The 144,179-nt window shown below is 38.3% G+C and overlaps 5 protein-coding genes across 5 annotated transcripts; 4 read left to right on the top strand and 1 right to left on the bottom strand.

Moving 5' to 3' along the window:
- The first annotated feature begins 11,592 nt into the window (after positions 1–11,592).
- On the top strand, positions 11,593–21,520 carry LOC139733075 (lysosome membrane protein 2-like). The gene is made up of 12 exons (XM_071643917.1): positions 11,593–11,709; positions 12,059–12,216; positions 13,027–13,168; positions 14,506–14,709; positions 15,901–16,042; positions 16,909–16,978; positions 17,629–17,810; positions 18,310–18,428; positions 18,992–19,065; positions 19,792–19,843; positions 20,887–21,069; positions 21,431–21,520. The coding sequence occupies exons 1-12, from the start codon at positions 11,593–11,595 to the stop codon at positions 21,518–21,520; spliced, it is 1,533 nt and encodes a 510-aa protein (XP_071500018.1).
- Positions 21,521–25,156: 3,636 nt separating this feature from the next.
- On the top strand, positions 25,157–36,659 carry LOC139733074 (uncharacterized). The gene is made up of 8 exons (XM_071643916.1): positions 25,157–25,257; positions 30,793–31,108; positions 31,681–31,820; positions 32,306–32,489; positions 33,151–33,305; positions 35,367–35,413; positions 35,668–35,773; positions 36,558–36,659. Exons 2-8 carry the CDS (start codon positions 30,829–30,831, stop codon positions 36,657–36,659), a joined length of 1,014 nt encoding a protein of 337 aa, XP_071500017.1. The 5' UTR covers positions 25,157–25,257; positions 30,793–30,828.
- Positions 36,660–49,080: 12,421 nt separating this feature from the next.
- On the bottom strand, positions 49,081–63,336 carry LOC139733035 (multifunctional protein ADE2-like). Its single transcript, XM_071643879.1, has 8 exons — positions 63,211–63,336; positions 61,812–61,838; positions 58,007–58,195; positions 57,213–57,391; positions 54,987–55,194; positions 54,464–54,633; positions 53,637–53,973; positions 49,081–52,029 (listed from the first exon to the last, which is right to left on the bottom strand). Exons 1-8 carry the CDS (start codon positions 63,215–63,217, stop codon positions 51,860–51,862), a joined length of 1,287 nt encoding a protein of 428 aa, XP_071499980.1. The 5' UTR covers positions 63,218–63,336; the 3' UTR covers positions 49,081–51,859.
- A 4,550-nt stretch (positions 63,337–67,886) lies between these two features.
- Positions 67,887–79,582, top strand: LOC139733034 (amidophosphoribosyltransferase-like). Its single transcript, XM_071643878.1, has 8 exons — positions 67,887–68,140; positions 71,646–71,891; positions 73,077–73,344; positions 74,482–74,731; positions 75,060–75,290; positions 77,530–77,657; positions 78,315–78,536; positions 79,088–79,582. The coding sequence occupies exons 2-8, from the start codon at positions 71,686–71,688 to the stop codon at positions 79,352–79,354; spliced, it is 1,572 nt and encodes a 523-aa protein (XP_071499979.1). The 5' UTR covers positions 67,887–68,140; positions 71,646–71,685; the 3' UTR covers positions 79,355–79,582.
- An 8,495-nt stretch (positions 79,583–88,077) lies between these two features.
- Positions 88,078–141,193, top strand: LOC139733104 (putative Ras-related protein Rab-33). The gene is made up of 2 exons (XM_071643947.1): positions 88,078–88,395; positions 140,451–141,193. The coding sequence occupies exons 1-2, from the start codon at positions 88,174–88,176 to the stop codon at positions 140,934–140,936; spliced, it is 708 nt and encodes a 235-aa protein (XP_071500048.1). The 5' UTR covers positions 88,078–88,173; the 3' UTR covers positions 140,937–141,193.
- The last annotated feature ends 2,986 nt before the right edge of the window (positions 141,194–144,179 follow it).

Here is a 144,179-nt window from a genome sequence, read left to right as displayed (position 1 = left end):
GTTATCTGGGACTTTGCCACTAGATAAAGATTGATTGAAAATATAAGTGAGTGGAGAAATTATTTCATTTATTATATTCTTCAGAAGAAAAGCCGAAATACCATCATTACCTATACTCTTCTTAATATTTAGGTTATCAACAATTTCTTTGATTTCTTCTTCAACAATAGGAATGAAAAACATGGTTTGTACATTCCTGTCTTTTAAAAAAGAATGAAAAGTTGTCTGGGTATTTGGTATTTTGCTAGCAAGATCAGGTCCTAAGTTAACAAAGTAATCATTAAATACATCGGCCATTTCCTGTGGATCATCAACTTGATGACCGTCATTCAAAATATGAGTAGGGGAATTTGTAACAGTGCTAGATTTCAAAGCTGTGTTTATCACCCTCCACGTACTCTTAATGTCGAACTTGCATTTTTCAAACTGATTTGCAAAATACAGTTGCTTGGCTAAGCGCAACGAAGAAGTAAGTACATTGCGGTAACGAATATAACGGGATTTGGTTACATCATTCGGAGATTTTCGGTATCTGTAAAACAATTTATTTTTCCTATTGATAGACCTAAGTAGGGACTTTGAAATCCATGGTTGTTTTGGTACTCTCTTATAATTTGATCTGAATCGTCTAAATAAGGGTATATAAACATTACACATATTTATAAGGATGTTCATAAAAACATCAAAGGACGAATTTACATTTCTTTGGTTATAAACAGAGGACCAATCAACTGACCTCAATCCCTCTCTAAGTCTATCAAGATTACATTCGGACATATCACGAGAACCTGAATTAAGGGTTGGCATTTTCCTAATAGAAAACTGTGGTACAAGCGCATATATCGGGAAATGATCGGTGATATCAGAAACTACAATACCAGAAGTAACATCAGTCAAAACATTATTAACGAATATATTATCAATGAGAGTAGAAGTAGCATCAGATATCCGAGTAGGTTTCCTGATAAGAGGAATGAAGGATTTTGACAACATGAAATTAAGAAAATCTTGACTGCATAAAGCGTCATTACAATTTAAAAGATTTATATTAAAATCACCCATAATGAAGCATGTCTTAGTATCAAAATAATCATTAGAGAGAAGATTGTGAAACCGCTCAGTGCACTGCACCTGACTCGTTGTGCCGTTCTGATTCATCAGTTCTTCCTATTTTGGAATTACCCCAGTTATGGCAGCAGACACAAGTTACAAGAATAGTTTTTTAACCGAATAGGTCTATTCATAAGGTCACAGAAGACCTCAAAGTTATACTGTACAAACAGGTATGAAATGAATTTTAGACAACGATGACACAAAGCTAAGGATCTGCCGTTATGTTACTGTTTTGGTTTTAAACTTGAAGGCTTGAATTTATTTGAATTTAATTTTATTCAAAGATGTACCTGTAGATGTTGACCTTTGCGAAGCAGCCTTTGCCGACGTAGCGCTTATCAATCTTGTTCGCCTCGTCCCACGGTGCAAGATCGGCCATGCTCTCGATCTTGATATCGTCAATGGCCTCGTCATCTTTACTGATGCTGTGGACGTTATCGTTTTTGTTATCGATGTGGTCTTTAGAGGCGTCAACCTGAGTGTTTTTATCGTAATAACTGTCACTGGCGAGAACGTCCAGAGCGTCGTAGAAAATCTCCTCAGCACTCTCCTCATCAACGAAGGATGCTTTAGGTGATCGATGTCGATCATTCGATGTCAGTGACAATGGGGAAACCATCATGCTGTCGATGAGTAGAAAATAAGCCAAAATTAACTTGTACTCAGTGGAGTTGACTTTGTGATGACACTAAATCATTCAGCACAAACGAGCGATACCATTTGAAGATTGACTTCATTTCTTTCTGAAACGTGAATTTAGTTCGTAAAGTAATGGGTAATTTTGTCCGTCGGCAGCTTCATACTGGTTTCATTGGTCGAGGCATAGCCATATGCTGTTCTAGGTTTCATAATAATTTAAACGCTGCTTCAAACTTTTTGGGTAAAACAAAAAGAAATCAAGTTGATGATTAAAAAAAAGAAAGAACGTAATGATAAATGAGAAATGAAGCTGATGCATCTTCCTGCGAATTGTGTATAAGTGGCTGGAAATATCTCTATGAAGAATTTCAGGGATTGTCATATCGATAGCGGAATAATTTTGCTCGAGGACAGGGTCCTCTTTTAAGGAATGCAAACATTCAAAGCTTCAGGTTAGAATTGCAAGTGCTCGAGACAGGCAAACAGAGAAAGGGGGAAATAGAGATTGCGACTTACCCAATATGGTGATCTCCGATGCATCGTTTGGTAATGATAGAAGCAGAGTCTGATCTGAACAGAGTGCCCCCGGTAGAACGCCCGGTTTTATAAGTCTGAAACGCGGGGGCTCTCGTCAGCATGCACCTCCGAGTTCGCGATCCCCGTTGGTCATACTGACTTATATTCGAAACTCGAGATACAACTCTGTAAGTGACCGTGACAAGAGAATAGAAATCGGTGTTTTATTTTCATAAGAAAGTCCCTATGTGGTTATTTCATTCAAGACAAAATTACCATGTTGCTATTTAAGACATGGGTCGTTCCCCCGGTCATTACGATTTTTAAATCAATCTATCACAGACATTAATACGTATATATGGATAATGTGCCTGTTATGATGTAAATAATTATAATAGGCTTTGAAAATGAATATCTAAAATTGATGTGACAATTTTTGCCATGATCTGCGCGTTGCAGGCTGACCCTGTAGAATTATGTGAAGCAAAGCAGAGGAAAAGCGTTTTTTTTTTCTTTGAAATGTACACAATGTGCTGGATTTGATAAAATGGACTTACCGACTGGGTATAGGGCCAGCAATGGGCTGATGGTCGGCCGGCTGGCGGCTGGTCCCGACCTAAAGCAGAAAGCAATTAAAAACCAAAAGATGCTTAAATAAAATTAGAATGTAAAATAATAGATGAAATAATTGAGGTCCCAACATGTACGCAAGGGGAAAATCAATAAATTGGCAATTGGACGACAACCATTTAAAATAGAGAAATGCAATGCTCAAAAAATGAAAACGAGTTCCCTCATTAAGCGTTTTCACATCAGCCCGATGTTTTGAAATAGCGCGCTATTTTCTGACTTGGGAAATTTACCCGATCACGAAATAGCGCGCTATTTGATAATGTGAACACAAATTAGCGCGCTAATTGTATCGCTCTGCGATCGTGAAAATTTCTCGAGTCTAACTCGGGAAATTTCTGAAATAGCGGGATAATTGGCGAACTAGCGCGCTAGCGCGATGCATCCCATCATGCCTAGCGAGTTTGTGACATAGCTGACTCTCAAAATAATCTTGTTATAGCTACTGTATATAGACCCCCAATCAACCAATTCAGTCTTTTATTGATATGCTCCAACCCGTACTTCACAAAATATCTCAAGAAAGAAAACAGTGTATTATAGTAGGTGATTTTAATGTCGATCTCTTGGTTGATAACAATATGACACATCATTTTTTAGATTTATTCATTTCATCTTCTTATAATCCTGTGATATTCAAGCCAACAAGAATAACGAACTCGTCAGCTAGCTTACTCGATAATGTTTTTATCAACCGCTCAGAAAATCTTGTCACAGCTGGTATTCTTATCTCAGATGTCAGTGATCACTTATCGCCTTTTATTGTGTATAATGGCCATCGGGTATATAACGATGACGGCAAGCATATATACAAAAGACTTATTAATGAGGTAAATATAGTGAAATTTCTTGGTTTGTTACAGTCTGTTAATTGGAACAATCTTGTAGGAGTTTCTACGGTTGATGAGAAATATGAATATTTCATGCGCAGATTTTTAGTTATGTATAATGAATGTTTTGTTTATAGAAAAGTAAATATTAAGAAACATAATAATTGTCAAACTTGGTTTACTACAGAATTGGAAAAAATGTGTCACAAAAAGTATATATTATATAAAAAATATTTGAAAAATCCCATTCAATATCGTAAACAGATTTACAAGCAATATAGAAATACTGTTAACAATATGATCCGAACAGCAAAAAGTGATTATTACCATAATGTGTTTGATAAAGTGAAGAGTGATTCAAAAGGTACATGGAGAGTAATTGATAATTTGTTGATAAGAATTGTAAGAAAAATGATTGTGATTATATAAAAAAAATGGTGTATTAATTGACGATAAGAAAAGTATTGCTGATACATTCAATGATTATTTCAGTAGTATTGGAACTAAGTTAATGAATGATTTGCCACATTCTTCTACAGATAAAGATTTTTCATATTTTATGAAAGACAATTGTACTCATTCTATGTTTTTTAAACCAATTAGTGAAGGAGATGTTATATGTGTTATTATGAGTCTAAGTGCCAACAAATGCCCTGGCCATGATGGCGTTGATTCTTCTGTTTTAAAACGATGTGCCCATCTTATCTCTTATCCCTTGTCGTATATTTTTAATATTTCAGTTGAACAAGGTTTATATCCCACAGATTTGAAATTAGCAAAAGTGATACCTGTGTATAAAAAGGGTGATAAATCTTTATGTTCAAATTACAGACCTATTTCAGTTTTGTCAGTTTTTTCTAAAATATTTGAAAAACTTGTATATAAGAGATTGGCAGCCTTTTTAGATAAAAACAATATTATGTATAATAAACAATTTGATTTTAGAGAATGTTTTAGTACAGATATGGCTCTTTTAGAATTTGTAAATAATGTGTCTACAGCATTTGAAGAAAAGAAAATAATACTAGGTCTGTTTTTAGATTTATCAAAGGCTTTTGATTCTATTGATGTTTCTATTCTTATTAAGAAAATGTATCATTATGGAATCAGGGGTAATGTTTTAAAGTGGTTCGAAAGTTATTCAACAAACAGAAAACAATATGTATTCATTGATAATCACTCCTCAAACACACAATTTTATAAATGTTGGTGTTCCCCAAGGCTCTGTATTAGGGCCACTGCTTTTTTGATATACGTAAATGATTTATGTTTTGTGAGTGATATTTTAAACCCAATTATGTTTGCAGATGACACTAATTTATTTTTATCTGGTAAAAATATACATGATATGACAGCTTTGTTGAATACTGAACTGAAGAAGGTGTGTGATTGGTTCGTAGTTAATAAACTTACAATAAATTATGAAAAAACTGTTTATATGGTATTCAGACCAAGTAATGTTACAATTGATACTAGTTCATTGAATTTAAGGTTATATGAAAATAGAATAGCAGAGGCTATTAAGAATGTTAAATTTTTAGGTGTTATAGTTGATGAATATTTGAGTTGGAAATATCATATCAATGATATATCTTGTAAAATATCTAAAGTTATTGGTGTTTTAAATAGGATGAAGAGTTTTTTTACCATTGCGCATTTTAGTGAATTTGTATAATACTATGATATTGCCATATATTTCATATTGTATTTCTGCATGGGGGAAATGTGCATTGTATTTATTGAATAGAGTATTAATTTTGCAAAAGCGTGCAATCCGTGTTATAACAAATTCATCTTTTTTTAACATCAGCTGATTTTCTTTTTAAGAAACTGAATATGCTCAAAGTAAATGACATTTATTTGTTTCAAGTAGCCAGTTTTATGTATAAGCACTCAAAAGGTTATTTGCCTCAAATTTTTAGCAGTTACTTTGTTTTTAATAGATCTATAAATTTTTATGAAACTCGAAATTCGAGCAATATGTATGTTCCATTTTATCGATATAAGATATCAAGAAGCAGTATAAGATTTTTGGTTCCAAAATTGTGGAACAGTTTAAGCATTGATTTAAAACAAAGTCCATCATTAGCATCATTCAGAAGAAAATATAAGTTACAGCTTATTTCAAATTATTATATAAATTTGTAGTCCCAGATGGCTATATGCTCATAATGTCCTGTTTTTGTATACTGTTTTGTTTTGTAAGTACTTTGTCCCGTTAGTGCACTTAGTCCCTGTTGTTGTACTCTGTGCTTGTCCCCTGTAAGTGCATTTAGTCCTTGTTATTGTACTATGTGCTCGTTGTTAACTATTCTGTAACGCCTTGATTGATAACTGGTAATTATGATATTTTAAATGACTCATTGTTTTCATCTTGCCTTTGGGGTTCAGCCTCGAAAGGTCAATGGCCTATTGCTGTTCCCCTCCACACTCGTCACTTAACCCGAGTCACAAATTTTGATTTTTATGTTGCATTATTTTCCTAATGATTGTTTTTTTCTGTATGTATATATGTTGTTATGCTGTATGAAATCACATTGATTTCATTTTCTTTCTTTTTTATGAGATGTGGAGAAATAAACTTGAAACTTGAAACTTGAAACTTGAAAGCACGCGCTCTACTGGTATACCCGACACTGTTTGCGCATGCTCAGCTGTCGAATTAGCTCGAAAAAATTTCGGGCTAATTCTCTTCGGGCTGATGTGAATAAGAAATGAAATAGCGCGCTAATTTACGATCTCGAAAAATGTCTCGAGCTTGGATTTTTATCGGGCTGATGTGAAAACGCATAAAGCATATATGTATCAAATCGGTGTAATTGTGTGATTGGTCAGTGTTACGGAATGATTGAATCGTTGTGGGATATATATATGTGAGATATGACGAAAGAAAAAAAATGTGCGTAGCTCGGAATTATTATTCCTGTTAATGTTCCTCCTTTTGGAAAAAAAGAGCGTGAGTTGAAAAATTATTGGTCTCCGTCGGGAATCGAGCCCGGATCTTTTGGCATGGAACGCCAACGCCTTCGACCACTCGGCCACCTAGACTTTTAGTGGGTAAACTTCATGAAAATCATTACATATCATTGACTCCATCGTTTGCATGAAAGTAGTATTTTTCTATAAACCCCTATACTACATATCAACAGATTCCGAAATTGGTTCATGTGTGTGTACGTAATGTGGATGGAGTCAATCATAATATGTGTCAGACCACATGATTTTCATGACGTTTACTAATCAAGAGTCAGTGTATCTGAAACAAATACAGAAAAGAATGGAGAAATCCGTTTACCTCGTTACAGGAGGACTCAGAGGGATGGATTCGGTTATCCGAAAGATGTGCTGCACTGTGATCATCCGGACTGTCGACGTGAGAGTCGGCGGATATCCACCTGATCAGCTTGTGCAAACAGCAGAGTCCAAATATGACGGTGATCATTCTGTAGATAGTAACATAGTGTAAGGAAATAAACCACGAGTTTATATCCACATGATAACTGGAACAACTAGTTGTTGTGATGCTTAAAGACGATGTAACTTTCAAAAGAAAAAGTAAAAAAAAAAGGCCCAATCTTGCTTGTTGGGACGATAAATCTACGCATCGACTATAAGCACTAGTAACAAAAGGAGACAGATTTCAGATGAACGTGAAATGTAATGTTAGCATGATTTTACCCAAGCATTTGCATCACTTTCATTCCTATCTTCTCATAAGCAGAATTAATCCAAGTTGTCTAATTTGTTTAAAAAACCCCAGGAAAACCAACCAAACAGAATGTTAAAACAAGCTTTATCAAAATAGAATGGAGATTATCAAGTTTCATAATCGCATTCCTATAAAGCGGTGCACATACATCACGTACGTACGAAAATAAGATGAACTTCAGATGACATGCATCGCTTTTCATTTCTCCTATTGACCTGTGCACAAACTTGTACTCATTATCCCCCTTTGGAATCAAATCGATAAAAACAAAAAAACATTTCCATCAAAAGGATGCATGCGTAATACAAACATGAAGTATAATAGCACTGATGGCTTCAAGGTTTATACATTCCAGTTGCTAATTTTCGAACCAAAATATTGTTATTATGGGTCTGTGAATGAATAGATCTGGGAGACTTTTGAGGGGATTATGACATCGTCATCTCGACTAATTTCCATATTTGGCTGCGGTCAATATCACTTTTCGGATAATAGAAAGGAAATGTTACTGTGTAATATCTGTCACACTTCATGCCGTACAATTCTCCTTACTGATCTTACTCTAGTCACTTTAATGAGGTCATTTATCATTGTGATTATCGCTATTGTGTTGCCCGCATGTCGCCATTTTCACCTCAAGTCTTACATTCATTGTAATTGTTGTAAATATCATCATTCTTGATTCCTGTATTGACTACAGATTTTAACACTGCGCATTTTCTAGTAACTGCTGAACCTTTTATATAGGAAATGGTGACAGTGGTGACTAATGATGACAGTTAATGTGTGCATACACATCAGGTCTACCAAATTGAATGCCATAATCATGATTTCTGATACAGGTTTGGCTGTTATTTCTTGTCATAGATAAGTCATCCTATTCATCTAAATTTCAAAGCTGAGTATCGCAAATAAAATCCCAAGAAAGTTCTGTTTCAGAGATAGACATAATCTGCCTCGTTTATGTGTCTATATACCATTTAGGTCCTACTATGTTGATCTTGTGACAATTTTCACATTTTGTACTGTTTGATATTTCTATACTCAACTACATTCGATACGTGTATCAGATATTGACTTTCTTACCTGCCGAGAATATTCAGAATAATCGCAAGAAATCAAATTCCGTAGCGAAATCCGAAATAGACCTCTCAGAGAAAAGCCACACAGGAAAGCAAGAATAATATGCCAAAGAGAAATAGAACAACACCGTATATAAAGGCACGGCTAGATTTGGTCTCCATGGTACTATGGTAACGTAATGTAGGTCATAGGTATGAACGAGACGCACACACACACACACACACACACACACAAAGAGGCTGCGTAAACTTTCGACCAATCAGATGCAGGAGCCTACTCGCGTGCTCGCGAGGGCCAAGAGATGAGACGCGCATACCATTGTGATGACTGTGTTTCATTTGTGATGTCATAATTTCTCCACATCCCTTTCGACCAATCAAATGCAGGAGCCTACTCGCGTGCGCGCGAGGGCCAAGAGATGAGACGCGCATACCATTGTGATGACTGTGTCTCGTTTGTGATGTCATAATGTTCTCCACATCCCTTTCGACCAATCGAATGCAGGAGCCCACTAGCGTGCGCGAAATTCAAGAGATGAGATGCGCATACCTTTGTGGTGACTGCGTTTCGTTTGTGACGTCATAATGTTCTCCACATCCCTTTCAAAAGCGGTGAGATTATTTTATGCACTCAAAGTGATACACTATAGTGCTATACTATTGTCAATTGCATTGTTCGAACTATTGAGATGTTGATTGCAACGATCCGCATAACTTCAACTTTAGAAAGAACAACCAAGGTACATCTTTTTCTAGTCAATTTTCCCTCTTTCGATGACTTTGGATTATGTATGACAGAAAGCAGGTAGGCCAACATCAAGGCAGAGTTACTACTACTATCAAGCCAATTGCAAATACATTTAATGACATAACAGAGCCCCAAAGACTGGAATATAGACAGAGTGGCAGGAACGAATGTTGAGTAAAGATTCGCTTCCAAAGATAATTTGAAAATGTAGAGATATACTGGTATTTCCTCCACAATCTCACGATTAGGCCATTTTTATATTCCCTTAGAAGTTTTAGAAGTTGTCACTTATATGATTATCTTCTTTTACCCCCGGATGTATAAGGCTGTGAAAATAGAAGAGATTTCGAGTGACAGAATTGAGTTCGATTATCAGAGTTAAGTAACTGTCAGTATCAAAATAGAAGTAGAATTGTGTGACGTGATGTGCGAAACATAAGACGCCTTGGAATATTGACATCAAAAACTCTACTTTAAGTGCGTTTTGTGACGACACAGAATCCGCGTATATGTAACTTGAGTTTGTGTGAGATATACAGGTAGAGTATCGACATGGACTTTGTATCTATTTGATTACCAGTACAGTCGATCAAGTATTAACAATCAATCTGTTGTTGACAGTGTCTGATAGTTTAATAGAGTAACAGTACAGGACTTGATATTTATTGCGATCAACAAAAAGGTAAATGATAGGCTACACTCTGTGCTGTTAAAATGTGTCTCTTTTGTAATAATGTACTTGCACAACAGAACATAATCAGGTCACTAGAACATTAATAGTTGGTTGCATCATGTTTGAGAATTCGCTCATGTTATTCAGAGATTTTAGAAGCGAAAATGTACAGGTAATGAAGTGTCAAAGCAGGAGAACGAATGACCAAGGAGTATCACAGCAAGGCGCTGTAATAAAATGAACGTTTTGACATTATAAGTATCAACAATTTTATGATCGTTATGATTGTTATCGCATTGATCATCATTGCTATTATAACTATCTTTATTATCTTGTCGCAGTTTGTAGATGTCTCTTCTATCAGGCTTCTGTTCGAATGAGTATGCAACGTGGAAAATTACATTACTCATCATTATCATTATCAACATGCGGTTACATTGAACCCCGCCCCTTTCGCTTGACCCACAATCAAGACAATCAACGTATCGTAGATTTGAGAGCACCGGTGGACAAGGACGATTTTCCTTAAAGATGATCATCACTACTTGACGGTGGTAATCACGTCATTAACTCAACTTGCAAGTTTGCTTATCTATGCTCACAAATTGCTGAGCACTCAAAAGTGGCCTTGATTGATATCAGTTTAAGGAGATTCTCGAAGTTCGTTGATAAATAAGGGAGACATGCATGACGCTGGGATGCAGAGATTCCCCTCTTTGTGAAGTTCTGGGACAGTAAGGAGAGGGAAAAGCATGCGAGTCAAAGGGGGAGGGAGATTGTCCACCGTCTCTTACATATCGTGTCATTTCACCTTGCTAGTCTCGGAAACATGGGTCAAGCTTTGACCAGTGCTGTTGTGTCATGCCTGATGGACCACTAGCCTGCAGAGTAGGCCTACTTGAAGGAATTCATCATGATTTACCGTACAGTGCAGAGTGATTTACTTTTGTGTGCGAGATGGTGAACGCCTATCATTCTCTCATGTAACTATCAGAATTTGTGATTACCGGAGCAGGCTAGAGTAAACAACAACACAAAGAAAACTGATATGGACAGGAATGCTTCGATGATTTGAAAAAGTTCATCAGCGAAACTTGATTTGGAGTTTGATTTTTAGATTTGCTTGCTGGCACATGCAGCGTGAAGGAAACTTCATGGAGGAAGCGTGTTGGTCATGACATCAGTGGCACCAGTCATAATAACAACAATTACTCAGCAACGAAAGCTTTTGAGCAGTTAACTTGCATTTGGACAAGGACCGAAATTCGTCTTCTCAGATATCAACCTACACAACCGTATACTACCATTAAGTAATCATGTGCTGAAACTGGCAGTGTTCTGATTATAGGTGGCATAGCAGAGACAAGTGTTTGTTTTCTGTACTGGAGTCTTGATCGCTAGCACCTTCGGAAACATTGTTGTAGAGCATCAATGTTTGGTGTGGTTTTTTTTTTCAAATAGTCTGCATTCATTCTATCGTTGATATCACGTCGCAATATAATGAACGCTGTATTTACTTGCTACGTGTAACCCTGCCAAGTTACAAACTCTCGGACATCGTCAATGTACTGATACTACCCTCAAATAAACAACATAAGGTAGTTTTTGTCAGTCTATGCATCGCATGATCCAGGCGCTACCTACGGAGGACTATGGCAGTGTCAACAAAGAAGCTGGTATCATGGACGATAGTGGGCACTGTCATGACAGTTATTGGTATCGTCTTGATCCCGTTGTCTGATTTCACCGTCCGGACAATCTTGGAAAAGGTATACGAGGAATGGCCACGAGCCTTGTAGATCTATCCATGTCCACCCGAAGTGTTCTGACTTATGACGGTTTAAGATATTTGACAGAGCAACAAATGCTTTCGTTAAAAGTAAAATCGTGACAATACTGGTGTTTCATGTAAAGGTTAGATTTTGTTTATGCTGTTTTCGACGGCATATTGATAATCACCTTGACTGTTTTCAAGGACCTAATGAACAATTGAGTAAAACGCATGCAACAATAATTAATGACCATTATGATCATATGGAGCTACAACACTCCCATGAAACTACTACATGTATAGTATATAACAGGCTTAGTCTTACCTCCACCTGTTCTCCCCTAAAGGAGGAAATCCTGGTTCCCGAGGCCATGGCGTACCCGCTGTGGAGAGACGTCCCCTTGCCCATTTACATGCAGTTCTGGTTCTGGAACCTCACCAATCCCGAGGAATTCCTCCAGGGAGGGCCCGCTCGGCTGGAGGAGTTGGGACCCTACAGCTACAGGTACTGCTGCATGGGACTCATGAATTGTCGTACGCAGGTGAACCGAACGAGGGAAAAGATCCCCTCCTATAGTAAAGGAGACAGGACTGTAATGACTGTCAGGGTTGGACAAAATCTCTTGCATGTTTGTCTTTCTTTATATCACAGATTTCAATTCAATTTTCAGTTCAATGAAATGATACTTTATTTCCATCAAACAAAAATTAATACATGATACAAAATAAGCATCAACTCATATTGTTGAGCAATTGGAATAAAAAGTACAAAATGTACAGATAATTGGATAACAGGGAATTACATTTCACATGATTTGATTTGACAAGATTTCAATTAAGTTCACTCTACTCCAGATCGACTTCTTTTGACCTTACTTGCCATTAGAACATTTGAAACGATGTCATTAGAAATCTCAAATACTGTCATGACCAATAGGCCTATATGTGATAGGAGAACGTGTTTAGCAAATGAATCAGTTAGATATATGAAATATATATAACATGTTACAAATCAATGTTGTCAAATGTTGATTTCGAAGCGAATTAATCAAGAAGAGAAAAGGAGCAGGAAAAAGGATCATTTATTGCTCTCCTTTCATGTTTCTGTTGTAAGATGATTAATCATCATCCATTTCTGTTCCTTTTGAAGAGAGTATCGGCCGAAAACGAACATTAATCATCATCCATTTCTGTTCCTTTTGAAGAGAGTATCGGCCGAAAACGAACATTAATCATCATCCATTTCTGTTCCTTTTGAAGAGAGTATCGGCCGAAAACGAACATTAATCATCATCCATTTCTGTTCCTTTTGAAGAGAGTATCGGCCGAAAACGAACATTACCTATCACGACAATGGAACAGTGAGCTACATGAACCTGAAATCTTTCGTCTTCGATCGAGATATGTCAGTCGGACCCGAATCGGATACCTTTGTGTCGATTAACGGTCCCGTTTTCGTGAGTACATTCCTCAGATTCTAATTCCCAGTTTATCATTTATGTTTTTAGAGGCAATGATAACATTAGAAGAAGGAGCGTTTGATATATTCAGTCGTCCGAAAGTAATAAGCACAGGAAGTGGATGGGAGAGGGGAAGATGGGATTGTATAATTGACAGTCTAGACGAGTGTGAGAGGGAGAGTTAGCGAATGGCAGCAATTTACCCAAAACGGGGCGCTCAGTTGTACCAGAGAGGACAGCATGAATTGTGATGCTGTGGAACATTTTTGCCCTTAGTGTAAAGGGACCAGCATGAATGCCGTCGTTGGTCAAAATGATCTTTAGTGTGGCCTTTCTTGAAGGACAAGTTCACCTTCATAGACATATGGGTTGAGTTAATGCAGCAATATTAGTAGAACACATAAGTGAGATTTTGAGGAAAATCGGACAATCCGTTCAATAGTTATGCATTTTTGAAGTTTCTGCTCAGTCACGGCTGGATGAAAAGACTACTATAGCTTGTGATGTCACTTGAGTACAACGATATAAAGAAAGAATAAAAAATAACATATTTTCACTTTTCTCGCATAACAAAAGAACACTTGACTTCTCTCTTTCAGAAGGCAGGGGGAATAATATCACCCTTAGCATATGTCAGCAAAAAGTCGAAGAAATGTGCACTTTATTCGAAAAGTGAAGTTTTGTGAAATTCTCTTTTTATTTTATTCATATCGTTGTACGCACATGACATCATACACTGTAGTAGTCTTCTATCCAGTAGTGACTGCGCAGATACTTTAAAAATTCATAACTTTTGAACAGATTGTTCGATTTTCCCCAAACTTTCACTGATGTGTTTTACTAATATTGTTGCATTCACTCAATCCACATGTATATGAAGGTAGAATTGTCCATTAAGAAGAACAGTTAAGGCTCAACGTAGTCCTTGTGTGAGTTAAACCAAAACTTTGAGCCTGTGTGTGTGTGTGTGTGTCTGTGCAGGGAGGTGAGAGGACCTGTGTGTGTGTATAAAGTAATTTTGTGTATCGTGTCCATATTATACAATTTTGTTAATTTGCACAGTAATAAAAGCCAGATTAGGCATACTGTCCTGTCTTGATAATTGAATGGAACTGAATAAATACCATTGGAAAAAAAAAGAAAAAAGAAAATGAATGACATAATTGGGGTAAAAAGTGTGTGTGATCGTGTGTGCGTGTTTGCGCGCATGTGTGTGTATGTGTCCATACGAGCATAATGTCTATCACTTTATATAATTGTGATGCAGGTGTACGGTGAAGTACCTCTCTCTCTCTCTACACCCCCCCCCCCTTCTCTCTCTGTGCTCATTATAGACAATTGCCTATTGGTTGAGGAACCAAAAGGATCCCGTCCAGGGGATCTGGGAGCTCGTCCACGCCATCTCCGAGGCGGAGCTGATCATTGAAATCCCGGTGGGCGGCTTCGTCTGGGGCTACCCCGACAAGTACCTTGAGCTCGCCCAGGATATCCTCGGCGAGGAGAGGGTGCCATCCACAAATTTCGGTGTCCTGATGACTGTAAGTGTGATGTACTCATCAGTATTCCCTGCCAGAAATCTCGGTGTTATGATGATAATATTATTAGGGACCGCAGTGGCACGTTGGATTAGGCCATGAGTCTCATTCATGAACTCCCCGGTTCGAGTCTGCTGCCGGACGCAGTGGTGCCCTTCAGTAGATATCTTTATACTCATTGTCCCGTCCAAAGGCCTCTTGGTTGTTGTTTTTTTTTTTAATGTATGTGCGTTTACATAGAGACCGCGTATAATCAAATGTCCAGACCAAAACAAAAAAGAAGGAGAAGAAGAAGAAATTTGACAGTCGGCATTTTGCATTCAAGACGTGTCAACACTTTTTAAGAGTTTCTTTCATTAATGGTTTGCCTTACTTTATGCATAATGATGCAAAAACCCTGTGTCGACGGTTGAGTCACACTGTCGACTGTATTTGTATACAGTTCGTTCCCATCCATGGCTCGTGTCTCTGTTGACTTAGATTCTAAACTTAGTGGAATGGTTTTCGGAATGCAGAACCATTATCAATTTGTTTCCAGCATTATGAGTGATTTTGCCATATTTTTCATCTATTCGTGTGTTCATTGACAGCAGGTCGCAGGTGAAGTGCAGGCCCATTTTAATGCCAGATTTACGAACTTTATGATTCACTTGCAGAAAAGTGGTTCTACCATCCTCCTTGGTGCACGTCAAGAGTTCGACACCCATGAATCATACAGCCCACGAGTCATAGAGCCATTAGTTCGACACTCAGCAAATAATTCACCTGAGGCCGACACTATAGGCAAACAAGGCCCACGAGTTCGACACTAAGCAAACAAGGCCCACGAGTTCGACACAGAGCAAATAAGGCCCACGAGACAGACACATAAAGCCTCGTGATGAATGTCGAACTCGCGAGTATATTTTACTCAGTGTCGAACTAGTGGGCCTTTTTTTCCTTGCATATTGTCGAACTCGTGGGCATTGTTTGCCTAGTCTTAAACTCGTGGGCCTTAGTTGTTTAGTGTCGAACTCATGGACTGTATGACTGGTGGACTGTATGAGTCATGGACCTTTTTTTTCAATGTCCAACTTGAGGGCCCTACGACTCATGGGCGTCGGTCTCGTCGGATGACCTCTCCTCCTCATCACTATCTGTGCATAACATCAAGTTGGTGATTTTCAGACCTTGATTTTGTTTTTCTCTGTGCAGTACAACAATTCAGACGATGGAATTTGGACGGTGTACACGGGAGAAGATAACATCATGGACCTGAACAGAATGGATATGTGGAACAGAGAGAAACTTCTGCCTTACTGGACTACAGACATTGCCAACGCCCTCAACGGCACTGGTGAGAGATATAAAGCAACCAGTCGGGTGATCTTGCGCATGAGTGCAAGTATGGCCGAAAGTAATGATATTGGTTCAGAAATGCTCAATCTTTTACTTCCTTTCATTTGATTATAGTTGTATGAGATTGTTCTCCATAGGCCGGGTATTCTTGCAAGAATGTTGCCTGGTGTGATTTTACACTGATGTCCTAGTATTTTGTTTCCCTTGGAACGAATATTGTTTGTCCTATGCTTTAAATAATTCATAAGCCGATTGCATGCCAAACCTATTACACTCAGACTGTGAGCTTTGCGTATATTATGTGGTGCATAGTTGATATTCTGATGGCATTTTAAGATTTAATTTCTGAAATAACGATAAAGAGGGTACCATAGTGATGTAATATTACTGGTGAGAGATATAAAGCGACCAGTCGGGTGATCTTGCGCATGAGTGCAAGTATGGCCGAAAGTAATGATATTAGTTCAGAAATGCTCAATCTTTTACTTCCTTTCATTTGATTATAATTGTATGAGATTGTTCTCCATTACATAGTGATGTAATATTACTTCGCCATCCTTGCAATACACATTGAAAAGTTCAGAGAGGAAAAACGACATGAGGCGAGCTTACTTCATACCATCTGGAAAGAGAATGACAGAATGAATTTCAAAATGGTCTTGACCCGGTATCTGGAAATCGATGTATATACGTTTTTGTCTGTTGAAGAAAAGACGAAATTTCATAGAATAGAGGAATCAATTATGTAGAACAAATTTTCATATAGGTTTTGTCAACATTAATGTCGGAATAAAAAAGAAACAAAGATGTAGGCACGAAAGGATTTTTGACATGTTTCCGTGCCTATACCTTTTCACTACTCAGATGGTACTATCATGCATCCATACGTCGAGAAGACTGAGGAAGTTTATGTCTTTTCTACATACGTCTGCAGGTAATGACGTTTCGCAGAACATTACTCCGCCCCTTGTCGTGTTCAGCTGTGTTTGTGCTTACAGAGGCAACGTGTTTAGATTGTTAATAGAGTGCTCCTTGAAGGTAAACTTGGCAACTGCGCCAAGATTCCAAAATGGCAAGAGCACGAGTATATGTGTTGTGTTTTGTTTTAGATGCATGGAGTCATAATGAGCAGAGCAATCCACATTTTAATATTTTGGTGCGTTTGGCATCCAATACTTCATAACGTTATCAGTGTTACAAACTTCAACATTAGGTTAACTATTAACTAGGTCAACTATCATTTGAAAACTATAGTAAACTTTTATTAGAAAGAAAGAGTGGCATTCCGATCATCTGCAGACTTTTCATTTCAACGTTTTACGTCAAACTTTATCATTGTTTATCAGATGAATTATCCAGCAGCTACTGAGCAACTCTGTCATCCAAATCATGAGCACGGCAATGTTACTTCGTTAGATATAATAATGTACATCTCATTATCACAGATCTATTATATTGATCACGTAATCTAGATTTTGCAAGAAAACATTCGACCAAGAACTGAGCTTTGTGAACTTTTTGAATGTCATCCATCCATCAGGATTGACTATAATGCTTTGATGTCACGTGTATTTCAACACACAGGTCCGGCTTTGTGGTCTATGAAGGGTACCGAAATTTCAGAGGGGCGTGGCTGTACCACTTCAGTGCCCCCGAGTACCTGTATGCCAACGCCACCATCTTCCCACCCAATATCGACTTCTGCACCCCTAACCAAACAACTTGCCCCCCTACTGGCCTCCTCAATGTCAGCGAATGTTATTTCCGTATGTAAAGCAGTGGCATTGGAAAATAGTGTAAAATATGTAAAAAGTCTGATAAATGTCCGTCTTCTGTATCTCGACAGCTGAAATGCAATAGATATGAGAGATAGCTTCCTCGGGCAATGTAATCTTCACATATTGCAAAGAAGTATGTGAAAGCCTACATCTCTAATTTGTAATGATGTTTGCGGCGCAACTCGCAGATTTCAAAACATTTCACCCCACACCTTATCCTGTTTTCTGTCATTGTGTTGTTGTGCAGTATATATTTTGGAGGCAAAATAAAAATGTAAATGATGGATAGGTAATAAAATGTTTAAAATATGGTTTTGACTATTGAACACTTATTCATGCTGCCTTAATTTAACAGTTTTACATCAACCATACATAAAACCTAGCTGTTTAACATCCCACCTCTCAGCCACACACAAGTATAAACGGACTTGTAGACCTATACTTGTCGAATACTAAATATCGATCATCTTGCATTTCAAACCTATAGAGGCCCCCGTGTACCTGTCTTCGCCACATTTCCTGTACGGGGATGAAAGCCTCTTCGAATCGGTTATCGGCATGAAGCCTGACAAAGACGAACACGAGCTGGCAGTTGACATCGACCCGGTAACTATTATGATATACATGCAGGGCTTCTACTAAATCTACTTTCAAATTGCTAGAGGAGGCTAACCCATCAATACGTTTCCAAAGTTCATCATAATATTTTTTGATGTGGTTCTAAAGTATAGTCTAGCACGGTTTACAGTAACAGGAACGAAATGTATATTGATAGAATTATGACAATCGTCATCATCGTCAATTTTATTTCATAATCATTAATACTCCTTCATTTGTTATCATCATTGTCATCTATATTAATTCATACTAGCCATTATAGAGTGACTATCATGAACGGATTTAACACATGGTGATTAAAGATTTACTTTAAGAAAAAGCAAGGTACATCCCACAGCCCATATCCCACCAAATTAAGCCCTTTTATTTTCCCCGACTTCCTTTCTTCAAATGTTTATAATTATATTTCGTGTTTTTTTCTAGTTGAAAGGCGTAACTATACTTCAAGAAAAAAAGATACATCCCACTGCCCACTTCCACTAAATTAAGCCCTATTTCCCCATAATTCTGTGCTTCAATATTTCATATTGTGTTTTTTTTTTCTTTTCTAGTTGACAGGCGTAACTTTTCGAGGAGACTTGAGGGCACAAGTCAACATGAAAGTCGGACCTTATGACTTCATAGAGTGAGTCTTGTACACAGGGGGAATATCGCAACATGTTTACAGTAATGTTTCGAACCAACGGCAACAAACAAACGAACAAACAAAAGCAACATTTATTGATAATACGGATGATAATGATGATAACTATAATGATGATAATGGTAATAATACACGTGTAATAATGATAAAAATTAATAATAATAACAACAACAACAACAATAATAATAATAATAATAATAAGAAGAAGAAGATGAAGAAGAAGAAGAAGAAGAAGATGAAGAAGAAGAAGAAGAAGACTAATGAGGATAATAATGATAGGGCCTAATGATAACAGCCTTTATTTCTCCTGACATCACATCAGCCGATCAGCACTTATACTACGTACAGTGTATGTGAATATTTGGACTGCTAAAAAGGAGATTCTGAGTTCGAATCCTTTCTGTTACGTATATCCCCTTCCAGCAGAATGTTTTAACCGGTAAAAGTAAAAGTTTTAAATCTTGTTCGTTGTGTTTAAGCTAGGGCTATTTAATGAACAATTATAAGACAGAGAAACACGGGGTATTGTGTTGTTAATACATGTAGATTACAATGTCAAATCCTTTTTTAAATCAAATCAAGTTCTGCCAGAAAATCTCTACAGGTTGGTAGAAGCCTGAATCTCCTATTGTAAGTTCTGCAGTATTTTTATGTTATACTATTATGTATTGTCAAGCTGTTGTTGCTTTTTTTCATGTTGTTTCACAGGGGTGCAGCAAACGTGAGAGAGATGTACTTCCCGCTGGTTTGGCTGAATGAGGTAACTTGCCCATTATTATTACTTAGTTTCCATATCTTGATGTGCCGAAAATTCCCCTCATTCCCGTTCGTGCCACATCCTCTCACGAAAGTAAACACGAGTAAATTCAATTTAGTTTAATCCATTTTTTTGTTTGTATCAAACGTTCTGAAAATAATTCGCAGTTGCAGGCATAAATAACACCAAACAGGAAATGCGGGTATAAGAATCGATAAATAAGAGTGAAAGACATGGATACGGTGCAGGGGCGGATCCAGGAATTCTGTAAAGGGGGGGGGGGGGGGGCGCAACTAATATTTCTGGTGCCACTTCCGGGTTTCATTTCATTTTTTTTTCTTTTTATTTCATTTTTAACGAAAAATGAGGGGGCGCGCGCCGGTTGCGCCCCCTCTGGATCCACCGCTGCGGTCACAAAGAATGAAAGAACATCCTTATAATCAGGGCGATTCGCTCAGAATTTAGAAATACGGCAAATTTCTTGAATTATTCATAGTATACGCTATGTTGCTATATTCCTATTTATCTATATAGTAAAGATATTGATACGATAATTTCTTCTGATCAGACCGTACGTTAAATATCTGTAGGAAGAAAATCTTCACTTGGACAGGTATCGACATTATTTTGATCTGGAATGAAACTCATACACACTCCGATACAATTCAAGATTACGTTACACAACACATCCAGTTTGTCGTAGTAGTATTATAGGAAAGGACATTTATGATTAGTGAAGTGCGTAAATGAAGTGACGTAGAAATCAGCTATATATGATGATATGCATAATTTCTTTCTATCTATTATATTTTCCATATCAAGTTTACATACATTTTACAATGATTGCTAAAAAGTGCAGCGAGAAAGCGACAATGATGCATTTCATCGAGGCACTTTCTTACGAAAACGCTCTTGTGAAAAAAGGGACAGAAACCTGCTCTAGCTGAAAAACCCTTTGCGAGAATGTACATGATACTCCTAAGACACATCTTTCATCTAGACGTAGACAAAAGTTTCCCAATGACTCGTTCACTCCACGCATGCAGTCGGCGGAGTTACCCGAGGAGTACAGCAGACTGTACCGTAACTACGTCCAAATCAGCTCTTACGTCGTGCTCGCCGTCATCGTCCTGCTTATCTCCGTCGGTGGCGGGATCCTGGTCGGGATCGCCAGCTTTCTCGTCTGGCGGAGGTACTGGAAGGAAGAAGAATCCATAAAACAAGAGATAGTGAGTTTTCATAATTTTTCTCAATCTATCATCTACTTAACTGCACTTTTTATGAATGAAATGCTAAGCGAATAACAAGCAAGTAAAGTAATGTACCTGCAAACGATGGACTATAGTAATTTTGTGTCATGGCTATTTCTGGAATTTTGGGGTTGGAAGTTCACCTACAAAGGAGTATACCTAACCCAAGAGAAGTAAACTCTGGCACCATAAGGTAACAACACGCATTCGGTATATTTGGTCTCAGATGCTCCTAAAGTTTGGGTTATTGATAATCATTAGGCTTTCATCATTATTATTGCCATTGTTATACCCATTTTCATTATAATCGTTGTGATTATTTCATATTGTTTCATTGCAGACTAAACAGGAAGAGCCAGCAAAGGATGAAATGACGAAGAAGGCAGCAGGCAAAAGCAACCAGAGTAGCAAAGCTTTGGATGCCACCTAATCAAAAATAATTTCATATCTTCCTTTCGACACCTTGTGATTGTTATGCAAAAGGTTTATCTTCAATAGTAATGTATCGTCCCGGAAGCCAAAAGTGTTTGTGCTTTATGACTATCTTCATGAAACTTTATATATTACTGTCATTAACAAAGAAGTGTGTATGGGAAAAGACAACTTTACATCTTCGCGTAAGTATGCATTTCGTTAAGAGCCCACAAACATGACAAAAACATCAATATTTTTAGGCACGAATTATCTCAGCATGGAGGAAATAGTGGAGATACAGTATGGGAGCGTGTGATCACTCTCTAAATTAGTGTCATTGACAACAAGAAGTATAATCTTAGTATTTTTGTTTCTCAGGACATCTACATAAATTATGATATATTTTTGATATTTGTACAAATATGAATACGCGACACAATGCCCATTGCTGACACAATGATAATAATAATAATCAGAAGAAGGAGGAGGTGCCTAATGATAATTATAATACATTCAATTTTTTTTTTCTTATTTCACCGTGTATATATGTTGATAAACGACATTTTTTTAACGTTAAAAATGGCAGATCATCATAGCTGGTGTGTGCAATCATTATTTTAAGAAAATATGCGTCATGATATAATGTTTTCATTTGTTAGATATAATATGGTTAATTATCTCGGCAAATTTTCACTTTAAAGGCAACCATGCAGTTACGAGTAGAACTATGTAGTAAGCCATATTTCTTATATTCCACCAAGACTGTAAACACTACATCAAAACACCATGATATATCATCAGCTTGGTCATAAAATATTGATGGAGAAAATAAAGGGAAAATAAACCTAGACAAATGAGAAAGAGGAGGAGGAAAAAAGAAGAGAAGCAGAAGAAGCAAATAGAATAAAAACATGATTAAAAAAGAAGGAACACACTTATACAGAGAGATTGTTGAATGGAAGGGAAGAGTTCGTACAACTGGAGACAAGTACCAGTAATTCTATACGGAGAGTGATATTTTGTTCTCCCTTCGATTTGTGTTTACACTAATAAACCTGAACGTGATGTGCGGATTTTTTTTTTTCTCGGAGAAATAACGTGTCTTATCTAATTTCTTTTATTCTAGCATCTAATGAGAATTAAAAAAAAAGAGGGAGAGAGAGAGAGAGGGAGAGAGGGATGTAAGTCATAATACATGGATATGACAATTTTACACAAACATACATAGATATAAAGATATATTGTGTGCTTGCGTGTAGGAGTGTGTATGTGTGCTTGCGTGTAGGAGTGTGTATGTGTGCATGTGTGTGTGTGCGCGTGTGTGTGTATGGGGAGGGGGTGTGCGCGCGAGGGCATAAATTCAGACATATGCGATGACATATGAAATACGGGTCGGCCGTCATTTAAAGTAGTGAACATCAGGGTAATCTTCTCTCTTTTTTTTTTTTTTTTTTTTTTTTTTGGGGGGGGGGGCACCTGTACAATCATAATCATTCAGTATTTCAGTATAGGACCTACTTCGTGTTATGATTACCCATCCGTCTGCCTATCAAACAGCTGTCAGTTTTCTATAGTTGGTATGGATGCATAATAGAATTCAAGAGGTGAATCTGTGTCTTTGTTGATTGGGGTTCGATGCCGGCTTCTTAGCAATTTGAAGACCCATTTCAAACATAATGCCCGGTGTATTTTGCTTTTCAAAAGTAAATTCTTTCCATGCAGAAATATACGTTCAGAAGTGTAAATCTGACCTGTGTGAAAGTGTTTGAAATAAAAGAGCCTCCCTGAGAGCCGATTTTATCACTTTCCGATCACTTCCCACTAATGCAACTTGTAGGTCTATGGCATAGTTATTCATAGGCCTAATTTCATAGGTCAGATTATTGTCAAGACGTATCCAGTCGAGTAATTTTGATTTTTGTTTCAGCAATATTAGCGCATTTCTTTTTTAAATTATCATCTATACGTGTACTGCTTATCTTTTCATAAGGTGGAATTTCCATTACAAAGGCATATACTGTGTAAAGAATTTGATCAAAGACATATAAAGAATTTGATCCCAAAATGGATCAAGCGCCATTTTTTAACATATAAAAGTGAGTCAACCATCGGAGTCCATCATCAAAATAGAGCAAAATAAAACCTTTTCAGTGAATACCTCACCCGTTACATAACAAGGAATATTTTTGAAATAATGATAAGAATATTCCATATGTTCCAATTATCTTTGTATATGATTTCTATGCCTCCGCCACGAAGTGGTGCCGGAGGCATTATGTTTTCGGGTTTTCCGTCCGTCCTTCCGTCCGTCCGTAATGAATTTAGTGGACAGTGTAACTAAAAAACTTTTTGAGGTATCCTAATGAAACTTGGCATGTATGTGTATTAGGGGATGAAGTTGTGCCTATCAACTTTAGGGTGCACATGCTCAAGGTCAAATGCCAAAAGGTCAAGGTCAAATACATAAAATTTCACTATTTCCACCATATCTCTGCAATGCCTGAAGCTATTTTCATGAAACCTAGTGTATACATGTATTACCCAATTAAGATTCTCTGGTGAAAGATTGGGGTCATGAGGTCAAAGGTCAAAAGGTCAAAAATATCAAAACTTCACTTTTTTCTCCGTACCTTGGAAATTGTTCGAGGTATCTTCATGGAACATACATGCACTGACTGGCAGTGATTATCTAGACAATTTAGGGTTCATGGGGTCAAAGGTCAAGGGCAACACTTCAAAATATTTCTATTTCCCTCATGTTTATGCAATGCCAGCAGGATTATTTTTTGTACACTTGGTGTATGCATATAACCAGATAGAGATTCTCTGGAAAGTTTTTTTTTCTTTTTTTTTGCCTCAAAGGTCAAAAGGTCAAAGATCAAGTGAAAGTGCTGAACTAACTTCTTCCTGTTCTGCCTGACAGTGATTATCTTATGAATTTTAGGGTCAAAGGCCAGATGAAAATGGTAACATTTTACTATTCAATACAGAAATTGCACTTTTTCTCCATACCTTGAAAATTACTCAATGTATAAACGTATGAATGGTTCAAAGTCAAGTTAAAGTCCTTAAATCCCCAAATACATGCTCTCCTATTCATCCAATTAAACCTAGGTCAAGGAAGGTGAATATTCAACACATTTGTGACAAACTTGTCATTTTAATATTTTTCCAATTTTGTGAAAATGTAATCAACCTAGGTCAAGGAAGGCGAATATTCAACACATTTGTGACAAACTTATCATTTTAATATTTTGCCAATTTTGTGAAAATGTAATCACACATTGTCCACATGTACTATCTAGAACTATTAGGAGAATCATGCATTATGGCTGAGGCATACCAGTCGCCATAGCGACATTTCTAGTTTTTTTTTTTTTTTTTGTTAGCAGCTTATGTCACAAATATCTCAAATCAACAAGTTGTGACTCAATTTCTTGAAGCTCCTTTGGTTTCCGAAGTACATTTTGTACTACATGTATCAGTATTGCCATCGACTAGCTTTGGTTTCCTAGAAGAGAGCTCTAGAGGGCGATATGCCAACACCATCGCACTCCTAATAGTCCTATTTTGTGGACGCGCTCTTTCCGAACAACCATCAACCAGCCAGCTGGCCACAACACAGCCCCACATATATGTCACAGGCGTTGTACGTAGTTCGTGAGCAGCAGGCACCACCGGCGCCGCAACACAAGCTGGTTGTTGTAGGTTAAGGAGTTTTATCGCTGCTGTGAGGTTGCTTTTCCTGTCGAGGTAAGTATCATTTGTTGACAATGGCCTGAAGTAATTGTGTAAAGTGAAGGCAGCTGGCTGGCTATTCATGCGACTGCAGCATGCAGCTGAAGCGTAGCTTGTCACAAAAATAGAGTCGATAACACAACAGTGACAGTGTCACAAAGTTAAACTCCAGAGTCCAGTCTATTCCTATAAATCCTAACTAGCCATGACAAGCTTTAACGTTAAATTTACTCTGCGTGGCCTGATACTGACAAACAACAGTCCCAACACACTAAATTTATTTGTAGATCTAACAGTTAGGCCTACTTTGATCTATGCCATTTTCTCATCTATATTAATGTCAATGATTTGCCCAATTCAACTTCATATTTTAATTTTAGATTAGGCCCTATTTGCCGATGATTCTAATCTTTTTCATACTTTCAATATAAATGAGCACAAAACACAATATAAACTTAGCAGATGTTAGTAAGAATATAAAAGATGTGATTGTGTGGTGTAATATAAACAAGCTAACAGTTAATATTAATAAGTCTACGGATAAGTACCAGTATATGTGATTCTGCACCTCAAAACAAACAAAAAGTCGCCAGACATGAATTTTTAGTTAAGATCATTCTGAAAGAGCAGACTTTAAGCTTTGAAATGATGTATAACTCAAATCAAATGAACTCTCCTAACCTATCTAAATATTGGAAAGAAAGCACAAACTCAGGAAAAGCGTGAACTGAGAAAAGAGGCTCTGAAGTACAGTGTCTATTCAAGCGCTTAATCTTTACCAAAACGCGCTGGCTGTGCGATGAATGGGACAAAAAACAGGAAGTAAACCACCAGAGTAACAACAATGAAGGGATTATCAAATTGAATTGAAATTAAGCATGCCTCACTAACACATTCTGTCCATAATCAATGCCAATTTGCAAAGCAGTAGCACTATCCTTTCAAAAGTTATTAGAGTTGAAAGTGAAGAGTGCGTACAAGGTTTTTCAGAAATGAAAAAGGGATTCTAAAGACACACCTACTCACACTATTCTACCGAAAATGTTCGAGATAAACTACTAAAAAAACACACTTTCCTGCCCGTTTTATGATACCAAATCTTAGCATAATGTAAAAGAAGACCCGCTCTTTCAGAAAATATGAAAAAGTCAAGTTCGGCTAGGTTGACCCATTTCACTTATTTTCAGTCCTCACGCAAAATCAGTGTGTGCGACTTTATGTTCGTTTTGAGGTGCACGGTCACATATGATTTTCAAAAGCAGGCATAGAAAAATTGAAATATTTCAGTCCGGGAAACCCGCTCATGAGGACCGCTCCCGCGTACGAGGACTGCCCCTCCTCATGAGGACCGCCCCCCCGCCTCATGAGGACCGCCCCCATGCCTCATGAGGCCCGGGGGGAACGCCTCATGAGGCCCCCCTAGTCATTTCTATTCATCTCACATCTGACGTATAAATTGTCGCAACTTTGCACGATGATTTTTTGTTACACACACATGTCCACTATCCATGATGAAAAGACGAAAAAATCCTATAATCCTATATAAAAAACACGTGTGTTTTAATGGGCGCTCTGCATCGGTTGATTAAAACTTGATTTTTGAAAAAAAAAACAGATAGGATTTTTTCTTCTTTTCATCATGGATAGTGGACATGTGTGTGTAACAAAAAATCACCGTGCAAAGTTGCGACAATTTATACGTCAGATGTGAGATGAATAGAAATGAATAGGGGGGCCTCATGAGGCGTTCCCCCCGGGCCTCATGAGGCATGGGGGCGGTCCTCATGAGGCGGGGCAGTCCTCGTACGCGGGAGCGGTCCTCATGAGCGGGTTTCCCGGACTGATTTGGTCAGTTGTCAATTAACGAATCCGTTTTAGAGTCAGTTGATTCAATATCTTTTCTCGGAATCTGTATTGATGAAAGCTTAAATTGGAAGAAACGCATCAATAATGTTTGCACTGTTTTAAGCCAAAAAAAATAGGACTTTTGTACAGAATACGACACTTCATCTCTAAACAAATATACTGCTACTGTTTTAGCTGTTATGCAATGCTTTTATTCTACCTCACATAACCTACGGATTGGAGGTCTGGGGCGGAACAAACAAAACTTTCTTAAATCCTATAATTCTACAAAAGAGAATGTCGAGAGTGATAACATTCCAAAGTTTCAGGCATCACTCAGCACCTTTATTGTATGAACTAAAATTATTGGATGTACGTAGATGTACAATGTATTTAAGGAATATAGATACCTAAATTGGAATATTTATTTATGATCTATTGAATGATAACCTACCTCATAAAGCATCATATTATTTTTCTCATATTGACCATACATACGAAACAAGAAACAAAGAAATGTGCAATTTTAAACTAAAAACTGTCAGAACAGAATTAGGGAAGCGATCAATAGCATATTCAGGTGTTAAAATATGGAACAATCTTTCAACTGATTTACGTTATACATCCTCTCGTAAATAATTTTGTAAAGTCTTCAAAAAGAATTTATTGGAAGAATACACATAATTGGAATAAATTTGTTTATTTTGTAATCCACAAAGCAAAAACTTCAATTCTAGTAATATAAGTATTGTAAGTACACTTGTCAATTTCAAAATGTTAATCTTGTACATCTATAGTAAATACACTTGTTTATAATGTAAATAATTTTCTTGTTGAATTTATATTCTTCTTCTGTATTCAAGGGCCAACGTCCACTAGTGTTGCTATTTGTTGGACCCTTTTACCAAATTTGTAAATATGTTTGTACTTTCATATTCATATTGTTGATAAGTTTGATTCTATACTTTCATGTCTTGTATTCCTGTTAATTGTATAATTATTAATGTATTCTCAATGATTGTATATTAAATTATCTGTGATTGTAAACTTGAACTTAAAAATTTGGTAATAAATCATTCAAAATCATTCATTCATTCATTCATTCATAATATTCAAAATGCTACAGATCTGTTGGCAAGAGGGCAAATAAACAAAATTTCTAATTCTGATAATCATGAGCTAGTTTTACTTTGTCGTTATGCCATGCCTATGGTTATGCCTTGCCCTTGTAATAAGGCCTTGTAAATTAGTTGTAAGATACACTGGACATTAAAGGAGACCTCCGGATAATTTTCAAATTTTTTCATTTGAACAACTATAAATTAGTTATACTGAGGACAGAGTTTCAGAATTTGTGATAATTTGGATGAAGAATAAGAATATTTTCAAAATTTAGAACAAATTGCAATGAACAAGGTTGATGACATGGCAGAGTCACCATAAGAATGCATGAGTTGGGGCTCAAGGAAACAGAACAAAAGAAGAAGGCATGCATAGATTATGCACAGGTTTAAAACTCACAAGCAAGCGGTATTGTAATGGAATTACACTGCTACATTTCTGAAATATGTGAACCTCCTATGTCATCATCCTTGTTCAGTGTAATTTATTTAAGGTTTTTTTAAAGTATTGTTTCTCTGCTAAAGAACCACAATAAATTCCACAAATCTGTACATGGAGTTGTCGATTTATGTACTACATGATGTGAAATTATGAAAATTGTCTGGAATGTCTCTTTAAATTAGAGTAACTAGTCAGTACTACAGTAGATGTTCGACACTGTAGTTAACCTTCTCTTCTTCTTCCAGTCTGGTACAGTCCGCCTCGCGCCTCTGGCGTATTATCGTACCTTGTTGTGCTTGCAGGGCTGCCAACACTGGAAACTAGTTGAGAGTGAGACTCCCATAGGCCAATGCTATAACTTAGGAGTCAAAATGCGTGAGATCAATAGAAATGCATGCAAATGAAATAAAGTTTTAGAGTGAGAAAGGACCAAAATACGTGAGTCTCACGCTCAATGCGTGAGAGTTGGCAGCCCTGCCTTGTCAAGTGCTGGGCGTACAGTGTGCAGGTAAAAATCCTCTACTTACAAATTTCTATGTGCAGCCAAAAACAAGATGAAAGCTCATCGGAGCTTTACAAGTTACACCTCCTTCTTGAAGATCTCCAAGGAGGTGCAGCATATGGTGGAAGGTGGGAGGGAGTTCCACAGCTGAATAGCATCTGGGTAGGGTAGAACGTGGATTGAAACAAGTGAGTTCTGGCAAATGGAACCTGAAGCTTTTGTGGGTTTCCGCGTGTTGACGGTCCTGCAACTGGTATGAAGTAGGTGACTGGAAGATCTACCAGACCATTAAGAATGCTATACATCATGTAACTATACACAGCCCAGTCGCTGTATGTATTCGCACAGCATACTAAGAGCATCTGGTCGGGCTATACATCATGTAGACTTTTTGCTGTACTCTCCTTTCTTGAGGAGAGTGTTCCACTGTAGTTTATTAAGCATGGCAGTAACACTACTTTCTTTGTGATAGTCACCCAGGACGATACGTGCACATCGGCGTGCACCATCTCCAGCTTTCTGATGTTCTCGTGCAATTTACTTAAAGAATTGTTAAACAGTCTCCAGACTCTTTATTATCTATGTTAATTACTGAATTGATGTAGAAATCTAGATCTATATATCGTGCATTAACCCTAACTAGGCCGGGGGGGGGGGGGGCCTCCGAGGCCCCCCCTCGACGTTCCGCGCGATGTATCGCAATCGCAAAAAGCTTCGCCGCGACGTTTCATGACTTTTTTCTTTCGAGTCTCCCGCATCTTTTGACACCAAATTTGCGACACCCGGGCGCACGGTTCCGAAGTTACGCATAAATATGTACATATACATGTCAGACCAAAAATTGCTTGAAAACGTTAATTCGTGTACAATTTCAATGCAAACTGTGCTTACTGGCAAATTTCATAAAAGCATGATTATTTTGGTGTTTTAGTGATTAAAATCAATGAATAACATATTTTCTTGTTCTGAGCGATGTCGCGGACAAATTTCATCGAAAAAACAATGAAAAACATAAAGTCGAAAAAACAATGAAATACATAAGAAATTAAAAAAAACAATAAAATACTTAAGAATTTTTTCTGATATCACAATTTTTTTTATCACATTTGCTGAGGACACTAAAAAGAATATTTACACAAAAAATGTGCATGTTTTGAGCTTTTTTTGTGTGATTTATACCAAATAGTCTGATTTTATGCATCATCATGCATAAATTAGCATAATTTAGCATAAATGATGATTTTTTGAAAAATTAACTTCATGGTATTTTAGATTACATCATAGGCAATGTGTCTGCCAATTCGCGATCGCACGGTCGACGGCCAAGATCTGGAGGGGGGGGGGGGGGGCCTGGGAGGCCCCCCCCCAGCTCTATCAACTACCTAAATAGCCCGGCCTAGTTAGGGTTAAGTGTAGACCTTCCTAAGAAATCCTATCCCAGCAAACTTTTTTGTTTAAATGTCAGTTTAAGCCATCCACAAAATCTTACTCTCACTCTGGGTAGACTAGACCCTAGTGTGTTTTGAATTTGACAATCATTGGCTCCTCCATTAGCCTTATTAATAGTCTGACCACTATGTGGGAAATGCTGCATTTAGTTTGGTACATCTAGAGTTTTTCTATTCTATTTTCACCTCCAGATATCAACCTCAAGAGCAATATTGTCATACTGTACCATGTTCCATGCCAGTGGAAATAAAAACAGCAGGAGCGGCAACAGCAGCTCCAGCATTGGTTCGTCTCCTCGCACATTGTCGGAGGACAATGACAAGCCCAGCAGTGATGATGAGATCCAGACCATCCTAGGATCATCTGATGCATCACAGGTGTCCTCCATTGTACTGGGTCAGAGCTCAAGTTCTCAGGGGAGGATGACTAGGAGCTACGGAAGCACGACCTTTGAGAGTGAAGACGAAGAGACAAGCCGCTACTCAACAGCTTACACTTCATCCTTTGGTAAGAACTACCCTACTTGTGTAGCTTCCAAGTCCTACAACTTCTTCCACTTGCATTTGCGGTGTGAATTTTTAGCCCTGTTCATATCCACTTTCTTCAATTTCACCCCACAAGTTTCTCTCAGCTGTCGAATGCCTGGGTGGTGACTGGTGAGACAGGGCAGGGGTTGTGAAACTTTTGGTTTAAAAATCATTTAACTTGGGAAGCGCCAGACCTTCTGTCGATTGTGGTAGTAATTCTGCTAAAGTGTCCCCCCCCCCACACACACAACCTTAAAAACATTCTGTCTATGTAGATATGATCTGATATGAACTATGTACAATGTTGTTCCTTGTTTTTAGGACCACTGGTCAAAAGCTTCACATACCCATTTAGTGATGCAGATCTCAATGCAATCCTGGCTTTCCAATCACCTGTAATTGCTGTCTATATTGCGAGGGGGATTGTGTAAAATGTGATATGGAAATTCCATAGTGTAAGCATTTACTTGGGTTAAACTGCTATACATCAAAGTACTTATCCCATTTGTTGCCAAATTTCTGGCCATGTCAATGTCATGCTTGTTTCTGCAGATTCCCGACAACAGTCAGAGACGTTCTACACAGCAACAAATCGAAGTGGTACATCACAAACAGGAGCTAGTTCAACACCATACAGCGATACATTTGACACAGAGAGCTCGAGTACCACTTCCTATGAGGGTTCGGTGACAGTGAGTTCAAACTTTTTTGCAAGAATCTGATGTCATGCCACTGTATTTACATGTTCTTGAAATTCAGTGCAAATAGCCCACCACAAGCACAGTTGTTTTATAATCCTAATATCATGTTGCAGACAAAATGAAAAAAAAAAGTTGACAAGTAAGCAAAAAATTATTGCTGAGCTCTGCCATGTTATTAAATCTTTTATGATGTGCGATGTACGACTGTATTTTATCAGATTTTACCACTTATGCAGTGAAATCAACACCGATCCATTTTGACCAACGAGGAGACAGTTTCGAGGCATTGTTTGTGAGCAATGATTTTCATATTGTCGGGCTTAAACTAGGGAGGATTTTTAGCTATGTTGCATTGTATGACACATACATGTCCCAAGTGCATAGTGTAGTTCAATTGTGTTTAATATGTCTAACAAAACAAAGAATCTTATCCTTTATTCAATCCTATTCTGTTCTTGGAATATCACACACACTAGGAATCTGACTTGGCAGACGTTGATGCGGAGAGGCGCTTCTTGCGGTTGAAACTTCGCCTGCTCAAAAAAGCCGCCAGAGCAAAGCCACAAACGGAGCAAGAAGACAGACCTGTTGATGTAGAGTTTGATAGTAAATGCACCAAGTTCATCAGTACCCAGCTTAATGCTCTGAAGTACAGGAAAGGTATGTTATACAGTACCACCATTAAGTCTTACTGACGGCTTACACAATGATTACTGAACAGACATGCTAATGACCAGCATGTAAGCTGTAAGCTGACATGCTTGGAAACACCGGCCAATCTGTAAACCATCGTGTTGGACTACCGGTTACGCGCCCGGCTTTTGTTCTTGCGCAACACAATAAAACCGCTTTCAAAACGGAAACAATACAGAGCTCTTACAAGTACGTAGTAGATATTTCTCTGTCAATTAGAAGCTTGCTCCTTTGATGTCTCTGAATGTAACTGGATCTTCATGGAATTCTGATTTATGAGGGCATATACCTGGTAATGAAGAGTTTAGGACTCCTACAGTGTACAATACTTGCTTGTATGTTGAAGACACCAGGCAACGAAAGCAATTGCTATGGTGACAAGAAGTGAAAGAAATGGTGTTGTCAGTGCCACTGCAGTAGTGGAACCAAAATCGCTTATTCTCATTCTTTTATTGACCATGAGGCATATTAAGAGTAATAATGATAATACTGATTAAAAAACAAAAAATCATGCTCTTGACAGTCTTACCTGTAGGTTATGCTTTTATATTTCTTTTGCACTTGTGTCATTGATGGCCAGAGAGCTTCTATCATACCAAAGCTCTGCATTCCCCCCCCCCCCCCCCAGCACATGCAGGTGAACACAGAACGTCAAGGACAAGTCGTGTGAGGAAGCACCAATTGTTATCAGAGAGCAAAGATTCCCTGGCGTCCCCTGAAATTGTGTCCCGAGGTGTGGTGGATAGACTCAGGATAGAGAACCTGCTGTGCAACATGAGGAAGGTATGATTGCATAGTTATCTTTGCATGATGAGACAAAGTCATCATCATCTTCTATTCACCATGAAATGAAGATGATGTGATAAAACTATACTTATCATACATGATATGTTTGATCATGACCAATCACAAGTTGAATGTCAGCATGAGGAATTTGTCACTTCTCAGCTAGGACTGAAATTTTTAGTTTCTGTTCAAGATTTTCTTTATGCTGTGTAGTAAAGAATTTACAATTTCAAAACTGAACCGTGGAGACTTTCTCGTTGCCTAACAAAAAATGAGTGTTGTGTTGTGGATGATAGCTGCAATAAGGGTGCAGACTTTATCCTACATAATGCTTTCTTTTATTTGGTATACACTATTGATGTATGAAGGTCATATTATGCAATTCAGCCTGCAGTCAAGAAAAGTGGTGCACAGAGGTCTGAGATTTATGGGAGGGGATTCATTTTTTGTCTCGCCCACCGGAGGTGAAGGCGAGACTAAGGGATCCAAATGGCGTCTGTCCGTCGTCCGTCCGTCGTCCGTCACAAATGTTAAAGTTTACCTGCAAGACTCTCTTATGATGCATAACTTGGCAACTGTTACAGCAATGGCAGCCACACTTTGGTGATAGAAGCACTAGGGGTATCTTCATGTTATGGTGTTGTCGGAGGTCATGTGATGATGTCAAAGGTCATTTGAGGTCATATATTAAAGAGTATGTGCAAGACTCTCTTTTCTATGTTAAAGTTTACCTGCAAGACTCTCTTTTGACAAATAATTTCACATAAGTTGCTTGGATTACAACCTAACTTGGGTCATAGATGCACTGGAGCTACCTTCATGTTATGGTGCCGTTGGAGGTCACAGAATAAGGTCAAAGGTCATTTGAGGTCATACGTTAAAGTTTACTTGCAAGACTCTCTTATCACACGTATTAACTCAACACGTGTTGCTACAATGGCAATCAAACTTGGGTGATGGATGCACTGGGGGTACCTACATGTTATGGTGCCGTAAGAGGTCACATGATAAGGTCAAAGGTCATTTGAGGTCATACGTTAAAGTTTACTTGCAAGACTCTCTTATCACACGTAACTCAGCACATGTTGCTACAATGGCAATCAAACTTGGGTGATGGTAATTGTCTCTTGGGAAGTTGAAGGTTACCACAAGGTCAAAGGTCACAGACAGGGGTCAACGAACTTTTAGGGCCCAATGTTAAGTTTTTAGGGCGCATTTCGTTTATGGCTCATAACTTTTGATCTCTTTGTCCGTTTGTGACCAAACTTGGATGGAAGATGTCCCTTGGGGAGATGAAGGTCGTCACAAGGTCAAAGGTCACAGACAGGGGTCAACAAACTTTTAGGGCCCAATGTTATGTTTTTAGGGCACATTTTGATTGTGGCTCATAACTTTTGATCACTATGTCCATTTGTGACCAACTTGGACGGTAGATGTCCCTTGGGGAGTTAAAGGTCATCACAAGGTCAAAGGTCACAGAAAGGGGTCAACAAATTTTTAGGGCCCAATGTTAAGTTTTTATGGCGCATTTCGATTATGGCTTATCACTTTTGATCCCTTTGTCTGTTTGTGACCAAACTTGGATGGTAAATGTCCCTTGGGGTGTTGAAGGTCACCACAAGGTCAAAGGTCATAAGCAGGTCAATTACCTTCTGTTGAGTTATAAAAGATATTAATTCCTTGTACGTGAATGGGCGAGACACAATTTGGCACTTGCCTTGTTATTAGTTTTGTAAAGTATTTTGTATCACTTTTTTTTTGTGGGCTTCATACACGGGATACAGTGTATTTCTCTAAAAACACAGTGTAGGTAATTTTTTAAGTTGATTTTTGTATGTGTCAATGTTTTATCTAACAGGCTTTAGATTTTCTGGAATTTTATACTTTCCATTAACCCGTTGAGGATGAGTCCCGAGTATACTCAGGCATGGGAAATGCATGTTGTAGTAAAATCAAACCGCCCTCAACGGGTAAATCTATTGCTGATGATGTGATTTCTCTCTATATTTTGGGGAGTTTGATGAGAAATTCCGTTTTTTTATTTTTACTCCCTTCCAGTTTTCTGATGAACCAATACATGAGCCTGCAAGATGTGAGCATTGCAAGTAAGTGGCGTCATTTCATGTTTTAAACAAATATGCTGATTTGATAAATGTAGTCCTTGCAAATGATCTGCTAAATGGACACCAGACATAAAGTGCAATACATCATGTCATTCATATGCTACGATTTACGTACAATAATCTGATATTCATTTCCAGATCTCAAATGGGTTGTAAAGAATAAGAGTGTTAGAAACATGATGGAATGCAACGTAACCACACCAGTGAGAGTTCTTTGCTGCTATTCTTTGTGACAGAGCGATAAGGACTGAAGCTGACGAGAGGGACTTCATCCGAGAGAAACAGAGACTGGCGTTTAACAGACTCACTGAAGAGAGATACAACAAGCATGTCGTCACCTTTGTGAGTATCACACATTCAACCCAGCCCCTACTCTGTCCAATCATAAACCCGTTGAGGATGGACTGATTTTGATACAACATGCATTTCCCATAGACATATGTCAGGGTGTACTCAGGACTTGTCCTGAACAGCTTAAACAATGGCAATCACATGAATCATTACAGAAGCCCATGGTCTCTCTTTATAAAGAGTGCTGATACAATAAACCTTCACCTAAATGAAGTAGTTTTGCTGTTTCTCTGCATATTGTTGCTTTCAACCTCTGAGATAATAAATTTTCTGCATTGCAATGTTAAAACACTGGACCAGAGAAGTTTGATAAAAAAAGAGTCCACTGTATATCCCATATATGAGCTTTACAGCGAAGTTTGGATATCATTTTCTTGTCACATAAATTTGTGAATGAAAGTTTGGAACATGCATATCATATGGACATGGAGTTACTTTCAGAATTTGAATTGTGATTTAAACAGAGTCATAGACATGATCTATAGCATGGGAATTTTAAACTGTTGTAACCAAGACATTTGTCATAATACCAATCAGCATTTAGGTACCCTTGTGCGTGTCAGAGTATTGAATTTGTTTTGTTGGTGTACTATAAAAGCTGTTGCATTGTAGAAAATTGAGACTATTCTAAGCAAGTAATAAAGCAAAAAGGCAGAGAGCAGAGTTGTGCAATGTTCTATAAAATGCCATCCCCCCCCCCCAAGAAAAACCAAGGTTGTATGAATGTGAATGTTAGTTAATGTTTCTTCCCTTTTGTTTCTTGGCTAATAATCAGGACCCTCTGAGCCAGTTGGGAGACCTAGCTGCCAACCTGCCCAAGCTGGGTGATGACCCACAGCAGATCTGGGACAGGCTACTCCAGAAGGGTGTGACGTGATAAGGGGCTGGTCACGAGAACATATCCTGTGACAAATGTGAAGATGATTTAATTGATATCCTTCTTTAAAGTGCACTCTTAGTATGGTGGCTCAGACCTCACTGATGTGCCAATAGCAAATGACTGTTGATTGTAGCAGGATGAAACTAAGGTTGACAGAAACTGAAATGTTTTTATTGTTTTCCTAAATGGAGTCATGCTGTTTCAATGGACACAGACGAAGTTTCCTGATCTTGCTTTAAACCTTTCCCCACCAGATTCCATGATCTTCATAGACTTTAAAAGTTTTTGCACAAGCCATCAGGTTTTCATGTGCAAATGGTTGTACTTTTTGTTGAGTGTTCTTCATCATAGAACCATTGCAGAGATGGAGGATCAGCTAATTCCATTCAGTTATTTCAGCCATGTGGTAGCTATGCAGTACATGACATGCCAATTTACTTGTATTCACTGCGTGAAAATGAATATGTGGGACTAACTTAACTTCGAGGCAGCCAACAATTATACTGTAAAACATGATATATTCGCGGCATGAATTTTTCGCGAATTGGAAGCGACAGCCTTTTTCGTGGCATGAAATTTTCGCGAAGTGCCACTGGCGTTCAATGCATATAGTGTAAACAACGCTTCGCGAAATTAAAGTGCACGCGAAAATTCCTCGTTTTACAGTAACTGAAGAGTTGAAAAAATGAAATGACAGATTGTGTCTTAACTTAATTGTCCCAGTGATAGACCTAATCAAAGAAAGTACAACATAACATGGTTTAAAATTGCATGCACTTTAGTATCAATATTTTCTGCACTGTATTGAGTTTCATTAATGCTGCCTGTATGATTACAATCCTATGTGAGTGAAAGAACAGGTTATAACGTTTTCTCTTTTTTTTCATCCGTATGGGTATATATGGATTTATGTTGGCGTGTGACCATATCCAGGCAACCACCCCCTGTACGACTACCCTCAGACAACTGCCCCTTTAGGTAGGACAAGGACAACAACCCCCAGACAATTATCCCCTAGGATAGCAACCCCAATTACCTAAGGACAGCTACCCCGCCCCATTGGAAGGGATTCACCTTCCCCGCTTGTGTCACTGCCTTACCCGTCGGGGCATGGAGGGGAGTGGCCATCCCTGAAAACCCAGCTGTAATAAACCTTCGATAATAGGACGCAAGTCCAGGAAAAGTCACTACTCGATTGAGACAACTGATGTTCCCATCCAATATCTTTGAGAATATGAGTACATAATCCAAGTATAAAACAGGGTCTAGGGCAATTACCCCGAACCCTTCCCGTGACCCTAAACCTAATCCTAATCCCGAACGTAATCCTAACCCTAACTCATACTCTAACCCTGAACGTAACCCTAAACCTAATCTTTACTGTAACCTTGTCACTAACCAGTATTTAGCTTTAACCACTATTCGTGAGGGTATTGCTGCGCCTCAGAATAGGCCAGTAGATCGAAGGTGCCTTACAAATGCTGTACATTGTACTTTCTCCTGTTGTCATACACGGCATTCCTTGATCACCGGTTGCTGAATCGTACGATGATAGACCGTGGTCATCGCTCTTCTCCCTCCTTTAATGCTCCAAGGCCGTGCGCGATGTCAATGTCGCTGGCAGTGATGGCGGGATAAATCCTGTGGGCTATTTGTAGAGCGATTTTTGCAGGCTCCTCTCCCTTCTTTTCAAGATTCATCCTGTGGTTGTACTGCTCAAGGTCAATGACCTGGCAGCTCAGACCCTCGACTTGTTTTTGCAGAGCTTGGTTTCTTTTTTCGAGTTCATTGTTGTCTTTTGCCAGCTTCTCCTTAGTCTTCTTCATTTTCTCAAATTTTTCATCGAGAAAAGATATCGAGCTCACTATTCCCGCTTGCCCTTCTCTGACCTCCTTGACCACCGTTTCTAGCAGCGATAGCTTGTTGTTCAGTACACGGAAGAGGTTTGCGATCTCCTCTCTCAGCTCTGAAATCTCAGCTTCCGGTTTCTCTCCATCTTTCTTGCTAGGGGCTGGGGTGGTAGAGTTGTTTGGCTTCTTTGGCATACTGCGTGGCGTCACAATGGTGATGTTGTGCGGTTATGGAGACTGGAGGCACAGTCTTGTTATTATTACTTATTATTATTGCCTCCACATTTCTGTCTGGATGCTGCACTTTCCGGAGCCTCCTTGACCAGCTCTATATTGGTGCCTGACACTTGTATTGGCAACAGGACTGGCGGTTCCTCATGTGAGTAGAACTCTATTGGCCGTGTATTAGTACGTTCCTCAGTTGGGGTGTACTTCATCATCTGGTTAATGTGACAGCAAACAACTCTACCTTCATCTTGTTGTACGTTGTACATGACAGGGTTGATGACTTTGGATACTCTTCCATAAAGCCATGTTGGACCTGCTTAAAAGTTCTTGACCATTATATGATCATCAACATGGAAGACTCTTTCCATGCTTCCTCGATATCCCGTCTGATTCATTGACGCTTGCAAATTCAGGGGTGGCTTATTTTCACATGGAATCTCATCGTACAATTTTTTTGAGATAATAGTCCCCACCGATCCTGTGTCAATGAGCAAGTTTGCATTAACTTTAGCTCTGAAAAGCTTTTTTTTCTTGTCTTTCTGACCACTCCCATTTCACATTTTTGTCCAGTAACTCTCTGAGTGGTGCTGTTTTGTCAGACAAATTTGGGATGAATTTGCCAAGGTATTTGATCATTCCCAGAAATTGCTGCATTCCAGCCTTGTTAGAAGGAGCTTGCAAGTTGACAACAGCTTCAACTTTGCTAGGGTCTGGTTTGAGACCATTTGAAATTATGATGTGACCCATGTACTGTACTCTACTTTCAACTGGTTGAATTTGCATTTATTTCTGTTCAACCAGATTGTCCTTTCTGTGCACCACTGTAGGAGTATTTCAAGAATTTTTTCATGATCCTCTTGGTCTCAAATAAGAACCAAAATGTCGTCCACAATCACTCCTACTCCTTCAATGTAACTAAATGTGTCTGTCATAATTCTTTGAAATAGCTCTGGTGCTACATTGATGCCAAAGGGCAGTCTCTCAAATTCACAATGCCCAAATTCTGTATTGAACACACAGAATTCAGAACTGTTTGCATCTAGCGGTATCATCCCGTATCCGCAATGGGCATCTAGTGTTGAAAACACTTTTGTGCCTGCCAAACGATCGCATATGGCTTCCAAAGTTTGCATGTGATAGTACTCCTGTTCTAGTGTGCTACTGTATAAGCTGTTATTTTCGTGAGTATGTGCATGTTCTTCTCGGAGAGCACCTGTCCCTTTCTGTCGAGAATGGTATCAATTCTGGCTTCAGGGTTGGTGTATGTGGCCAGAAATGCCTTTCCCATCACCATTGCATCATGGTGGTATTTTGGTTGCTGGCAATTTGACTATTGGAATTAACATAATTGTACATCTATTCAGAGAGGAATTGAGAGAAGTCTAGCATTATCATAGCTGAAAAATGACATTTCTGTCATCTTTGTATACAAAGTGAATGGAAAAATTAAAACGGGGTCCCACTTAATTCCAACTACCTCATTAAAACAGGGTTTCCCTGTATTCACAGTTAGGATAGTTTGTACAGTAGGCTACTGTGCAATTGTATTTTTACCCAACACGCAGCTGTGAAATGCTTTCACTTAACCTTGCAGGAGTGAATTGTGCACATCATAATACCGTTACGTACCTCCCTTTGCATTCGCACATATGCACATATCACAGTGATATGTGCGTAGAAAAAGCCGCATGACCTGGTCTTCACTAGTTTCCCGAGTGATGAGCAACTGAGCTGGCACAATGTGTACCACTCTGTTGACTCACTGCACAGTCCCAAGCATAGTCACCCATTTCTCCACAGTTGTAGCAGCGAATGTGTTCTCCATGTCTTGGTCCGTATCCACAACCTCGCCCTCCTCGTCATCCTCAACCACGGTAGCTGCCGCTGTTCACTCCGAACTGTGCCATGCTACCTAAATGAGTGATGACGTTTTCAGCTAGAGAAGCAGAGCACTGCTCTCCAAATTCTCTTAGTCTACCCTATGTTTCCATGCTGTCGGACACATTGACTAGTCTAACTTGTGTCCTTGTGGGGTTATTTAGCATCTTCATCCCTCTAATGACTATACACCTCTACCATGTCTCTAGCCTCCTCCAGCGATGAAGGCTCCCGCATGCCCACAGCTACGGACAGTTGCTTGTTGCCAAGCCCTGGGATAAAATGGCAAACATAAATCGCTTTGATTGTCTCTGAGTTGGCTGTCGGGTATCCCTTTTTACTATTTTTTCTTATATCAGCCACATACTCCTCGATACTCTCATTTCCGTGCAGCCTCCTTGATGTTAACCGTGAGAAGAAAGAACTCCCCTTTTGTTGATTGCCGAGGTTTCCAAGGAGGTTTCCAAGGAGCTGTTAAGATGAAAGTTCTGAGAAATCTTGGAGCTGGAATATGTAATAAGCAGCTTCTTCCTTAAAGGAGCATGAGACTAAGAGTCTTGATCTCTTTTCTTCCTCTCCCCATCCACTGCATGGGGATAATCCCAGATATTGATGTTTGAATGCTTCACATGATGTGCTGCCTTCAAATGGTGTCTGTTGTGGAAGATGCACATTTCCCACCACGTTGGGGCTTCCCTGCGCAGGCTCATGTGACAATTTCAGTTGTTATATTTCTTCTTTCAGGATTATGACCGCCTCCTGGTCGACAGTATCTTGGTGCTTCTGCTTTTTAGTTTGCGGCATTTTGCTGATGAAATCGTATGTGTTTCGATGGCATGTATAAGTTCTAATCCCACCGCTACTCACCAATGTTGCGTTCTTAGATATGGAGACTGGAAATTAGTCATACAGACATTGAGTCAGTTCAGATGCTGGAACAAACATTTATTCACGTCTTTGCTCCGAGAAGGCAAAGATCAGACTCTCCTTCCAAGGTGTCTACCTTTGCCTTGTAAAGGCACTAATCCTTGCACAATCTTACAATGGGCTACCGCCGCCCTCCATAGAATGAATAGACTAGTGCAATGTTAAACCTCAAAAGCTAAGCTATACAACAATGGGACAAAGGGACATAACACAGGATTATCACCAGGGGTGCCAGTGATTTTGTTAACACCCAGTTTATATTGGGCTGGGTGGTCAATTACCGATAATAGGATGTTGAACTTGACTGTAAGCTAGCTGCAGGAGGACAGGTCATAGACCTTAACAACACATCTGTATGGGTTGTCGTCATCAGATTTCACCGATTTCATCGGTGTTCATGTGTAGGCCGATGGGATTGGGTGCAACGTTAACAGCAGTCTATCCTGTGACAGGCAAATTTGTAACTTTGTGTCTGTCAGTCGTCTTTGTTGGACATTGACCAAAAAGTGAAAGTGATGCAAAATGTCTGCACCAAGTATCGGTTTCGCCATGTTGGCAATTATGAAGACCCATCTGAAATTACGGCGTGAACCCACATCGGTTGTCAACGAACGTTGCCCATATGTGGCTAGTTGAGAGCTGTTAATGGCTCGCAAGTGATAAGAGGATAGGAACACCGAAACTGTGGCACAATGTCAGTCAAAAATTGTCATCCTGTATCGCCAGTGACATAGAAGTGGCAAGTTTTGCTATGGGAACCAGGCGGGGTTGTCGCGCCTACCCGCTTGTCATGTCGTTTCCCTTGTACGAACAAGGTTGTGTACATTGATGAGTGTTAGCACCAAATTGGTTATGGTAAAAGCATAACGCCCAGTGCATTAGCTCCAGGCTGATCAATGGACGCTGCATTCGCCCCTGGGCCTTGCTGGCCATTGTGCTGCAATGGGGTTTTGGCGCCCCTGCTTGTCGTGCTACGACTGTGACTATGTCCACGCTGCTGCATTTTCTTGATGCTAACCATCAGATCGATCAATACGTGCTTTACCTCAGCTAGCTCGCTTGTTAGCTGTGCCAGTGTCGCTGGAGGCACAACCCCTCTTGAATTTCCCCCACTGCTGCTAATGGATGCTATCATTGGAGGAATGGCTGTCATTGCGTTGATACCCGAGGCGGTATGATTCGATCAGCGAGTTCGGCCAATTCCTGCAAGGTTATAGCGTCAGAGGTGGATGCCAGAATTAGTCTAACGTTTTGAGGAAGTCTCAGCAAAAACAGTTGCTTTAGAATGCCCTTTTCTAACTTTTGGTCACCTATCAGCTGCTGTATTTTCCTGAGTAGCTGAGAAGGCTTATGATTGCAGAGTTCCTCCTTGGTTAGGAGTTGCTTCTTTTGGCACTGTTCGGATTCAGACATGTATGTTATTAGAGTTTCTTTCGGTGTGGTGTATTGATTGACAGAAGGTGGATTAACAATATAGTCACTCACATCTGTCGGCCAGGCCTTATTATCAAACTAACGGGGTATGTACTGCTCCAAGGTCTTTGAGGATTCTTTTCCTCATGTTGGCATTGTTTGGGATGACAACTCTTGGTCCCTGTAGGATAACGTCATCTTCCACTGTTAACTCTTCATTAATTCTTGTATGTGAATGCCTTGACATTTCCGTGAACATTCTTTGTGGCTGGCCATCCTTCTTGGATATATCTCTTCACCTGGGTAAGAACTTTGTCTTTCCTGGTAGCGCTCTTTACTTCCTGTGCATTAACTGGGCTCGTTTCGATATCAGTCAATAGGTTGATGTGTGCCCTTTGAGTTTTCTCCAGCTCTGCCAGATCTGGATGATAGAATGAGCTTCCCTCTTCTGGGATAGGCAGGCGTGACAACGCTGCGACGCATCAGCATTTGGTGATGTTTTCCGTCACGATGAACAATGTCATAGCTGTATGCTGACAGAATCATATGCCATCATGCCACTCATGCGGAAGCCATCAGACTTGCAGGCTTGTCCTCTCCGAAAAGTCCTATCAAGGGCTTATGGTCTGTGACGATTGTGAAATGTCGGCCATGCAACTGCTTGTGGAACTTTTCAGACCAAAAATGATCGATAGGCCCTCTTTTTCGTATTGTGCATAATTCATCTCACTGGCCTTCAGAGGGCGAGATGCAAATGCAACTGGGCGTTCCTCGATGACCGTCTGCATCTTCTTGGCTAATTACAGCACCGAGCACATACAGGCCTGCATCTGTCTGACGCAGTAGTGGCTTCTCAGGGTCATAATGTGTTTGGACACGATTCTTCTGCAAGAGATACTTGAATCTTTTAAAGGCAGCTTCTTCCCTTTTTTTTCGCTGCACTTCCCCGTACATCACCAGTCAGAACATGCACAGCCACACTGTCCACAATCATTCATGGGACTGTCACATGATGATTCTTCAATTCATATCAAATCAATATCACTATGTCAATTCTTTATTGATCAGCAGTCATTATGTTACCAAGTATTTAAATAATCACAATTGACTTTTCATACCAACCAGATTTATGCATCTTTATCCCGATTACCACTGTCCAATATCTGTGCCAACTCCACGTCCTTGCTTGTCACCCCGCAGCCTACTTAACTTAGCTGGCAGCAAACCACCAACCATTACACAACCCCTCTCTTCAGAATAAACTCATCCTCTAGCGCTCTATTCAAGATAAACATACATCAACTGATATCCCTTCTGATTGTAATTGTTCCAATACACCTACTGAACCGTTATCCTCTTATTATTTATTTTTTTACTTTAACTTCAATGCTGAACAGACAACTTGCATTTGACACAACTCATACATCGAAGTAAACAATAAACAACTCTGAAAACATTAATCTACTCTTCACGGCAGCTCTATATCATAAGTCCCATTCTTCAGTATCAAGTCTGTACACTCTTCTATAAGGGTAAACAACAATCTCAGTTGTGAGGCGGTAATTATCACCTACAGACTCTTTCTGGCATCTCCCCCTCAGACCCTGCTGCTCCTTGTCTCTCTTTGCTTGCATCACAACCGAGCGTATGCTGGACTCTGGTGATCCTGCGAAGATAGACAACGGAGTCTCTTTCCTGGTCTCCCATGGGGACAGTTCTCTTTCGGTTTTCCATTCTTGCCGTTCCTCTCCTTTGCTGGAAGATCCACCATCAGGGGTTTGGGACTTTGACCCTCTCTTAGCAGAACCACTGCTCGCCCATCGCGACTGCTCTCCTTCGGTGGTCTCTTATCCGGCGTTTTAGACCTGGATGATCTCTTAGTGTGGCAGTGACGCATCTTTCTAGGATGTCGCTCAAGATCTTACTTCCTGTTTGTGCTATAAGAGCACAGCCGGCACTTATGGCTGCGGTCTTGGTGATCTCTGTGAGAGTGATCCTTCAGGTCCCTCACGTTGTGGAACTGGTTGTGGAACTGGTGGTGGCACTGAGTGCATCGCATCCATACATCAAGCTCCTTATCAGCTTCATTCAGCATTCTCATACACTCTTTGATGACCTGCAACTACTTCTGGTGTCACAAATCTGATAAGCAGTGACGTCATCTGCTAGCATGTAACCTTGTGCAAGCTATGTATGCACAGTTTATCTTTCTGGAAGATCAGGTTGGCTTCATCGAACAAGGGTACAGTGTTGTTCAGAAAGAGGGTTTCACATGAGGGTCAGTCATCATCTTTACTACATGCTCGAGTTTGTACTCAACTGGTGGACGTCCAGTTGCTCCTGCAACTTGTGGCTTTGTCATTTTTGCAGCTGATTTTGTAGTTGATTTTGCAGATTACTTTACAGGAACACATGAACTTCCAGACTTTGTGAAGAAGGGGTTGGATATTGCAGAAGAATCTGGTGTGCCCTTACTGGTGACAGTACTTCTAGCAGAACTTCATGCTTTTGGTCGAGCATGCACACAAAAAGTTCCAATCTTTTGACTGTATTGGATGCTTGCTGAAACCGAAGGAGCAGTAGGCCTCCTCATGGCAGTATATGCAGCAGAACTTGATACTGATAGTGCTGACCTGCATGGCCCACTTGAACTGCCAGTCTTTATAGAGGACACAGTTTTTTGATGGAGGAACTTGTGTTCTTTTTTTGGCAACTGTGGCTGAATTTGCAGATGCTTCTGCCATAGTTTTTGGTTTCTTTCTTTCTATCTCGCTGTCTTGTATGTCTCTCTGTAATTTTTTCCTATTAGCCTTTCTTTTCTCTCTTTCAAAGAATGGAAGTAGTGCACCCCACTATTCAGGGAGTCAAGTGATGCTCTGTCCAAGCAATAACCATTATGTGCACATATGTTTGATGATTTTGTGATGTGGAAGATTTGCATCTGATATCAATAAAGGAGGATTTGAACTCTTACTTTCTCTTGCTGCTCTTTTTAAGTAATAGTAAATGTAAATCAGCAATTCCTCTACTTTGACATGTAGCTCTTGTGCTGCTTTTTTTCTGCTGCTATGTGCTATGGGCGGCCTAAACTGAATGAAAAATAAAAACAAAATAAATGAGAATATGGGCGATTGATAAAAATGTCAAACATTGCTACAGGTATGATATTTTCCAAATCAGAATTTAAATATGTGTATCTGCCTAGCATGAGAAGAACATGTAATGGGAAGGCTGGCCTTTGGAAATCTTGACATGTATTGTGTACATCTTGATACTCAGCCCATGTGCAGCTGAAGAATCTCAGCTGAAGAATCTCAGCTAACATCAGAGTTAGGTGCATATTTAGGACTTGAAAGAGGAGGGTATCAAAACCTTTGACTTCATGATTCCTAAATTGTTTCTTACTTTAGTATGAACACACCCTGCAATGTGGTGAATCTGTATCATCCATTGTTGAGTTATTTCATGACTTCTATGACCTTTATGACCTCTTTAACATCATCAGCCCAAATTTAATTTATTCTTTCTTCATTATGAACACACGCTGCAAGTTTGGTGCATATCTGTTCATCCATCATCAAATTATTCGAAGATCAAAGTTATTTCATGTCCTTTAAACCCTCTGACCTTTGACCTTTGACCTCATGATCCCAAAATTCAATTGCTTCTTTCTAACCTCATTGTGAACACACCCTGCAAGTTTTGTTGAAAATTGAGTTATTGAGTTATTGGGAGATAAAGCCTTTATGACCTTATGACTTTGACCTTTGACCTCACGTCCCAAATGTTTTCTTTACCTCACTATGAACACACCCTGCTAGCAACCCTATTTTGTGATAATTTGTTTATCTGTTCTCGAGTTATCTTGAACACAAACAGATAGACAGACAAAGAGACAGACAAAGATATTGTACCAAAATCATAACATTGGCCTGCCGTAGGTTTCACCTACTGTAAGAGGAAAATACAGTATGTTTCAGAACAGTCTTCACAGAGTTTTACATTTATTATAATGCTAATTGTTGTAGCTAAAATCAAGCTCTTCCTTTTGCGCAGGTGTAATGTGCAGTTTGACCCAGGAAGTAAAGGTCAACTTTGGCATGCTTTTATGTATGCATTTCCCTAATTTTCCTATTTTATCTTAATTTTTTTCCTATTATCCCTTCTTTTGACTTTTGTTTCATTAGCACTTTTAATCAATCCCTATGCAGTCATTCTTTTGTCTTTCCTTAAAGGGACGCAGTCCTCACAAAATTAAAAAAAATATGTTGTTGTTGGTACCTCCAATGAACTACTTTCATCAAAAACAAACTTTCAAATCACCAAATAAGCTCGTACATTTCGGTTAAAAAAGTGTGACTCTGCAAATGAGCAAGTCTTGGCGGAGAGTCATACGTCATCGATGCACAACTCTTTCCAGCGGTGTTCTGCTCGTCATCCCTAGTTATTTATAAATACATGTTTACTATTTATTTTTATATTAATTGTATATATAAATAAGCTTGAAATATTTTATTTGAAATAATAAAACCACATATTGTCACATTTTATGAAAAAATCAGATATGATCATTTTGAACACTTAAATTGGTTTTCTGAGGCACAGCTGTCAACTTGAGAGTAGGGCATCAATGACGTTGCACCTTTTGGCAGGCTCTTACACGATCGCTTGCAGGAATTATTTTTTAAAAATCGCGTACGGAGACAATTTTTGATGTCCACGCGTATAAATTGGTGAAAGGTTATATTTTTTACTCTTCTTAATTATCAGTACAGTGAAAATCTCAGGACTGCTTCCCTTTAACATATGTGTGTATCTCTCCTCATATAATTCATTTCATCTTCTCTATTAGTTAAAGGGACTGTACAGTACTGGTTGAGGTGGGGATTCATTATTTGAACATTCCTAAGTGAGATAATGAGAAACCTCTTATGAAAATATGAAAGAGCATGTAATTCTAAGAAGAATTCAACATTTATTTGATGAAAATTGGTTTTCAAATGGCTGAGATATCCAAAAAAGTGATAATAATAAAAGGCGACAGGCCACGCCTTTTATTAGGATCTCTTTGTTTCACCTTGTTTTTGGATATCTCAGCCATTTCAAAACCGATTTTCATCATATAAACTTATTTGATACCTCTTAGAATTGCATGCTCTTTGACATCTCATAGAGTGGTTTCTGAATATCTCGTAAAACATTAAAAGCTAAATCCTCACCTCAACCAGAACTGTACATACCCTTTAACTTGTTTTTCCCCCTTCTGTTATATCTTCATAATGTGCAATATTTTCATCTCTATCTTTTCCCGTCATAAAACTTTGCATTGCTTCAGCTCACTGATTTTGTTCCCCCCATTCTTTCATGTCATTTTCATCCTTGTAACATTTTTCTATTAGTTTTCCTTTCCTTCTCTTAACTTTACTTCTATCATTCCACTGGTATATCTTTATGTTCTTCTTTCTCTTTCCTTTCTATTTTTGCATGTTTGCTCAAAAGTACCATTAGTTTGCTTCTGCAAGACTATGACATTACTGTGTGAATGAGACAATGTTATGAAGATGTGTAGACAAGGTGAAGATTCATATACATACATAAATACTATTCATAATCAATACAGTGTCATACGTTTTCCATGTATGTAACTGCATCATACATGTAGCTGAACATGTTCACGCAGTGTATATTCAAGGGTGAGGTCCAAGTGTACAGACACGAGGGTTTAGAATATGGGATGTAACAAGTAAATAAGCTAGACCTGCGACCTTATACATGTAATGAGATATCCCAGTACAATGTAATACCTTTGAAATAATGTTCACAAGTGTGCACAACCCCTCTCTGTATAAGAATGTGCAAAGTATCGGGTTGTTGCAATTTTGTATTTCTGAGATTTGTACGAGTTTTTCAAAATGTCTTTGTTGTGAAATACATGTATAATAATAAATAGCAATAATGCCAAAATGAAAATGTCTAAATGAGGCCTGTATAAATCTCTACCATTATTTGTTGAAGCACAAAAACAGTAATGATTCACACCCACATTAACAACACAACATCTCAGTCAAATCAAAATAACAACACAGTGTGGAGAGTTTGCTGTTGTAGATCATTAACCCACTGTTCTTTAGTCACATACAAAAGTCCAATGTTCATGAGACAACACGGTGTCATGAAGTACATACAGGTGCGATGAATTAATCTGGAAACATACACAGATTTGTCATTCTGACAATATCTTCGTTCTGTCAACATTTTTAAACTTTCTCTGCAACCCTCAGCCTCACAAAGCACATGATACCTGTAGAAGAATTTACCCAGAGGCAATAAAAGTGATTAAAAATACATCAAATCAATAATATCATGTATATTTTTGTAAGGAAACCTGCAATTGACTAGTTTCACCTCTAGCAAAAATTATACAGTAGGACTCTTGGAAGTTCAGTTATATTCAGCTGACAAGTTGTATTTGGAGCCAGTTAATGCATCTGTCTGGCCTGATTGAGTGCTGTTCAGCATTCTGCACATTTCTGTGACTTTACAGCAAACATGCATACACAAAGGAATACTGCGACATGTGCAACAGCTTAGTATAATTTAAGGTGGAAAACAAGTACTGTACATTGTGTTGTGATTGTGACATACCCAACAGCTAGCACGACACTGAACTTAGATTTGGTACAGTGCACGGTTCTAACGAAATTCCAGTCATAATGAAGTAGAAATTCGGGCCATAACGTTGTTCAATTTATGTATTTTTATTGTTTATTTGTTCGGTTATAACGAAATTTCGATATAATGAAAACTGCCGGTCCTGAGGACTTCATTATAACGGGAGTCCACTGTACAGGTAGGTTGGATTAGGTTGGATCATTTTAAACATGTAATCTGACTGGAATTTCACTGAGTAATTGCTTTTGGTCAATGCTTCTTTCAATCACACAGCTTTTCATTTCAGGATAAATTCTCCTCCAATTTACAATTCAATTCATTTCACTTCACAAGCGTTCCTATGGAACCACACTCGACACAAATAGCACTATGTACAATCTTGTTTGACGTAAATAAAGCAGTTTTTTCTGCACTTTAATGCAAAATTACACTGGGATAACATTCCCTCATTTACTTCTCATTGAACACATTCTCTCTGCCTTCCGTATATTTTGACATTTGAAACCCTGTAACACCATTTCAAAGATTACAAAATGCATAATTCAGAAAAAAAAAATACACGAGTAAAATGTATATGAAAATTAGTACTTTTGATGTTTTCTTTTGTACATCTGACAAAGAACAGAATGATTAATCCAATTTAAGAGGGTCACAGATAATAAGATAACATATCAATGTTCAAAAACTTATTTGAATTTATTAATCTCATTGTGCTGGCAGTCCAGGATTTCTTTCATTCTTTCCCATTTGAACTCACTGGAATGGCTCTTTAAACTGCTAAAAAATATCCCTTTTCCTTGAATAACACATGTAAGTATTTCAATGGAATTCTGCAATAAGCGTTGATGGTACCCTAACCATCCTAAAACTGTTAACAACACGTCACATAATACACCACCACCACCAAACAAAGCGACAAAAAAAAATAATCCTAGAAAGGACAAGAATAAACACAGTAGAATAACAATATCCCACTTCTCATCTGTACAAAAATATTTCCAATCCCACTAGATGCCACCATAGCCACTGGTGTTTGTGCTTATTTCAATTGATCAAGTGCAAAATAAAGACCGACTTTGATGATGGAAAATAAGAACACTCCTGAAAGAAGGCATTCACCTTGTGGAATAGCTGTAGGAAATGTATTTCCTTTCTTGCTGTCACCAATACTGGTTTCCAGCCCATGACCCATTTTGTGCCAGGGACCTGGCAGTGTGTTTGGGGTTTTTTGTGCCAATTATCACTCAAAGCACACATGGGCCCGAATTCACGAAGGTGGTACAAATGAAACCATGGTTGAAACCATGGACAAAAACCATGGAGCGCCAAGTGTCGCACGGAATATTTCGTTACGCAATCAGTCATTTCGTCGATGAAATGATCATTTTTTAACGAAATGACAACATTTTGTATCTAAATGAACATTTTGTCCACGAAATGATAATTTCATTAACGAAACGGTCGTTTTGTCGACAAAATGACCAATTTCTTAACGAAATATTCCGTGCGACATTTGGCCCTCCACGGTTTTTGTCCATGGTTTAAACCATGGTTTCATTTGTACCACCTTCGTGAATTCGGGCCATAGGGTTCAACATACCGGTACATTGTAACAAACAACCACTCATCAGCCACCGAGAGGTGTTAGCCAATCTAGTCTAATGCTAGGCATGTGAACTGTTTAACAGACAGCAACTGACATTTGAAAGGAGTGATCAGGTTTTTAAAGTACTGTAAATACTCCAAAGCTAATAGTCAAATAAAAACAAAAGCACCAAACAAGTAAACATGTAAGGTAAGACATAACTTCAACCATTTCAGAGAGTTTAACTGTCACATATTCATCCGCACTCGCACTATATTTCAAAATCTACTTTTTTGTCAACATTTAATGTTTAACAACTTCACTGGACTCCTTTGGTCTTAAAATGCACCCCTCCTTGAGAGACTTGCCAAACTTGGCAGTTGCAAACTTGCAAAACTCAGTAGTTAATGCAATGTCAAACTTGTTATGTTATTTATTCTGAGCAAGAGTCCATAATGACAAGGGTAAAGAGCTCTGGCAATGATGTGATGGGATACACACAAAAAGTACATACATTGTGCAAGACAGTTTGAAGAGAAGAGATTGTCTTTCGAAACAGAAAATTGTGACGGGTAGCAGGAGATGCCATCCCATATCGACCTTTACCACAGCTCAGAATAACAAACAGATCTCATCCCAGATTTCTACTTGTCCAGAGACTCTTGGAGTTTCCTGTCCGATTCCTTCAACCCAATCCATGTGTTGAGCTGGCGGGCACGGATCCGACCCCAGACGACGTGATTGGTCATCCCCAGGATCTGAGCTGCCTGCCACGCGGCCCCTTCAGGCGACAAGGTGGTGGTGCAGCCAAGACCTGGGTATTTGAAATGAAAAAGGGGGCATTGATTCCTTCAGTGGGTCTGGCCTGCCACAAACATCCACTTCATGACGTTCTTTATATCAAATTTTTGGTGTTCAATTGCTCTTTTATTAGAACAGCTTTGTGAAAACATCCCTATGTAATGATACGGTTTATCACAGTTGGATGTAAGGAAAAGCCACGTGATAACATCCCATCGTATCATTTTGAGTCATATGATCACATTGACCTGCACATTATCAGCTCACATAAACATCCATTTTATGTCAAGGTATTCTTATCATGTCCTATTGTAACATGCAAAGCTACAAAACATGTATCTATACTATGCTTGATATGTCTTGTCTCGGTACCTTGTAAACATAGCTCTATGAAAACATCCTTGTGTGGCAAATGGATTTGCTAAGTTCTACAGAGCACATTGCCTCTAACAGAAAATCGAAAGTATGATACAAAGAGGAAACAAGGCCGATTTTCATCCTTTCTTCATAAGTACACTACCCTCTCAGTCCTCTTTCTGAAAGCAAAACAAACCATTACTAGTACGGAACAGGGCATTAGCTCTGCTTTGGAAGAGAGCCCGAGGATGTCATTGAATTGTTGAGTACAGTTAAACTCGCATAAGTCGATCTTCTCGGGACTGAGCAAAACACATCGACTTAGGCGAGTTTCGACTTGTGCGTAAGTCGAAATAAAATCGACTTACAGTTACACCACGCATACACGTGTATAATGTACATGTATGTTGTCTACTTTGGAGCTGAGAGCTGGAGCGGTGTGCCCGATATTTGCCCTTCAGCAAGACGCTTTATCCACTTTGAATATTACCTTTTTTCATTTCCAAAATTAAAAGCAAACATCTGACATTTCTTCTCGCATCTTATGGAGCCGATTGTTACCGCTGTTCATTTCCAAAACTGAAGGCAAACATCCGGCTTTTGTTGTTGTTGTTGTTGGCACGGCGTGCGTTTTTGGTGACCCCGGTCGCATATTAACCATTCGCGAAATCGTGATACGATTCGCGAAAAGACTCCGCTAAGTATATAAGGCATGGATCGCTACACTCGGCAGAGGCGATACGTCGTCCTTTCACCAGGTCTGGGTAACGGAAACCCAAATCTCGCGTGAGTTCTTGCATTACTATCGTTAATGTCAACGAAACATCGTTAATTTGCGCTTTGGATCGTTACTCACCATTACTACAAACGTTAATTTTCCAGATCGTTAGTTTGCGTTAATAACGATTCAGGTGAAACCGCTTGTGTAAATGAAACGTTAAATGTTTTTAACGCAAAGTTTCTTTTGGTATATACTGTATGTAAACAAAAACTGGCGTCTCATGATTTTGACAGTGATTTATTACACAATAAAATCTTATTCGACTTAGGCACAGTGAATTCAATGGTTTTTCCGTGAAAGTGTTCTTGGAATTTCATCCACTTAGGCGAGTATTTGACTTTAAAAATTTGACTTGTGAGTGAATTAATACACGTAAGTCAATGGGGAAAAATCGGGACTTTTTAAAATCTTCGACTTGCGCAGTTATTCGACATATGCGACGTCGACGTAGGCGAGTTTAACTGTAGTTTGAATTCACTCACCAGATGGCAGACGGAGAGAAGACCACACATCCTGAGGTCCCCAGTCGGCCTTCACTGGCGGGCAGTTGATGACCGGGAAGGTGGCATTGCCCGAGAGAACTGGTCCAAGGCCATTGCTCCTCCCAGCCACGGCGACGAAGACGGCGGGGATCCCCAGCGACTCGTAGTACTTGAGAATCCGCAGAGTCTCCTCCGTACCCTTGTGGGCAGAGGTCACTCGCAGGTCGCAGTGGATGCCGAAGGAGACGCATTCGTTCTTGATTTTCTCTCCGTGGGGGAGGTCGCTGGCTGAGCCCATGAGCACGACGACCTGGGCCTTGGGTGTGGGGATGAAGTCCTGCAAGGTGATGCACGATTAAAGTATAGGTGGATGTGGGCTACATGAATATTGATCTACTGGTGTCTTTGCATCATGACTAGATACCAAAGAAACAATAAGTCTAGGAAGGTAAGGCAAGTTTGACAAAGTTGGTAAATAAGTTTACAAGTTCACCATGACCAACTGTAGTCTCACACTGTGGCCGGAAACACTAAATGTCCCCCTGTATATTGCCTCCCAGCCAACCATTTCATTCAATCTACATGACATTCCTTGACCACCATCTACTTTCACTTGCGTCTAGTCCTTAAACATCCACAAATTTCCACCAACATCTGTGTTGACCACATACTGAATATTCAAGTATATTCATTAATCTACCACCCACTAAACCTAATTTAGGACATTTTTTTTACATCCAATTAAGACTGGCATGGTGACTTTTACCCTCCACACACCCCCCCCCCCAAAAAAAAAACAACAACAACAACAAAAAACTCAAACTTACATCCAGTTTGTTGGCAACCCACTCAAAGTTGCGCTTGACCTGCAGCAAAGCCTCGTCTGTCACCTCCTTGAGATTGCGGTAGACCTGCTTGTCCACCATGAGGCGTTTGTCCCCAGCTGGCCACAGACGCCACGAGTCGCTGTCGATGATGTCCGCCAGAACGATCTCTCCTGAAGGTTAACAACCAACACAAAATTACCACTCACTTAGACAGAAAGACTTTTGTTAATAAAAGGCATTTCTTTTAGTACTATTTTTTTTTTGATAAGCGCCTTAACCCATCATGCTGAAGTACTAATCTGATAATGCCGATGCCCTTTCATGCTCTCATCATTTTCTTAGTATGTACACAAATATCTTTTTGCTTCCTCAGACCTATAGAAAACTTGAGAAATAAAATGCCTCCTTCATCCTTGATATGCAGGGTATTCAAATCTATTAATTATTTGCTAAGTGAATTTCAAACCTTGACACCATTATATTTACTAGGTCTATGAAAAAGAAAAAGAAAAAAAAAGCTTGCCTGTCTCTGCATCCACACCAAACTCAATCTTCATGTCGATGAGTGAACAGTCAAGGGCAGCCCAGGCCTTCTCCAACACCTCAAACACTGTGACGGTGGCCCTCCCCATAATGTCGACCTCGTGGGGCCCAATGAGTCTGCCACCGGGCTTCATCTTTGACTCCACAATCTGGGCGTAGGACCATTCTGGGTCACCGGCCTCATCATCCTGGTGTGGCACAAAAGAGAAGAGGAGATGGGAAGGGAGAATGTTGAAGGGTTTCTTCTTGATTCCTCATTTTACAGACAAATCTTCTCTTTATCAAGCCATTCGATGAAAAGTCTAATCTGGTCACTAAAATACTGTATACACCGAATATTTTGCGAATTTTTCTATTTTCGTGAATTTCGTGAATCGGGTACTATTCATGAAATTAAAGACACGCAAAAATATTGACTCTGATCCCGACGTGAATGTGATGTACATCGCCATGTCTTTTGTTGGTCACATTAATATCACAGAAACATGCAAGTTATGCTAAGTCGAGACAAAGGTGCATTCCAATGTCTTTTATTAAATATTTCAGTACTTTAGCAATGATTGACAGATGAGGTCATCTCAAGAATAATAATAATAATAATAATTCACAACATTTATATAGCGCGTTATTACATAAAATGTCTCTAAGCGCTATGGGAAAAAGAAAACAATAGAAAGGGAAGAAGAGGAAAGTAAAGAAAGAAAGAAAGAAGAAGAAGGTACAGTTTCAGTAATGGTATAAGACAAGAAACACAGTCATAATACTACTCAATAAACAAATACGTTTTTAACATGGATTTAAATTTGTCTACTGAGTCTGTTTGTTTCAAGCATTCAGGTAAACTGTTCCAGAGTTGAGGAGATGCTGACTGAAAAGCTCTAGAACCATAAGATTGTGTAGTGACAAGAGGAGGTATTAAAAGTGATTTGTTGTTAGACCGCAAGTTCCGGGAGGGTAGGAATTCAGTTATCAACTGTTGAAGATAAACCGGTGCAATATTTCGCAAACATTTAAAAGTTAACAAAAGAATCTTGAAGTTAATTGGTTTGGAAGGATTTTTTGTGGGCGTTCCCTAGTAATCTGAAGAAAAATAGAAGAAAAAAATTGTAAAAAACATATGGAATGTTTCTAGATATTAATTTCACTGCAAAAGTGATGTTGAGGGTATCATAAATCAACATGCATTTGGATTTCAGGGCCCCTTTAAAGAGCTGACTCCCCTTCCACATACACTACGCCAAACAATATCTTATTCAGTCTTGAATAAGACAACCGTATGATTGTGCCAATTTCCTGGCATGCACAATGTAAAGTGCTTATTCAGCTATAAATGTCAAGAAGGATAAAACACAATGGCTGATATAGACATACTGGTATCTAAATGAGCCTGATCACATTATCACATTGAGCAGGTAACACTAAGGAGATAAATGACAAAGTCTGTCATTGAGCAGGTAACACAAAGGAGATAAATGACAAAGTCTGTCTGAAAGCTGGACCATTATATCTATTATCATAGAAGTGTGTGCTGTTCTTAAATTTCTGCTCTATCTTTCTTTCTTTCTTTTTTCTTAAAGAGGAAGAGTTAAATATGTTGTGATTTGTCAATGATTTTCTGGGTGCATTCCCATAGTCTTAGGGGTCACATGAGCCCACTTGAAAAGTGTGAATCCCTTTTTCCTGGTGATGATTCCAACCAGTTTGGTTGATCAGCTGAGTTTTCCTGATTAATGTGATAATATGAAAAAGCTTTTGTGTGATGCATGACAAATACCCTATTACAACCAAAGTGCATTTTACACTCATAAAGAGTGACTTATATGTCATAGAATGTTAACACTTTTTGTACTAAAATTTGTGCCAAATGATAGAGCTGCAGAGTGTCCCTGGTTCTACATGAGGCTCACTGAACACTTGAATATCTTTTCATGTCCTGACAAGAGGGTACACAAGGCATCTTAATTTGGAAATTATTTTCATATTGAAAGGCTTGTTACACTGCATGATCGCTAATTGTAACCCGAAGACTTAAATATGTGAATGTTGGCAGCCCCAAAATTATCCAAATGATCATATACAGGGAAAACTTGACATAACAAACACTGCTAACCAGATATTGGGTATAATGAGGAAATCTGTTGGGTCCCGACCTCTTCAATTTATAGTGCTTCCCCTGTACCAGTAAAAGCAGAGAAAGCTGCCTCACCTTGTAGAAGTACTCTAGCTTGGGTGGTGCAAAGCGGTAGCCCTCGTTGACGCCAGGATTCCGCTTCAGGAAGGATCCCGTGGCGATCCGTCGCGTCACCCACTCGATGGGAATCATCTCGCACCGCCTGGCGACAAATGCAGTGTCTGTCTCCTTGCGGACAAAGTGATTCTTGATGCCTGTATTGTTGAAGGTTTATGAGAGAAGCCGAGGAACATTCCTACCATTTTTAAATATTATTCATGTACCTGGATATCACAGGGAAAATGAAAATAAGTCACAGAATAAAAGAGACCATAAGCCTCAGTACACAGAACTATGATAATGTTGATGCATGGTCGCCTCAGACAAAAAGATTTCCAGGATATAAACAGTAGCTTTAGATGTTATAAATTCTTATCATCATAGCTCTTTACACATATGTGATCACCATAATTATCCTTATCACTACTGAATTATCATTATCACCACAAATAATGTCATCACTACTGGAGTATATAGCAGTCATATTTATATTTCACTTCTACATGAAACATTACAAACATAAAAATTCCTAATTATCAGAGCTAATATAAGACATGTGAAAATATTAGAGAGGCAGCAATTTTCAGGACAAGGATATTCTTATACAATTATGCAGTTGAAAATGAGCAGGAAAATGCTTAGTGTGAAGTAAAACATTTAACGAAGCAAAGATGGATGCCATGTGATAGTAACAGACAGGAACAGATTTGGTCACAAAATGACCCATTTGATAATTTTGAGGACTTCATGGGTCAGAGGTCACGACTCACCAATCAGACTGAGGAACTCAAACACTTTGGAAGTGGTGGCAGTGGAAATGGCTGCTTTGCCCACCATTTGGTTTACCATCTGTGCATTGTGGGCGGTGATGCGGTCCTTGGACTGCAGGAGCACCTCAAAGTTGGGCAGTTCATAGACGATCTTTGTCTTGCCCTCATTGAGCTTCTTGCCTGGTTCAGCTGAAAGAAAGAACACACATGTCCAGATTAATATCCATGGATTATGATAGTCAGTTCAGGCTTCTTGTTATGTTACATGCACAAAATACATACATGCCCATAATCAATTATACAACATTACAAGTTTGGTAGTATACAGATGAATCACTATCACTCCATATGACAATGAAAGCATGATAAAAGATTTACTGATTCGTTACCTCTCTTTTATCCCTACAAAAATTTACAAGATTTCTCATTAATCAATGCCTGAATGGCCACCTCCGTGAACCTGCATCACAAACATTCTTTTCTGCTGTCCAGACAAATATGGGAAAACTAGGGTGGTCCATGAGGGGTTTCAGCATGTCACTGCAACATGCTCAAATTCTTGTGCAACATCCTCAAAAGCCAGCAACATGCTGTGCAACATGCTCAAAAATTTGCAACAAGCTAAAAATGAAATGTATTCACACAAGTGAAAAGCGTGTGCAAAACATAAAAAACATCAAACTACCAGGTAATTAGATATTTGTGTGCCTAATGATGTACACTGTATCATAAATCCTATAGAAACTGCCACATTTGTGAACAGATGGAAGCCCTCATAAATTTCAGTCATGTACATGCGTGAATATAGCTTTGCTTCTTGTTGCATTTTTCATATCATCTGCCTTTGAGATTGAAAACTTCTAGATACGTCCACTAAGGGAATTTGCTGAACATGAGAGAACCTGCTCGGGGGACCCAAATGAGCTCATCAGTGATGTTTATTGCCCTATAAAATCAGGAAATGAAAGCTCACAAAGTGTGTTTTTTGTTTTCTTGAAATGTTGAGCTGCCTGTTTGTTCTCCCTCACAAACCAGGAGATGCAGATTTAATCACAATCTGAATCAGATGCAATAGGAAAGTATGGTGAGTTATGCGCATTCACACACGTATGTAAGAATGGCTGAAAAAGGAGCAGTTCCTTTTAATTAAAGGACAAGTTCACCTTCATAAACATAAGGATTGAGAGAATGCAACAATAATAGTAGAACACATCAGTGAAAGTTTGACGAAAATTGGACAATCGATGCAAAAGTTATGAATTTTTTAAATTTTTGTGTTGGAACCGCTGGATGAGGAGACTACTACAGCTTGTGAGTCATATGCGTACAACAGTATAAAGAAAATTTAAAAGAAAATTCAACATATTTTCACTTTTCTCGCATAATAAAGGAGCTCTTGACTTGCCTCTTTCTAAAGGCAGGGGGAATAATATTACCCATAACATTTGTCGGTAACGAGTCAGGGGAATGTGTATTTTTTTCAAAAGATGGAATTTTGTGAAATTCTCTTTTTATTTTCCTTATATTGTTGTACGCATGTGACATCTAAGTTATTCATACACTGCAGTAGTCTTCTCATCCAGCGGTTACTGCACAAAAACTTCAAAAATTCATAACTTTTGAACGGATTGTCTGATTTTCCTCAAACTTTCACTGATGTGTTCTACTAATATTGCTACATTCTCTCAATCCTTATGTTTATGAAGGTGAACTTGTCCTTTAAGAAGATGTTTCCTCAAACACATAGATTCATAAAATACAGAAAGATTGGGAAAATATTCAGTGAAGATTTGAGGAAAAGTGGATAATTTGTTAAAATTTATGAAGTTCAAAAGCTCAGGTGAATTCCACTAGCCACCTCTCTAGATTAGAACTCTGCAATTCTTGTTTCCAGTTTACCTATGGGAGCAGCTATTTAAAAAAATATTCAAGATATCACATTTGTTGCATGTGTGTTGGTCAGTTGTATCACAAAACATCCTACCATATAAGAATTTGGGATAGAACCTAGAATATCAATAAGGAGATATCACTACTATTCTCAATAAACCATGACTGTAGACAGTTTAGTCTGGAAACAATTTTATCATAACCACTGTTCACATTTCATGTATTTAACAATACTTAACATTGATTATACCAATTGAAATGGTTATATTGGTTGTTTCTATCCCTAACTCACATTTAGTCCATTTTTGAAGCATCAATGCTGGGTTTTTATTTCATCTGCGAATGGTAAACCATGCCTTTTATGTAAAAATTGCAGAAAGATTAATTGTTTAAGAAAATATATGAGGTTTTAAACATTTGAAGTTACTTCAAATGCCATGACAACAGCCTATGACTTCATCAAGAAAAAAGTGGACGATGAATATTTGGTTTCTACATCAATTTCAGCCACAGGTCAAGAGAATGTGGGCTTATGCAAATAAATAGATTTGTGATATTCCTTCATCAATTAGTTATCTTCTAAAACTATTATAAACTGTAGAAACATAGAGTTCCTATGAAGGGACAGACCATGAATATACTTAGAATCCATTAACTTTCAGACTGTTGCATGCTTTTGCTCAAACTTTCACTGATTATTTTCACTATAATCACTGTGAGAAGGGAACAAAGGTTCTATGCACAATGCGAGCTGATAGGGCGATGGGGAAACGCGGTATTCAGGATGTTAGTAGCAGACGGTTAGAACAGGCAGGCAGGCAGATAACATCCGACAGATAACAAAGCAAAAGTGTTAACTGATCCAGGGCAGCTCTTTTTGACAGCTTCCCATTTCAGACACAAACAGAGCTGTGGGTGTAGATCATAAATACGATAGGAATTTCAAATCACTTTATTGCAACAATGGATCTTTGCTACTTTGACAATTAAAAATCCTCCAAAAAGCCCCCTGAATATTGAATCTGCTTTTGGAGTGTCTCACTCCATAAAACTGAGGTGGAGGATGGCTTTCTGCCTATTGGGGTAACTTTATGCAGTCCTATTCATCAGTATTCACATTCCTATTGTAGACACAAATCCTACATTGTATGGGTGCCCTTTTTGGGCTGTTACTTTATCTATTTGTTTGTATTTTAATCTATTTGTTTTTGGAGGGGAGGTTGCTATATTTTCATTAAATTTGTAAACACAATTGTTATCATTGAATCTCTTTATAAGTTCAGGGGATCATTGGTGAAGACATATTGTGAACATGTGGGAGTGGATAAGCATGCTAATCAATAATGGCTTTGACACTCCTCATGTCCGAGGGGAGGGTATAGGGTGGGGATTTGGGCTTGCTATGTAATAGAAAATCATTGTCACAAGATTTGGTATACTGTACAGTATTGTCAACATAATTTACAGAAGATATGTTTCTTTGTTAGGCAATTTCAGAAGTTAGAAAAGAGACTACTCATTATTAGCACCAATGGGAAAAATCACTATGGACAGCTCTACTTGGGTGGGTGGACAGGATGAGACTTTGAAAGGACTTTGTACTGATATTCAGAGAAAGTTGTTTTGAAGTAAATGTTAGATACCACAGCAATAATCAGCACAAGTTTGCATAATCAAACAGTATGAATACCATCACCAAACTACTACTACTACTACTACTTTACTTATAAAACTCCTCTAATTTTTGCCTGTGCTGTTGTTTCTCCATAACTTTTGCAACTAAAAATTTCCCTTTTGTGCTACCTTTTCAAATGTGTACTATGATACAAAATAGTGCAGGATTTTGTGGGGTTTTCTAAACTACAAGGCAAACACAGCATGCACATCAAATTAATCAAATCTGTCATACAAGTACCTTTCATTCTCTTGGTGGGAGGTTGGGCTGGCAAAAGCATGCACAAACAAACAAAATTTAATAAGAGAACTTGTACTACAGATGTACATCAAAAGAAATCTTGAGGGGGCACCCACATCACTCAGTCACTAGTAAAATGTGTGGCCATTTTTTTTAATCACACTTTGTAATATCAGCACAGCCTGTCTGCACTGTACAGACACTCAATCGTCATCTCGAGATATACAGTTAACAACAAAATTATTCATACCTCTGAGAAATTATTAGTTTTGGGCAGATTTCTTACAAGTGAAGGATGGAGTGATGGTGATTTTGGGTGTTAAATTTTTACTCTTGTCCTCTATAAATTGATGTTAATTCCAATTCACCTCATTTGCATAACAATAGAAATGTTGAGATACGTATAGGCCTAACACCCAATCACCATCACTCCATCCTTTACTTGTAAGAAATCTGCTAAAAACTAAAATTTTCCCGGGGGGTGTGACGGTATGAATAATTTTGTTGTTAACTGATGTAGGCCTATGTTCAGAATGATGAATCCTGCTGAGTACGAATGAAGTTAAGTAATATAATTTACTTAGGTAAGCACATTCTCACTTAATTTCAGGATAATTTAAGCAAGAGCCCAGCAAGCCAAAGCAGGCCATTGACGGATTGGCGCACTGGCAGTGGATGGATCCAAGTGCATACCATTGCATTTGGTTACAGCTCGTTGTTCCGAAGGTTCGTTATTCCGAAGGTTCATTGTTCCGAATTTCATTTTCGGATTAACCAATCTTCGGAATAACGAACCTTCGGAATAACAAAACAAATTTTCGGATTAATGAACCCTTTTTCATTTTCGGATTAACAAACCTCTACAAGGTATAGGAAATTGCGTGTTTCGGATTAACGACCCTTCGGAATAATGACCCTTCGGAATAGCGAACCTTCGGAATATTCAACGAACAGCACCCTTGCATTCACTGTCATCAGGTTGACCATATTGACACATTCCTGATATCTGATTAGAGAGTTTGTAACTTCAACAAGAACAGTTTCACCCATTGTCATGATTGTCACAATGTCAGCCTTGTCATGACTAATGTAAATCATTAAATGGTGGTTAAAATCATGCCGTCAGCCTTCAGATATTTCTGGCAAGACAGATTGCATCAATTGGCGGTAAACAGCCGTGTCGTGGATCGACTGACCATTTGATATCATACATAAACAACAGGAATAACGTCAGTAAATTAATGACTTATCAGTATCACATAGCGCATGGCTCATGACAAGATAACTTAACACTCCTGTCACTCATCGTGCTCATAGATATTGTTAAATGCCTAGCTAGAAACTAACGTTGGGGTTCTATATCATACAGGCTCAGGCTATCGTGCAAAATGTTTCTTACCTGCCATTTTTGGAGTGAATTACACGAACCGTGAGATGACTGGAAAGACTGATCGAGGAAGACGTTTAACGTTAGGGTCTACAAAAACGTACACTGGATCAAAGAAGTTCCACTACAGCTCTCCCGCACTGCACTACACACAAATGCGTTGCCTCGCCTCCAGCTACTGTCTACATTAGTTTACATGGAAAATACCAGTGTGTTAGACGTGTGCACCCAACAAGCGACCTTATCAGCCATGCCCCAACACATACCACGTGGGTCTTTGATGGTTTCATAGCGCGCGCTTTACCATCAGCAAGCTGCCCACTGTGAGTGCGTCCATGCGTGATGGTGCACCTCCTTCCACTGGCACCCCGCCCCCCCCCCCTTCAGTTCGGCGCGTTGAAATTTGCTGTTCACCAGTCCTTGTGATATATAACCATCATGCTCCTATAAATTTTTACAGATCTTTTATGCAGAACATTTGCTAATCTTTGTAAGTTTTTATATTATGGATCATCAAGAACAATACGTTACAATGTGTAAGACCGTACGGTTCTAGACATGTTTGGCATTAACTACATTTGTATCTTATAAGAGAACACAAGAGTAGGCCTACAGCAAATTCAGAAGAACGAGGTCTTCACTTTCTTTCTTTGGTATGTTTGTTTGTTGTTTTTGTTTTGTAAAGGGAAAGTCCCTTAAAATGGACCATTTGGATTCAGCGAATGAAGAAATTAAACTGTGGCTTTCTTGTTTGTTGTCTAATTGTTTGTCTTCGAATTGTTTTTAATTCTGTCCCACTGTCACGAAGTACTGCATAGTACCTGCAGTAGGCAACTACTGGACATTAGCTGTATGCCGTACAAATAATCCTAGGTCATTTCCCCCTGTTTTTAGCAATATTATACTTATATCGTAGGCCTAATGAAAATTACGAAATTAGTATCGTAGCTGAAAGGGCTACATTGCTAAACGAGAATGGAATAAATAAATAAATAAATAAATAAATAAATAAATAAATCAATCAATAAATCAATCAATCAATCAATCAATCAAAGCAAATACAGACAATTAGTGATATCACATGGTAACAATAGTAACGGAAAGCCTATATGTGGTTGTTTATGTATTATTTTCATCATCAATGGGCCTTTATAATATTATCATTATTGTCATTATGGCAATTGTAAATACAGACATTATAGGTAACTAGAACAGGTACATTCGACTTTGTTTCTAGGAGTTTTCAACGAGAACTTATAATGGCAAAAACACGTTGAGTGTGTCTCTTCCTCAATGAGGAAAACAATTTGAATCAGATTTAGAATTAGACAACTTATGCCTATATAGACAAATCTCACAATTATCCTTCCGAGATTGTCTTATAAGAAATACTTATATCAGGAAAAAAAAATCTTATACCCCGATGACAATTTCGCCCCGTCGACATACCAGTTAGTGGTGGGGTTAGATTAAGGATTTTGGTCTTTGTTCTTATAATTATGTTTTACGATGAAATGCATTCTCTTCCAGAATATGTGGTCTCGGTGGCGGCGCTGCTTTTTGTTTTTGTTTTGTTTTGTTTTGTTTTGTTTTGTTTTTGCGCTTGTTAGCAGTTTAGCTCATGAAACCCGGAAGTGCCCCCATACTTTTGAAAACGTCCAGCCGGCGGTGGAGGAGCTACCCTGGTCCCTGGCTCATGTCTTATAAAACTTGTGATAGAAATCAATCAATCACAAATCTCCTGAAAGCTGCAATCAATCGCAACCCGATGATTGATTGATTGCAGTTCTCCGTCTTAATTTCAATCATAACTATTTTATAAGATGGATTTGTATTCAAACGCAAATTTGTGATTGATTTGAATCAATCACAAGTCTTTATAAGACGAGGCCCTGGCTATTATTTAGGTTAGGGTCAGGATTAGATTCAGGATTATATGATTACGGTTAGGGTCAAAAGGAAGGGTCTGGGATAAATGTTCAAGGGGTGCTAGTACATTGTCCTAGAACCGACTGGCCTGTTTGTTTATTCATTATGGTATAACTTTTAGCCATCAGTATCTGACCTACAGCATCTTTTCGGAAAAATGGTACATTGTATTCTAGGCCTAGACGAGCAAATTGTTACAATATCTGCAGCAAATACAGTGCCTTGATAAAAGGCTAGCGAGTCTCTGTTTTCACGTGCCATCCACATGTATTTTGTCCATAATTTGTCTGTGCTACCGTGAGATGAACTTCACAACTCGACGTAAAACAATTCGGCCCAATAAAGTACTAACCATAGAGATATATATTACAGTATACATCTCTATGGTACTAACCGACAAGAAAAATACATCGGTACGCGTATTGCCGCTGAAATTGAACAAAACAAACAAACAAAAAAAAACACTGTAAAACTGAGCTGTACATTCTTTTTTTTCAAGAAATTCTGCAAACAGAACAATTAATGGTAAAAATTATTTAGAAGACTACTCATAGAGAGATATTGGCGGAGATATCAGTTAGACTTCCTCTAGAAATGTTCTTGATTCAGTCGTTACCCAGAGTTCACATTATGTGAATGAACTCAATGACAAGATACACCTCAAATTGTTGTTATTTTGTTACATTGACATTGATTTTAGAGCATATGTTTAGTCTTTGTTTCGTTGTGGGTTTTAAAAAAATATATTTTTATCACCTCTTAGAGTTTGATTTAATTTTGTTTCGTTCTGCCATATTTGATTTGTTCTGTTTGTTCACGGCCTCTCTGATAAACAGCCTCTTGGCTGATTGAGGGCTTTTAAACCCGTGGTTAAATAAGATAAGCAAACAAACAAAGAAACAGACTTTATGATCATTATCTGATTATTTCTCAGTACTAGCTAGAGCATCCTTACCACTGACAAGAAACCATCTCACATTGAGTGTTTAAATGAGTAACACTGGGAAACAATTACATTAATTTCATATCAGGGACCTCATGTAGATGATGGAATCATGATTATGCCAAAAGAATTGAGAAATCATTACCAGTTGCAAAATTTTTGGTGGCTAAAAATGAGCAGTGGCGGATCCAGAGGGGGGCGCAACCGGCACACGCCTCCCGGTTATTTTTGTGAAAGACAAAATAAATAAAAAGAAAAAAAATGAAATGAAACCCGGAAGTGGCACCAGAAATATTAGTCACGCCCCCCCCCCTTTACAGAATTCCTGGATCCGCCCCTGACGAGGAATACACATTTAACAGAAAAATTCAGATCATCATGCAGCACTTTGTTTACTTCAAGCTCGCTTGATATTTCTTCTTCTTCTTCTTCTTACTTTCATGGTTATTACTGTTAATAAATGTTGTATGTGTGTTATTCTTTTGAATTATGAGAGATAATTTTCAGTCAAACTGAGAGTGAGAAAACTGTTTCCAAAGTTTATCATACTCTCTAAAAAAAATCGAGTGAAAATTTTCACTCTAAAAAGAGTGAATACAAAAAAGAGTGAATTTCGAGTGAAATTGGAGTGAATTTTGAGTGAAAATGCTCATTTTCACTCATTTTAGAGTGACCTCAGGGATCACTCCAAAATCTTCGAGTGATCCCTGACGTCACTCTAAAATGAGTGAAAATGAGCATTTTCACTCAAAATTCACTCCAATTTCACTCGAAATTCACTCTTTTTTGTATTCACTCTTTTTAGAGTGAAAATTTTCACTCGATTTTTTTTAGAGAGTAAACAAAATCAACTTTTCTACAATCACGTCGATGAATGATTAGCACTGAATTTTATGTCAGGAACACTGAAACAGAGAGAACATGTATGATTATTTAGAAGAGAGCAGAAATTGAACCATGGGGCTAGTTTTACTGAGCATCATTAACAAATGAACATAAGACAGGGTATTAAGTCATACATTTCTTAGTTTCCATTACTTCTTTTCAAAAATATTCCGTCCATGCCAAAATGCAACTATCCATAACTTTTCCCCCTGATTTCTCTACACCATGTTTTCTTCAGGTAACGAATGAGGAGTTTTTTTTTTCCGATGCGGAATTGGGAAGAGAATCACTTTTTCTGCTCTTTGTTTTTGTTGTTTAATTCCTCTCGTTTACTTTTTTTGCGAGAATAAAAACAAGACTTTCCTACTTAGATTACAGAACTTCACTGGCCGAGTTTTTTTGTGAAAGGACTGAACTACTTACGGGCGAGATATAAAAATTAATTCCCACATGATTGCCCTTCGCGAATTCGGGTAGGAAGCCTACGGTCGGTTTCTTTGCTATTTACTACATACAGCCTTGCCAGCTAGGCGACAGAATAGCGAAGGCATTTTCTGCAGGCATACCGCCCAGAAGCCACCGAAGACCTGTGTTTTGTGTCTGCAATGATGTAGGAAGCTCATGTGCATGATGGTTACTACTGTTATCATGTAAATTAGTATATTGATTGATGTCTTCATGAGCTTCTCTCTTCAATCGCATTATACGCGCTATCGTTCGGCGAAGAACGGTCGAGCAACACTACAAGAACGGCGACTGACTGAAGGCACTGGACCGTGCATACAGCTTCAGTAGCCTGCTGCTTCATCGATCATTCCCTTCGCCGGTACCGGTTCGCCTCGCCACTGCCTGATGATGAATGCAGGTTGGGGATATTTAAATCTGCATCTATTGTTACTTTTCAATAGATGGTAAACACAATATGCGGAAAGAAGCACATCATAAGTATCTCGAGTAGCATCATATGCAGTTCTGGATGTGAGGAAGGGTCACGTCCCCTGCTTGGCATTCGACGCAAATTTTGGCTGTACCAATGTTAGTGTTTAATATTGTAGACCCTATTCTAATCCAACTCTCCACAGCTGCACAAGGGCTACAAAGCTAAAGTTACAGCGTCTTGACATCGGGGAAAAAGTGAGACTGAGAGAACGTGTTGAGTCGACAGTCCGATATATTCTTCACAATGTGAGTAAATTTCAGAACTTGATCAACCAACTGTGGCTGTGCATGCGTCTGCAGATGTTGGAAGAGCTTGCGAGAAAGAACCAATCAAACTTTATGCCTATTTGCCTTTTTATAATTTTAAAATTGGTATTAACACAAAGTAATTTAATGAAAACGTTTGATCAAGAAAATGTCTAAGATTGAGGTATTTGAGGGTTAACAGATCTAACATTTCAGCTGTAAACTTTTAGTGTAGGATGCATGAAGGTGAGATCACTGAGAAGGTTTGGCGAGTGGGTGAACTCGCCCCCAGTGCGTGCATTAATACAAGTTGCCTAGTTTACCCATTACTATGGTACTTGTAAAGCAACAAAAATATGATGAGTTGTGGTTGTCAGGGTATGCTGGTTCTGTTAACGCTTATGAAACACACGCATAATGTGTCTAAACAATCCAGCCACACTCGCAAACTGCACACTCGTGTGGTTGTATCCATTACCTGAATTACCTATGGTACGATGACGCCCATTATAAGTTGAAAACTTGTAGAGGGCCATTCAAATTGCGAAGAGAGTTGTTTTGAGTGACGAAATGAAAAGTCAACATTGATATCAATGCTTCCCAACAGCACATTTGGTTCAAATTCATGTGAGTGATTTGAAATCAGCTTTTTAACAATATTTTGTATGTAAAATTTCTTAGTGAAAAAATGCCGAAATTATACAGTTTCAGGTTGGTAACAATAAAAATGCAAATTATTAGCAAAAAAAAAGTTTGCTGGAAGTGTGCTACTCACTGTCTCAGAGCATACTCAAATAGTCAAAATGGTCCACAACAGTACCCACTGATCTTTCGCACCAGAATGAATCGCATGCAACTTTTTAGAAAATATGATTGCTCGGGCACAATCAATTATCATTTTACCTACCCACTTCTGAATAGGGAGGGCGCTTCAGGAATAAAAGCAGGGGTCACACTTAATTTTTTTTTAACTAGCCAGGCGGACTACTTAGAATCAATTTTGACACTGAAGCAATATTTTGGCTAGCCAGACGGACTAGTTCGACTAGTCCGACGTGATTTTGGGTGGCCAATGGCCAGCGGACCATTGCCAATTTCGAACCCTGAAAAGTTGTACCCAGTATGCATACAATCCCAATTATTTTGAACTTTTGATGTCAGAGTGACTCCAAAACAAATTATTCTAGCAATTGTGACAGCCAGACAAGTTTTTGACCCTTTTGATGTATTGCCAGCACGTTCCAAATAGTGGAGATTACTTTTGAGCCCAGGTTCTGAGAACTGTGATTGGCTTTGATGGTGATATCTCATTAGGCGATTTTGTTGGCTCGTCTGTCATGTGACTCCTCGGGTGTCAATTTACTGTATCTTTAGAGTCTACATATATGAGGTGTTATGCTTTATACTGGTATGTTTGTTTACTTGTTGCCTTGATTGAATTACAGTGTACCTTTTGTCCTGTTTGAGTTACTATTCAGATGAATTTTTGCAGATAAGGGGCAAGTTATATCAACGATCAACTTCAATTGTAGTAGACGACTTTTATCCCTGAAGCGCCCTCCCCATTCTGTAGAAAGTAGGTAGAATGTTATAAATGTGTTGATGATCGATCAAGACCTAGCAATCATTACTGTATGCATATATTCCAACAAGCTGCATGCAGTTCACCCTAGTGCAGAAGATCAATGAATAAGTACTGCTGTGGCCCTATTTGTCAATTATCAATAATTGATTATAAATATTTATTACACAGCAACCATGATCGTGTATGCGCTGAGATTATAGTGTAACACTTTTGGCAAACATTATTGGGTGATTTTTGCATATTCATCAATCCTCAAATGAAATAGTGTTATTCCAGCATTATTTCATACATTTCCTATTCATATGTGTACATTTAAGAGCCAAAATTGACAGACCTGCAGGAATATGAGAACTATGTTTTCACTTAATTAGAACCCATCTCTTGGGGCCATCAGCCTAAAATCTTATTGACTTTGTATTACTGTATACGCCATAATATATTTAGCGAGTCTGAATTTTCGTAAATCGGGAATTCCCGATAATTTCGCAAGTGGTTAAGTTTGCGATCATGGAGCCCGTACTGAACGGAGAAGTGTACACACATACATCACATTCACATTAGGATCAGAGTCAATATTTTCACATGTATTTAATTTTGCGAATAGCACCTGACTCGCCAAATTTGCGAAAATAAAAACCTCGCGAAATATTCGGCGTATACAGTACATGTCACGTGTTGCCATGGTGGGACTGAAAAAGGTGAATGTCATTCACATGACTTGCGTCTGGACATTCATTGCACAACATCCTGCTCATTTCCTGGTATCACAGCCTGATATGACAATCATGGTCTAGTGTGGATGTACATGATTATCTGTGATGGTAAAGTCACCATTGTGTTAGCAGACAAACATAAGCATTACACATTCCATCTGCAGACAAATTTGTCTGAGCAGCTTCCAGTTCGGTGACCATTCCAAATACTGCGGAAGAGAAAGAAAGTTGTAGTTAGTACGCCAATCAAGTATCACTAGCTTTTTTCCTTAGAACAAAGGAAAACAAAATGAGCAAGTAAAGAAAGACATACTGCTCTAGCAAAATAACAGCAGCTAAAGTGTAAAAAGAGAAAGAAGAGATTTATTTTGTACAGTTACGTGCTCTGTAATTTTTATGATATAGTGAACTGATACATAATGCGTGTACAACCAAAACCAACAAAAATAGAAACATATAGCAAAATCTTGCATTGACAGGTGTTGGCATGAAATACTGAAGTGCAGACCTAGAGAATTATTGTTGTGTCAAGATAGCATGTATCATTAAGACACTACACTGTACTCTATCATTTCTAATGCAAGAGATTCAAGAGATTTTCCTATTACAAAGGTGCACACTATTGTAGGTATGCAGGGGCAGATCCAGGAAATCTATAAAGGGGAGGCACCTTTACAAAATTAAAGGGGGGCACACCTCCCAATTTTTTCTTTTTATTTCTTTTGTTTTATAACAAAGAAATAAAGAGGGGGCACGTGCCCCATGCGCCCTCTCTCGATCCACCACTGCATATACTGTACAAAATTGTTTGTATATCATTGGACTAAGTTGAGCAGACCACTGTTGATATGGCAGCATGATATAATGATGACTCTAATATTAGTCTAGGGATAAAAATGTATGCCTGTTTTGTACAACAGTAGGCAATGAGAAAAAGAAAATCAAAGTGTATCAGGAAATATGATGTGTGACTGATGTGTGAGAGTGAAGTGTAATGAATGTTTGAGAAAATCTTTTGGTAGCTTTTTATATTGTACCTAATCTCAAGTTTAACTTTTCGCTCACTTAGATACATGTAGTTTCAAGGTATATTCATATTTTTTGCCTGTAATACAGATGTATGGCATCATCTTGTGAATGGTACATGTATCTTCCCAGCATACCCACTGTATATTACACTCAATATGCATGAATGTTTTATTTCCAGTTACCACTCCCCCAGTACTCCATGTCATTCAAACTCTGACATGAGCATGGCATCCACGTTACCATCATCACCCCCGACATCACCTTGCAAGTCGCCGTCATCAGTAAAATGGAACGACTGGACAGCGGAGGACGGAGGACTTCACGAGGCCTGTGGGGTCTTTGGCTGCGTGGCCTCCGGTGAGTGGCCCACACAGCTGGATATCCCTCAGCTCATCACACTGGGTCTGACAGGTCTGCAGCACAGGTGAGACTCATGGCTCGTCACATATCAGGGAGGCATTTCATGAGGTGTTTTTGTTCGATATTTTTCTGACACACTGTTACAAGCTACTGAAATCCTTGCACCTGACTGGCTGAGATCAAATTGGTCCGACAGCTTTGCCAGACAAAATGCTTCATGAAATGCCCCCCAGAACCCTGTGATGTATTGCCTGGAAATACCACCATTTAAAAAAAGAAAAGAAAAAAGGTGCAACAGGAGATAAATTTTGACATTTTGGAAAAAGTTGGCAACTGTACCAATAACCACCAGGAATGTCACTGGCCAGGATGCCATTGTTATATCTTTGTTATCAGTTTGCTGTGATATTGTGCAATAAGTACGCGCACTGCTGAAAAATTGTGAAATTTATATTGTGACTTCTACTTGGTGCTTTGGATTTCCAGCCCATTGCATGTGTACATTGCTGTGGGAAAAACTTTTTTTGCCATATTATTAATGTGTTGTTGTTGTTGTTGTTTTTTTTTTTTTTGTTGGGGGGGGGGGGGAGATGAGGTTTGATGTGAAATGGAAAGCTCAAACAATGCAGTTTTAACTGCATAGTGATATTTTCAAGAAAGAATAGGCCTTCTATTCTGGTACTTTCTTCCCTTTAGGACTATAACAAGCTATACATCACTCTTGATCCCAATAAAGTACAGCTTGGTACCTAGAACCAAATTGCTTGAGGGGTGCATGAGATCATATATCGTATCATCTGCTCTTTGCAGTATAGCATAGACTTAACTTATGAAATTATCATAGACAAGGGCTTCCATGACACAGAATATTGTAATGTACAATGCACTTATTTTATAACATAACAGTTACAGTGAAATTCCGGTTACAGCGAAATGAAAATTCAGGCTGCAACATTATCCTCTCTATGTATTTTATTGTTTGTTTGTTCGGTCAAAACAAAATTTTGATATAACGAAAAAAGATTGCCAGTCCCAGGGACTTCATTATGGCGGGAGGTCACTGTAGTTCATGCTTACCAGAGACACTCCATCATTATTTTAAGCGGACCATTCAAAGATAATCATTAAATGATATCATAACATGCACAGTGTAACCATGCTCTTACAATAGATTTGCTGTGTTATTGTGGCTGCTGCTGGAATGTTTGTGGTTGTAATTGAGCCTTTTTCTGTGTGGTTTTGTGGATAGGGGTCAAGAGAGTGCAGGCATCATTACCAGCAAGGGATCGACTAAGCAGTACCACAAGCACAAGGGCATGGGCCTGGTCAGCTCCATCTTTACTGACGAGGTCTTGGCCAAACTACAAGGGAACCTGGGCATTGGCCACAACCGCTACTCTACGGCCGGCGCGTCGGAGCTCACCAACTGCCAGCCCTTTGACGTGGAGACCATCCATGGACGCATCGCTGTGGCACACAATGGTGAACTGGTCAACGCCGCTCAGCTTAGGATGAAGGTGACAGTGAAAGAATTGTGGGAGCTGATTAGATATTTGTGTCACTCAAGTGTATAAAGGATGTGGTGTGATAAGATTGCATTTGAGCAGGGGTGAAAGTACAATACATTTTGGCAGCCATACTGATTGCATGAATGTGTCCACAATGGAGACATGTAGCATAATCTCATACCTGTTTCCTATCTGCTTTACCCCGCAAATGATATCTTTGTGTTGCAATGAATATGAGTTGTCCATCTTTAGAGTCGTGGTGATTGTGATATGAGAACACTGGATTGCCCTAATGAAAGAATCAAGGAATTCAAGCAAAATTCAGATAATTGATTCCCTCTTTCTCCCCCTCCAACTCACTCTCCTAAGTCTTTAAATCAGGTATTAGTCTTATAAGAGTTGCCATTATGCTGCACTCCCCAAACTTTTATTGAGCAGAGACAATACTTTTTACCATGAGAGCACTGCCCATTGTATCAATGCACAGGATACATAGAAGTATTCAAACGGGATTAGCAAATCAAAGGCATGTATTCCTGTAAAAGTGGATATTTTTGCGTGACTAATTCTTCGCGCTTGGCCGGGCAAGAAGAGGTTTGTGTGTTTTTAATTCCACGGAATCAAGACATTAACTACTGGAACGTATTGCAAGCCAAAATATTTGCGTGTTTGTTTGTTTGGGGGGTTTTTTCGGCTAGTTTCTGGTTGAGCGAAAATTTCCACTTTTACAGGAAAAGGTAACTGCTGCCTTGCGACTCTCACTATTCTCTCTCCACCAATCAGCAAGTCCACCAGTCCATTTGCTACACAGATAAACAAGTGATGGTAATCCTCTTTATATCAGGACCTTTTGTGGGACAGAGACATTGAATGGGTTTGTCTAAGAATAGGTCTGAATTTAAAAAGAAATCAGGAAAGTGCTTGATTAACACCTTTACAAGTCACAGCTATGAGCAGAGACGTATGAAGTCTTATATATACCAGTTTTCTACTGTTTTCACTTTTGATAGTGACTGAGCATAATTTCATTTCAGTGATAAATATTTGGATGTGAGTTTTAATGTTCATGAACAGTGTCAGATTTTGAAAGTAAAAATCCCACTTTCTGGTGAATAATCTCTAGAATTTGCTCTTGTTTGTTTCAAGGTCCTTAAGCACGGCGTTGGACTCTCAACAGGGTCTGACTCTGAGGTCATCACCCAGATGTTAACCCATGCCCCGCCCGAGGGGGAGCCCCAGGGCCCCAACTGGCTGGGCAGAATCCGGCAGCTGATGAGCGAGGCTCTGATGGCCTATTCGTTGCTCATTCTACATGGCAGTACCATCTATGCTGTCCGTGACCCGTACGGCAATCGGCCCCTCTGCATTGGCAGGCTGATGAGGGCTGGTGTGATAAGTGAGTATTTGCTGGGATAGAAACATGAGGAATGTTACGAGTCATGAGTTGATGGGAATTAAGCACCAGCTCAAACTAGCCGGCCATTTCTTTTGTATTGATAATCATTGTAATGTATTCAGCGAGTGTATGACCCTTTTGAAATTAGACCAAACTCTTTTCTGCTTTCTTGATTCATCATGCCCATCTGGAGGTGAAACGTAAAGAAAGCTCTTGGTGACAGGTATTACAGTTGAGATTAAGATTTCTCCCTGTGGTACAAATGTCTTTTTAGACTAGATCCCAGTGTTGACATAAAACTATGTCATCTTTGTACTCTGTGTGCCAGATTACCACATGAAAGATTCTGACGTGGAAGGCTGGGTAGTGTCCTCTGAGTCCTGCTCCTTTCAGTCTATCGGGGCCAAGTACTACCGAGAGGTCCTCCCTGGAGAAATCATCGCCATCACGAAGGAGGGCATCAAGTCCCTTGCCATAGTGCCCCGCCCCAAGGAGGACCCCCAAGCCTTTTGCATTTTTGAGTATGTCTACTTCTCGAGGCCGGATACGATACTGGAAGGTGAGTAGAACACTATAAGAAACCTTTCTCTGTCAGACATGCTATTTTTTAAAAGCAGCCGCATGAGTCTGCATTAGGATTGTAAGGTTGTGGATACCCAGGTATTGGCTTTCTTCATTATCTTTGATACAGTGAATATGATGTTTTTTCCCTTTTACAAATGCCAACATCAGAAATATTCTGAACAGCATATTTATTTGTTAAAGAGTAGCTGTTCAAGCCAGACAAGGTCTGTTGACTACTTCACTATGTCCTCAATTTTTCATATGGGCACAGGGTTGTGTAGGTCTTGTTTTTTCCAGAGACATTTGTCGATTTATAGTGAAGCGAGACAAAGTCATCACGAAACCATATACCCAGGCACTTAGCTGTTAGTGAAATCTTATGATTAAAGAATATGCCCAGACTCTGTAAAGTGAGGCCAAGTGGGTAAAATGTAAGGCACAATGTTGAACACTGGGGGAAATCATCATATTTGGTGAAACCGTATGTGACCCGCTACAACAAAAGGATCCGAAAGTCTGGGGAGGACAATTTTCTGAAAATGGCATGACATCATTCCCTTACTCTTCTACATTAATTTCATATATAGCACAACTCATAAAAGTACTCGGTTGAGGAGATATCGATGATTTTATTAGCGCATGTCGAGTGGTTGAGAAAATCAGAGTCTCGAGAAAAACGCCTTCAAAGTTTTCCTTGCGACGCTATCATGATCAAGGGAAGGCGAGACAGTTTTCACCGCTTGGCAATAGAAGGCATGCTCCTAGCAACCTCCGCGATGTTAATTCAAGCTTAGCGCCAGTGGTCTACGCACGATCAATCAGTAATCAGGATGCCACGCACTGACCAATAAGATCACTCCCTTGTTACTAGGGGCGGAGTCTAGCTGCGGCGCTAAATCCAAATCTTCGGACACGTTTCTGTTATGTTGAAAGTCAGAAAACCACGGCCCAGAAAAATGCTAATTTCTCGCCTTTCCTTTAATATTTAGCTTTGAATTTTCGGCAGATGATAGACAACACATTGAACTACAAAATTATGTCAAAAACAGAAATCCGATTGTTTTGACCAGTTTTGATGATGTGACTTCAAACTTGATTTTCTCGGCTCAATCGTCAGTGACTTTAGGATCCTTTTGTTGTAGCGGGTCACATATATAGTTCGGCCTTGATTAACTGGCCACGTCAGGACCGGTGGATGTCAGAATGAGCGATTTGGCCAGATAATTAAGAGAGATATGCTGTAGTACAGCAACAGGCTTTAAACAAGTGACAGTATTGCAACTGATTGACAAATTGCCCTACATCGACATAAATTTGTCAATCAGTTGCAGTGAAAACATCTTGACGGAAGAATTTCATGAATTGGAAAGTGACAGTATATATGGCTCCCTCAATACTTGGCAGCTGTCTGTATTTACGATAACACTGCTGATAAAGATGTCTCAGGTACTGGCTGTAACTACAAATCTCTATAATCTCTGCTTTGAAAGCAAAGTGTTGATTGTTTCAATGTCCATTTCTGTGGACCCATTTCACTCCCTGGTAGGTCTATAAACAAATGATCATCATACTAATCTTTCAGCTACAGCAATAGTGGGATTAAATTACAATCCACTGCAATGATTTGAATATGTCCCACCGTGTATTTTCATGATAGTGGTTGAACATGTCTTTGTTTTAAGTGAAATTTGGCACTGAGAATGCACAAAAAAAAAAAAAAAAAAAAAAAGTCTACCAGTCAGACAGAGAGATGCCGCATAATAGAGATAGGACTGTAGGGGAACAGTATCACTTTAAGCCTTACTTACGCAGTTTTTTTTTTAAGTTTTTTTTGTCAGTATGAATTATTTACTGAAGTTTAGAGCTAGATGCACTTGTATGGATTCATTGATACTGTACATGTATTTGCCTTAATTTTCAACAGCAATGAAACGTGTTGGGGTGAAACACGGTATGCAATTGTATGTCTCTGCCAAGTAATGACCTCAATGTCCTTGTGTCCGTGCATCATTATCAGTAATAACTACTCATGATGTTGAATTTCCTTTGTAAAATTCATCAGCGTTCGTTTTTATGAGAGGTTGTTGTGATCACTGCATGGAAAGTTTCCTGTGCAATTACTTTACTTCATGTGTCTGTATTCCATAGTTTACTTCACTCTGTCACATATTCAAGTCTGGATTGAGTCAGCAGATGTTGACCCGGGTATGTTTGTTTTTGCCATCTTCTTCCAGGTCAAATGGTGTATTCTGTCCGCAGGCGGTGTGGGCAGCGGCTGGCCCAGGAAGCACCCGTAGAGGCAGACATTGTGAGCACGGTACCAGAGTCTGCCACACCAGCTGCCCTGGGGTTTTCTCAAGTGGTAAACCATATTTTTGTGTGATTATTCATTAGGGATCTGCTTTATGCATGCAAAAACCCATTTGCTTTAAATTGTATTTGCATGTGTGTCCATGAACACTTTGCTTTGTTTTGTTTTGCCTATATTTCTTATTTTGATGGATGATTTGTTGAATGCACTATTGCCAATTGCAACTGTGCAATCATGTGATGCATACTCTACTGTTTGCATTGGTTTACAAAGGGAATATTCAAGTGTGAAGAGAATGATATAACCTCTGATTGATAATCTTCAACTTAAGCTTCAGTTGTCTCACATTTATTGAAAAATTTTAAAGAAAGTGCAAAGGAAAAATCAAAACAAATATTTAGACGAGTTTTAGGGCAGATAGAACCTTATTTCTGGTGCACCACAGGTAAAGTAACCAAAAAGCGATAATCACTACACTATGATTCTCTTTTGGTCATTTTGTAATTAGAAGAAGATCAGCCCATTCTTTTCTCTGTGGGACTGAAAGACGGGCATTAAGTAAGAGGTTGGTGCTTTCAAGTCCAATCAAAATTTACTTGACTTGTGTTTGGCTTTTATGCACATTGTTACCACTTATTATCAGGACTCTTAGAAGTTTAATTGTAAGGCTATCAGAAATACCAACCAGTGTTTTATCTTGTGCTGCAGTCGGGCATCCCCTATATGGAAGTGCTGACAAAAAATCGGTACGTAGGAAGAACGTTCATCCAGCCCAACCAGAGGTTACGGCAACTGGGAGTGGCCAAGAAATTTGGCGCCCTCACAGAGAACTTCAAGGACAAGCGCATCATCCTCATCGATGACTCCATCGTCAGGGGAACAACGATTGGCCCCATCATTCGCCTGCTCAAGAGTTGCGGAGCAAAAGAGGTGTGAATTCAGCATTTAAATCATTGAGTGGTAATGCGATTCTTCAATGAGGAATGCTTGAGGTTGGGTCAAATCAGGTTTGGAAAAAAGTTTTATGTGGCATTACTTAGCACTTCAAATGTTCTATTTCACCTTTTGAGGGCTTTTCTTCTCTTGCTTTATGACTTCTGATGTTTCAGAGGCTTGATTTTTTTTCGAATAGCTCTAAATTATTATTAAAAAAAAAAAGAAGTATTATCTTCACTCTAGTAATTACCAATATCCAGATTCTCGTTAATACAAATTGCTCTATGTAGAACAAATAAGTATCTTTGCAAGAGCAAGTTAAATGCAAAGTAGAGGTCAGAGAAAAGAGTAGGTGGGGGATTTTTCCTATCCTTTTTATTGAGCTCACCAGGAAATATTTCTAAGTTTCTTCAAATAAGCTGCTAAGAAATACTGATGTCTGTTTTGTAATAGAGTCATCATACATTTGGTTTTCCAGAAAGAGTGCCATTATCATCATATTAACTGCAAGTTGTTTTATGCCCCACATCTCCGATTCCTAACAGGTGCATATCCGTGTGGCTTCACCCCCTGTGAAGCACCCCTGCTACATGGGCATCAACATCCCCACCCGGGAGGAGCTGGTAGCCAACAAGGTCTCCGTCGACAAGCTGGCGGGTCATTTCAACGCCGACAGCATCACCTACCTGTCCGTGGAGGGGCTGCGGCTGGCCGTGAAGGAAGGCATTGAGATGGAGGAGGCCCGCAAGCAGCAGCACCTCCACTGCACGGCTTGCCTGACTGGCGACTATCCGGTCAAACTGGACTGGTGATGGCTGTAATGAGTGGCAGTTTCTAACGCACGCTCAATTTGGACACCGTACTTCATATATCGAAATGTATTTATTCAAGGGGAAGGGAAATCCTGTAACCTCCAGTCCATATACAAGTGTGTGATGAGTTTCTTCATGTTCGGTTTAGCCGATGTTATGCATAATGGTTCTTTGGTTCTCTTTTTTCCCTGCATTAGATAACAAGGGTGTGATTATCCTTTGACTATAATGAATTGCCACATGATTTGAAGTGTTGTGTCATGATTGCCGTGCCAGCAGGCTTTTTCTTGCACAGCAACAACTTCTCCCATCAGACTAACACTCAACGTGCAACGTTCACGTTTCCTGGTACGTGGCAGAGTCCCGTATGCTTGTCTGCTGGCAGTTAGCGAACAGTCGTTATGGATGGTGCCTGAAGTTACCATTTGTCTGATGTCATGAATGCTCCTTCTTAAAATTGATGCATCATCATTGTAGTCAAGACGTCGTGTATGGTTGCCATCAATTATTGAAAGTATTTGCCGTTTTTTGCTGAAGTGAGCTTGCCCGTGTTTTGAAATGAGATAAATCCTATGGATTCTACAAGAATTGTCACTGTGCCTATGTCACTGTGACTCACTTGAGTGGCATATCTGGGGGTGGAAATGGGATATTTACAGTTACTCTTTTTTTTTGGGGGGGGGGCAGTTAATTTGCATTACTAGATGAGAGCTCATACATTTTTCACATGTGTCAAACTCCAAATTTTATTTTGGGGGAACGTAAACACTTGGCAAATGTATGATATTCTCATGTGATGGTATTCATCCCTCATTACTCTATATGTTTGCAGTCATTTTCTCTTAATGCCGTAGTAATTTATCATTACAAGTAAAGGGTGCTTTTGTGTGCGTCATTTTGAGTTTTGGAAGAACTAAAAGAAGACTCAATGAAGATGTTAGGCGAATGTAAAGCTGTTTGTAAAATAAGAGAAACACAAGCATGTCAAGGCACAAAATTTGATCGGACAGGACACTTGTTCTTAGAAACAAATGCCACTTTCAATATTTAGATCTTGTGTAGCTTATGGATGAGATTTCAAGACATTTACTAATCTATGTCTATTCAACTGGATCTTGGTATGTTTGTACAATTTTGACAATTGAATTTTGTGACCCCACAGGGTATTTGTGAATAGAGATATATGTACAGACTCAAGTGAAATATTTTTAAAAGAGATATGTGTGAATATTCGTATTTCGTGATTAATTCCCTACTGAATAACTTTTGGTGTGATTTTGGTGTTCTTGTGACTTTGGTGTTCTTGTGATATGCAGCTTTTGTTATGAATGCCTTGCAGTCAAATTTTTGCATGTTTTCGGTCGGTGTGTTTATTTATATTCTGGTCAAATGAAAACAGAGAGATTATTTGTGATGTAAATTGTCATCTAACCCATTCCAGAAGATGTAAGTTTCATGTAGATCTTATAATGACTGCATGGGTGAACACATGACCAGTGCTGGCCTCTGGGGATTTTTTTTTCATTTTTTCATTTTGATACACCGTAATCAAAATGTTTCCAACATTTCCAAGTGTGGCATACATGATGCCAATATTTTACCTATACTAGTCACCTCTACGATATTAATCATGTAATGAAGTAGCATCTTCACCATCATGCAATTGAAATACCACTGTAGTCAAAAGACTTTGTGCAAGAAGAACTCGTACTGTCAAACCACAAACATTCGCCGATTGGAGCCAACAGCCATTTTTATGGCATGAAACCTTGGTGAACTACCACTGCCATTTAATGCATTGTGTAGACAAAACTTTCTTGTGCATTTTGCATTTGCATATCTTGGCTCCTTGCAAAATCTGTGAAAGTTGATGCATGCAGAAATTTCTTGTATTACAGTATTGCACATGTATTGTGTCACACTTCATTTATATGGAGAAAGTTTCAGGCATGGGTTGTCACGTGCATAAGCCCTTCATCAAGAAGTCACCGTTAGCCCTGTAACTAGTTTCTTTGCTAAAATCTAAACTCTCATGAAGCATCGGTTAAACACTTGCCTTTTGTAATCTGTTATCCCAGTGATTTTTATTTATTGAGTAGTAAAAATGAGAAGTGCATAATATTTGATAGGTGACGTGTTCGAAGTATATTGTTTGCAAGATCTGTGTATGTTTAGACATGAATATGCAAAGACATCACCCTTGTCATGTTTGAGTGTGGTGAAAAGATGGTGCGGCTTTTTTTGTGTGCGATTTAACTTAACTTTGGTCATGTGAAATTTGCACAGTAGAGGAACGGTATATTATGTACACACACTTTAGGTGATTGTATAGTGTTACACGAGTGTAACATCCTCGGCTGTAAGTTGTAATAGACAGATTGAAGGGTTGCATGAAATGAGATATGTGTACATTTATGCTGGAATATAAGTGTGCAACTGCTACAGTATAATGGGAGCAGTATGTACTATGTATTCTACTCGTAGAACAGGAAGCTGCCTCCTTCCAACAAGAGTAAATCTTTGTAGAATTTTCATAACCTGCTCTCTCTATTTGATTGTCATATTTCGAGGACTACTCAAAGAGAGATTTCTTGTATGATCAGTAATGAATGCCAGTAAGTGCTGTGTATTTATGAAATTTGCTGAACTTTGCCATATTTTGTTGCCCGAGGCAGTGCACAAAGTGAATGTAAGGACATTTGGATTGATGCCATGGTATTCAGCGGCAGCAGCAATATACCATGTTTCATCCCCTACCCACCCCAACCGTTACATTATGCTGGCTTTGCTGAGCAGTCTTGATAGGAAAGACTGCTAGTGCTTTTGTTGGATGGTTACTCCTTACACATCTCTAGTTCTTTTGTCCCAAATTGTGAATGTTTACTGAAATATGTTTGCATGTTGTTCCTTTTCACTGAATGCTTTCCTCCTATTTGATATTTTGGTGATATTATTATACACTCGGTACTACTTTGAAATATGTGTATTAAGATTGCATATATTTATGTCTCATAGATAATGACACTTATAAATCCCTTTCACAATACACATTCAGACTATGTCATAAGTCATTTTAAAGTTTAAGATTTCAGATAAAGAGATTAAAAACAGTTGTGAAGAATGACGATCCAAGATTTTTTTTTTTTTTTTTTTCAGGAAAGGAATGAAATGACAGTGAACTGACTTACTCTACTTTATCACTGAGCAATCTTACACCTCCTGTCATAAATACATTGAAAGGCATGGAAATGACTGCCAAAACATTTGCTACCACATCGCTACGAGAAGGACATATTCATCATTATATGTTGTATTTATGGCGTTACTACCGTTTGTGTCACCAAATGTGTTGCCCTGATGAGGGTAAGTGTGCTTTTGTGGAATACCAAGAAATATGCATACCATTTCAGTGCTGTTTGTGCAACTGTGTGCCACCTGTAGTTTTAGGCAAGCTGTCCCTTTGGCACAAACATTGTTATTGGAGGATTTTTCAAGAGGATTGTCAGTAAGCCTGTCATACTCATGTAGCTTAGGAGTTGTATTTCGACATGCAACATACTTACGATGTAAAGGAGGTCAGTGTACCCAGTCGGTGTCATTTTTTGTTGTTGAAGTGCATCCTGAATACATGTAAGTTTTCTCTATAACAATTGTCATATCATACAAAGTGTTAAGAAGGGGTCCCTCGAAGGATAGAGAATGTGCATGTGGTGAGAATAAGCTATTTGGTCCAATATTTGACTTGAAGTCAGAAAAGAATTTGAAAGGACAAAATTTATTTTCTCAAAGGTGAAATTGTGGTGCAGTTATCACTGTCTTGGATGTCTTTCATATGTGTTGCTAATGGTTACAATATCAACTGATTTGCTGTGGGTGCCTTTTTGCATTGTGATTTGTGAAAGAGCACCTCAAAATTTTTGTGCAAAATCCTAGACAGAATGGTAGACCATGGTCCAGAATGAGTGATGTCCATATAGTATGTCAGCGTATATTTCTTTTTTCCTTTTTTCTTGGTCTTGGGAGTCCTAGGATGCTGTCAAGAAGATATTATACAAATAGTAAAGGGTTACGAGGGCTATATGGTATGAGATTTCACATGAGGTGAAAGATAGAGGTGCTCTATTCAACGAGGTGAGAGATAGAGGTGCTCTATTCAACGAGGTGAAGCCGAGTTGAATAGCGCGCCTCATCTTTCAACGATTGTGAGATCTTGTCCCACTGTATGAGTGAAGACCGTACACTAGTTGTTTTGTACAACACCTCTGACATCAACAGATGTGGTCCACACAGATTCTTGAATTTAGAACAGCTAAGTAGCAGCCATTTTTTTTGAAAGGCAATTGATAGAGGTGCTCTATTCAATGAGGTGAAGCCGAATTGAATAGAGTGCCTCATCTTTCACAGTCAGTCATATGCAAATTCAATTGATTTGTTCACAGTAAAATGAGGGACAGAATGCTCAACCGTAACTGTTTAGTGCGTGCGGCAAAGGTTTGCTTATGGTGACATCGAAGCCGTGCAATGGAAAAAAAAACTACAAGCCGATCACAAGTTTCAGTGGGGAGTCTGGAAATTTGTGACATCTGCTGTACGAATACTGTATTTGCTCAAACAAAATTGCACAGCTGACAGCGACAGTGTGCAGTGGTACTTTTAACAGCATGCCATGTGATGGGCAATTGACCAATCAGATAGCTACATTCTTTTTAGATGTTGTATAATGCCTATTTGTCTCTGAACAATTCATTGTTGTTGTTTTTTTCTTCTCTGTGACTGGATACTGTATATTTATTAATAGGTCCATGGTCATTCTAGCATGATTAATCTTTAGAGTGTGCAAATGAACTTTTGATTTAGAGGAGATTTTTGCACATTGTACATGTATATGTCAATAAAATTTTTGTGATTGCACAAATTACAGGTACTATTAGATTTGATAGTGATTAAGATGAATATTGATTTCATAAATCAGTGAAGTATCATGATGGTTAAATCTGACACACACAATAAAGAAGCAATGTTCATCACCATTTATCAGTAAGTCACATGAAATTAACTGCTTTAGATTGAAGAGTTTCTAATAACTGTAGCATTTGTGCTGCTGGATATTGTTTCAAATTACTCTGTACTTGTTATTTTTTGTCAGCATGATTTGTTGCAATAAGGTAAATAAGTCAAATCAAATCATATCAAATCATATTTTGTGAATAGTTGAATTCACAATTGAGAATTATAGAGACATAATGAGAGTAAATGTTATCAAGAGAAAAATTCAGAATTTTTCTCTTGGGAGACAAAATACATTGCATTTTTGTTGAGGGAGGGAAATCTTTAGTGAGTTGTCGATTTCTTGAATGTATGTGGACTTGCAAAGTTAACTTATGCCACGCACAGTATGCAGACCCGTATAGTGATTTTCCCAATGGTTGTTGCAGGACAGCTGTTTGTGTGGTTTCACACAAAGAAGTTTGACTCCAGATAGACACCAGAGTGATTGCTTTTCTATTAAAGTGAAACAGGATTAGTCCTGGATGAATGGTTCATTGTTTTATTTTGGGGAAAATTCTTAACCCATTGAGGACGGACTGATGTTGCTACAACACACACTTCCTATAGGCACCTGCTCGAGTATTCACGGGACTCGTCTTCAACAGGTTAATTGCTTAGGTGTGTGTGTTTTTTTTTCTCTTTTTTTTTTTTAAGTGCAGCAATAGGACACGTACAGTCTGTACCTGGTGGTCACCTTGAAATATCACTCTATGTCAATACATGTATGGTGACTTTGTATCTGTCATGTACAACCACTGTGGTTCATTTGAGTTGTGTTTTATTCGCCTAGAAAGTATGTATTTTGTATGTCTGTCTCAGTCTCATCATTCACCCAGGCTGACTTTTGAGCTGTAATAAATAAAAAAACTTTTTTTTTTTTCCTTTTTGCGATGCAACCAATCTTTCGTGACCCCTTGTAATTCCCAGTCCATAATTATGTGCCGTGTTTCCAGTAGAACAGCAGGAGATGTATGTGTATGTGAATGTGTGTATGTTTGTGTTGTTTCGGTTTGCTAAAATCGTCGGCGATCATCCGAACCGTCGTATATGCTATTTTCACATAAGAATGACATTTCAAGTTAATCGCGTTTGAAGTTTACCCATTTTTTTGATCATGATAGCTACACTTTCATGTCTGGCATTTGCAATTATTTTTGTTATATGTAACAGTCTAATTCTTACTCTAATGTGTGATGTATTCATCAAATTGTATTGTTAGGAATTATGCCAGAAATCGCAGGAGATCTACATGTATTTTTTTTTTTTTTTGTTTGGTCTGCAAAGATCCTTGCCATTTAGCACGTATACGACAGTTTTGTTGACCCCGCCCACTGTACTTGCGGTCAACGAACCGTCGTATATCAAAAGATTGCGCGCAAAGTCAATGCACCCGATATACGACTGTTCGTTGACCGCGCGCACCGTGTTTGTGGTCATCTGAACCGTCGTATGTAGGAGAGGACGGCGTATCACTGTTTTAACATGTGCGCGTATGGGGAAATGAACCAACTGAAATGACATGACTCTATACAAGTGATAATTACACCAAATTTACATCAAGTTAGAAACTGAAAATTCGAGAGTATGTATAACGGAATGTCCACTATCGAAATGACTGAAAATCTGAAAATTGAAAATTTGACTGAAAATCAGTGTATACGACGGTTCAGATGACCGCAGATGAAATGCTCAGGAAGAAGACAGATTAGAGTGGAAAGTGTTATTGTCAACCTAAATACATTGCCATAGATACAGCATTACTTCTAGATATGCTTGTGTATGTTTCTTTTTTTAGGGGGGGGGGGGGGAAGGGGGAGGGAAATGGATAGGGGCAGCATGTGGATGTTGCTAAAACAGATGCTTGATGCTTGCTTTTGTTTTTGGGGGTGAGGCACAAGAAATGTGTGAACTTAAGGAAGACCCCATGAGGAGTTTGTATGCAAAAGAAATGTAACATTACTCTGCAACACCATGACAAAAACCTTCAACACACCAAACCTAGAACCAGTTAAAGAATAGTTGCGAGTTAACCGCACCAGCGACCCCAATCCGTACCGAGTCACAGCGCCCCGCGCCGGGGCTTAGTCGCGAGTGTACTCTGGCAGATGTGTATGGAAAATGCATGTTATTGCAGAATTAGCTTGTCTTGAACGGGTTGATATAATAAATGCATCATGTATTATGTTTGTGCATATATGAAAATACATAGAATAATAATATTCTCCCACCCATCTCCCACAAGGGCCATGCATATTCATTGACAACACTTAGGCTGCGTTTATCAACTTTCCCCTGTTTAAACGGCTTTCTAAAGCCCTTTCCAAAGCCCTTTCCAAAGCCCTTTCCAAAGCCCTGTACTATTAATGTGCCGCTTGTTTTCTGAGAAGGGATGGCGAAAAGCAATTACCATCATATAGACATACCTTCCTTTGAGAGTGACAAGTCATGATGCAATGCCACATGAATCAATTGTCTTCCTATCTGTGAGGCAGCTCCAGTTTAGCACATAGGCTACAGTACCGGTACTTCAAATATTTCTGAGTGGCGGCATGAGACTTTGGCTGCATTTATCAACTTTCCCCTGTTTAAACGGCTTTCCAAAGCCCTTACCAAAGCCCTTTAGAAACGCCTTCCCAAATAGTTGCGTTTATCAACTCTCTTCGCAAACAAGATAACTGGCCTGTCACTGCACAGCTGCATTGCGCAATTCGACCCGAGGAGAAGAGGTCATATAAGGCAGGGCTCGACACTAACGGTGGCCCGCCTCGGGCCACCTAAATTTTTTGAAAAGTACGTATGTCAATTAATTCGTAACTTTTTGCGCCGGAAATTAGCAGTTATATTGTTTAAAGGATGCATGAAAAGGACTGAATGAGTGCCTGAGAGTGAGTGTTGCGAGTTTGTTGAGGCTTGTTTATGAGTAGATATGTCCAACTTCCAATTCTTACTATGACTGGATAAAACTTAGATATCTGACTCATTAAAAAAACAGGACTTTAATGTTTTTTATTGTTTTTTGGGGGCCACCAAATTTTTCTCTCGGGCCACCAAAAATTGAAATTGAGGATTTTGGTGGCCCCATCGGGCCACCAAACAAAAAAGTTAGTGTCGAGCCCTGTATAAGGCATGCATTGTTCGTAACTGCAGTACAATACTACAAAGCCATTTCAAAACAGCTTTATCAACTTCAAAAGGCTTTTACAAACAGGTTTCTGAAAACCTGTTTAGGAAACCTGCTTGGAAAGCCACAAATTTGCGGCTTTCGAAAAGGCTTTCCGAAAGGGCTTTCAAAACAGCTTTGCGTTTATCAACTCGTAAAAATTCCTCGAAAGCTGTTTGGAAAACCTGTTTCTGCCGAGAAAAGAGAGTTGATATACGCACCCTTTCGAAAAGGCTTTCCGAAAAGGCTTTCCGAAAGGGCTTTCAAAATAGCTTTGCGTTTATCAACTCGTAAAAATTCCTTGAAAGCTGTTTGGAAAACCTGTTTCTGCCGAGAAAAGGAGTTGATAAACGCACCTTCTCACATGGTAGCCGTATGTGATGTTACTTTTCTTTCTGTTTGTTATGTCTCCCTCTTGTGGTAGGATATTGGTCAACTTCCACAGTACAACATGCATGACCATTCTAGTGTCGCAAAAAGGCATTCAGCGAGCTCAGTCCATCCGTCAGTCAATAACAAACATTCGAAACACATGAACAAACCAGGGGTTACCTCTGCGCAATTGGAAATTTACCAAGGATAACTGTAGAAGGAGCCCAAATTTTCTGGAATGGAGCAAGATAGAGAGCAATCGAACGGGAAAGGAGCTGTTGCCGATTCCAGCGACAAGAATCGCCGTATTTTCAAAATCATCGTCATCGGAGATTCGAACGTGGGGAAGACATGCCTCACGTACCGTTTCTGTGGCGGCCAGTTCCCCGAGAAGAACGAAGCAACGATCGGTGTCGATTTCCGTGAGAAGAACGTTACAATTGAAGGCGAAACGATCAAGGTTGGTTTCTTTATAAAGCATCCTAGGATTTGAATATTTGTAATTCTTTAAATGTGAAAATCTTGACATTCCTGGAATGTACACTTTCTTGAAACTTTCTTGTGACTATCTTACCGAAGATGCCCACAAAAACACAATCAACACGACAAGGATATAACCGTTGGGCGTTAGATTGATTATCATGCTCATGGCACTAGTTAGTACCGTGGATGCAGACCAAGATTGACCTGTCCTGCATTGACCTTCTAAACTGCTATTTACACTGTACAAATTCTTTTTTTTTCTTTTTAAATGCCCAATGGGGCAATGATGGTTATTTGCTAACCCTTGACCTAAATACGTGTCAAAGGTTGAAGTTGACCGACAAGTCTGTCTAAATAATTCCGCGAAAAACTTCGATATAATAAATGACATTTGCTGGGTCAGTTTTTCGCTTCTTTAGACAGACACCATTGATACATACGCTATTGCGACAGTTTGAATCGTTTTGATTCAACGCAACTGCGACCCAGTTCCCCCCGCATAAAAATGGTTATTATTATTTTTCCAGCTTGGTTTTCAAACCAATCTGGAAAAAATATATACAGGATTAATCAGTAAACATTTTGACTCACCTCTTCCACTGTTTCCTCCACTTCTTTGCAGCGCTCCCCAATTCATCGCCGCCTTCGTTTGAAAAATTACCGCACGAACGACTACAGCAAGCCAAATGCTCCATACAATCACTATATCGTACGACTTACGTTTATTGACTAAAGTACTACTAGTGAGTTGTTCGAGCGCTGAATTTAACTTCGTAATATTGTGAATGAGCGTAATATGCTCATTCACAATATTACAAAATTTAATGAGCATAATAGTGAGCATATTGTGAATGAGCATTATTATGCTCATTAAATTTCGTAATATTGTGAATGAGCATTATTATGCTCATTCACAATATTACGAAGTTAAATTCAGCGCTCGAACAACTCACTAGTACTTTAGTCAATAAACGTAAGTTGTACGATATAGTGATTGTATGGAGCATTTGGCTTGCCGTAGTCGTTCGTTTTTCAAATGAAGGCGGTGATGAATTGGGGAGCGCTGCAAAGAAGTGGAGGAAACAACCAGAAAACAGGAGGAAACAGTGGAAGAGGTGAGTCAAAATGTTTACTGATTAATCCTGTATATATTTTTTTCCAGATTGGTTTGAAAACTAAGCTGGAAAAAATAATAATAACCCTTTTTATGCAGGGGGGGGGGGGGGAACTGGGTCCAAGTTGCGTTGAATCAAAACGATTCAAACCGTCGCAATAGCGTATGTATTAATGGTGTCTGTCTAAAGAAGCGAAAAACTGACCCAGCAAATGTCATTTATAATAAATGAGAAGTTTTTCGCGGAATTAGACAGACTTGTCGGTCAAGGGTTGAAGTTGACGGAAAGATCAGTCTGTATCTGATTGCCGGGGATATGTTCCACGGAGACTGCGTCTGGCTTCATGGAATCACCTCGCGTCTATGGAGGAGAGCTGATAAAGTAAAATAAAAAATGATGAAAGACTCCTCTAGACAGATGGATTTTTCCGTCTAGGGTTGAACATTAGCAGCCACTACCGGTACCTCCTCTGGAAGGCTGTTCCAGTCCGTTAACTCATGGTCCTCAGTAGGAAAGATGATCCATCTTTCAGCTTGTGAAATATTCTGTCCATTTCACTCATAAACATTCATTATCTGTACGGTACTGTGTACCGTAATTCATTGCAGCTCAGCAGCTGCCCCAACAATCATGACAATAGATTGTATATACAATGAAAAACAAGGAACCCTTGGCAATGGAGCGATGAATCTGCCTCTTGTTCGATGGCCTCTTGTTATAACTATATGGTCGGTATCATATAGTCGGCAACAGTATAACATGTACATATCAATGATAAGGAAAATCAGAATATCCATTTAAAAGTTATGAATTTTTGAAGTTTCAGTGCTGACTAACACGGGATGAGAAGACTAAGCGACAGTTTGTGATATTATGTGTAAAACGATAGGCCCTCTATAAAGAACTTGTGTTTACAGAAGAAATCCACTTCAAAATTTTATCATTTTCATATGAAAGAGAATAAAATTCCCTGCAGAACAGCACAAAAATAATCAAAATTGGATAAGAAATTACAAAGTTTTGACATTTTAAAGTTTCACAATTTTTCAGAAAACATTTCTTGACCAGTCGTTATGAATATTCATATCAGCAAATTGACAATGTCATGCTCTCTCTCAATTTCTTATTCATTTCATATACAGAAATGACACAAATTTCATACAACTACATATTGTATTTCAGCCAGGTATAAATATAAAACTTGCCTGAAAACCACCCAAAATAAAAAGTACAAATGTCAACTCAGATATATTTTGGTATGGAAATCTGCTTTTACGTGTAAAAAGAACATTTTTTCCCGAATTTCAGAACATATCCCATAAAAATTGTGAGGGCATGACATCATTAACTTTGCATATTTCAATATTCACAATATTAAAGGACTGGTCAAGAAATGTTTTCTGAATAAATGTGAAGTTTCAAAATGTCATGTCTTCCTTTAGATCCAACTGTTGTCATTTTGGAATTTTTTGTTGGATTTTTTTTTCTCTTGTTCCACTTTTTGGGTGGATTTCCTCTTTAAATAGAATTCCACAAATTTTATTTTCTTTTTTTTTGAATTGCACATTCCCTCAACTTGCTACTGATGTATCCCCCTACCTTCTGAAAGAGGTACATATTTGTGAAGTGCTCAAAATGTGAGAAAAGTGAAAATATGTTGAATTTTCAGTACATTGTTCTGTAGTGTAATGATATGACATCCCAAATTGTAGTTTTCTCATCCAGCATTGGCAGCACTGAAACTTCAAAAATTCATAACAGAGACTCCAACCCCAAGCACCTTCTGATCGGGAGATTCTCCCGCCTGAAACCCATAGCAAACGGTAGACTCCAATTTGATGTGCGCTTCATCACGAGTGCAAAGCGCGAAGTTCCTTGCGACCGGGGTACAGGGCCCGCTTCAGGGCCCTGGAAGCTCTAGGGTTCTAGATGCTCTCTCGCGCTATGTAAGGCTTATTTTTCAACATACAGTGATATTAAGTAAGAAATCATTTCAAGCGGGAGACACAGAGCCAGGGCGGGAGAAATTAAATCTCAAGCGGGAGAATGGGAGGTTTTGCAAAAATGGACTTTCGGCGGGAGATCTCCCGTCGAAAACAGGAGAGTTGGAGTCTCTGTCATAACTTTTGAACAAGTTGTGCAACATTTCCTCAAACTTTCGGTGATGTGTTCTACTTGAAATAGTGCTGCATTCACTCAATCCACACTTTTATTACTCAAGGTGAACATATCCTTTAAGTTGGTGGAGATAAATCGGGTCTGCAGTTTCAAGTACATCCGCAAGATCATTACAGGACAATTTGAGGAGGTGTTATGATATCATTTGGAAAACTGGCCACCACGATAGTCTTGTAAGAATAGCAACATGACTTGAGAAATGTGACTGTGATGTCGAGAAACTGACTCTCGATGTTTGCCTATTGTTGAAAAATGAAATTGAAACCGCTGTGTTCCTTTAAACTGGTCAATATATTGTTCAACAGTAACATCAACTTTGTAACTTGTGCCTCAAGGATTGTTGCTAGGGTGAGAAAGACATTTCGCAATATTTCTGTAAGAGGGAATAGTTTGATCATCAGCCTTCAGTTCTGTCGATATGCTTTTTTATTGTACTCTTTGTCATATTCTGACTGATGTTACAACAAAGACATGGGAGTAAACACAGTTGTATAATGAAAGAATTGAAGTGATTTACATTTGTTTTTTTTCTGCTGTTATATTTTCAATTCAATTCAAATCAAATTTTATTTCCAATATCACGTTGTTTTTCCCTGATAAATGATTAAAAAAAATGTAATACAATATATTATCTATGATGCATAATACATGAAACCTGCTTGTTCAAAACCATTGTACTAGTGGAAAGGAGAGGCTGTCTTAAGAATTGACTACCGCCTGACCATTACTTGATCTCAAAGATGTAATTGCATGACAAATACACATGCAAAAAGCCTGTTGCCTCATCCTCATTTTGGTATTTTTATCTCCTGTCGAAGTGCATGCTAGCATAACTAGTATCTCCCTCGTAGCTTTTTGGAACCTCTCCAAATTGATACAATGTGTCAATGTTGGTTGCAGTGCGGAAAGCACAAGAGCAAAACAAAACTACATCAGAGAGAGACAGCAAAACGAAACAAATTTAAATCTACGCAATCATGGCACCATAATAATGTGCTGCAGGTAATCATGGGTGAATGCAACGTAGAGCTCTACTAACCTGCTGTTTAGCTAAAACAGCCAGACAGCTGAATGCATTGATGGGCAGTCTGTAGGTTGGAGGCATGACATCGTTTGAAAGTTATGTGTAATATCTAAAATTCTGGGACAAATTCATTGCAAATATGTGAACATACTCTTCAAATACTTTGTGCACTGCCCGCAGAGTAGAGCACTAGACTTGTGCAGCCTGCACCCTGTAGAGACATGCAAATACACCTGTACCATACAGTAGCCTATGTACCAGTATTAAATACAACCAGTGTCAACGGCTGGCACAGTATGCAGGTTCATAAAAAGGTTTACAGAGAGGTAATGACGAACAAGTTATGCAAGTTATGATGGCTGTATGCTTCCTGTGCTTAGGATAAGGTCAAGGACATGGGACATAACATAGAACTATAAATTTAAAGATCCATCTTCTAAACTAGCATTGAGAGAGACAGAGCTACGGTCAAACAAACTGACAGAGACAGACAGAGGGATAGACAGACTTACAATATAATGGGAGAAAAATATGAGATATCATATCTAGTAATAGCTAATAGTCTGTAAGAGTTTAAAGTAGAGGGTTCATGTATTTCTTTTGTTCATGCACATGTCTGTATTCCCACATGCTGCTTATTATTTGAATACTTTTTGGACTCATTTTACATTTTGTTGTTGTTTTTTCTAAGAAAGTCCTGTAAGGTAGTGTGAAATACCTCATACAGGACAGCAAGCGATAAGGTGCAGTTCGTGCAGCTTCAGTGGTGAGACAGACATGAGTTTGAAATGTCAGTGCGTATTGTGAGACGCTTAATTTGAAAATGTCAAAGCATGTTGGAAGATTTTACGTGAAACCCTATCCAGTTGTGGTCCGACAGATGTAAGTCCGTGAAAACACACACACACACACAATACACACAAATTATCTCATTTTGTTTTTGTCTTTATTTAATGAAAGAGAGAGAGAGAGAGAGAGAATTGTGTGGCATGAAGCATACTGAAAATTGACTCCTAGGTTTATGTTAAACTCCTTGAACAACCTTCAATTTCAGTTGTTTTTAGATGTGCAAAGTAAGCTTGAGTGCCTGGGGTATTTATTCATTAATGTATTGCACTGAGAAGGCCTCATGACCAAATCAATTGCTGTAGAAATGTTTCAAGATCCTTCTGCTCTATCACTTCTGAATTAAGAGTTGGTCTGTGTGTGTGGGGGGGGGGGGGGGGGGGGAGGGGGATTTCATGAAGCGTTTTGTCAAATACTTTTTTCTGACAAACTGTTGTAAGCTACTGAAATCCTTGCATCTGATTGGCTGAGAGCAAATTTGTAAGAAAAAAATATCTGACAAAATGCTTCATGAAATGTTTTAAACGTAAACTAAAAAAATCCCTTGTGCAGGCTTATATCTAATAATACAACATGCAATTTTATTTGAACTCCCTCTTCTTTATCAGATTCGTTGTTTATCATATGTATTCCATGGTATTCCATGGTTGCCTTTTGTTTTTTTTTTTACTGAGTCATTTATGTCAAGGCTATTCCTGAATTAATGAATCATTATGTATCATCTGCGTTTTTGCGCATTCTTACAGTTACGTAACTGTGTTGCTCGGGTGACAAGGAGTCTTGTTAACGCGTTACAGGTGGCTACTTTGTATTTCGCTATGCTTTCGTATATTCTATTCCTTTCCTTTGCTCTTTTTGCTCTCTTTTCTTTTACGTCCCTTTCCTTCCTTTCATAGTTTTCGTTTCTAGGTTGTTTAAGAAGACCAACACTTTCATATATACAGGGACCTATACATTACAAGCTTTGCTTTTTAGTAGGTCCCCACATTTCATGTTTGTTAAATTGTCTTCTCTTGTATTTTTTGTAATTTACGACGCTATGTTCAATCTTATGTTCAATCGATCGTATCATGTTTGATGTTTTGAAATGTGGAACAATAAAATAAAATAAAATCAAATCAAATCAAAATGACCCCCAGAGGAGGTTGATGAAACTGTCCTCATCAGACCCATTCTTGTGAGTTGCGGGTATTTTGTGCTGTATTTTATAATGTGATGGCAAATACACCGCAAAATGCTGAGGACTGAGGTATTTAGAGCTCTTGGTAGTTCAGACTTTCCACGAAATTAAATACATGCAAACTTTCAGTGTGATGCATGTCATAAAATGCTACCCCCTGCATTGTGGTATATTTCTTGTGCGACCTAACATACAGTGTACTTCCTTTCTTTTTCCCAAAGGAGATACGCATATTATGTGCAGCGCTAACCTCAGAGAGGTGTACATTCGGGCCAGAAATACTGAAGTACAGATGGTATATCATGAATGAGAATGGTCAGTATCAACTAAAGTACTGAAAAACTAGAGTTACCGAGGCATTTCGGTGATGAGATGGTGACAATGAATTATAATTTGTACCATGATAATTAATACCACAGTATTTCTAATGTAAATGCACCTAATGTGTACAGAATGCTGGTATGTCATCACTTCGCAAGTTTGTACTTGGTATTTACACAGACAAACAAACAACAAGAACAAAACCCCACCCATGGGCCCATCACCCTCACCCCCCCCCCCCACTCCTTTAGTTCCAATGGTAGATCATTATCAGGTCTTGCTCATCCTCTGATCACAAGACTTCTGATGAAACAAGTATCACTGTCATATTATACAGCAGAATTACAGGTCATGGTACTACAATTGTATAAAAGTAAATGGTATGGTAAAGCATGCTTGTGATGCAGGTAGAGTGAGTGCAGTAAACCTTGACAGATTTACCCATTGCAGTGCATGCAAAGTCTTGACAATGAATAAGACTACCAGCATGAATAAAAAGTATAAAACGTTTTAGAAGCTTTGCCTCCACCACTGCCCTACCCCACCCCTGTCTGTGAGAAGAGAACATTCCAGAAGAGTGTAAGGATCCCTAGCCATGATATTACAGGAGACTTCCATCGGCTTTGCAAGCTGTATGTGATTATTGTTTTGTTTTTTGTTTTTTCAAAATGGGCAGTCTTGAAAATGTTCCCTAGTTAGGTAGTACACAGACCTTTGCGCACACACACACACACACACACACACACTCACACACACACACATGTAGTGTATGTCGGCCTTCACACATGCACACAAACACAAAATAACAGATTATATCGGTATTCCCATTTAATAGCAAGTCATTTATGCTCAAAACTTTAGTGGTATTCCCTCACTTTGCACAAAAGGTCATTCTCTCTCACAAACTTTTCTTCTTTTTTTCTGTCTCTCTTTCTTTGTCGTACCTCATTATGTTTGCAGTAAAGTTACGCTTTCTTGGGAAACCCAGGAAGCGTATACCATTTTATGTGTGTTCTTGCCAATGGTTCTATTCTCTGCTTGCAACCCAGTGCAAACAAAGTCATGGGCCCTGTGCTCAAATCCAACAACATCCATCATAAAAGCTGTCAATTTCCTATAACTAGTTAAATTTACATAATATAGTTTCACATGTTTTCCAGATTCATTTATGAAATGCTGCTTATTGGATTTGAGAGAGCGAGAGACAGGAGATGAAGAGAAGAGCAGAGATGACAACTGTTACTTTATTGTATTTTGTACTGTTTTTTCTTTTGCACTGTAGGTTTGCTGGAAAATGTTTTCCCCCAAATTGTATTACAAAACATGTCTATGGCAGGAAAGATGACTCTACTGTATTTTCATGAAAAATATAATGCCTTGTCAGTCCTCAAAATACTGCAATCCTGTTTTAAAGGTTGTCATTCCTGGAATAAGTGCCCTTAATTCTACTTGACTGTTTTGTTAGCATTTAGTAAGGCTTGAAGTTTCAGAATTCATTATTGAAAGTGCTGCAAGTTTGCTATACAGTGCAGTACTTGCATTTGGAGTACAGTGGTTTCCAATCTTATAGGCTTTTGTTTGAAATGCAGACGGTTGGTTTTTAATATGCAGTGAGAGGATATTTTCAAAGAGTCTGTACCTGTGGAAGAAATTTCGATTAGTTAGGATTTTGTTCTCAAGTACAAGTACCTAAGGAGCCATAATGTCTCTTCCCTCTCTAATTGTGTGCATAGAATTCTTTCATTACGTACATGTATAATGTGTTGTGTAACTATACAAGAGATCTGGCATACTGTGTAGCGTTAGCAGTTGTCACAGCCTGATTTTTTTTAATATGAATATATATAAATAGCATATGACATGCGACTTGAATTATGGATGCCGTGATAAAAAGATATTGCTGGCAAGCAGTGCCCATAAATTTTACAGAGCATACGTTGTGCTTCAACCAGCATTCAAAGCAGCCATGATATGTGGGCATGCTTGGCATTTGCCAATACACAGTAACTCCAAAGCGATAGTTTGCCGTAGATAATAAATTGCTGTCACTATACCATTCACCATTCATACTGCATGAAATTGCTTTCCAATGATATACATGTAGGCTGGATACTTGATAGTTGTTTAAAAGCTGCTGTTTGCACATATATGCAGATATTTGCACAAATAAGGTCACAGACATTTTTGTGAGATACTGCTTTTGTGATTTGACACCTAGGCTATTGTATATAATATGCGCTAACCTGTCTCAGGCACTCTATGTGATCAAGATCAGGGGGGCATTTCATCAACGAGTTCGTCGGAGGTTTTCACTGACAAATTTGCTATCAGCCAATCAGATGCAAGGATTTCAGTAGCTTTTAACAGTTGTCAGTGTAAATCACTGACAAAAAGTTTCATGAAACGGTCCCCAGGTGACGATATTTTCGCATGTTGTTAAAATTGTGCCCCAACAGGGACTCGTAAAATTTGCAAAAATTAAACCCTCAGGAAAATAACAGCTTTTGCAGTACTGTAAAAGTGGAAATTTTCTTAGTGTTAAAATGTTGGCGCATTTTGCGCAATCAGAAGCTAGCACGAAAATAACAGCACACAAATATTTTTGCATGCCATATGTTCCAGTACTGAATGTCCTAATTCTGTGGAATTAAAAACATGCGAAATTCATCTTACCTGGCTGAGCGCAAAAAATTACTCGTCCGAAAATATTCACTTTTACAGTATGGAAGTCGTGACTTTAGTATTGATAATAGATTCATAAGGTTCAGTCTCTGCCCTGTGCAAAAAAGATTTAACAGTCAAAATACTTCACAGTCAGTCAACTTTGAGAAACACAGTTGTGTACATGTAACAAGCATTCGTTTTGTCATTTTTTTTTCTCAGCAGTTTGATAGTGGACACAGAATTTGAATGCAATACTTCTGTAGGTTTTTGCATGGTGCTTTGTAATACATGTTAACTGAACCGAACTGTAGCAAGTGATTGTTGACATTCACAGTCTCCTAAACCCAGCACATACATGTACTCCGCTGTACCTGTCATGACTTCTTGTATCATATCTTCTGTCATGTTTGAAAACTTGGGGGTGCGTGACACTTCCCATGAGAGAAGAATACCCACAAATCCATGGTCTAAATATGTTTAGATCCTACTGATAGATACTGCGAATTCATGAGATACTTGCTGTTCCTTTCTGCATATCTTTTTATAGCAAATGAAGTTATCATTATGATATTTTTACACCAAGTGTTTTGGGTCATGAGTCCAGGATTATTTTCACACTGAACTTGCCGCATCATATGTGAATACATGTACGTACGTGTGTGTATACGTGCACATTGCCATTGGGCAATTTCATGCCTGAGTCAAGCACTCATCAAATTGCAATTAACTTCTGGTGCACTTAAAGGCACATTGACTAGTTTTGGTATCGACAAGATTACCCAGTGTATGAAATATATACCATTAAAGGACAAGTTCACCTTCATAGACATGAGGGTTGAGTGAATGCAGCAATATTAGTAGAACACATCAATGAGAGTTTGAGGAAAATCGGACAATCCGTTCAAAAGTTATGAATTTTTCTGCTCAGTCACGGCTGGATGAGAAGACTACTATAGCTTGTGATGTCATATGAGTACAACTATATAAAGAAAGTGTAAACAAAATTCAAGATATTCTCACTTTTCTCACATAATAAAAGAACCCTCGACTTCTCTCTTTCAGAAGTCAGGGGGAATAATATTACCCCTAACATAAGTCAGTAACAAGTCGAGGAAATGTGCACTTTATTCAAAAAGTCAAGTTTTGTGAAATTCTCTTTTTATTTTCCTTATATCGTTGTACGCATGTGACATCATACACTGTAGTAGTCTTCTCCTCCAGCAGTGATTGTACAGATATTTTAAAAATTCATAACTTTTGAACGGATTGTCGGATTTTCCCCAAACTTTCACTGATGTGTTCTACTAACATTGTTGCCTTCACTCAATCCACAGGTATATGAAGGTGAACTTGTCCTTTAATAAGTGCACTAGCAAAATATTTGGATAATTTGTAAACCACTTTCTTGGTATCTTGGATTTTTTTCTTGGGGGAAGGGGGGGGGGGGCTTTTGAGAGTATTTCATGGAGACACAGTGTAAGTTATTATGGCTGCCTCACCTTACGTGCTTTCCAAAGAACACTTGTGGTTAATTATTGCACCAATTTCAATTGTCATATATTTTTTTTTTATTGGTAGACAGGTAGAAATGTGTCAGCAAGATACAATCTTTGCTTCAAATATATCCTACCAATGTGTCTCATTTTTGTTTTTGTATGTTTCATGTGCCCTCATGTAATGAACCAGTTTCCTACGCTATGTGTACACGTGGCTCAAATGACCTTCTTCCAATCAAATGGATTGATTGTTGGTGCATGGAAGGCTGTTTCCAATTTTTTTCATTTTTTTAAAAGCCTTTTTATCTTCTTCTCTCATTGATTTCTGTCCTGTAATTCTGTTGGTCCTTTGTTCATTAGCCATGCCTGAATAGCATGCATCATCCTACATTAGCCTTGGAGTGAGGGGCATTGTTTCTATTGGACAGCCAGGGCAGAGAGGGGATGGCATATGATATATCGGGCAGCTATGCTGCATGAGGGTGGGGCTAACAGTCCATCAGCTGGAGATTAAAGGGACTGTACAGTACTGGGTGAGGTAGGGATTCATATTTGAACAATCCTTGGTGAGATAATGAGAAACCTCTGAGAGCATGTAACTTTAAGAAGGATTCACCGTTTATTTGATGAAAATTGGTTTTCAAATGGCTGACATATCCAAAAAAATGATAATAATAAAAGGCGACAGGCCACGCCTTTTATTAGGATCTCTTTGTTTCACCTTGTTTTTGGATATCTCCGTCATTTCAAATTTAGTTTTCATCAAATAAACTTTTGATACCCCTAGATTGCATGCTCTTTGACATCTCATAGAGTGGTTTCTGAATATCTCGCAAAACATTAAAAGCTAAATCCTCACCTCAACCAGAACTAGTACTGTACACACCCTCTAAAGGGACTCTATAGCATTTTATTAGGATCGCTTGTTTTGGATATCTTAGCCATTTCAAGACAAATTTATAATGAATAAACGGAATTCCTCTAAGAATTACACTTTCTTAACTTCTTTCATAGGAGGTTTGTCATTATCTCACAAACACACATACACACACACACACACGCACACACACACACACACACACACACACACACACAAAGTTGGAAACCTGCAGCCCCATCTAAACCATAACTGTACCATCCCTGTGAAGGTTTTAATCGTTAAACATTTCATTACGATGTTGGATGGATTTTGTCTTCTGACCATAAAAATTGCTTGAATTGAATCCCGTTTGTAATGAAAGTGTTCATAATGTGAACTATGGAAATCAAGGCAAATATGAGAAGAAAAAAAAAATGTGTGTAAGGCCAAGCAAGCTAGAACTTCCAAAGTGGCTCTACTAGCCCACTGTAGTTACAGTACAATGTATGGTATACACCATATCGCTCGAGGGGTGGGGGGGGGGGGGGGGAGCAAAATGGATAGAAGGGAGAAATTGCATTCATTATTGTAATATGGACCATCACTATTCAAATTCAAATTCAAATTCAAATTCAAATTCAAATTCAAATTCAAATGCAAATTCAAATTCAAATTCAAATTCTTTTAACTGGCAACCATTGAGAAGAGAGTCTCTGTCATCCTAAGATACCCTAAAACCTGAAATATTTGTGGCATGACATTTTCCGTGACTTTGAGCCAACAGCCTTTTTCATGGTATAAAATATTCGTGAATTACGACTTGCATTCAATGCATTTAGTGTAGACAAGCACTTTCACATGCATTTTAATTTTGCAAAGCTTGGCTCCATGCAAAATTCACAAAATTTTTGGGTAAATACAGTATTAGGAGTGAAAATCTATAGGACAGTATCACAGTACACGTGTGGCATTTGCGGAGCTGAAAACTTCCTTAATGAGGGAGACTTCACAAAATAGATAAACCTCATGAGCTCCTTTTTACGTATCTTCCCACCTCCCTGGTATAAACCAATGTCTGTCCATCTGTCTGTCAATCCATCTATCTATCTGTCTATCTATCTATATCTTTCTATTTATTGTGCTCAAAGAGGAGATTTCTGAATAGTATGTATGTGTGCATCATGTCGTGTGTCAGTCCTTAGTTTGTCGAAAAGCTTCACGAACCATACTTCCATTGAAGATGCCTTCCTCCTCCTTCGTGTGCGTGGAAGAGATACGCTCATTGATGCTGTCGGGCGAATCGATGAAAGGGATCCGCTTTCAACCTTTGTTTCTTGCCTCTCCAGCATCGCCGTCAATCCCTAATGCGACCACCTGCGATACAAGAGGTCGCAGTTAGAGGGCTCGGCGTGTATCAGGTTTTAAATTTGCCCCGACAATGGCGTGATGCATTGACGATGAAACTCCGTAGAGATGGGGTCCATTGGGGGAATTCAGGTTTCTGGTCCAGCGAAGTGGAAGCTGTTTGACGAGGATGTGGAACAAGCTGGCCATTGGTACCTTCCCTTTGCTGTTCAAAGCATCAGAGATGCGCATCAAGGAAAATTATGTTTTCTTGTTGGTATCGTGACCGATGTGTATTTTCTAACATTGCTCAGCCACTCTATTTTTGTTGTTCCTACAGTTTTTCACTGAAACATTCCATGTTTTGGTCAGCTTGTGGTTTGTGATTTCTAATTATTAATATTAACTAAGTTGATATTTTGTCTTCTTCAAATTATTTGTGCATTTACATACTACAGATTCTGATGTCTGCATACAAACAGCAGCAACAAAACAAGCTTGTTGATTTGAATATATGTGTCAATGTAGAATATTTCTTTGTGGCTCATTTTGCACTGATGGATACCAACACTAGATAAATAGTGAAAAAATTTTGTTACCTCATTTTGCCCAGCAAATTTATCGTTATCACCATTAAAGCATCAACAGTTGGACAAATCAAATATGTGTAAAGTCTGCTCTTACTTGCTAAAGCATGAACAATTAATTATGCAAAAAAAAAAAAAAAATTAAGTTGCATGCTGTCCTCCTAAAATAAATTATTTTATAGACAAATCAGCTTGTGCCATCATACTATACAAATGATGCACAGGATAGAGTGCGTTAGTGGAGATGTAGCGCACTCGAGGGTATTTACAATTGTGAAACATGCACGAGGCGAAGCCGAGTGCATGATGCACCACATTGTAAATACCCGAGAGTGAGCTGCATCTCCACTAATGCCACGAAATAATCCTGTGCATCATTTGTTTTATAAAATGGGTCAAAAACTAATGTCAGCATTTTTCACGTACCTTTGAGGGTCAATACCAGTCAGCTACATGTAGCACTCGCTCAAGAATCGATGTCCGAAGATGTTCGTCCCAAACATTTACGCACGTCGCACTCGGAAATCCCGCACATATAAGTACTGTCCGTAGAAGAGTATACGTACGCCACACATTGTCATGTTATGTACACATAGACAATGTGTGGCGTACGTATACTCTTCTACGGACAGCGCTTATATGTGCGGGATTTCCGAGTGCGACGTGCGTAAATGTTTGGGACGAAGGCCGGCCGGCAGCCCGAACTAGAAGTTGTTTACAGGATTGACAGCGCGTATAGTAGCGCGCGACGCACTTGTAACAACTGATTGAGTGCGCACTGCTAGTGTAAACATTGTGACGTCAGGCCGTGCATGTTAGTGAGAAATTAATGCACGCACACGTGACTCATTTCAGCGCTTCCAATTGGCTACATTCTTGAACCCATTTTGTAAATCACAATAGCACCACCTCATATTGACTTACAAGTACTCTTGAATCCATAAAAGAGAATTAGATTATGAACTCCTCCTTTATTTAGCGACAGAGCATGAAGTATTTCTGGTGTATGATACCTGGTCATCTGCTGTGGGTGTTAAAGAAGACGTTATATTCACAATCCAGCTGAGATTATTGTAGTCATGTTCCAAACTTTGGCATGTGGCCTATAAGAATAATAGAGAGAGAGAACATACGTGTAATCCCCTGTCCCTCTACCCATGAAGAAAAACAATAATGCAAAGATGAAAAGAGAGAAAAAAATGCAACTTGCAGTTTAAAAAAGATAAGATGAAAAAGGAAAAAAAAATCTGCTATCTTGTCTTTAGTCAAGACTAATCTTAAATCTGCAAGTTGTCCACCCAAAGGCCTATTAGTTTGAAGGTACAGTGGTAAGGTTACCCCCATTATCAGGCAGTGCATAATGGGCATTGGAAAGGTTTTTGGTGTCCATTAGTGTTTAGTCCCATAATGTAAGGGTCAGGGGTGTAATGGACTCACGCAGCTTGAGTCTCCCTTCATGATGTATGCTTTGCTTTGCTTTGCCAACATTTAAAGGCATGATCTACCATTATGCGGATGAAACAAAAACCCAGCATTAGTGCTTTAGTTTAAAATAGTTCTAAAATGTGAGTTAGGGATAGAAACAACCAATGCAAAAATTTGAACCAGTGTAATCGATATTAGGTATTGTTAAATATACAAAATGTGAACAATAGTTATAATAAAAATGTTTCCAGACTAAACTGTCTACAGGCAGTTATGGTTTAATGAGAAAAATAGTGATATCTCCTTATATTTTAGGCTTTATTGCAAAAATTTTACATGGTAGGATGTTTTGTGATACAACTGACCTACACATATATGCATCAAATGTGATATCTTGAACATTTTTTATATCACTGCTCCCAAAGGTCAACAGGACCTTTAATGTCCTCTTTGCATTTGTGTCTGTCTCTTCAGCTGGTATTATTCATTCCCAGCAATGATACACTTTGTTCACAGTGATGAGCACATTCAACAGGAAAGAAAGCATTTTGCACTGTGTACCACATTTATCTTGAAATGCAAGTTCTCTGTCACAAGTGATCGCTTCAAATCTGTGCCGTAAATGTTACAAACTTCAATATGATGGATAGTTGGTATCAATTATCATGCTTTGTTTGCTATTCCTTGGGGGTTTTTACTATTAAAGCAACTAAACTGTCAAAAATAGAAATACATGTAGTACTCAACAATGTGTACCTGCCATCTTAAAGCCCGAACAAAGTTCTGGTACGCCTGCAAAAGTTGTCAAATTTCGCTCCCAAATGTGAATGTATGCCTAGGAAATGTGCAAAATAACGCTGTAATAACAAGATATTCGATGGGTAACGACGAAAATGCAAAATATTAACCAAAAAGATTCAGTCTCGGAACTTACCCGAACGGTGTCAGACTAAACTCGGACTCGGGGATAACTCAGCCTCGCTTTGACGGCGGGATGAACTCATCATGAGTTGTATTGGTTGTCCCTCAGAGTCTGGATTTGCAGTGTTGTACTATGGCAGCGGCCTGTATAAAATACATTGTAGCGCTTCGCGTTCTGGCTACTCGCAGTAATGGTTCGAGTTGTTACAACGCGCGCATCAAAAACCTCTTTGGCGCGCATGCAAAATTAGTGTGTGCCTATCAAGCACCTCTAAAAACAATCAAAGACGACTGGTAAACAACAACAAAAACTTCAAAGACCACGCGTCTCAGCAACTGAGGTGATGTGCATATCTGTAGGCTTGAGGACCGCGCGCTGTCCATTTGTTTTGTACAGGATTGGCACGCACTTTCCTGTCTGTTCAGTTATGCCTCGTTTGTATTATACAGTAGAATATCGTGATCACGAACTGGGTGTAAATTGGCTGAAATAGGCGGTGACAAGCACTTTTAAGATGGAAATGTTTCATGCGGACACACAGGTTTAGGATCTACTGTATCACAGGAGTGACGACAAATGCAGAAGCTCACAAATTATTGTAGAGATGACTGTTCAAAAGAACTTGCACACATTTTGATGGTGTATCACAGCTTCGAAAATGATAATGAGAACTTGATATTAAAATTAATGTTCATCGATCAGATAATGCAGTCACATATTTATGCTTGATAATTTTGCTCTTCTTTATTCTTCACAGTGGTGTTAAATGTATTTTCTCGACACTTGGTTTTGGCGAGATATAATCTTGAGCTACTATATAGCCATGTACAAGTTTTTATGTAAGTAGCCACTGGTTAGCCACTGGTAATAATGCATACAGAATACAATGTAAGTAATTGCCCCATTCTGTAGTAATGATGGAAGTCCTTGGAAAGGAGACAAGTGAAGATACCCAAGTCACATGACCGCAATCCCGCAGAGGGGGCCGCTTCTTTGCCTTGTGCAAATTGTGCCGTGTCAGACGTCACCATCCTCAAACAGGCTCCGTCATGGATTGTGATGCCATCTTGGCTCAGCTTGAGAATGCTGTGTGTCCTCTCACAAAGCCCATTCACACTGGCTCAAATTATTGAGATTTAGACATTGATGTGCAACTTTTCAACAATGCTTGAGTAAAGATACATAAAGTTTTCACAGTAATCTAATTTTGATTCAAATCCCATCAACAGGGAGAATTTTCTGGAATTATCCTAGTTATTTTCCACTTGAACATGGTGTAAACACTACCAGTCTGAAATCGTCTCACAGGTTATATTTGTATTGCATAATGTGTGCTTACTGTTTGCTTTGTGCACCTTTCTGTGTGTCTATGAAACAAGAGCAATGGATATGGACCAGGAATTTTTATCATTTAATGTAGGAATGTATCTATCACAGGCTCACAAGTGATGATAGTGAGACAAAACCAAATACTGTAAAACAAGAAATTTTTTCTTGCATTTTAATTTTGCGAGAGCCAAGATTCGCGAAATTAAAGTGCACAAGAAAGTTCTTATCTACTCTAAAATGCATTGGATGCCAGTGGCAATTCACAAAAATTTCATGCCGCGAAACAAGCCGTCGGCTCAAAGTCGCGAAAAATTCCATGCCGCGAATAATTCTTGCTTTACATTTCACCAGTGTTTGAATTCCAGATTCATTTCCCAGGCCTTTGATCATGTGTGAACGGGGCTACCAGGCTTCCACCAAAGGACCCATGGTATTCATGCCTATCTCTCCCTGTGAGAGCATGCATTCTCTGCTGATTTCTGTCGTGCCCACAAGATGTTTGTGTGAGGTAAATGAGCGATGACAACTTCTCCTGATAATCAGTGGCTTTTTACGTCTGTAATTTTTCACTGTCAGAAATTGGCATTATTGCACTAAGTTGATGATTTCCCACAAATTATCAGTGAGTAATTGCCTGTCACATACCATTATACTCCATGATATAGGAAATTGCTGTCATGAAGGAACATGCTCATCCTGATAAGAAAGGAAAGCTTGTAATGTCATCTTTATTTAAAGGGATGGTACCGTATTGGTGGAGATGAGAATTGGGCTTTTTTTTTGCGTGATACCAATTAAAACGCTTCAAATGATATAGTACAGAGCATACCATTTTAAGAGGAATTCAAAGTTTATTTGATGAAAATCGGGTTTGGAATGACTGAAATATCCAAAAACAAAGTAAAACAAAGCGATCCTAATAAAGTGTGGGTCCCACACTTTATTAGAATCGCTCTTTTTTGGATATCTCAGCCATTTCAAAACCAATTTTCATCAAATAAACGTTGAATTCCTCGTAGATATGCTCTTTCATATTTCATAAGAGGTTTCTCATTATCTCACCAAAAAATGTTAGAAACCTGAAATTAGGTCTCATCCAAAACTGTATGATCACTTTAAAGGTGGTGAGCTAGGTACAGTATTTATGGTGTGTAAGTTGGTGCATGAAAACCATCCTCATTGAAATAAGACTGTCAGCGGAAAGTTTTGAGCCCTTTGATATCTTGATATTCTTGTGTTTTATCTTTTCGTATGATTTTGAAGACAAATGTTTATCATGCTTCAACTCTACCTCTCATAGAATGCTCTGGTCGTAGAAAGAAAATGTTCACACACTCCTTGAATAAAGTGATATTAGCTGATTTAGATTACTGTATACGCTATAATTTTCGCGTACATAAATTTTCGCGAATTGCCGCTGTCACACATTTTCACGAGTGGTTAAATTCGCGATTGGGGGACCAGAGAAAATATGAAGTGGCAAAGCAAGCGTGAATTTTCAACTTACTAGCAAATAAGAATGATACTAGTGATACACTGCATGAAAAAAACTTACCAAACTCTGCGAACTAGTAAGTTAGAATTCAACATTTTTGAAGTGGTTAAGTCCATCGCGCTAGATTTCTGACGAGTGGTCCCCTTCCGATAATGGATTGGCTCTCTACAGTATTCGTAAGTAGACGTGGACGTGCGTAAACAAGCTTAGCCAGTACCATGTATGGTCTGTTCGGTAAGCCGTGACGTGGTATACTAGTACTGAAATGTTCGTATCATCAAGGCAAGGGATTCATTTTAGAAGGTAATATTTTCGCGTGTTGTTAATTTCGCGAATAGCTCCCGACTCGCGAAATTCGCGAAAATAAAACCCCCGCGAAATATATAGCGTATACAGTATTACAGAGTACATTTCACAGTCACAGGATAAAACTATATGCATAATGGAGAGAATGAAATGATTACTAAAACAATTAGCTACTGACATATTTGTATCATACTACTTCTTTAGGAATGTGAATGATCTGGAAAAAAAACAAACAAGATAAACCTTAAAACACAGATGTTGAATCACTGGGCTTGGTATCTCATAGAGCAAGTACAGCTTTGGAATCTGGACTATGGTTTAAGCTAAATCAGGGATTCTTTTGTAAAAAAAATAAATAAATAGGGTATAACATAGAAAAACCCCATTGATGGTAATCCACATAGCCAGCAGCTGTGATCTTATGAAGCTCCATTTTCATCATAAGAAAAGAAGCAAAAGACATTTTAAAAAAGGGGACAAACAGAAAGAACTGACATCAGGGATTGGAAAATTCTCTCCCACTTTGGACTCTCTGCCCTTCTTGCAGGCCAATGTACGTCATGCATGCTTGATTACCATGGCAACCAGAGAGGATGGAAATGAACCATATACGTGCAGGAGGAGAGCGAGAGATAATGGAGTCTGTATCAGGAAAGTTCAGCGGCACTGAATCTCTCACTGCGGGACTACTTCAAAATGGCAAATTTATGCACTTCTGAGCTGCCGGATTTAGGTTGGGGCTAAGATAAAAGAAAAAAAGGAGAAAAAGTTGATTATCTGTTTTCTTCCTCGATGGTTAGGTGGGAGTCTAGCTAGATTCGTCAAGATAATAGGTGAATTTGAAATAACTAGCTCCTTTTGAAAATATTGCTCTTTGTGGCAAAGATGGTGGGGACATAGGTAGTGGAAGCTGAGATGTTTCAACTGATGTCTGACATTTCCCAGCTGAGAGAGAGAGAGAGGAGGGGAGAGGGAATATGACTGTTTTTACCTCTATATATCATGTTAATCCTTCAAATCCACTACAATCTTGCTACAGAAGTTATCTTGTCATTAAATGGGCACTGCTGATTTTCACTGCATATCTTAATATGGGGAAAGATGTCACAAGATGGAAGTGGTTACATACACTGGAATTTCAATAGAATGGAAAAAAAATATGTGAACTTGCTAAGATTAGAGAGAAAGTAGAACTTAAAGTTTCTAATGAATGTGTTGTCAACTTGATAATGAATTATGAATTTAGCCATTAAAGGACAAGTTCACCTTCATAAACATAAGGATTGAGAAAATGCAACAATATTAGTAGAACACATCAGTGAAAGTTTGAGGAAAATTGGACATTCGATGCAAAAGTTATGGATTTTTTAAATTTTTGTGTTGGAACCGCTGGATGAGGAGACTACTACAGCTTGTGAGTCATATGCGTACAACAGCATAATGAAAATGTAAAAGAAAATTCAACATATTTTCACTTTTTTGGCATAATAAAAGTGCACTTGACTTGCCTCTTTCTAAAGGCAGGGGGAATAATATTACCCATAACATTTGTCGGTAACGAGTCAGGGGAATGTGTACTTTTTCCAAAAGATGGAATTTTGTGAAATTCTCTTTATATTTTCCTTATATTGTTGTACGCATGTGACATCTAAGTTATTCATACACTGCAGTAGTCTTCTCATCCAGCGGGTACTGCACAAAAACTTCAAAAATTCATAACTTTTGAACGGATTGTCTGATTTTCCTCAAACTTTCAATGATGTGTTCTACTAATATTGCTACATTCTCTTAATCCTTATGTTTATGAAGGTGAACTTGTCCTTTAAAAGGCTTTTGGAAACTCTGTGCAAACCAAACTAAGTAACCATTTCTAATTTCTAATGAATAAATAGCTCAAATCAAGCAGATCTTTTTCTTTTCTTTTTTTTTTACTCTTTCTCATGAAACTGAAAACTAATAGTATAAATAGATAAAACAAAACAAAACACACACACACACAAACACAACCCAGCAGCTAACCACAGAAATGTACTCCCTGGGACTTGATGAATATTTCATGTCTTCACACTCACAGTTTCCTGGGTGTTTTTCTTTCTCTCCTGCCATGATTTGACCGGCCAAACAAATACATTCTGTAAATGCTTTGCGGTCTCTTGCACATTCCTTTTGATCATTATTGTTTTGGTTTCATGCTGACATTTACATCATGCGAAGTACCCAAATTATCTCAAAATCATCACCGCTATTTAGATGTGAGATGGCTTGTTCCTATTTCAGACTCAAACTCCGTAATGTTTAAATGACAATAATTGCCTTTATGATGTGTGTGCATGCCATCACTCTAAATGGCCTTGTTATGAGTTTGATCACTGGGGTACCTTAGAAATATGCAGCAGTTTGCAGTTTGCGAAAGTGGAATATGTTATGGCATATCTTCATCTGATATGAACTTTTGAAAAGTGTGTCTCAGGGAAAAATCATTCCGCACAAACTGCGATATTATGACTGCTTACCAACTACAAGCAAGCAATTATTTTCTGCTTAATGATGGTAGCCCACCCCCACCCCCCATACTGCTGAGGAGACAAAAATAGATACTGACATGCAAGAAGCTGAAAGGAAACATGGGTACATCGTATGCCTCTGAATTACTTGATGTAATGAATACATACAATAGTGTTTTATGATTCAGCTTATTTCATTGTTCTGTCATTCTTTCCTGGAAGCTCATTTCATTTCTAATCTTACAAGAAGCTTTCAAGAAACAGTTTAACTTTTTTTTTTAATGGTGTCTTAACATTTACATGTAGCTTACACTTCCAGGGGCCCCGTTTCATAAAACTTGTCATCAGTGACAAGTTGTCATAGATGTGACAAGCTACTGAAAGTTTTATGAAACGGGGCCCCAGGTCGTTATCCAGTGAGGTGGGGGGGGGGGGGGGGGGAGGGGAGGAGATACAAAGATGTTATTTTTGCGTACAGATATTTTCATGAGATGTCATTTTCACGATTTGACACCGAGACTATGGTAAATGCATTATTACCCTAGCGTATGATGACATTTTTGCATGAACAAAATTCCCAGTCCAACAGTGATTTGCGAAATTCACAAAAACTAAACCCTTGCGAAAATATCAGCTTATTCAGTAGATGATACACAAAGTTGGTTTTGTTGTTCTTGTAATGATAATAGGTTTAACATCTTGTCAAATCAAGGGAATAGAAAAACTATAATTGACACTGTTTTAATTATTAGGTGATATGATGCATTATGTAATTGTGTAGTTTATACTGTGGGTGCCTTCATAATGTTGTTTGATCATGATGATCCTGTAAAGATACACTTTAGTGTGGATTTACTTGACACATTAACATAATATTTCAGAATGTATTGATTGAATATGATATTCTTTTCAAACCATGCCCAGTGATGTTCAATGGAGAGAACATTAAAATGTGGAAAATTATTTTGTTCGCACATGGAAGTAGGTCATGGAATTGAATTCCCTGGGTTATCTGTTTGTATAGGAATCAGAACAGAATTTTGATCTGGGAATATGAACATTGGCCTAATTGAAGAAGTGGAAAAACTCACACTGATGCATTTGCTGTGTTTCAGAACAATGATTTTGGCCTTGTCTTTATCTGTTTCATTTTTATATTTACTATATTTGTCTGTCACTATCTAGAAGTGATGGCATGCAGAGAGGTCATGATGTTGTCCATATTCTGTGTATCAATTTCTATTTGCTGCTCATAAATATGCAATAATTTATCCAGGACATTTTGTCATGCACTGGCCTCGAAGCAGCGTGGTGCGCTAATGGGTGTAATGGTAGGAGTGAGAGGCAGGGGGGATGGCAGAAACACGATTTGCCTTGTGGTGCAAATTCGGTCGGGCGATGTGTTGATTAACAAATAATTGCCCTTTCACACACTTGGCCCCGAGGACTCGGATGAGATTTGCAGATTGCGACAGGAGCAAAAAATCGTTCAGAAGCATCTCTCGTGGTGCGCTAACATCCCCTCATACCTAATCGGATGAAGTGACAGTGATGCTGGATTGGGAGGGGGGGTAGGGTCAAAGCAGAGGGAGATGATGTACCATGCATATATCCAAGACTGAAAGGTTACCCCCGCAAGCATTGTCACAGCCTTCTCAAAGTTGTGCTTACAGGGATTCCTTTAACTCCACAGTTCAAAAGCAACGGGAGAAGAGGAAGATCAGACTTATTGTGAGCAGTGTTTTGATTTGCCTGGAAACAGAATGTGGATACAGGCATTAAAGGACATGCAAACAATATCATCATAATATTTCACACAAACACTGAATCACATGTTATTTTTAGAATTATACATGCCATCTTCAGACCCAGTGAGGGTCTAAAACACTGCCTCAGCTGACACGAGGTACAGTGTATGTTGGTATTTTGCACAATGGAGCTACATGGTTGCACTCATACCAGTCAAATTGAAGAATAGTCAAAGTGAATGGAAGTAAATTGGAGCTGTGGCTGTTTTTTATAGTCCCATCTAATGTGATTTATGTGGAGTTAACCACAACCTATCGTGCCTGAAAAATTGAGCCATGAGTCTGTAAAATATGCTAGAGTAAAATAACACAATGTACACATAGTTGTAGCTATTATGCCATCTTTGAATATCAACCTGATTTTGATATCATGCATCATTGTAGAACTGTCCAAGTTGAGATGAATTATACATGGAGAAATAAAAGAAGTGAATAATGTTCAATAGATATGTAGTTAGTATACAGGGGCTGTATGGGGGGGGGGGGTAGTTGTTATTGACACATTACTTGAGAACCATTCTTTCATCTGCTTTTAAAGCATCTCATTTATTCTGTAATTTCCTTCTTTTTTAGATTCTTTGCCACCCTCCTTTGCAGCTAACAGCTTTTTCTGGTCGCGTCAGCCAACTTCATACTTTGATCACAAAACCCTTCACGGACAGAGTGTACAAGTAGTATATGGGGGGGGGGGGTACATTGCTCTTTCTTCAGACACAAAGATGTCAATTTCAATCTAGAGTAGAGAACACAATACAGGCTTTGATCCCATGGATGCTTTGAATGTTGGATGCCTCAGGCAGTGGAAAATGGATCTGTCCGAGAAAATTGCTTTGTGATGTACCACTCTTCAAAGAAAAATGGATATTACAAGTATACAGAAGACCAAAACTGAGTACTGCTAGTTTCCTCTTAGATGTAATTGTTTTCCCCATTTTTTTTGTTTTTTGTTTTAGTATATTGTGTTTTTAAGGATATTTCTTTGTTGGTCTGAAGTCTGAGTAGAGATAAAAAGATCTTGCAGGTATCATGCTATGGAAATGCTGTGCTATTGTTCTGGGTGCAGGGTGTGGTAAAAGACTGGTAAAATGAAGCATTTAAAACAATGAGAACATAATGCAGCAGTAGAAGGAACCCGGTGCTTTTGACTGCAATACAGGTTAATTATTTTGATAACCTTATTCCCTTTTCCTCCTTGATGTGACACATTTGTGATTTTATATCAAGGGTACCTCGAGGAATAATGAAACATCATCTTTCCTTGTTAAAGGTACATGGTCCCGGTGTTTTTTATAGTCAAATGCGTACGTGGGCGCACGGCGCAAGTTTCCTATAGAGACCTATGCTATTGACTCCTCTTTGGCGCTTACGCTGTGGCCCACTTCCCCGAGTCCGAAGAAATCCGATTCACTGTAGTCAGTGGTCCGATCACAGTTCGGCTCATGATTCGGCTGAGGGGGATGACAGCTTTAGCAAACTTCTTTTGTGATGTCATAATAAGAAGCACATATGCACGCAACGTGGCATTACTACAGACTGCGCAATGCGCAGAGAAGACAACGAAGGCAACGTTACTTAGCAACAACTACGCACTTTACTCTTGATGACAGCTCAACTTTGGTAATCTTCCTATCAATGCTAACGGTGATCGGCAGTATCATCAGCAGCGCCCTCTACACTACGGGGACTATGCACCTTTAAGTCTCCCCTTCAGTATTACATGTATACCTTGTTGTTTAGTAGTCACAACCTCCCATAAAACTTGAATGGACTCTGAAGTACTAGTAGTCAATGATTATGTGCAGTATCACCCACCATAAAAGCATTGCTAATGCTGTTGAGTTACAGGATATAGGTTACTGTGTGATAATGGTCGTTAACAGGCCTTTAGAAAGAATCAATTACTTTCGATTCCCACCCGTTTACATGATGACATAGAAGCAACAAAAAATTAGTGGAACAATTTTCATTTCTACCAAATGTTATAAGATTAAAATGATGAAATAGTATACTTTATAGCTTGACTGTGCCTGAAAGCGCAACATGCATACATCTACACACACACACACACACACACACATATGTATATATATATATATATATATATATATATATATATATAAATATTATGTTTCTTTTATCTATGATGTTGAGCTATGAAGAATTGTGATTTTTGTTTGTGATCCTCTTTCAAAATTTCATTAAAACCTCAATATTTATCAACTCTCAGTGTCTTTATCAGTTTTCCATATGGGAGTTATAGAGAACTTTGTTGGCATGCATAGTATTTAAAATTGCCATTTTTCCTCTTATTTATTTCTTGTGCCAGAGAGCAAACTTGCACAGCAAAATGTCATGGTAATATTTGAGGATAGAGACACTAATGAGGCCCGTACATCACGCTGCGCATAACGGGATGACTGTGATGTAACATTCTCTCGTCTGCCACGTAATGCGAAGTAATGACGCATGGAGTTGGAGGCTCATTACTGGTACGGCACAAGTTTGCGAGCAACAACACTGCCATATCATGCGCCTAAACACATTATTTTGAAAGAGGGAGCGGGCTGCTCAGAGAAATTTGCCTAGTAGTCGACGCAAACAGAGTGTGACGTGCAGTATAGTTCGTCATTTTCCTTTTAAATCTAATGTTGGATGATGTACTTTAATAGCAAAGTCTGAAAGGATGTTACTGAGGTAGTGGAGTGTTGTTAGCTACCCAGACTTCTTGTCTGAGAGATGATTATTGAATCTTGGTTAAAGTTTTGTCATTTCACAAACTCAAACACAGGTAATGCTTTGCACCCATACCATTGTCGCTCTTCAGTATACATGACCACGTACTCAACATACAAATAAATGGCCCAGGGTTGATGTTTCCAAATAAGATACTACTGTATTGGGAATACTCATTCCCCAGACAAGAGGAGATTTGGGTTGATATTCTAATCTATTTGTATGAGTAGCAAAGTGCGCTTAGAAATGTCAGTATGAAGCGCCATATAAATGCAATTATTATTATTATTATTATTATTATTATTATTATTATTTTGATATGAAGAACCTGACCCTCTACAAAAGTGAAATTTAAAGCATAAATGGATCCGTATGTTATCAAATTTAATGCAAAACTATTGAAATCTATGTATACGGACCATCGCCATACGCTCATCATCTCCATATGCCCTCTATTCCTCGTACTGGAGGGAAATCTGATTTAAAAGAATAATTTGTTTTGAAGGAAAGCAAGTGTAAACTAAAGACCCCAGCTTTGTCTGAAGTCTGAAAGTCTGAATACTCCTCATGGATGCATGACCAAGAATGCTATTTAAAGGCATTATTTCATTTGCAGATGAAACAAAAACCCAGCTTTAGTGCTTCAAAATAGTTCTAAAATGTGAGTAAGGGATAGAAACAACCAATGTAGAAATTGAATCAGTATATTCAGTATTAAGTATTGTGAAATATGCAAAATGTGAACAATAGTTATAGTAAAAATGTTTCTAGACTAAACTGTCGACAGTTATGGTTTAGTGGAAAAGTAATGGTATCACCCTTTAATATATTTTAGGCTTTATTATACATTTTTTAGATGGTAGGATGTTTTGTGATACAACTGACCAACACACATGCATCAAATGTGATATCTCTCAACATTTTTTTTTTAAAATCACTGAATAAATACCCAATGGTAAATAGTACCTTTAAAAAGCCCATTGGATACCACTTGAGATAGTTGCTAATCTATAGTCCAAACCATCTGTTTTCTCGTACAATTCACTCTGGAGTTTAACTTCTCCTTTAATAGGAAAGAAAGTTTTATTTCATCATTCAGAACTACTTTGTCCAAGAGGTTAACCCCATTAAGGCAGCAGGTGGAAGTGGAGGGGGAGGGGCAGCCAAGAGAAGCAACATGTTTCTCAACAATTAGGCGAGGACAATTGAGATCGATAACTTTTGTGATGTAAAGTTGCAACCTGTTGTTTGTACCACATAGGCATGTGTGAACGACCCCATTCAATTGTAAACTTAAATGAGCTTACAAATTCCATATTTCTGAGAGTCTGTGATAGATTCATTCGTAGTCTAATCAAGTATCTAGGAGACTGGTAATTTATGTTTGCCAGAGGTAATCTAGCTCACTTCACCCCAAATAAATTGTTTCTATCTAGATACTCATTCCATGTAATTCATGTGGACAAATATGAACAAAAGCAATCTGTCTTCATCTACCCCTGCATCTCCTCTGCCATGCTGTAAAACCAAAAACATTTGCTGCTTGAAACTTTCGCAAATTGGAATCGACGGCCTTTTTGCAGCGTGAAACTTTCGTGAATTGCCACAGGCATCCAATGCAATTTGTAGACAAACACTTTTGTGAACATTTTAATGTTTTCAGCTTTTCAGGCTCCTTGCAAAATTTGTGAAAGTTTCATGCATGCAAAAATTTCTGGTTTTACAGTATTCTGTGTCCCTGTGTGAAAAGGTATGCATTGCATTAGCCTTTTTTGATGCAAAATTGAAGTTTTTAATGTGTGAGTTGATAGCGAAAGATCTTTAAAAGAAGGGTCTTGTGACACAAAGACTAACGAGTCTATATGGAACCAAGGCCACCATATGTATGATATAGCAATCAATATCATAGGTAGATGATGATTGTTTGTAATATTTGCATGTGAAACCCTGAATAACAATACATATATGGATATTATCGAGGTTTGCCATACTGCAGGCAAAATGAAATGCTTAAAAAGTTATCTAGTGTCAAAATGAATGAGAGCAATGGCAGGTAGAGTACACTATTGATGCTTATTTGCAATAAACGTGATTAAATAGAGGAAGATGTAATTATACTACAGTGCACTGCGAGGCTGTTGCGACCATCGGCCAAAGCTGTGTAATTTGCTAGTGCAGCGGTGATGTGCTCATTATCATGGTCACTTTCAATAATGGACGACAGGGCCCGTGTTTGAGAGAATACCCAACCAACAAGAAACATATCACATAATGATTGATGGGTAAAGTAAACCGTTGTTAACATTTTTAGGAAGACCGTTTAAAGTAGCACTCTCTCTCCCTCTATTCGTTTCTGTTTCCCTCTTTATGCTTTTCTCGCCCCTTTCTCTCTCTCCTTTCATCCCATAAACAGCCTCTTCACTTTTTTTTTTGTACCTAAGATACTAAAATTAATCTTTAAAAAAAATAGAAATGATAAATGCAATCCTATTCAAAAGTAATTAAATGTGGCTGAAGAGGGATAATCCATCAACAATGTACACCTTGTTTGGAGGCTGGACTCACTTTCTTTTAAATAAAGAGGGACTTCAATTGTTTCAGCGTAGATTCAGCAAGCACATGAAATTGCACAGCTCTTGGTAAACTTGTAGTCTTTCTTTGAGGACTTCTTGGCAGGGTTTGAGCTGAAAATCTCTTCTTTGCTAATTTCAGGACTGGAGTGAAATAAGTTTGTCTGCTTAGACATGCAACATATGTAAGACTCTGAATCTTTGTTGTATTTCATGTAATTTCTTTTATTTTTGTTTTCAGTAAGTATGCCTATGGAGAATAATTTACAGGAGTGAGATCTAGTTCTGTAAAAATTTGTATTTTTATATAAGTAATTTTTTTTTGCACTCGGCCACATAAGATGAATTTCGCATGTTTTTAATTCTGCGGGATCAAGACATTACACAGTGGTACACTATAAAAATATAAGCAAAAATATTTGCATTGTACTTTTGCGCTAGTTTCTGGTAGCGTGAAATGCGTGAAAATTCCACACTTCGAAAATTTCCACTTTTACAGTAAGTGAATCCTTTAGTCAGGTTATTGTAGCTCAGTGCATTTACTGATTGTTTGCATTTGGTTTTTGTTTCTTTGTTTTTTTCATCAAACCTGCAGCTCAGCCCTTTTCAGGTTCCCTGGAGGTTGCAGGTGTATGTTTGTGTGTGTGTGTGTGTGTGTGTGTGTGTGTGTGTGTGTGTGTGTGAATAGTTGAGCAATGTTAATGCAAGAAATAGATTAGATCACCAGAAAACTTACATCACCATAAGGTGGAAACTGCATTTGACAGATTCAATGACTGGAGTATGATATTTGCCAGCAAATATTTCACGATTGGCTGTGACTGATCAAGTCTACCCCGTCGCTAAGCAACAGGAATTTGTTTCAATATATAGTTATGTACATAATGTACTTTTTTTTTTCTCACTGTGACTCTGAAATATTTGAGTAGTTGTTTGAATTGTTGAGACTGCAGGATGTACACATTTCCCCCCCCCCCCCCCAGGGTAATGTTTATTCCATAATGGTGAAATCCATGTTACAGTGTATATGTGGAACTAAAGCATTTCTTAAATGCTGTACATCAGATGAAAAAAAGTTAATTGTTGTTTTGCTTTTACTGCCATACACAACATTATCATGTACAACTCATTGTGTATCCATTTATGAGAATTGTTCTTCCTCTTTATGAATCTGAAAATCTGTTAACAGTCATTTGAATTTTTGAGATTTAAGCATGATCACTTCTTCTTTCAGGGTAATGTTAGTGTTATGTTTGTGAAATCCATGTTGTATGGGGAATTTAAACAGTGAATGTCGTACATCAGGTGACAGAATGTAAATTGTTGTTTGCTTTTAGGGCATTATCATACAGAAGTCATTATGGTTGTGTGTTTTTTTTTTTCTGAGAATTTGCCACAGCTCAAACAACCTGTTGTTAAAGTAGTATGAGCAACTTGGGCAGAAACTACTGTATTTGATTGATTGATTGATTGATTGATTGTTTTAATTGTTGCAATGGTATCAATTGAATATTGAAATGTTTGAATTTTATTTCATATTTGTTTGTTTTTTTACTGCTTGTTATTGTTTATATCAAAAATTGTAAAATCAGCATTGGAGGTATTAGTGAATATCAGGGCATTGAAGTTTTTGTAATTCAGCTATTTTTTTCGTCAATTAAAAAATTGTATGTATTTGTCTATAATTCTTTCCAAAGAAAAGGTGTTTCATCAGTCTCAAATGCCCATTGAAAGTGCAAAATGCTCAAATCTAATTTTGGCATGTTAAATAATGATTCATTTTGTTTGTTTATCTACGCTGCCTTTAATTCAGGCATTAGATATTGAAGTGGATTGGCCTTTGATGCCACATACAAATATTGAATAGATGATGGACTTTTTGTTGACACAGAGAGATAAACAGCTTGATAGTGTACAATTCTTCAGAATGACAAAGATCTTGTTTGAAGACTAATACAGTGCTTATAAATCAGAACATTTTGAATGGAAGACCAAATACTGCCGGTTATAACAATCATGTAGAATATCTACACTGTTGAGACATGTTTTGCAATGGAATTCACTGACTTGAACTATGTAAACAGTCTACAATGGACTGGAGACTAATGTATTGCCTAATTCTGTATACCACATAAGTATCTGTACTTGGAAGAGAGACTGTTTGAGTGTGTGTGTGTGTTTGTGTTTGTGTGTGTATGTGTGTGCAAGAAAATTTTGTATGCAGTATGCCACGGAGTGGACAGTGATATTTAGATCGACTGATTCACAGGGGCAAGTGCTTTTAATAAGGCAATTAGGCATTTGAGCAGTTAGATGTTGGCAATTTCTGCCCAAGAACTTCATGTACGTGAATACATATGGGTCAAAAATATATTTTTGCATCATTGAATCCCTTGATGACAAACATTAAATGGGACTCTGGGTCTAGAAGTATTTGTTTACTTAAAGTTTTTTATGCCAGTGAATGACTGAAACACAGAATAAGGTGGAAAATGACTTTCAAGAAATCCCTCAGTGATCAGTAAACTTCGGAGGACTATTTCTCTTGCAGTCATGTGATAACTTTAGCATGTTAGTGATTTTTATAAAAGGTATAATAAGTGATAAGATGCTGAGGGTCATTGGTGATGATTTTGCTAATAGTTATATGGGCAGACAAAATTCATGACAGACTTGTTTAACAGTATCGTAAAAAGATCTTACAGCGTAGAACCTGAATATTATTATGTTTACATAATACGAGGATATATACTTAACCATTAGAGATATATCACCACAAAAAAGTAAACTTATTTACATTCATGAACAAATTGAAATGCTATATTTGATTCCAAAACTTATCTTTCTATCTTAACTCTTAATGTGCCAGGCCCAAAACCCCTAACGTGCCAGAGGTTTTTACCTAACGCCAGAACGTTTCGAAACTGGACTGACAATGAAATTTAAAACCGCCATATTTCTGAAACTATTGACTGTTTTGAATTGAGTTCTACACAACATATATCAAGAAATGTTTGCTCTTTCGTGTCATGCAGTCAGTTTGCCACAATATCTATCTGAATCTCAAATATTGCAAAAATATTTGATACATCAAAAAAATTATTAGAAATTTGTGTGTAGTATGGAAAAAAAGAGTCAGTCTTGTTTTTTCTTCAATGGAACGCTCCCTTGACTCTGTGAGAAAGTTTTAGAGCAACATTTCCTCTTTCAAATGATAACAAAATTGCCTTCTAGAATTGTATGATTCCAAAGATACTAGCAGTTTATTTTGTCTTAGCAATTTCTCTTTCTGCCTCAGTAATTCATTCCCAAATCTGAGTCCTTTAGTCCCAGATCCTGTATTTGAAACTAAAGTAATTGTCCCGGGCCCTGGAATAGTGTCTTTTGTCCACCTGAGAAGGAAGAACCTGCTAATCCTCCTTTTGTCTACGCGGACTGCGGGCGGGCGTACTCTATTGAAATCGGCAGGCCTTTGTCCACGCGCAATTCCTATGCTAGCGTGGGGACGATTAGTGACGTTCACCAAAACAAAAGGATGAAAGACTTGACCGACGAACGAAAGCTGACCCTCTTTGAGGGACAAAATCAAAGCAGCTTCCCGCAGGACAGCGTCCAGGCGGAACAATGCGAGTGGAACCGCATAGACAATACACGCAGAGTCAGTAGCATACACACGCGTGGTTTACCTATGAGACATTTGATCCATACACATCTCGCAGAGGGTGCGCCCGCTGCGGATTTTCCCGATGTGAAAAAAATACATCTAGCTGAAAAATGGTGTATTTACTCAAAATTTTCCTATGTAAGCATGCTCATATTCTTAGTGGAAACGATGGCTATGCTAATCAGCTACCAGTACATATCATTGGCAGTTGCTTGGTGTAACACTTTACGGTACCACAAGAACTTAAATGATCAATGCTTTTCACGCTGTTTTTAGTCGCCGATCGGCGACCATGGCACGTCAGGACTAAGGTCGCCGTTTGGCGACCATGGCACGTTAAGAGTTAATTGTTCAATTATCTCTCATTATTCTGTTCTCTTCTTCATTCTCCCTCTTACACTACTGTATACGCCATATATTTCGCGAGTCTAAATTTTCGCGAATCGGGAATTACCGACGATTTCGCGAGTGGTTAAATTCGCGATCGTGGAGTCCTGTACTGAACAGAGAAGTGTATATGCATATGTCACATTCACATCGGGATCAGAGTCAATATTTTTATGTGTCTTTAAAGGACAAGTTCACCTTCATTAACATAAGGATTGAGAGAATGTAGCAATATTAGTAGAACACATCATTGAAAGTTTGACGAAAATCGGACAATCCGTTCAAAAGTTATGAATTTTTGAAGTTTTTGTGCAGTAACCGCTGGATGAGAAGACTACTGCAGTGTGTGAATAACTTAGATGTCACATGCGTACAACAATGTAAGGAAAATATAAAGAGAATTTCACAAAATTTCATCTTTTGAAAAAAGTACACTTTCCCCCGACTCGTTACCGACAAATGTTATGGGTAATATTATTCCCCCTGCCTTTAGAAAGAGGCAAGTCAAGTGCTCTTTTATTATGCGAAAAAAGTGAAAATATGTTGAATTTTCTTTACATTTTCTTTATACTGTTGTACGCATATGACTCACAAGCTGTAGTAGTCTCCTCATCCAGCGGTTCCAACACAAAAATTTTAAAAATTCATAACTTTTGCATCGATTGTCCAATTTTCCTCAAACTTACACTGATGTGTTCTACTAATATTGCTGCATTCTCTCAATTCTTATGTTTATGAAGATGAACTTGTCCTTTAATTTCGCGAATAGCACCTGACTCGCCAAATTCGTGAAAATAAAAACCTCGCAAAATATTTGGCGTATACAGTATCTCACTCTCTCTCTCTCTCTTCCGCCTTTTCAATCTTCGTCTGTTTCCTTCTACTTTGCTTCCTGCTCCTCCTTTCCTGCACTCTCTCAATATCGCTCAGTTTTTATGCCTCTTCCATGAAGTGTTGCTGGAGGCATTATGTTTTCGGGGTTGTCTGTTGGCCCATCCTTCTGTCCTTCCATCTGTCTGCATATTATATCAGATTTGTACAGGAGCTGCCACAAAACTTAATTAGGTGATCCGAGTATCCTCTCGGATCACCTTCTGTATCTGTACTGATTCTTTGTTCTTCTTTTTATTCTTCTTTATTTCTAACCAAAATTTGTGCAGCGGTTAGCTCAGAAAGTGCATTGCCTTTCAATGTCAAACTTATACCATATATGTATCATGTCCCAAAGACGGCAGATCAAGTAAAATCATAGTGATCAGTTGACCGTGACGTCACTATGACGTCATTATATGAAAACACATTTTCATTCATATCTCATTAATGGAATGGAATTTTGCAATAGAATTTACGTCACATACATTTCAAGTTATGCGCATTTTACTCATATTCTCAAAATTCATATTTTCTCTTAAAACGTGCGCGTACGCGCGCGTTGAAATATTTGTATGCTCAAATCGACCTCAATTTTTTTTTGCACACGTTTCAGACCATTTGGAGCATTTTTTGAAAAATTGAAAAAATTGGACGGACGCGTACGCGCGCGCACATATTCGCACACACAGCTCATATGCAATGGAAATCTCCCGTTTTTTTACATTTATCGGATGCCTGAAATGTCAAGGAATATTTCTACCAAGTTTCAAGTCAATCCAACTCAATATGACGTCATACGGGCCCGTCAAAGTTGAAATTCCGCGCGCGCGTCAATGGCGATATACAGTGCAACGATGCCAGAAAAACGCCAATTTTAAATCCGATTTTACTCGCCAGGATGGACGGTAACCTCCCATTTTCTTTACATATTCTGAAAGTTGATGAGTTGGATATGTTATTTCATGGGTTGGCGATGCTGGCAAAATGATTAAAAGATATCAAATTTCTTAATAAAGTAAAAAAAGTAAATTTTCAAAATGACGTCATCAAATTTCAAGTTCACTCGAGCCTATCTCACTTATCCTTTGCCAATTTACACTTAAATTTCAGTATGTTGTAGCTTATTAAATGATCTTTCATTAATATTATTACAACATTTTGATTGGAGGATGGCATCACCTCGTAAAAATGGATTGAAAGTAATATTGTCAAATTTGACCAGTTTACGTGTTATCTTTATGGGAGAGCAGTTTTTCTGGCAGTGAAAATTGACATGACTCTCTTTTTCGAGCACTAGCTCACTTATACTTCGGTGAATTTCTCCCAGATTTTAGTATGTTGTAGCTGAGACTTTGGGCTATCGTAAGTGTGCCCTCCATTTTTTCATACGATGTCGGCATCAATTCGAAAAACTTGGTTGAAAATGGCACGAGGCTTCGATGCAGCGTCATTTTGCTTAATACACAGGGCCTATGGAGAATGAAATAGGTCATTGCGTAGCGCATCCGACTCGTAATCCTAAGGTCCCTGGTTCGAGGCTCACTCCTGCCAATATTTTTTTAAATTTTTTTAAACACTTTTTCTTCTTCTTTTTCTTTAGTTAATCTTAATCTCCCTTTCCTTACTTTATCTTTTTCTGATTTTTTTATGCTTCTCCTTCAAATTTCTATAAAATAACATAATTTTTTCTTTATTTTTCTTTCTTTCTACTACTTTCTGTGCAATAGATGAACAACAACAATGGCTATCAATCCCATATTTTGCACATGTCTAGTACATGTCACGTACATTATTTCATAAAATAACAACTACTTGATCGGACACCATCTTGGGTATGTAAATTAGGGTCAAAGGTCATAAATGTTTCATCCTGTATCTTGGTGAATACATGTCCTATCTTTCCCATATTTTGCACACGCAAAGACCATGTTACAAGAATCATTTCACAAAATAACTACTAATTGCTCAGATGCCATCTTGGGTGTGCAAAGTGGGGTCAAAGGTCATATGTACTTCTTTCTCAATCTTCGCTTTTACGTGTTATCTCTATAGGAGGGAGTTTTTCTAGATGTGAAAATTGACATGACTATCTTTATCATGCACTATCTTACTTATGCTTCCGTGAATTTCTCCTAGATTTTAATATGTTGTAGCTGAGACTTTGTGCTATCATATAAGTGCCCTTTGTTTTTTCACACGATGTTGGTATCACGTCAAAATACTTGGTTGAAATTAAAGCTCATCAACGATGTATTGAAATTTTTCTTTCTTTGCACAATTTTCTTTGCAAAACCACAAGAAAAACATGCTCTATCACCATATTTTGCACATGTTTAGTTCATGTCACCTACATTATTTCATAAAATAATGACTTCTTAATCAGACGCCATCTTGGGTATGTAAATAAGGGTGAAAGGTCATATAGCGTATGTTTCACCCTGCATCTTGGTGAATACCTGTACTATCTTTCCCATATTTTGCACACGTATAGACGATGTCGCAAAAATCATTTCACAAAATAAACACTTTTTCCTCAGATGCCATCTTGGGAGTGTAAAAGTGGGTCAAAGGTCATATGTATTTGTTGCTGTTTCTTTGTTATAGTGTATACAGAATTTGGTACCACAGATGGCAGATACGACTCCCTTTTCTAAATGAGAATCCAAACATCACACGGCCAATGTCTCTAAACACAGATGAAACCTGTATGGTCATGCCTATTGCAATCAGGACTCGAATAATTCATTAAAAAAACCGGATCACCTTAATTTGTCAGTAATGACAAATTACAATCTCTAGTTGAAATTATTTCTTTATTTTTAGTTTCTTAGGACAGTGTACAGTTTCAGTGGGCAATTTAATAGAGATTTATTAGGAAGTACATTTAGATTGGCAATGCATCACTTTCGGCAGTTATGCTCTGTGGCACAATGTAAAGTTTGTACGAGTGCATGCGGTATGTAGTAGCTAAGCTTGGTTGGATTACATCATGAAACAAACGCGATATCAAATTTTTAAGTTGTGAATGGTTAAGGGTTTCAAGTAGGTGAGTTTTTATTAGGTAGCAGTTTAGATATGGGCTGTGGAGATGTGATTATCAACCAGGAAAAAAAAAATAACAACAGAAATTTGAATGACTAAGTGCTTAAGAAGTCTAAAAATATTAAGAGACTTTCAAGAGGAGAAATCAACACATGACTATTAAAGTGTTATTCCACATTCATATTCAAGTTGGCCTTTGTAAATTGAGTTTAATCAATTGTTACTATAGAATGGTTTAATTAAGATAAAACATGAGAAAGTAGTGGCATCTTTACACAAAGTTTGATTATGTTTCTATTAAAAAAAAGTTATGTAAGTCACAACAATGTATATGAACGATGCAAATAGATGAAGCAATGATATCACCAAATATCTGGGTTACTAGGTTGTAAGTTTGTAGAAATCAGGCTTTTTGTTGATACTTTAACCCATTGAGGACGGTTTGATTTTGCTACAACACGCATTTCCCATAGACGCTTGCCCGAGTATACTCAGGACCCGTCCTCAACGGGTTAAAGGGAGAGTTTACATGTACCTCAAATAAACCTGTGGATTCAATGAATACAGAAAATGGTAGTACACATTAATTAATGTAGTTTGAGGAAAATCAGACAATCTGTTCAAAAGTTATGAACTTTTAAAGTTTTGCCGAAATCTATGTGTCGTCATCAATGGATAAGAAGATTACAACACTTTGTGATGTCACAATAGGTCAACAGTAAAAAGAAAATATAGGAAGAATTCAATGAAAATCCATTTGTGTGTGTGTATGAAACATAATTATGCACTCTTTCAACTTCTTGTGGAATATTTTGACAGTTACATTCCCCTGTCTTTTTAAAAGAGGCAAGTCAAATTCAATATATTTGTTAAAAATGAAAATATAATTATTTTTCATCCAAATTTTCTTTATACTTAGCCTTGTACATGGAATAAATTTCCCTTTTAAACACGAACAGCCCCTGTACCTTACAAAATCATCATTGCGGCATTCAGCTGATATAATGAACAATTCTTTGACTTTATTTCAAAAGACAGAAATATGTGTGTGCATGTGTATTGGGGGCTTGTGAGTTGATGACTGTGTCAACTATTCTTACTTGCATGTGACTACTCTTTCATGAACACATGTGATTTTTTTTTTAAATTCCATTACTTTCCTTTTTTTTGTATTTGATTGTAAGAAAGCTTTCACTTTTATGTTTGTTTAATTTCTTTCTGTGTATTATAGAATAATTCTAGAATGATGTAGGTTTTCTCTTAACAGCTGCCCAGGATAGAAATCCCTGCCAACTCCTGCCCTCAGAGATCAATATGTTTATGTGTGTGTCAATGGGTGCAGTGGCGGATCCAGAGGGGGGCGCAACTAGCGCACCCCGCCCCTTTATTTTTCGTTGAAAACAAAAGAAAAACAAAAGAAAAAAATGGAATGAAACCCGGAAGTGGCACCAGAAATATTAGTTGCGCCCCCCCTCCCCTTTACAGAATTCCTCGATCTGCCCCAGGGGTGTACATCAATTAACCCTTGAAGCACTGCTAGCACAGGTTTTATTTATGGCATTTAGACATAGTATCCTAAAAGGGTTAAAATGTCTTCATGTCAGGTGTCCTTTCACTGCTAGGATTCCAGCTACCTGCTTGGTTAAAAGAGTTGCTATACTCCCTGTAGATGTCCCCAGCTCCCGAATGGGTGTGTTGGACTGTGGATCAGTTGGACAAAGAGTAGAATAGGAAGAAATGCATGTGAAATGAATCCCTCATTGGGAGGGGATATGGGATAGTCTGAGGCATGAATGCATGAAATCAGGTGTAAAAAGGGGCATGAGGTCGACAGTTTCTTACACATAATCATTCCTGGGGTCCACGGCAGGGGTAATATGCCTATACCTGAGACAAGCACACTAGTGTGAAAAGTGTGTACTTGGGTAGTATACAATATCTTTGCCTATAAACATCATTGTATCATGCAGATGTGTATGTGGATGCATTTATATTTGTATCTATTTATTATTTTGTGTCTCAGATGTTTGATATGACTGTAGCTCTTGCTAAGCCAGTGGGAAAAAAATCAATGGTAGAAAAAATTTTCAAATCCCATATGACCATTCAATCAGTTACTTCATTAACATGGAATAAAATCAACTGTTCTTCCAAAGATGGCATGATGGTATAGTGCACAGGCATTTTTGTAGGTCATTAATTTTGCAGCGTGTGGCAGTAGGGTCATTAACATAAATTTGTGTCCTTCTGCCCTGTCTGAGAAATCTCTGTCCAAGCACGTATTACAAATATTACATTTTATAATGTTGGGGGGGGGGGGGATACTCTTGTCCCGCTATTCTAATGAAATGGCACATGCTGGGTCAAATGTTTGCTGTACATGTTCGTGCCTTATTTGACGGGGCTGTAGGACTATTGTCAAGCTGCTCACGTTCAGTAAACTGCAATTGATATGGTTTGTGGTCTAGCGCTGGCTGCACAGAATGTTTGTATGCAGCTTACATAGAATAATACTTTTTAGCAGTATTTTGAGTGCAGTATTGAGTGTAGAATGGAGTATGGCATTAAGTTAATCATAATCATATTGATGAAATATATGTCATAAAAGCATTATGATTTGTGTCATGCAAGCTCCTTGGATTATATAAGGCACAAGCGTGTACCTTGACTGAGGTCAAAGGTCATGCCATGTGCATGTGTCATGTAAAGAAGAGGAATAAATTCTCTTTGGCTAGTGACCTAAAACCAATGAAAATTATTGTCTCATTTCTGTGACATACACCTGCTTGAGGACTTTTAAGTTTAATGCTGTTTAACTTTCTGTCTGTGCTCAGACATCACCTCAAAGTAAGGAAAAAAAAAAAAAACAGAAGAAGAAAACTTTGATAGCATTAAGGTTACCTGTATGACCAAATTGATGTATGGTGACCTGTACACAAGATGGAGATCTGCAGGATTTCCAGTGTCAGGATATCTTGGTGGAGCCCAGGAATGAATGCAAATTGAGTGCAGCACCTGTCATATGTATGCTCTGAGGCAGGAGCTTCAATGGAGTCTCGGTCATTTTCAAGGTAGGCCAGAGGCCTTGAACTCAGACATGAAGGAGCTTTATAGGTGTGCACCACAAGTCACATGGGAGTGCCAACTCTCCCGGCCGGAGCAATCTCACGTGCGTATTCGGCGGCGCATTATATGTCGCTCGAATAATTCATGTGCCGTTCACGTTTCATGGCAAATTTTGAAGTATGCCTTCCCTGGAACGCATAAATGCATCCTTGGGGGTATTACAGCCTTGGCCATGTGCACTTACGGGGAATTCCTCCCCCCCCCCCCCCCAACCCAATTTTGGATTAATGTAGATAAGGGAAAGCATTGCATCTGCAAAAGTTTATTCAAACCTTATACAGTCATGTAAAAAAAAGGGGAAAAAAAGGTTGACGTGCATTGAATGTCATAATTATCAAATGTATTTCCTGAAGAAAGTAAACTCGGTTGAAAGGAATAAAAGTAGCAGCAGACTTGATTTAGCTGTCTTTATGCAGAAGGTTATGTTTCCGTATCCCTTTCCTTGCTATGGACTTTTGACAATGCGTATATTGTCACATAGTAATTAATTCTCTTTAATGTTGACCATTTAGTAAGAAACTATATTACAGAGTAATTACCTTTTTAATTTTGCATTTTGCTTTTAATTCACTTGTTGTAAAATTGTTTGTCTATGCTGTTTCCATCTAGATAGACACTGAAGGTCACACACACACACACACACACACACACGATACCTAACACTCTCTTGTACAGGTGCCTTTATACTCTTGACTCTGCTTGTGTAAAGTGAGCTGCCTCATCCATGTGTTAAGTTGGTCATTCTTCTGCCTTCGAAGTGACTGTGCTTCCCCTGCCCCTCTCACCCTTACCCCCCCCCCACAAGTGAAATCTCTGCATATCTCCTATGCCTCGCACTCGACGATACTGCCGGAGTTAGCATCTCGTGAAATATGCATGGCGTGAGAAAGCGCAGGGACGAGGAGCTCGTTTTAGGTAGATCTATAATGATGTGTTAAAGAATCGTGCATATTGCAAAGACATTGCTGGTATTCATCAGGAAGGAGTGAGCTCAAACATACACCCCATCCATTCTGCAAAGCCCTGTGCAGAGAGGAAGAAAAGAGCCGATTTGACTGTGGTGTGATGCACTACACAGCATACAATAATCTTCACCTGACACCTTTTTTGTTTTGTTTAAAAAGGAAAGTAGATCCATTTGTACCAAATTATTTTCAACTCAAGTGTACCTTCATGCTCTTTAAAAAGTTTCGTTTTGATATAGACAAGTTGCATTCAGGAAAACAATTGTAGAACGTACTTTAACCCACTGTAACAGACCGAGATTGTTGTTGTTGTTTTTTTTTTGAAGGGGGTGGTGAAAATTTGTGTGCTCCTTTTTTTCTACTCTGTCTGTCTGTCTGTTTGTCTGTCTGTCTGTCTGTCTATATTTCTATCTCTCACTCTCCTATGTGTCTGGTCAGAGCTTGTGCTCACCCCTTGCGATGAACCTCCCTGATTAGACGTGAAGAGGCATGGTCTGGAGAGAATTGCCGTCTCCCGGTCCCTGCTGTCGCCATGACAACATGCTTCCTATGTCTGACAATCATGGGTCACATGACTCCCCTGGTCGGGGTCTGTGTATACACTGATTAAACAACAGACCCAACAACCAGAAAGGCCACCGATGTCTTACTCTGTCTGGTGTGTGGGAGGACACTTCACTGTACGTTGTTCAGCGTCAATCGGCCAACAATCTCTGCAACAGTGGTGACATAAGATTTGTCGACTCGGACAGTAATAACGTGTATTTAGTTTAAGATATTCTGTATGGAATTTAGAGTGAAATGCATGTTAAGATGAATTTTAGGCAACAGGTGATGTATTGTAAAAGTTGCTTCGCAGAAATATACTTCACCAGTGAGAGTGTGATATTTTAGCAATTTTGTCTGTAGTGTTAGAGTGAGGAAATTTTTCATTGACCAGAAAATAGATTGAGAGGCAACAGGTGATTTTTTCGTGTAAAAGTTGCTTCACAGAAACATACTTCGCTAGTGAGAGTGTGACATTTTTATTGATTCTTTCTGTGATGTTTAAGTGAGGAAATCTAATGATTGACCAGAAAATATGGACCTTCAGCCTAATAATGTATATGTGAATGTATTGCTACATGTAAGAGTGTGATTTTGTGCATTAGAATTAAAAAAAAAATCATAAGTGTGAATGTGCACTCTTATCCATTCATATCTAGTCTTTTATTATATTGTTTATATGCTGCTTCCAGAAAATATAAATTACTCAACCAATCATGAGGCCTCATTATCAAACTTATTGGCCACAGTGAGGAATAAGGCAGAGTTATTGCTTCCATATGGGAGTGAGAGCCCAGGGTATGCATCTCTTTCACTTGATCAGACCTGTGCTTGTGGTCTTGGAGGGTGTGGAGGTGACAAATTAGATTCCAGCACAATTTGCTCCAAGGAGGATTGGGGGGGGGGGGGGGGGGGGGCTGGTAGTCATCCTCTACTACCAGGCTACTTACGGCTGTCCTGCCGATGCATTTTGGAGAGCATTCATTTTACCCTGGAAGATGATCCTGTTTTTAAAAGGGAAAACTGCAGCTTATCATTTGTGAGATGTATAGAGGCGCTACTGCTTTCTTCTTCCTCTTGAAGGATGATAAAGCATAATTTGCTTCATTGCAAGCTTTATTGTTATCATTGTTCTTGTTATTGTTATTGTTATTGTTATTGTTATTGTTATTCTTATTCTTATCATTAAATTATTATCATCATTATCATCATCATTTTAATTAGTATTATTGCTACTATTATTGATATTGGTATTGTTATTATCATTATTATCATTGCTGTCATGTAGGTCAGGATTCCCTTAGTGATTCACAATATGAATTATGGATATTCATGGCAAAGCTACAATATGAATCTGTATTTCTACTGAAATACAATGTGATGTTAAAATCTTTTTTTCTGTTTTTTTTCCTGTTTTCAGTTTTGTTTTGTTTTTACCATCCTGCAGTGTATAGTCACTATTTGACTAAAGACTATGATGAACCATTCAATCGAACAACTGTACATTGTGATTTATTGATGCCAATGGCAGTGGCTGCTTTTTATTGCAGCATTACTCTCATAACCACAGTTATTTTCTCACTTTGCTTAATAATATTACAAAAGTTTCATGGCCATCTCCAGAATTATCTCCTCAACATCTTCTTTATTCTCTCTGTCACCGTCCTGCTATTTCAAACAGGCATGGAGATTTGCAGAAGGCAGAAAAAATATAGGCAAAACCAAAAGCCCCATATCGCAATGCCTTACCTTATGAGCAAAGTTTGATGAGCTCTTGGCATATGTGCCATTACATCAAGAAATCAAAGAGAGTTTCATATTTTTCATGGTAGGTATTTAAGCACGTAGTCGTACAATGTCTGGAAGATGAACCTACCATGGTTTTCCACTGACATAAAAGCGGAGAATTCCCCCCCCCCCCCCCCAATAAACATTTAAAATTTCCTTGTTGTGTTTGGTTTACATAGATGTTTGTTCTTGTTTTGAATTATGCATGTGCATTAAAGGTAAGTTCTTTATTAACTGTACGTATTCTACCTATACAGTTTTCGAGGTACATTTTCAGCTACAATGCACTGGGCCTGACCAGTGCATTTAAAGTCTTTCAGGCATTCCGTGCATTGGTTCAATATAATCAATTTCTTCCTATTGCATTTAGTGCGAAGCACTCTTTGACATTTAAGCTTGACTTGACAGACTGAAATGTCTTTGCGCAGTGTAAACATTAACCACCCTTGAAGATGCGTAACATTTGAACAGTGGCGTGCATTTATTTATTCCAACATTTCTCTTTTGCTCACCTGGGAAGTTTTCTTTTTCAGCCGCCTTTCATAAATTAGGAAATTGGCTACTAAGGCGCATTATTACAAAATATGTATTAATATTGAATATGGTTACCTGCTACATAACAGCAAGAAATGATTACTGGGCCCCATTTTATCAAAAGATATAATTGATTATAAATCTCCTTACTATACAAGCTGCCATGGACTTATCATAGAAATCAACTATATAATCAATTATAACTCTTCATAAAACACAGCCCTGGAATGTCATAATTGAATGGAGATATTATGATTGTAGCTATATAGCTGTTCAGGAATATGTGATTCTGACTTTAGAGAGTAGGGTAGATTATCATTATGTGCATTTTGGTAACACACCACAAAACTACTTTAATATCATCATGGTTCTTGAACACAATTGAACTCACAGCATTTGTGAAAGGGTATTTCAAACCAGACAAAAAATTCACGGAACTATTACAGATACTGATATATGATACCCACAAAGGATGTTGAAGCACTTAGTTTCAGACTGTCTTGACATAAGTCACTGAAATTTACACTAAAGTGCCATTTTTATGTTTCCAGCCATGAATAATTTCATTGAGGGTTGCCACTGGTAGTATATAACTGGATAGGAATGGAAATAAATAATTGAATAAGTTTAGAAGGAAGTGGCAAAGGTTTAATAGAGGTATAGATATTTCAAGGTTAGAGGTCACTGAACTTGTGCTAAGTATATTTACTATTCACAATTTCATGTACAAAAGTGCAAGCAGACTGTGAGTAGATGTGAAAGATAGAAAAATTGATGTGAACATCGTATCAAGGAGCTTCATGCAAAGGGCATTACAGGCCTGGTTACAGGTCAACATTGTTAAACTTCATCAAAATGCAAATGAAGGATCACACTTATGACGCTGAACATTGATCAGGTAAGAAGATGCGGCATCCCAGTCAAACATGCATGGCAGTCCAATCACTCAATTTTCTTTCTTTCTTTTTTTCCCCTTCAGTAATGACATCAGACTACACTGAGCAGTATAATGGAACAGTCCTGTGATATTAGATCTTATAATACTTTTGTGGTACTTAGACTAGGTCAACTACTGTGTATACGTGCAAACTTGTACCAGGTAATCTTGCCTTCATGGTTGAGCAGGCAATTACAATCGGAAGTCAATTTTGTCAGCTGGAAGATAATGGGATGGGGCTACGTAAAGCGATAGTTCAATGAACTCTGGAATGAAGGGGGGAAAAAAAGTTTGTGCACAATTTGCATGACGCTTCAGGCGACTCAATTTGAATTTGCCGATTTCCCGTCTGATGAAATGTTGTACGTTTCTGGCACACCTTTAAGACTCCTCAAGGGAGTCAGTGCTCATTATTGTGGATTAGATGTTGACTTTGATTAGAAATGTTAGTTTGTGTGTAGATGTGATAATGATAGCTTGAATGTATATACTGTAAAGGGAAAGTTTCCCCAAACATGTTTTGTGGATATAGCCAATACAGAGAGTTTAAGTTGTAGGTAACACACTTTAAACATTTAATGAAGTCTTTATTTTCTACTTGATAGTAAGAATGCTTTTGACTTTCCACTGAGATATGTTAGGGTATTTTTTCCCCTCCATGCCTTCGTGAAAAGCTGAGCCGAGTGCTTTGTCCGTGGCTGAGGAAAATTAACTTTCATAGAGTTGGTTTTACTCTTCTTTTTTTAATGCCATTTCTTCGATTTGAGGACTTGTTAAAGAGTTCTACTCATGAGAGTGGCACATGGCATTAGCTACAAGTTTAAAAATTCATAGCTTTTGAAAGGATTGTTCAATTTCCCTTGAACTTCCAATTGGTGTTTCTTGGATCTTTCTGAATATCTGAATCAACCTGATTGAGTGGGGAAACTTACTGTTCTACCTTTGCACATGGGGAATTCCCAGTTTGGAGTCGGCATTCTGGAAGAAGATGTGGGTGTTATTACACAAATCCGCAATGTCCGCAGTAAAAAAATCGGTCAGCAGTAACTATGGGATTATGATAATAACAAGCAACTGTGTTAGAGCAGTGATGTAACATGGAAACAGGTTACTATGGGCAAATTATTTCATTTTCTTTTCATTATCATTATTTTTATACAATGTAGTATTATCATCATCTTTAATATTAATACATATTTATGCAAAGTATTTCTACTTAAACCACTGCTGCTACTTATCTAACTTTTACTATGGCTTTGAGTGACAAACCATGGGTTAACCTACTGTAAAAGTGGATTTTTTTTTTTGTATAAAATTTTCGCACATTTCATGTGACGAGAAACTAGTGGGAAAATAAAATTACGCAAATTTTGAGACTTGTTACATGTGACACTATCATCTACCAGGCTGAGCACACAAAATTTGCTTGTTTTACAGTATTTCATAATTTACAATCTGGTATGGTCATTGTATCAATTGTGGAAAAACATTAATGCAATCCAGCTGTAGATCTACAACAGCTATTTTGATATAATAATTCATTTCTTCATTAGTCGAAGCATGTATAGTATTGACATTCCTAGGTTACTACCTGTCCACAGGCAGGTAAGTACAAGGAAAATTTGATAAACCGGTTGGAGACTTTTTCACTCTTTTTTTCCCTTCTCTTGCATTCCATATAAAAGATTATAACAGCATTCAGAGAAATAAATTGATATTCAAAAGGCATATGATTGTAGGTTAATTCATTAGGTCTTTTTTTTTTTTTTTTTTGCAGTTTGAAGTTAGGAAACTTGTCATTAACTTATATCCCTACCATATGACCTCATCAGGCAAAATGTGAATGGGCTATTAATGGTTTCCTTCCAAGAATAAAATCATATAATTTAAATCCCCAAAGTGCATTCCAGACCTCCTTATTAGTCATTTCATTTTTGCAAAAGAATTTGGATCATTGATCGCAAGAATCCCATACAAATGGCAATAAAAATGTGTTTCGTAGAATTTTCCACGATTCCTGGACGAGAGAAAACAGAAAGAATAGAAGTGCTTATTCTCTCCCACTCCCTTCTTCCCACTGTGCTTATAGTTACTGGAATAACACTAGATTACTATGGTAGCATATTGTCCCAATTCAAATTAATCAATCCAGCCCCGTGGGCGATATTGCCATCTTAATGAGACTGGCTGGGGTGAATTACAGCCTTTCTCACTATGTCTCTTGTACACTGTAGTTTATGTTCCCTTAATACACACATCTGTCCACTGGGAGAGGAAAATTTACAGTGCAATGTATGTTTGTGTGTGTGTGTGTGTGTGTGTGTGTGTGTGTGTGTGTGTGTGTGTGTGTGTGTGTGTGTGTGTGTGTTGTGTGTATGTACGTGTTTGCCACATGACATTGTCGACTTGTTTGTCATTTTTTTGTATGCCACCAAGTCATTGCGAGAAAGTTCCGGACATTGACCGCCAGAAAACTGCAAACTCAAAATGACTTAGCTGAAAATGAGAAATTTGATATTTGTTGGAAAATTGAAAACATGACCTCTTGTATTCAGAATTGATAAGCATTCCTTTTTGTCTGAATGTCAACATCTATGAATATTTTGAAATTTGATACTTCTTGTTTTCATGACCTATTGATATATACCGTATATTGCATTCAGAAGTCTTATCTTTGCCAGTTTTGACAGCATCTTGTACTACCAAAACTTGTTTTCTCACAGCTGTGCATATTTTGTGGACTGGCCTTCTAATCACTTCTGTGGTAGACTGTCAGATATAAAAGATGACAATCATTCATCAGTCAGCAGAGAGTTTAGATTCTGGTTATTCTAAAAATATCATGCTCAGGAAATCATGCTTTGGAGACTTGTCAGGCTTTCACGAAAGGTCATGTACATAGGGGTGCTTTTGATGGACTGAGAAAAAGAAACAGATGTGTTTACTCTTGGATTTTTTTTTTTTAAACCAAGGAATTGATTTCCAGAGTGTGTAGTGATTTTTTTTTAATGTGCTTTAATATCTGTTATTTGCCTTTTGGGATATGGGAAAACATTTTTGCCTTTAAATATGGATTTCTCTCTCTCTTTTTTTTTCTTTTTTTTTAACACATTGATGTTGGCTGCTGCCAATGGGCAAAGATCAAAGTGTGTGTGTATGTGTTCCTGTGGATTTTTAGCATAAATTGACTTTCTTTGTTTGTTTGTATGTGTGTTTGTTTGTTTGTTGCTGCTTTTTGTTTGCTTTATCCTGGATTTGTTGTTTGTAAACACAGCGAGGGATTTACCATTTTTCAACAAATGAGGAATGTTCCACAAGCTATGTAATAATCATGTGACAAAGACAGTTTCTCTGAAAAGCCATGACCTTGTAGAAGATGGCAGATCTACTTTTAAAGCGCATTTAGCTTCTGCGTTGCATCTCTCAGTTTGTAGCGTGGGCTGCTTTTGTTTAACTCTTGGTATCAACCGGACTTGAAGAGTGGAATTCAAGCGCAGTTCTCCTCTTTCCATGCATTGGTGTGAAATTAAAAAAAAAATAGAATGGTAGAAATGTTAGCAAAAATCAGACATGAAATGTGATAATTTTCACAAGAGTATCACATGTTTGCATTAATTTGTAATATTAGTAAAAATTGCATGTGTATGCATAATGACAAAAGACGATCATGTCATTATGACATAAGTTTCCCCATTGACCCAAACATGTCACCACACTGAATTTCCCTTTTTACATGAAATCAGGATGGATAAACTTGTCACTTGTCAGATTGCTGCTTTGTTAATAATTTACAAAGTATTGTTAGCTTTGAGGGGGAAGGGGGCTTATTTGCCACATTTCCCAATTTAGAATATGGTTTGATAGTGGTTTTGTATACAAACTAGTGGAGGAGTTGAGGGAAGAAAATATCATTGCCTCATGTAATTTGTATTTATGGTTGTGGCTTGATGCCACCTTCCTTGAAAAGATCTGAGTATCTAAAATTTGAGAACTTTTATTTCTAAAATTTATTGGATATATTATCTGATTTAGAGTTGCCAATTTAATGGGTAAAAGGTGATAATTTCTGGAACAAAATTACTCAATGACTTGTTGGGTCAAATTGTCTCTTTTTATTTTGTTTTTATATACTGTCATTCTAGCTCGTGGTGACTATTGTTTGAATATCTTTGTTTATTTGGGTGTTTTTTCCCCTAGAGTATTACTCGTGATTTTGCAAGGGAGCAGTGTCATCATTACGGTGCAAATTTGTTGCATTTTATGATAGTCAGAAAGAATAACCAGCAATTGTTTTGTCTGGGTCCTAAGTATAGATATAATTCCCTCACACTCTCCTTGAAAATATAGAGCACGGATGCAAGACACTTCTGAAGGGAAACCAGATTATTCTAAATGCATTTTTGCTTTTTTGTTTTATCTGTGTTCAACTGGCGCCATTATCATTACCCCTGCAAAGTGCGTAAAGTGCTATTTGATTGACGGTTGGGCGTGCAGGGTATTACCTCGTAAAATCTGTCGCGGATGCCGCTGGTAATTTCTGTGCCCTCCATCTCTGATTCTCATCCCGATGCCTAGTCTAATGACGTAAACTTGTAGATTTGATTGACTTCATGACAGGACTCTGTGTATATTTTGAATCCTGAAGATGGTTCTGCATTCTTTTACGGTCCAAACTCAGAGAGATCTCTTTACTTTATGCAATTTCTCATCCAAGAAAATGTAACTGAACATTATTTCTCACTACATTTCACTCGTATAAGCATAATTACATAATCACATTGTACCCACATTTATACATATGCGTGCATGCCATGGATGCAAACTTACATTTTATATATTAATACACATATGAAGTTATACATACAATGTACGTATACAACCATGTAGGTATAGGACCTACACACAAACACATTCATCCTGTATACGTACATACATCACATGTACATACATGTATGTACATGCGTGCAAGAATGTTTTCTCTTCCATTAATCCGTTAAAAATGAGGAACATTCCAGGGTTGATTGCAGTCTCCAACAGATTAGTCGGTCTATAAATTCTGCGCCGAGTGGTGTAAGAACAGCAAGCGTGACATTTAGAATGTGTCAGATGCTGTGATTTGCAGCGGCCACTGAACAATTACAGGATTGGAGACGAAACATATGGCAGTGTGCTTGGTGTTTGTAGAAGTTATGGGGTTATACTCCAGTTGAGATTGCAAGTTCATGATGAAAATGATAAACATATGGTTTTATGAATATTGGAGTAAAATATCCTGTAGACATACACATTTTATGTGTATGCATGTATGTAGGGTCCTATGTTTGTATGGGTGGACAGATAAATGTTGTATTCCAAAAGCTCGCTCTTAGCAGTATATAACATATGTTTTGGTCATTAACTGATTTAGTGGCATAATAAATATTTGCTTGCCTTGCTGGTGTCCAGGTTGAAATAACATGAATTACAATTGTTGCCAGTTGTCATTTTGTGAAGAATCTTATCTTAGTTTATTTCATGTGCCACGTTTCTTTTTTTTTTCCTATGAACAACACAGGGTTTTTGGCAAGTGAATAATTTCAAATGCCCTGTTTGTATAATCACACATATGTATTGAATTAAGTCAGTGGTATTGGACTTGCAATATTTTGCACAGTTTTGGGTAGGATCAAATATTTTGCAGCATATGCATGGTGATTTAGTCAGTGGATGGACATAGCAGCAAGATCATTTTCATGTTGTATAAAAAACATCAGATCCAAGAATGGGAAGGATGAGTTTGTGAGACTAACCAACTGAAGAAGACTCAGATGCAATGTATGGCCTTGGGGCACTTACAATACAGTTGGAGATGGCCAACCAAGAAGATTGATTGCCATGTCATTTTTTGCATTCTTTATGGGTCATGTCATCGAGTTAAGACTGCAATTGAAAAACAAAGCTGTACATATATGATTTTTTTTTCTTTCTGCAAGACAGCAGATTCAGTATTCTCTTTGTTTCCTGCAGATGCTCATATTATTGCCCTGTTAGTGTTAGATTTCCCTGAAGTAGGATCATTTTAAGGGCTGTTGTTTTCAGCACAGGTTTATAAGTCTTTGTCCTTCCTTCAACTTTGAGAGAGTGCTCGAAATCAATTTTAGATAGCTTACAGAGTAGTCTGCCATGTGACTGTATCAAGTGTCTTTGAGAAGTAACCAAGCTTGAAAGGCCTCCTGTGAAAATTTGCATGCTAGATATGTGTGCATGGGTTATCAGTGCATATTGAGATGTTGTGAAAGGACATGAAATCATGTGATGAATTTATATGTTTACTTTTTGGGTTAAAGTGAGTTGATCATGCTGAGGATCTTTTGTGCTATATGTATTGGAGCCTCAAGCAGTGACCACATCTTTCAAGCTTTCAGGAAAGAGCAGAGAAGAAAGGCTAGATTATGTCTGTCATCGTCATGGACTAACCCGCCTTTCAGATGAGAGAGCTCTTCTCGATACTGTAAAACGAGGAATGTTCGCATGCATTTTAATTTCGCAAATTTCGCAAGCGCCAAGATTCGCGAAATTAAAATGCACGCGAAATCTCTTGTCTACACTATATGCATTGAACGCCAGTGGCAAATCTCGAAAATTTCATGCCACGAAAAAGGCCATCGGCTCCAATTCGCGAAAATTTCGTGCCGCGAATATCATGTTTTACAGTATATACGACCTATGGATATACGACGTATGGATATAGACTTTTCTTTGCATCTGAATGCCTACATACTGATAAGTTGTTTCAATATACGTAAGACATTTTTCAAAGCAATGTTTTCAGCAATGTTTCATACGATTAGCCTCAATATTCTTCCATTTTTTTTTTTTTTTTTTTGCTTCTGAAAGTTCTCATATCAATCCGTCGTATATTAGTAGGTGGGGCTCATTCGCAATGTGCACTTACAAATTGTAGGGCCGACCTCTACTACAGTTGAGTCCAGCACAAAGTATAAACATGAAGGGCAAAACCCGCTCAACCATACTGCACAACAGAGAGACTCGTACATATTCATGAGCTTCCCATGAAAGTTCAACTATATATATATTAAGCACAAAGTCTGAATGCTTCCATACGATTATCAGATAAGGGGGTGTTGCATCTGAATGAACTCATATCAATACGCCGTGTATCCAAACATCGTATGAATATACTATATGGTGGTGTGTCTGAAAGCGCTATCAGAGTTGTGTAGAGCAGAGCACAATCTTCCATTTGTTCCTTGATACACACCACATCATCATTCACAAATGTACTATCATCATCTAAGTTGGTAAACAAGCATATTTCTTTGAAATTAGCTCCGAATGAAAAATTACAAAGAAAGTTTCTTCTTTGACAGTATTGGAACTTGTACTTTACTGGATATATGGCACAAGAAGGTGTTATACATTGTGATTAACTTGCTGTAAATTTGGTTATCTTCATTCCTGCAGCTACAATTGTGGGACACCGCTGGGCAGGAGAGGTTTAGGAAGAGCATGGTGCAGCATTACTACCGAAATGTCCACGCCGTCATCTTCGTCTACGACGTCACCAAGATGAGCACCTTTGAGAGCTTGCCCACGTGGATCGACGAGTGCGACCGGCACGCCCTCTCGCCGGACGTCCCGCGCGTCCTCGTCGGCAACAAGTGCGACATGGAGGACAGGAAGGTGGTGGCGTCGGGCATCGCCCAGAAGTTCTCCGACGCCAACAACATGCCGTTCTTCGAGACCTCGGCCAAGCTCGAGGAGGAAGAAGGGAAAATCACCAACATCTTTATGACCCTTGCCCACAAATTGAGAGACCACAAGCCCATGATCCCTTCCAAATACGACTCGCCCGACGCGCCGCGCGGCAAGTCGATCAAGCTGCGGCCGAACAGCACTGACATCGACGGGGACATGGACCAGTCAGACTCGAGCTCGTGCGCGTGTTGATGCCAACGATGCGGGACACGTAGAGATAGAATTTTTATCACATCCAGAAGTGCAGTATGAATGGCTGTTTTTTTTTTTTTAAAGGAAAACGGTTCTTGTACATAGTATAAATAGTAACATATGAGATATATCTATATATTATGATGCGTACACTCTTAAAGACACTTGATGATATAATAACATGCATGTTGTGTGTAGCTTTACTTCTGTCAATCACAATCATGAATCATGTGTCATTGAATTTTTCGAAGGAATTAGAGGGAAACTTTACTATTGAAATTTTTGTTGATTGCCTTAAAGGGAAAAAGAATGACTTGTTTGCAACTATAGCGGGTAACATAGTTTTAAAGAGCTGATTTTTCATTGCAGAACTAAATGTGGAATGTCTTAAACTACACAGGACTTATTTTGTATTTCTTTTTTCTTTTGGCAGGGTTTCAGTCCTTACAAACTTTGAAATATTTGCATATATTATAAAGTGAATTTGAGACTGCATTTTTACTTTTTTGTAATATATCAAACTTTTTTGCCATCTATTTTCTAAGTATGGCACACTCATTAACAAATTCAATTTAGTACTAGATAAATCATGTTTCTAAAGCCTTTATTTGATATTTAGCAAAACTGCAATGATAGTGATAGTAATAATAATAATTAAAAAAAAGAGAAACAGACTAGCTGGTTACTTGTAAGTTATTGTCATGGCATACCAAGACAGTGAGAAGGCAGATAAAAAGCTGATTATCAGGAACGTTCTTTGTTGGTGGTTAGAGTGTTTGCAAGGAATGGAAAAGGAAAAATGTGACCTTAGTTACATTTTTAGACACTTCACATAGCGAAGAATCAACAACCAGTGAGACCTTGAACTCCATGCAAACACACACACACACACACACACACACACACACACACACACACACACACAAAACACATACATGTAAACACAAGATATGAATGTATGCATTAGTGATGTCAAAACTTTGTTTGCTTTGGTCTTTATGTACACTGTGAATGCAGTATCCTTCGCTTGAAGAGCTCGACGGCAGATCTCTAAATGTCAGTACAAAATGGACTGCAAAATATCACGTGCAAACTAGATAATTCAGAAAATGACTTCAGTAAAGGAACCCTGGCCCGGAGGGATTCAAAGAATAAAATGAGTGGATGAAAGGAAGTACAGCAAGCCGATATTATGAGTATTTATCATTGCATGTAGTACACTGGTTATTCTTGGTCTGTAACATTATGAGGTATGGCTTTATTAATACCAGACTATCTCTTAATCCTTAGTCTAGGTGATTTAAACCAGACAAGTCATACTGGACAGATTTAAAGGCAGGAACCTTACTCTGCACGCCCTTCACTTTTTTGTGAAATATCACCGACTTGAGGCAGTTTTGTACAGAAAACGGCATTTCACAATGTTTAGTCCAGTCTATACTATCTGCATATTGCACATGAAAAAAAATGGTAAAGAGGTGCACTTTCTGATTTCGTTCTTAGAGTGCTTTTTACGGGCTATCTTTTAGTTGTGTTGGCAAAGAAGAAAGATTCATTTTCCAGAATGGAATGTTCTGTAATGGCCAGTGCACTTGTGGTATATGTTATATCCACATGAGTCATTTTCTAGGGGAGCATTGCATCCATTAATTTTTAACCCATTAAGGATGGATTAATTTTGCTGTAACACGTATTTCCCATAGACACCTGCCCAAGTATTCTCAGGACTCGTTTTCAACGGGTTAAGAACAATCTGACCCTGAGGACAGCAACTGTCTCTGCCCCTGCATCAAGTCAACATACACTAATATGCAGAGCAGTAACCCTTTAAAAACCTGATGGGAAGGGGTGGGGGGCTTCAAAGTTACATGAAATTTCAGAATCCTGAAAAGGTCAAAAGGACATTTGTGATTTGTCTGAAACTTAACCTCTTAATCAGGATAGAGTTTCTTGGTGTATAATCATGCTAAAAGCTCTGCTCTACTGTGCAGATCCCAAAGACAATTTGATATTTCCTGCATATTTCATGGTGTCCTTTTGAGGGATCTGTATTTTGATATCTTTGCACAGGGTATGCCGGGGTGTGAGTAACTTTTCCTCTGACACTGTAGTCTGGTGATGAATCTTGTGGACCAGGTGGCATTATGATATTATGAAAGTATCATATGATATTTAACCTCTGTTGAAATTATTCCATCTTGAAATCATTAGCAACTTAAAATGAAGTTTTAGAAGTGATTGGCAGCCACACTTCTTATGCCTGCAGGCTAATGCATTAAATTTTAATAAAGGTTGTCAAACCTTCTCTTTTGCTCTCTGTATCTAAACTCTGATCATATTTTTCAAATACATTTTCAATTCTTGATAACAGAATTATTTTGAATAGGGATATACTTTTGTTGCAGTTGCCTTGTAGTCATCATAGCGTCTCAAGACAAGTGAAATTTCATCCTCATTGTTTAATATCAAATAAATGTCTACAGTAAGAACGAAACCTTCAAGTAGTACTTGAAAACCTTCCAAGAATGACAATGAAAATCTTGCAAGTGTTTTGATTATCACTTTCTGAGGCAAGAGTGCGGCTGGCCTGTGCAGATTTCATTTCTCTCTGTGTAAACAGGAAATGAGTATGTTTCAGGCATGAGGACAATTGAGCAGTATAGAGCCGACAAGAATTGTATCGGGGCAGAGGTAAATGCAATCCAAGGGAAGGGATTTCGAATGGAAATCACAAAATCGTGTCTAGAGGGAGGTCTGATTTGGCTGCCTTTATTGTGTGGAGTAAAAATATACTTTTAAAAGCTTTGACAGCATAATCTGCTTATTCTCTGAAATGGCATCCAGATATGCACAATGCATAATACACATTCCTCCTTGAAGGAATGATGATATTGCAATAAAAAAATGTAACATTCAGGAATGTGTTAATAGGGGAAGATGACCACTCTAGATGAACATCTATAAATCAGGCGTGGGTCAGTGCACATGTAGGGCACGCCACCTGTTCATCACAGGCAGAGAAGTGACAGATAAAGGGCTGCAAACAGTCATCGTTGGTCATAGGAAAGGCAAATATTTACAAATCCAGACTTTGGGTTGTTGGGTGTCTGTATGAACATGCTGGTGATTAATGATCAGTTTCATTCAGGATCTTTTTTGTTGACTTTGAGTGTGAAATGGGCGTGAAATGCCGATAAATGAGGCTAGTGGGGGGAAAGATAAATTGCATTCAAACAAATCAAC

Source organism: Diadema antillarum, unplaced genomic scaffold, assembly GCF_040938485.1.
Source record: "Diadema antillarum isolate AM-2024a unplaced genomic scaffold, OU_Dant_1.0 seq00000460_RagTag, whole genome shotgun sequence".
In the NCBI taxonomy this organism is placed as follows: Eukaryota; Metazoa; Echinodermata; class Echinoidea; order Diadematoida; family Diadematidae; genus Diadema; species Diadema antillarum.
Note: the sequence above shows the minus strand (reverse complement) of the source record. Positions and strands in the feature narration are given on the sequence as shown.

Excerpts from the sequence above, each read along its gene's own strand:
- LOC139733104 (XM_071643947.1), top strand. The coding sequence starts at position 88,174 with ATGGAGCAAGATAGAGAGCAATCGAACGGGAAAGGAGCTGTTGCCGAT. Across the intron at positions 88,396-140,450 it reads TTGAAGGCGAAACGATCAAG|CTACAATTGTGGGACACCGC; the intron begins GTTGGTTTCTTT and ends TCATTCCTGCAG.
- LOC139733075 (XM_071643917.1), top strand. The coding sequence starts at position 11,593 with ATGGCAGTGTCAACAAAGAAGCTGGTATCATGGACGATAGTGGGCACT. Across the intron at positions 19,066-19,791 it reads GGACCTTATGACTTCATAGA|GGGTGCAGCAAACGTGAGAG; the intron begins GTGAGTCTTGTA and ends GTTGTTTCACAG. Across the intron at positions 21,070-21,430 it reads AATCCATAAAACAAGAGATA|ACTAAACAGGAAGAGCCAGC; the intron begins GTGAGTTTTCAT and ends GTTTCATTGCAG.
- LOC139733035 (XM_071643879.1), bottom strand. Across the intron at positions 57,392-58,006 it reads TGAGTTCCTCAGTCTGATTG|GCATCAAGAATCACTTTGTC; the intron begins GTGAGTCGTGAC and ends TCAACAATACAG. Across the intron at positions 54,634-54,986 it reads TGGTGTGGATGCAGAGACAG|GAGAGATCGTTCTGGCGGAC; the intron begins GCAAGCTTTTTT and ends GTTAACCTTCAG.
- LOC139733034 (XM_071643878.1), top strand. The coding sequence starts at position 71,686 with ATGAGCATGGCATCCACGTTACCATCATCACCCCCGACATCACCTTGC. Across the intron at positions 71,892-73,076 it reads CTGACAGGTCTGCAGCACAG|GGGTCAAGAGAGTGCAGGCA; the intron begins GTGAGACTCATG and ends TTTTGTGGATAG. Across the intron at positions 74,732-75,059 it reads GATGAGGGCTGGTGTGATAA|ATTACCACATGAAAGATTCT; the intron begins GTGAGTATTTGC and ends TCTGTGTGCCAG.
- LOC139733074 (XM_071643916.1), top strand. The coding sequence starts at position 30,829 with ATGTTCCATGCCAGTGGAAATAAAAACAGCAGGAGCGGCAACAGCAGC. Across the intron at positions 35,414-35,667 it reads GCAAGATGTGAGCATTGCAA|AGCGATAAGGACTGAAGCTG; the intron begins GTAAGTGGCGTC and ends TCTTTGTGACAG. Across the intron at positions 35,774-36,557 it reads ACAAGCATGTCGTCACCTTT|GACCCTCTGAGCCAGTTGGG; the intron begins GTGAGTATCACA and ends GCTAATAATCAG.